At 50.9% G+C, this 108,805-nt stretch overlaps 2 protein-coding genes and 1 long non-coding RNA gene across 6 annotated transcripts; 1 reads left to right on the top strand and 2 right to left on the bottom strand.

Moving 5' to 3' along the window:
* Window positions 1–31,649: 31,649 nt before the first annotated feature.
* LOC118676408 lies at window positions 31,650–35,493 on the bottom strand. Its single transcript, XR_004974100.1, has 4 exons — window positions 35,355–35,493; window positions 34,373–34,583; window positions 31,938–32,114; window positions 31,650–31,809 (listed from the first exon to the last, which is right to left on the bottom strand). It is a non-coding gene; the product is annotated as an uncharacterized LOC118676408 (long non-coding RNA).
* Window positions 35,383–68,711, top strand: GRHL3 (grainyhead like transcription factor 3). 4 transcript variants are annotated; one of them, XM_036350274.1, is made up of 16 exons: window positions 35,388–35,521; window positions 47,463–47,649; window positions 50,146–50,207; window positions 50,961–51,306; window positions 51,525–51,598; window positions 52,045–52,198; window positions 52,417–52,528; window positions 53,834–53,928; window positions 56,187–56,345; window positions 56,987–57,065; window positions 57,193–57,326; window positions 58,925–58,959; window positions 60,084–60,172; window positions 61,048–61,133; window positions 63,779–63,843; window positions 67,812–68,711. In XM_036350274.1, the coding sequence occupies exons 1-16, from the start codon at window positions 35,505–35,507 to the stop codon at window positions 67,924–67,926; spliced, it is 1,809 nt and encodes a 602-aa protein (XP_036206167.1). In that variant the 5' UTR covers window positions 35,388–35,504; the 3' UTR covers window positions 67,927–68,711. The 4 variants fall into 4 exon arrangements, with proteins under 4 accessions (XP_036206171.1, XP_036206167.1, XP_036206168.1 ...); XM_036350276.1 differs by having other exon boundaries at window positions 35,516–35,639; XM_036350278.1 differs by lacking the exon at window positions 47,463–47,649 and having other exon boundaries at window positions 35,383–35,521.
* Window positions 68,712–70,626: 1,915 nt separating this feature from the next.
* STPG1 (sperm tail PG-rich repeat containing 1) lies at window positions 70,627–105,091 on the bottom strand. The gene is made up of 8 exons (XM_036353060.1): window positions 105,031–105,091; window positions 101,526–101,644; window positions 92,685–92,786; window positions 88,127–88,297; window positions 85,017–85,125; window positions 81,108–81,273; window positions 72,676–72,866; window positions 70,627–70,824 (listed from the first exon to the last, which is right to left on the bottom strand). The coding sequence occupies exons 1-8, from the start codon at window positions 105,089–105,091 to the stop codon at window positions 70,748–70,750; spliced, it is 996 nt and encodes a 331-aa protein (XP_036208953.1). The 3' UTR covers window positions 70,627–70,747.
* Window positions 105,092–108,805: the final 3,714 nt, after the last annotated feature.

A 108,805-nucleotide genomic window follows, 5' to 3' on the forward strand; every position in this document is an offset into this window, starting at 1 on the left:
CTTCCTTCCTTCCTTCCTTCCTTCCTTCTCTCTCTCTCTCTCTCTCTCTCTCTCTCTCTCTCTCTCTCTCTCTCTCTCTCTCTCTCCTTTCATTCTTTCCTCACCAGAGGATATTTTTCCCATTGATTTTTAGAGAAAGTGGAAGAGAGAGGGAAAGACAGAGAAATATCGATGTGAGAGAAACACATCGATTGGTTGCCTCCTGCATGTGCCCTGACTAGGACCCGGGCCGGGGAGGATCCTACAATTGAGATACATGCCCTTGTTTGGCATCCAACCTGGGACCCTTCGGTCCACAGGCCGATGCTCTATCCACTGCGCAACCGGCCAGGGCCGTGCCTTGCTTTCTTCACAACACCAACTGAAATGAACATTTTAATTTATTTTATTTTTAGTGGTTTATGGCCTGATAACTCTAGCGAGGGGAGACCTTTTCTATTTTGTTCATTCCTATATTCTCAATGCCTAGAAAATATTTATGGATATCATATTTTGCTGAATGAATAAAGTTATTAATACTATTGCTATTGTTAATGTCTACAGTAGAGTATGTTTCAACAGAGCATGTCATTTGTTCTTCCTTTTCTAAAATTTTGTTTCCAAAAACATAAACACACACACACACACACACACACACACACACACACACACACAAACACACACTCTACATACCCAAATGTCTACATCAAAGTCTACAAGGGGATACATCAACAAGTTGAATTCTTTGTTTATGGTCAAGATGCACTTATTTTAAATTCAGAACTAATTTATAAAACAATTTCTCTTTTCAAAACAACCTTGTTATAAACCTGTTTTTAATCTTCACCTGAGGGGATACGTTTGATTTGAGAGAGAAAGGGGGAGAGAGAGAAAGAGGGAGAGAGAAACATCCATTTGTTGCCTCCCATACACACCCCCACCAGGGATCGAACCTATAACCTAGGTATGTGTTCTGACTGTGAATCGAACCTGCAACCTTTTGATGTACGAGACAACACTCCAACCAACTGAGCCACCTGGCCAGGGAAAACCTTTTCCTTGAACAAAGGAAACAACGTAAAGAGGAAAAGCCTTGTTATCCCTACAACCTGGGCTTAGGCCAATGAACATCACATTTCATTTCATTTCAAATATATGACAGCCAAGGGGGTGTTGAGCACCCGCAAGACAGCATGTGTGCTGGTCCCGTGAGACACATTCTCTCCTGATGTTCTGCTTGGGGAGGGACGGAACCTGGCAACCTGGAGATAAGGCCATTGTGCAACTGGGTGAATGACATCGTCAGCGTTGCCAATGTCAGTGACGCATTCTTTGGTGGCTGTTTGTCACATCCACCCTGTATAAAAGCCGAGGTCTAACCTCAAATCATAATCCAGCTAAGACATATTTGCATGTAGCAAAATTAAAGTCCCTTGGGTGTATTGCCTAACTTATGGCACCTCAGGCACTCCGACAATGCCGACAGCATGGCGGGCTGTGTTCACATACATTAACTGCTGTCACCCTCATGGTTCCCATGTGAGATAGATACTGTTACACTGCTGCCATCACCCCGTTTTACCAAAAAGTTCAGCAACGTACTTAAGTTTGTACAGCTGGTAAGTGGTAAGCTCAAGGTCATATGGCTGGTAAGTGGTAAGATCAAGGTCATATGGCTGGTAAGTGGTAAGCTCAAGGTCGTATGGCTGGTAAGTGGTAAGCTCAAGGTCATATGGCTGGTAAGTGGTAAGCTCAAGGTCGTATGGCTGGTAAGTGGTAAGCTGAAATTGGAACCAGGTGGGCTGGCTCTGGCACCCTGTGCTCTTTACCCCTAAACAATACTGTCCCCAAAGAATTAAGGGCCTCTGGGGGCAGTTACACAACTTTTTTGACTCCCCTAGTTTTTTCTCTCCCTGCCCGTTCAGATCTTTCCCTGCTCGGCTGCTGTAATCAGTCCATCCAGGTGTGATCCATAGGGTACTGCTCTTTATTCGCGCATGGCTGCAGGTGACGGGGACAGTGCGGTGTAATGATAGGAGTGTGGGTTTGGGGGACAGGCTGCCTCAGGCCTGAACCCCAGCTCTAGCACCTTTAGCTGTATAACAGGGGACTTAACTGCTCTGAGCCTCAGCTTCCCCATCTAGGAAATGGGAGAACTCACGCCGATCTCTTACTGAAGATGAAATGAGATCATCACTGTCCCAACACTCGGCTCCATGGAGAAGGCACTTGATGAAAATTAGTTCTTCTTTGGAATTCAAGGCCAGCAGCCATTCATTCATTCATTCATTCATTCATTCAGCTTTCTCTTCTGTAAAATGGAAAACAATCATAATGCCTACTTCATAGGGTCATTCTAGTGATTTGATACAATAATAATGTATACATGCACAATGCTTAGTATGGTACCTGGTACACCGTCGGTACTTAATAAATGTTAGGTCCTATTGTTATCTTTGTGGTGCTAGCAGGGACTTTCCAGTCGCTCCACCTGGATTCTGGGGCACGTTGCTTCACCTCTCTGGCCTCAGTTTCTTCATCTGAGAAATGGGATAATAATAGCACCAAATGTAACAATGCGAGCAATGCTTTGACACACCGCCTTGCAATGAAGCCCTCAGCTACTGTACTCTCTGATGCGTGTTTACCGGGTGCCCACTTGGTCCTCAGCACCCGCCCCTCTGGGGCAAGAGGTGGGTTGCTTCTCCATCTGAGGGTCCTGACTTGTAGGCCACCTGGTCCATGGTGACTATACACTGCCCCATAGAATGACCACCTGTCCCCAGGAAGCCAGCCGGGGCCCTGGCCGAGTGGGCGGGTGGAAGAGGAGCTGGCTTTCCGCTCAGGAATGAGCACATCCCGGTGGGCCTGTGTTTGGCAGACACTTTTGGAAAGCAGGGGCCCACCTTCGGGGCCGGGTCCTGGCCTGAGGCCCGGAGGAAGCCCTTGGTCTTGCCGGCGCCCTGGGCACACCCCGGCTTTGAGCCTGAACAGAGCTTCCTTTGTGTGGTGACAGTGGCAGGTCACTGCTCCTGCGTGGCAAGTAACTCACTGAAGGCCAGCCATCGGCTTAATAACTGGAGGGCTGCTGGGCTGAGCCTGGGCTGCGGGGCTGTCTCTGGGCGCAGGGACCACAGTGGTGGCTGGGGTGGTTTGGGAGGGGACAGAGGGCCCCAGGCAAGAGGCTAAAATAAAGGGCAGAGGAAGCAGGATAAACGGTGAATTATTATTATATGGTCATTGAAGCACGTTGGTAACACCGCACATCTTTTAAAAATCCATTTTATTACATTATAAATTGAATTAAAATTCTTATTTACTTTTATTAAATGTGATTGCTTTAATTTATTCAATTAAATTTATTGACTTAAATTGAATTTTAATTCAATTTCATTCTTTATAATTAAATTGTAAATGAAATACAAACTTTTTATGTATACAGGGGTGGGCAAAAGGAGGCTTACAGTGGTCAAGAAATTGGTGACAAATAAAGAACTGTCTGCCAAAGTGCCCCTGAGGCTAGCAAGTCGACTACAAGAATCCTATTCTATATAATAAAAGCCTAATATGCAAATTGACCGAAGGGCAGAACAACAGGTCGGCCGGGAGCGGGGCTGGTGAGTGGGCAGCACCAGGCCAGCCAAGGCGGGTGCCAGCAGGCAGAGGGAGGGGACAGCGATTGGGGGGCAGCTGTGACCTGTGGTGGCGGAGGGGCAATGGGGGGGCAGGGCGATGGGGGCCGGGGCCAGCTGTCGCCCGATAAGCCGTCAGTCAGACATCCCCTGAGAGCTCTTAGTCTGCGAGAGGGCGCAGGCTGGGCTGAGGGGACCCCCCCCCACGTGCATGAATATTCATGCACTGGGCCTCTAGTGTGTACATAAGAAGGCCCGCAATTTGAGCACTTACGAGATTGTACCGAAGTGCACTGTGCCACTGTGACATTCTGGTGAGGTGATAAAGCTATTCCATTGTAGTGATCATAATCTGTATGTCTTTTTCCAAATGCACAACTGTAAACCTCCCTTTGCCCACCCTGTACACACAGAGAAGAGCAATAAACATTACAGAAAAGTGTACCAGTCATGAATCTTTCACAACTGGGCACTCCCATCAGCACCAGGTGAAGGGGCAGAGACTTCCCGGTGATTCAGACCCCGACATGCCCACTTCCTGACCCTATGCTGATGGCTAATCTCCTCCCTTGAGCGTGTCGCTTTTGTTCTTTCGCTACGTGAAACCACCCGCCATGAGTTCTTCTGTCAGGCCCAGTATCCTTTCAGGCCACATTATGTTTGTGTCCAGCAAGTGTGGTTTTTCAACGTTTATTTGAAAAATTTTCAACGGACAGCCACGTTGAAAGAATTTTGCAGTGCACTCCCACAAACCCACCACCTACATTCCACCATGAACGTTTTACGGCACTTGCTTTTCTTTCATATAAAGCCACTCCTCCAGCCATCGATATGTCTATTTTATTAGGTGTTTACATTGTAGACATCGGTATACTTCCCCTAAATATTTCGGCATGCTTGTCATCGAAGAGTTTCATATTTGTTCACAATTGTTGTCCTCTTTTTAAAAACATGTTTTTATTGATTTTAGAGAGAGTGCAAGGGAGAGGGAGAGGGAGGAAGAGAGAAACATTGATGTGAGAGAGAAACATCGACCGCTTGCCTCCCATACACACCTGACTAGGGACTGAACCGGCAGCCTGGGCATGTGCCTTGACTGGGAATTGAACCGGCAGCCTTTCGAGGCACAGGACAACACTCATCCAATGGAGTCACACCGGCCAGGGCGATTTTTGTCCTCTTGATGTAACATTTATACATGATGAGATGCACAAGTTCGAAGTTCACAGTTGGGTTTTGATGAGTAACCAAGCGCTATCAAGGTGCAGAACTTTCCCGTCACCCTAGGCCAGCCGTGGGCAAACTACGGCCCGCGGGCCGGATCCGGCCCGTTTGAAATGAATAAAACTAAAAAAAAAAAAGACCGTACCCTTTTATGTAATGATGTTTACTTTGAATTTATATTAGTTCACACAAACACTCCATCCATGCTTTTGTGCCGGCCCTCCGGTCCAGTTTAAGCACCCATTGTAGCCCTCGAGTCAAAAAGTTTGCCCGCCCCTGCCCTAGACACTTCCTTCATGCCCCTTGCAAGTCAGTACACGTGCTCACCTCCTCTCACTCTCTCACCTCACACCCCTGAGCAGCCACTGTTTCGAGACGTGTCTATGATAGACAGCGTTCCTACTCCGGAAGTTCGTAGAAATGAAATCATACAGCGTACACTCTTTTGTGTAAGTGACTTTCGGAATGTCTCCAGGGCCCTCCACCTCCTCAGCTCTGGGCAGAGGAAGGAGCGTGGATGAGAGCGAGTCCTGAGGCTGGAGGCGCCGGAGTCCTTTGGACCAGACAGCCCTGCTGAGCCGCTCCCCGGAGGTCACTGCGCCACGGGCGAGGTAGACACGGATTCACCCGAACATGGATTCACCGGGACATGGATTCACCTGGATGAAAGGGGAATTGCACCAATTGCCTATGCAGATGGGTGGCTCATGCCTAGTTACCCAGTGCTCATGCCTCGTTACCCGGTGCTCAGCCCGGTAGGTGTGTTTACCTGGGACAGGTGAGTGCCTTGGCTTTGCTACCACTTGGAGGCCTCAATCATCGTCCTCCTGCCCCTGTGGGGGAGCATGGAGAACGCCATGTCGAGCTTCCTCAAAACACATCACCTTCTCCGCCCAGGAGGTCAAGCTGTGGCTCACACTGGGACGGGGACAGCTTCCTGGGCTTTCCGTAGACGTGGAGCCAGTCACAGGGAGCACCTCACCTCACCCAGGCCGCCATCAGGAGGCCGCCATCTGCCCGCTCCCCGGGCGCCGATCACACTGGTGTTTTCATGACCTGCTCGAGCTCATTACTCAACGACACAGGGAAAATCACCTGATTCGCCAAACTCAAACGGCAAGAGGGACTGGCTGGGGACTGCGCGTTGCTGCTTCCTCCGGGAGGAGGGCACGGGCGGTGAATTTCCTCACAGGCACATCGGGCCTGCTTTGCGTTGTGAGTCACTTCAGCCGAGGTCGATCAGATGGGACGGCGTCCAAGGCGGAACCGGCCGGGAGGAATGTGTGAATCCCGGAATCACCTTCCCGGTAACCTCGGAAGCAGGAGTCTCCCGCTTCCCATTCGCACGCTCTCTCTCTCTCTCCTTCCTGACAGCTGTCCTCCCCAGAAACCCCACGAACCCCGGGGCACTCGGAACATTTTCCAGAGCTCGTGGGACTGGTCTTCTGGAGGGAAGGTGACTCAGGCGGAGTCCTCAGGAAAACCCCACGTGCTCAGGACGCAACGGTGGGACACGGGGCGCATTACATAAGCCCCTTGAGCCCCACTTTCCTCGTCTGCAAAGTTAGGAGCTCCCTCAGGGGGTGCTGCGAGTCTCAGTGGGCTGACACGGAGCATGGGGCTTGCTGCCAGGCCTCTGCGCATGCTGTGCCTCCCCCTGAGACACAATTCTCCTCTCCCCACCACTGCCAGCCCCTCCACTGGCTTGACACCAACAATCCTGGCCATAGCTTCCACATTATTCATTCAGAGGACACTTCAGCCTACTCCGGGCGCCCAGTAAGGAGCACCCCGGTTCCTCATACTTTTCCGCCTCACACTCATCACAGCTGTGATTAAGCTCTCTCTGTTGTCTAACCTCCACCTCCTCAGCCCTACGGGAGCTGCACAGAGGAGGGCCAGCCCACGCCCAGCTCCTCGCGCACTCTGACCCTTCGCTGGCACTCACGAAGCACCAGCGGCCTCTCAGAACCATGGCCCGTGGATCTGAAACCTCCAACACCCACGTGAGGCCCTTAGACTTGGGATCGATCTCGTGGGATAAAGTTGGGGCCACTGCCAGGGAGACTGTGGCAGAGCCTCGGAGTTCAGGCTGGGGTGCTTTGTGGCTCAGGGCCCCAGGATGAGCTCCCCTAGAACTTGGGGTTCAGTGGGTTCCCTGATTCTGTGGTCAGATTAGGGGTGGGCAGGCCCAGACAGGCCACTGGGGCAGGCAAACCCTGAGCCTCACCCACGCCGCTTTGTACCCAGCACGCACTCAGGCTGCTACATGCCCAGCGAAACGCGGGGGCAGCTCCCCCCCCTCTACAGTGACACCCCATCTCCATTTTGGGAGGAAGGGAAGCCCCAATGCAGAGTGTGGTCCCATCGGGCTCCTGCGCCGAAGGGAAAACACACAGACACACACGTTAATAAACACACATACAGCCTCTCACACACTCTTCTCAGGGACAAGTTCTGGGCAAGGCCCAGGCAGCCTCTGCTGTCGTTTCTCAGGGGCCCAAGTAGTCCTTGCTCTTGGTTGTGAGCTGAGGAGGGTGGGGTCCTGATAACCCTGACCCAGGGCCCCAGGGACCTGGTTGTCAGTGTGCCCAGGGCACTCCTGAGAATGAGAACAATGCCAACAGCAGTCCATGTGGTGGAAGCTGCCTTTTATCAGACCTGCTCTGTGCCGGGACACAGAGTGAGCAAGTGGTCAGGGGCCCGGCTCTTGTGCAGCAATGGTTGGGGAAGACAGACGATCCTATCTAATAAAAGAGTTATATGCAAATTAACCGTCACTCCACGATGAAGATGGCAGCACCTATAGCAGCGGGGGGTGAAGGGGGGCAGTGCTGGCGGCATTGCCCTGGCGACGCGAGCCCAGCATCCCGTGCCCCGGCCGTGTGGAGGGAGGGGCCTCTGGCCAGAGGCTGGGCGTGGGACACTGGCATTGTTGCAGGCCAGGCTGAGGGACCCGCCCCCCCACACACATGAATTTCATGCACTGGGCCTCTAGTAAATGAAATTTAAAAAGTAGCTCCTAGAGCAGGTTAGACGGTGACAAGTGCCGTGGAGGGAAATAAAATGGGAAGGACACGTGGGGCTGTGATTCCAAGCGGCCTGTCAGGAAAAGCCTCCTGCGGGGACCAGCATTGTCTCATGCACCTGCTGGACGAGCTCTTGAAGTTATTACGATGATCGTCCCATTTTATGGATGAGGGAACTGAGGCTCACAGGGAGAATGAATTTTCTCAAGGACTCTTGGCCTGTGAGGGCACAAGAGGGACTGGGACCCAGGCCTCCCTGATGCCAAAGCGCTAACCCGCCCGTGATGCTGCCTCCTGGCACCTTGACCCGGCCTGCTGTGTCCCTGGAGTGCAGGCCTGCAGAGCCCAGAGCTGTGTTCAAACATCCACCCGCCAGGTGACCGGGAGAGGGCAGCTCCCCAGGGCCTGGCATTCCTGCTGGGCATGTGGCTCCAAGTCAGACCTGTTTGGGCTGGACAGCCTGGCCCCTGCAAAAGCTCTTTTGTGCTTTCTCAAAGGGCCTCACCAGAGGGTTAAACGCCCTCACATTAGTGCTAATTTCGGGCTGACTTTCCCATTCAGCCCATGACAAAGCCAGGTGTTTGCACAAGGGCCTGAGGAATGGGACCACACGCACGGCCGGGGAGCCAGCCTCTGTGCGCGCGGCCTGCCCTCCCAGGCACCTGTTCCTCTCACACGTAAGTGGAGCTCCTGGGAGGCTCCCGGTCCCTGGTCCTCACCCCGCCCCACATCTGAACGAAGCTGCATCCCAGTCTCTCCCGGCGACGGCCCTTCGGGAAGGAAGGAGCCTTGTACAGTTATGAAGGCCTGCCGTCATGCACACACAGAATGTTTGTAACAACAAAACACAAACAAACAAAAAGAAACAACCTACATGTCCATCCAAGGGGGAAAAGGTTAAACCAAGGAGGGAACATTCACACCCCACAGACAGAGAGCAAGGAACGTGTGAAGAGTAGACACTACAATATAGTGCTTGTCACCAGTGGGCGCTTAATAAGTAAGTGGTATCTCATGTTATTGATATTTCCACCTTTACCAGGTGCATCTAAGCGTCCTAAATGGCCCAAATACATATTCTTGCCATTCTAAGAATACTATGAATAAATAGGCTGAGAGAATAATGGGAACTGCAAAGTTTAATTGTATTAACTTTTCAATTGTGGAACCTCTTAAATAAAGGAGGAAGCCGTGGCCAGAGTTAGTTCTCCACACGGCTTTGTGGAAGGAGACGGAAAAGGAAGGAAGTGGGTGCTGGACCCAGCCACCAAGTGAGCCAGCCCATGAATGGACCCCTCGTGGTCCCCGCCTCCGACCACCGCTGGGAGGGGAGGGCTGAAGTGAGTTGGCGGATATGTAACAGGCACTAGCATAACAGGCATTCTTGCTGCGTGACTGGCTCCGTGATGTGCCGTTTGAGTGTGTTAACTAATTTAATCCTCACACCAATCCTAGGAGATGAGTATTGCTGCTCCCACCTTACAGATGAGCAAACTGAGGCCCCAGAGAAGCAAAGTAACTTGTCCAAGGTCACAGGGTTCGTTAGCAGAGCAGCTGGACCGGGATCCACACAACCGGCTCCAGAAGCTGCCCTCCTTGCCACTCAGATGCTGTTCCTCTGGGCTATGACTTCTCTCACCCCTCAGAGGAGGCGGGCACCCCGCCTGGGGGTGGTAATACGAGGGTGGGCTTATGCCTCGCTGAGGACGTTTTTGCCCAAATCACTAGGCCCGGATGCCTTTGCTTGCCTCTTTCCCATTTCTCCTCAGTCTGTTCCAACAGAACTTTGCAGTCTTAGCTCCTTCCACTTCCTTTTCTGCACCTACCGCTGTGCCCCAGCCCAGCCCAGTTATTCCCAGTTTCCTGGTTACCCCGGGCATTCCTCCAGGCCTTTCCCGCGGCTGTTCCTTCCTTGGCCCCGAATGTGTTCGCCAACCCTATCACCTCCCCACTTCTCCCAGTCGATCTCGCTGCCACCTTGCCCGTGAACCCTCCCTGGCTGTCCCTGTTAGAGCGCCTGGTCCGCCTGTGGGCTTCAATAGCTGACTCTTGAGGGCCCCTGCCTCCTGCCTCCTACCCCCACATCCCACCCCAAGAAATTCCCACTGAGCAGCAGCCAGGGCTCCTTAGCCTCTTGGAGCTGCAGTTTCTCACTCTGTAAAAAGGGGGTAATAGTACTTCTCACCTCATAGGCCTGGAAAAGTGAGTGCACATGAAGTGCTTAGAATGGTGCCTGGCACAGTAACTGTTCCACCCCACAAGGCTGTTAGGAGGATTAAATCAGATCATAATTAAAATGTGCCCAGCCCAGAGCCTAGCATATGGTAAGAGTGCAATTGACAGGAGCTGTTATTTAACACTAGAGGCCCGGTGCACGAAATTTGTGCACAGGTGGGGTCCCTAGGCCTGGCCAGCGATCAGGGCCGATCAGGTTCCCTGCCTCGCCACCTCTTCCTTCCCTCGCTCCTTCAGCACCCCACTGCCACCACTGGTCGCCCGCCATGTTCCGCACTACCCCCTGGTGGCCAGAACATGTCATAGCGAACAATCGAAATCCCAGTCTCACGGTCAAACTCCCAAGGGGACACTTTGCATATTAGCCTTTTATTAGATAGGATGACTTAGTACAAATTCAGCATATTATACACGAGCTCTTAGAGAAAAAACACACAAAATAGAACCTGGGCAGAAACTCCAGGGCTTTCAATCTCACTCCGTAATCTCTTGTGAAAGGGGCAGCAGCAGTTCTCCCTTTGGGTGGGTACCCCACAGTGCAGTCCTGGGTGTGTCCTGTTGCCTGACTCAGAGAACAATGCCCGCCCACCTGCTCCCCACCCATCTCCTGGGCCACCCTGTGTCTGCCTGTCCATTCAATTATCAGACCTGACCCTGGAGAACTGCAAAGATCCTATCACTGCCCCAGGGCCAGGGCTGGCGGGAGGGGCTATAATTGTGGGTTTCATTGAAATTGTGGATGCGAGGAGCACCACTTTCTGGGGTTCCTCTCAAGGCTCTCCCTGGGATCCCCAGCCCCACCTGCCTGAGAGCCCTCAGAGGCTGACACTCCTGGCCCAGGGACTGACGACTGACATGTGAGCTCAGTGCTTCATGTGAGGTATCTCATTGAATCCTCACAAAGGGCTTTATTTTTCCCATTTTACAGATGAGGAAACTGAGACTCAGGGAGGCAAAGTGACTCACCCTAGAGAAGTGGTTCTCAACCTTCCTAATGCCGCGACCCTTTCATACAGTTCCTCATGTTGTGGTGACCCCCAACCATAAAATTATTTTCGTTGCTACTTCCTAACTGTAATTTTGCAACTGTTATGAATCGTCATGTAAATATCTGATATGCAGGATGTATTTTCGTTGTTACAAATTGAACATAATTAAAGCATAGTGATTAAAAAACAATATGTAATTATATATGTGTTTTCCGATGGTCTTAGGCGACCCTTGTGAAAGGGTCGTTCGACCCCCAAAGGGATCGCGACCCACAGGTTGAGAACCACTGGCCTAGAGTGAGTGACCAAGAAGGCTCCAAGGACTTTCTGGCTCCATAGCCCTGGGTCTTCGCCTCCATCCCAGTTTACGTCCCAAATGGTACCGAAATCTGACTGTGGTCACACGGTCAGGAAGCGAGACTCTGGAACTCAGCAGCCCCGGGTTTGAGTCCTGACTCTGATGCTGTGAGATCCTGGACAATCACATCCCCTCTCTGAGCCTGGATTTCCTCCCAGGTCTGCAATGAAGACCATACATGTGCCCATATGTGCCTGGGTGGATGAGGGGTCGGGAAGGGCCAGGTGCCATTCGGGGGCCGCTGTTGCTATTGGTAGGCTTTAGTCCTGAAATCATGTCCACGCAGACGCGGTCATCAGGGCATTAGGAAACCTCTTGGCACTGGACGGGCCACATGTGACATTTCCAACTTCATCCAGATCCCGAGTCATAAAAATGTGGACTGAGTCACGGGGTTTCCATGTTGCTTATATTAAGCCATCGAACTGTGGGACCGATAGTAAACAGCAGGCTCTCTCATGGGAAGCTGATGAAACTGATCCCCTGGTTTGCTGTGAGTGGAATTCAGTCAATGAACCTTTCTGTTCCCGGGTCTCTGGTTGAATGGGTTGATATTTTGCCGCAGTGAGGAGCCCGGAGCTCCCGGAGGGAGAGGGACTTTAGAAGCCCAGGTAGTCTTTGTTCCCGCCTGTCCCATATTTCCGGTGATAAATGACCGGAGAGGACGATGTGCAATTGGGAGAGGGGATGGGAGGGGGGTGTTATTCACGGACCTGGGAAGCGCCTCTCCCAGCAGGAGTTCTAATCATCCCGGGTGACCTACTTTTTTTTCTCTGTGGCTCAGAGCAAGTATCACTCTGGTTCGGGTGACTATGCCATGATCACCTCTCAAACTTACTCACCTGTCCCAGGGAGGCAGGCAGGAAGCCCGTGCTTGGCATTGTGCAACCCAAGGACCAGGCATGCTCCATGAGCCCCAGAAAGGAACCTGGGCTCCATCCGCCAGGCCCCACCCTCGGCTCTGCCAGGGCTTCGTGGGTAATTTATGGGCTTCTCCACTTTGCCTGTTATTATGCTCCCCCTTGTTAATGAGCATGCTTAGGAGATTCAGGATTTCCTTAATTAGCGTTTCCTTCTTCCTGAGCCTTCTGTCTTGGGATTTTTATAGGCCGTTTACGGCCTTGCAAAGTTGACGTTGTACCAGGCAACTTGGTTCCTTCCCTGGAAAGGACAAGGCGCGGGGCGAAGGACAGAGATGCCCAGCTCATGCCAGGGGACAGGGAGGAGCCATTGCAGCTCAGGGCAAGGGAGGCTCTTTCTCACCAAGGACCACGGACCCCCCATTCCCTGGCCCCAGAGGCAAACACAACACACATCACTGTGATGGAATGAGGCGATTTTGCATATGCTTTTCTTTGTCCGTTTGGAGGCCCAGCTACTGGTCTCCACACACAGCAGAGTCCAACCTATCTGCTGGTTTCAGGGCAGGTTTGTGCTTCCCCTGAGGGTGCATCCTGCAGCCCCCAGCTGCAAGGCTGAGGTGGGCGGGGAGGGGGCGGGCGAGGGGACACCATCCTGTCCGCAAGAAAGCTCCCCTTTCATTCCGAGGTGTGGACACACCAGCACGCTTAATAAAACAGGTGGCAGGCAGGGCAGTGCAAAGTGCTGACTCAGCCAGGCCCCTTCCCTTTCATCTCGGGCCTTGATGGTTTAACAGCCAGGCTCGCAAGGAGAGATGGAGGAGTGTCTCTCCTTAATGAGCCCCCCTGAGGTTGCTGTGCTTAACCGTGTCCCTCTCCCAGGAGGTGGGGGGGTGGGGGGGGTGAGGGGGCGGTCATTTCTGGTTATAGTAATAATTTACCTGGTGTGCCTCAGGACTACTGATGTGGCCATTTCAAAAAAAGAAAACATTGAGACCATTTCATTATTATTTTTAAAAGCAAGTCTAGAAAGATAGTATCTTGTGTTCAATTCCATATTTTTGGGAAAATCCACTTATGGACAGAAAAACTGGTTTGGAAGGTTTAAAATATTAGCAATGAAGACTTATTGTGGTGATCACATCACATCACAGGGAATTATAAATGTCGAAGCACTATGTTGTACACCTGACACATATAATATTGTATGCCAACTATACATCAATGAAACATATATAAAATTAGCATTGAATTATGGAATAACGTAGTTTTAAAATTTGTGGTTATTTAGATGCCTTTGACAATTTTGAAAAACTTTCTCCAACAAACATATAAATTGTATTTGAGACTTTAAAAAAAGTAAACCCCTAAACCCTAGGATACTCCTGGTAAATCAAACCCAAGCTTAGCTTAAGCTGTTTCTTAGATTCAGGCCAAAGCAAAAATCTGTTTGTTTTTGGTCATTTATACCACCTTCCACAAGCCCAGGGAGCTGAAGCTGAAGAGAGCTATGGTCATCATTGTGTTGACTCTGCAGCACTTTTTGGCTGTCCTGGCTTCCTCCCATGAGAGCTGTCACAGAAGCAAGTACACGGCAGCGGGAGTGGCTGCCTCTCCACAGCCTCAAATGTGTGGTCCCTCCTATCCGTTGCTTTATCCTGGAAGGTGGGGGTTCGAATTGCTGTACAGTTCTCAGATGGGGCTGGATTATAAAAATGTGCTGGTTGAACTTGGGCTGAGGCGACCAGAACCTCGGGTGTGGAACCAGCCTTCTTCCGGGGGCTAAGGTCTCAGCAGGACCCGGGGACAAGCAAGGCCGGAGAATCTTCTGTTCCAAAATCTCTTCAGCTGCCTCCGAATGGCCTGACCCCTCCTCACCTGAAGTTAAAATGGGAAAGTCCTGGCGTAATCCCACTTAAAAAAAATTTATGGATTGCAGAGAGGAAGGGAGAAAGAGAGAGAAACATCAATGTTGAGAGAGAATCATTGGCCAGCTGCCTTCTGCATGCCCCCTACCTGGGGATCAAGCCTGCATGAATCGGGAACCACAACCTCCTGGTTCATAGGTCAATGCTCAACCAGCGAGCCACACCGGCAGGGCATCCCACTGTCCGTCGGAAGGAGAGGGGTTTATAAGAAAGATCTAGAAGATCTGGAAGATGACAATGGGTCATTTGGGAGTAAAACAGCATTTTTGGCTGATGAAGCTTAAAAACTGGTTTTGAAAGCCCAGATGGTAGTTTCCCACGGGATGGGGGAAAAGACCCCGGCTTCCCAGGCAGAGGGCAGCTGACTGCTGGCCACTGCGCTCAGGGGTGCTGTGCAGCTTCGAGGAGAGCCTGCTGACCGGCCCCGTGCCGAATGCCTCTGAGAAGCCGTAAAGAATGTGGACTCCGGAGCCCGTGGGTCAGGGCTCATCCCCGGCTGCCAGCAAGAGCTGTGTGGCCTGGAGCAGAGACCGAAGGCCCCCTGCAGAGGGCTGTCCAGGGGACTAAGTCAGAAAGCTCCTGTGCAGTGCAGAGCAGGGGCCTGGGGAAAGGGTAAAACAATAATGGCAGCAGGAGGGGGCCCGGGGGGTGACAGGCTAGTTACAGTGATGGCGAACCTTTTGAGCTCGGCATGTCAGCATTTTGAAAAACCCTAACTTAACTCTGGTGCCGTGTCACATATAGAAATTTTTTGATATTTGCAACCATAGTAAAACAAAGACATATTTTTGATATTTATTTTATATATTTAAATGCCATTTAACAAAGAAAAATCAACCAAAAAAATGAGTTCGCGTGTCACCTCTGACACGCGTGTCATAGGTTCACCATACCTGGGCTATTCTGTACCTTGATCATGGTAGAGGACACACCACACCATGCATCTGTCAAAACCTACGGAACCGCACTCCACAGAGAGAGGCTGTACTTTATGTGAATTTTTGAAAATTGCTTATGTCAGCTCCTTCGGATTTTGACCATCTCTGGCTTTCCTCACCTATGGAGTTGCTGGGAAGGAATGATATGATTTTGCATCATGGTGGGGAGAAAAGGGGTGTGTGTACTCTTGCAGCTTCATTCATTCACCCCTGTGTCCTAGTCCCAATCTGCCTCCAGTCCTTCAGGATTTGCTCAGGGAGTGGCCAAGGATGGCCAGTCAGGACCTCATTTGGTCGCCTCGGAGCTGCATTGTCTGATACAGTTGCCACTTGTCATATGTGCTCTTGAGATTTGAACTGGGGTTGGTGTGACTGAGAACTGAATTTTTTAAAAAAATTATTTTAAATTTTATTGGGGTGACATTAGTCAACATGAACGTATAGGTTACACGTGTGATTACTAATTTACAAAATCTGTATATAGGACCATGTGCCCACCACCCAAAGTCAAATCTTCTCCTGTCACCTCATATTAGGACCCCTTTCTGCCCCCCCCAACCCCAGCAACCACCACACTGCTGTTTGTGAACGTAAGCTTCAGTTTTATAGTCCACATATGAGTTAAATCATATAGTTCTTAGCTTTCTGTTTGACTTATTTCACTTCGCATAATGTTGAGAACTGAATTTTAAGTTTTCTTAATCTTAGTTAATTCACATTTAATTTGGAAACTGAATCAGTATAAAATATTTTCCCATTAAAGACAACTTTATTGTTTTAGTAGGAATGCACTTTATTTTTAATATATTTTATCGTTAATTTTTATTGAGATATAATTCATATAACATTAAATTTACCATTTTAATGTATACAATCCAGTGGCTGTTAGTATATTCACAATGTTAGGCAGCCATCGCCACTAATGCCAGAACATTTCATCACTCCAAAGAGAAACCCCATACCTGTTAGCAGTCATTCCATGTCCGCCACCCCCACCCCCAGCCCCTGGCTACCGTAACCTACTCTCTGTCTCATGGACTTGCTTATTCTGGACATTTCACATAAATGGATCCATTCAGGGGATGGTCTTATGTGTTTGGCTTCTTTCACTTGGCATGTTTTCAGGTTTCCTACATGCTGTACTTCGCTTTTCTGCAGCTGGGTAACATTCCACCGCACGGATATACCACCCTTGGGTTAGCTATTCATCCTTGATGGGCATATGGGTTGTTTCCACTTTTTGGCTGCTAGCCCCTGAAAATGTAGCACCCAAATGAGATGTGTTGCAGGTGTAAAGTACCTACCAGATTTCAAAGACTTGTACAAAAAATAATATAAAATAGCTCATTAATAGTTTATATTGATTACGTGTTGAAATAGTTTTTGTAAATTGGGTGAAATAAAAGATATCATTTAAAAAAAGGTTAGCCTTAAAACAAGCAAGGGGAGGTAGCGGGGGGAGGGGGAAGGGCCTCTCCTCCCAGGATCTCACCCTTCGGCTCACCCTGCCCAGTGGGGACCTGAGGTGAGGAGCAGGGTCAGGCCCGGCCATGGGAGCGGCCACTTCTGGAGCCACCCTGCCTTGGCACCGAGGGCGCTGTGGAGAGGACAGGTCCAGGCCTGAGTTGGTACAAGATATCCTCCTGGGAGGAGACCGGGGACTGGGATTACTGGACAAAAGGAGTAGCTGGAGTGGCCGATGACAAAAATGGCTTCCCCGGGCGGCTGGCCTGTGCTGGGCCGCGGGGTTGCTCAAGTCCCGTGTGTTCCTGGGCTCCTCTCCCTGGCCCCGGAGCCAGGCAGCGACCTGAGCGGCTTCCTTACCTCTGGGCACAGGCGGCTGCCGTCATAAATCCTCAATAAATGTGACAAGGAGAGGAAGGCAGAACCCCATGATTCAAAATACCTCTGGTGGGAACACTATAAAGCTCCCCTAATAAAAAGATGGGGACATCGAGTCCAAAAGGATGACATGACGTGTCCTGAGCCACTGCCAAACGGTGACTGCGCGAAACCTGAGCACAGGCAGATCTCCTGAGAGATAAGTGGCCCCAACCCAGGCTGATCTCAGAACCCATCACTGGGCTGATTAACATGTGAACATCACCAGGGCAGTGCTTCTGGCAATGCCTCTGCCTTGCTCTGCGCTTGGCCTTGAATTTCACCCGGTCCATGTCTTAGTTGTGAGGTTTGCACTGAAGGAGAATTGGCTGTCCAGGTACTTAAAGGTCACTCTTGGCTTCTGAGACTCAGCTGGGATATTTCCTGAGTGTTTTCTGTGGGCAAAGCACGCACCAGGCATGGGAGCTCTACAGACATGGAGGACCTGCATCCGTGTCCTGCCCTCTGGGAGTTCCCAGTTGAATCAGACAGACAGAAGACATTCCCTTGCTCAAGAATAATTGTTTAAAGATGGACAAAGAGATAAAGGCCAGCGCTGGTGATGGTGCAGGGACAGTCACTCTCCTCACTGGCTGGTGGGAAAGGCACCCGGCAGAACCTTCTGGAGGGCAGTCTGGCAACGGGTATCAAGTCATAAAATTGCACATACCCTTAAGACCCTGCAATCTACCCTTGAAACTGGCCCCGAGGAAATAATTACGGCTGGGCACAAAGATTCCGCCAGTTAGGTGCATGCAGCATTGCTTCTAATAATGAAACACTGGGTGTAAGCTGAATGCCCATCCACGGGGGACCGGTAAACGAGCCAGGCCACTATAGGGTATTTAATGCCGGAAAAATATCACCTTGTTGCCTAGTGTGCGGGGGGAAAGGCGGCTAACAAACAGCATCTCTGTGTGATGGCATTTTGGGGGGTCAGAGTGTGTATTTGCTACAGTAAGAACTAACATATGTTGAGTCACTTTTAGGCATTATTTCAACCCAACATCATAGGTGCTCTTTTAGTTTTCATTGTACAAGTGAGGAAATCAGGCTCAGAGAGGGTAAGAGTCTGGCCCCATTGGTGTAGCTAGGATGAGAGTCCTGCTCGCAGAGCCTGCATTTAACTCCTGTGCTCATAAGAAAAATCATTCGTTTATTTCAAATAGCACTTGCCTATTGAACGCTCCAAATTAAAAGAACGAAGCTTCAACTGTCCAGAGGGCTGTTCCCTGTAAGTCCGCCACCTGACAGAGGGCTGTTCCAGGCGGAGGGCAGAAACCCTCAGGTCTGGTCTTCAGGACTACAATGGGAGGCCTCATCCCCAGCCAGCCCCCCCAGGCAGAATCCCAAAGGGCCAGGTTCCGGCTGGTGGCTAGCAAGGCTAGCACGTTCCCATCTTCCCCTCTTCCCCTGAATTCCCAGGCCCGGACTCCATCTGCAATCAAAGGAGGCCACGGTGGCCCCATTCATCATGTTGTAAGGCTTGCAACCACCTCATTTCAGAATCAGTTTCAGACAAGGAGAACCCCCAAACAGGTGGCAAAGATTCTTTAAAAAGCAAGGAAAGATTCCCCCCAAATCATCTAGGGATCCCCTAGAGCCGTGGTCGGCAAACCACAGCTCGCGAGCCACATGCGGCTCTTTGGCCCCTTCAGTGTGGCTCTTCCACAAAATACCACGTGCGGGCGCGCACATACAGTGCGATTGAAACTTCGTGGCCCATGCGCAGAAGTCGGTATTTTGTGGAAGAGCCACACTGAAGGGGCCAAAGAGCCGCATGTGGCTCGCGAGCTGTGGTTTGCCGAGCCGCAGTTTGCTGACCACTGCCCTAGAGCAGCGGTCGCCAACCTCTCAGACCTCACGGACCACCGACCGCTGCCCTAGAGCAAGCATGTCAAACTCAAAGGCTAACACGGGCCAAATAAACAAGGTTTAAGTTTACGTGGGCCGCAGAAAAAACAAAAGCTTCAATTTTCTTAGAAACATAGGTTTATTTCGATAGAGACACCTGAATACAAAGGGCTGAAATAAATGGGTAATCGTTAAATTAGTGTTCGTTGTTGGCTGCGTGCGGCCCTCGGGCCGAAAGTTTGACATGCTCGCCCTAGAGCAGTGACGGCGAACCTATGACACGCGTGTCAGAGGTGACACGCGAACTCATTTTTTTGGTTGATTTTCCTTTGCTAAATGGCATTTAAATATATAAAATAAATATCAAAAATATAAGTCTTTGTTTTACTATGGTTGCAAATATCAAAAAATTTCTATATGTGACACAGCACCAGAGTTAAGTTAGGGTTTTTCAAAATGCTGGCATGCCGAGCTCAAAAGGTTCACCATCACTGTCCTAGAGTCACCACCCACCAGGGAGTTAGCCGACTCCTTCTGTCACTTTCTGGGCTGACTGGGTGCGGGGATCAGTGTTCAAGATGAAATTATTTGTCACAACTGCTCTTGGAGGACTAGATCTTGGGTTTCCACCCTCTGAGGAAAGGGAGGGGTTGGGAGCAGGCCAAAGAACTGCTGTGGGGGAGGGGAGTGGGGAGGAGGAGGCTGGCAGGGAGCTGTAATCATAGTAAAAATAGTGAAGTAATAATAATAAACTCAACATTTACTGAGAATGTACATGTGCCGCCAGGTTTACATGCGTGATCTCACAGAACCCTCCCTTAAAAAGCCACGAGGCAGGCACTGCTGTTACACCCATCTTGAAGCTGGGATAACCCAGGCTGGCTGATGTTAAATAACTTGCCCAAGGTCATACCAGGCAGCTGAAATATGGTACATTAGGGTTATAAACCCTGTCCTCCTCTTCCTGGAGCCGTGGAAGCCCTAACCAGCCTTTACTCTTCTCAGAGAATACACACACACACTCACACAAACACACACACACACACACTCACACACTCAAATACACTCACACACACACACTCACACACACACTCACATACACACACTCACACACACACATACACACACACTCACACACTCAAATACACTCACACACACACACTCACACACACACTCACACACACACTCACATACACACACACTCACACACTCAAATACACACACACACACTCACACCCACACACTCACACAAACACACACACACACACTCAAATACACTCACACACACTCTCACACACACACACACACAAACACACTCACACACTCAAATACACTCACACACACACACTCACACACACACTCACACACACACACTCACACACACACTCACACACACACTCACACACACACACTCACACACACACTCACATACACACACTCACACACACACATACACACACACTCACACACTCAAATACACTCACACACACACACTCACACACACACTCACACACACACTCACATACACACACACTCACACACTCAAATACACACACACACACTCACACCCACACACTCACACAAACACACACACACACACTCAAATACACTCACACACACTCTCACACACACACACACACAAACACACTCTCACACACACACACACACTCACACACACTCACACACACACTCACACTCACACACACTCACATTCACAAACACACACACACTCACACACACACTTTGCGTTTCCAGGGGAACTGCTGTTTTTAAGTCTCTTGGCCAGAAAGGTCTCACATTTCTTCTGGGTTACGGGATGCCACTGTGGAGGCATCCAGTTTCTGACTCTGTGACCTGCAGTCCTGGGTTTGCATCCTATTTCCAGCACCACGTGTATCTGTGACCGTGGGCCTCAGTGAGCTCAATGTAAAACAGAGATTGATAATAACACATATATACACACTCGTACACAGTCACACAGTGACCATAAAGTTTGGAAACAGAGACACTATCATTTTACCTGTATCATAATGTGACATAGCTAAACCATTCACATTTATTATGCATATTGCCCATTTTCACACTTAATGGCTACTTCGTATTTATCTTATGGGGGTTATGTGTGTGTGTGTGTGTGTGTCTATATATATATATATATATATATATATATATATATAGATAGATATAGATATATATATCTGTATATGTACAAGGTACCCCCAAAATGTACAGGGTGTCCCAAAAACGTATACACACTTTGAATAACTATTAATTCCAATGGCTTAAATCTGAAAAGAAAAACATATCAATTGAGCTATCAGCTGTTAAAGTGTGTATATATTTTGGGGACACCCTGTATATATCTGTATTTATAAACACATACATTTATGTAATTAAATATTTGTGTAAGGAACTTAGCATACAGCCTGCTGCACAGTGGTTACTTAATACATAATAGCTGCTGTTCTTCCTTTTTATGCATCTGGCCTCACTCAGTCTCACATTTGTTAAATGCTTGCTATGTGAGGGCTGGAGAGGCGGCTCATGTGCGGTGGGGGAGAGATCGATGTGGACATGACTGATTCTCACAGAAGGTGTCTATGGTGAGTGGTGTGCTGCCAGTGCAGACAGAGTGCTCTGAATAATAACGGACACAGAAGTGAATTCTTACCAGGGAGATCTAAGTGGTAAGATTTTTACTTTTAGATTAAATTTACAATACAGAGAAATGCACAGGTCTTAAATGTACAATTCAATAAATTTTTTAAAAATCCTAATTTGAAGGTATGTTTATTAATTATAGAGAGAGGGGAAGGGAGAGAGGGAGAAAGAGAGAGAAACATCGCTCTGTTGCCTCTCAAGACGCGCCCGGACCAGGGATCGAACCTGTAACCCAGGTATGTGCCCTGACAGGGAATGGAACCTGTAAACTTTTTGGTGTACGGGACGACATTCCAACCAACTGAGCCACTTGGCCAAGACACATTCAATGAATTTTGACAGATGTATACACTCGTAACTACCACTGGAATCAAGATAAAGAGTATTTCCCCCAAAAGCCCCTTGTGCCTCTTCCAGTCAATGCCTACTCCCCAAAGGCAACCACAGCTCTGACTGTTTTTTCTATAATAGATTAGTTTTGCCTGTTCTTCACCTCCACAATGTCTTTTTTATGTCTGACTTCTTTCATTTAACATGGGTGGCAGATTCTGAGCTGAGACTCAAAGCACTGCTAGGAATGAATAACAGTCGGGGCAGGAGAGGGGCATGAGGTCAAGAGAATCGCTTGAGAAAAGGCAGAAAGGGAGAAAGACAAACATAAAGTGCATTTGGGAACGGGGAGTGTGACTACAATAGGGGTGCCCAAAAAGGACTAGTGAGAAAGGATGGAAAGGCAGATTGGGGTTTTGTTTTGCAAGGTTTTAAATGCCAGGTCAAGGCATGTGAATGCTATCCAGAAAGCAGTGGGCAGCCGCCAAAGATTCCTGAGCAGAAGAGTAGTGATGAACTCTGGGATTTCAGAAGGTATGTCTATCCTCCACAGCAGGTAGCATGAAATGGAAGAGTCTGGAGGTCAGGGGACCAGTTGATCATTCATTCATTCAGTCAGTCTGTCTCCCAACTTTTTATTTTTTCATAACTTTTTTTTTAAAAAACCCCTCACCTGAGGATATTTTTCCCATTGATTTTTAGAGAGAGTGGAAGGGAGAGGAAGAGAGAAATACTAATATGAGAGAGACATCAATTGGTTGCCTCCTGCATGCCCCTGACCAGGACGGGGAGCCTGCAACTGAGGTACCTGCCCCTGATCCGGGAATCAAACCCGGGACCCTTCAATCCACAGGCCAATGCTCTATCCACTGAGCCAAACCAGCTAGGGCTCCCAACTTTTTGACCAAATAGTCTGTTCATTCATTTATTCATTCACCCAAAAATGTATTTATCTCATACTGGGTTTCAATTCCTACTCCCCCTTCCCAAATTCTGGAAAACCCTTGATCTTTTCTCATAGCACCCTCATTAAATCTTGTTAACATCACTATCCCCATTGAGTATGTCTTTCTTGAAGACCCTACTGAGCAGATTTCGCCTTAGATGATTCGTATGTGAGATTAGCCCAGAGAAACAGGAAGGGTTTAAATCAACGAAGGTCAACTCCATACTCTAGAAGAGGGCTGGGGCCAGCATTTCCCAAAGTGTGTTCCATATGACCACTGGCTCTATGGGTGAGGGTGTGGGAGATGATTTCACGGTCATCTCAGTTTGGGAAACTCTGTGTTAAAAACACAGACAAAACGGGTTTCCTGGCTGCAGGATTTCCCAGAGACTTGATGTGATGGCTTTGCATTGTTAACTTCTAAGAAGAGGGCCTGGTATGAAGCTTTCCCCAAATGTTTTGATCCCAGAACCTTTTCCACCGGGAACATTCTTGTGTCACCCAGAATGCACCTGTGGGATTCCCTGTGGTTCGGACCCAGGAGAATTATGGAGCAAACTGCCCAGGAAGGTTGAGCCAGAGCAAGGAGAGCATGAAGCTGTAAAGAAGGAGCTACTTCCTCAGGAAGATACAGGGAAGGAGGGAAGGAAACGGGCTTCAGCTGAGCCTAGCAGTTGCAAGAAAGTAGGAAGAGGAAAGAAATTCCAAGCTAAGAATGAACTGGCTCGGAGATGGACTGGGGCCTAGAAAGGATATCCATGTTGCAGAATTTCTACGGAAACGATCTTCAACACTGGCTGCATCTAGACCCTGCAATTGCTGGACAGAAGGAAAAGGAGGGAAAAGTTCATGGTTACTGGCCATTGGACATGCAGTGATTGTGAATCAGGGTCTCCCATCACAATCCTACCCCTAAGCTGGCCTCTTTCCTACAGACAGAGGCATGAAGACCAGAGCTCTGCTCTTCATGTGCCTCAGACAAGTCACCTGCCCTCACTGCACTTCAGCTCCCCAGACGTCAAAGGGCTAGAGGACGATCACTGGGCTTCCAGAAGCAGAGACTGGGCTTTCATGAAAGGTGGGCAGACCTGTGTCTCTCTGCAGTCTGGGCAGAGCTTCACCAAAAAGGCTTCAGTCACATCGGTACATGAAGCCCTGGCTGGTTGTGGTCAGTGGTTAGAGTGCTGGCCTGTGTACCAAAGGTCACAGGTTCAGTTCCCGGTCAAGGCCATGTACCTGGGTTGTGGGTTCCATCCCTGGTCCCAATCGGGGCACATGCGAGGGGGTGGGGATGGGGGGGGGGGCTAGGAAGCAGCCAGTTGATGTGTCTCTCTCACATCCATGTTTCTCTCTCTCTCTTCCCCCCTCCCTTCCACTCTCTCTAAAAATCAATGGAAAAATATCCTCAGTGAGGATTAACAACAACAACAACAAAAGTTTATACATGAAGTCATAGCTGCAGTGACGTTCTGGAATAAAATGGACTCTGGGTTCAAATCCTACCATTTACTTTGAACAAATCACTTTAATTCTCTGGGCCTCAGTTTCCCACCAAAAAAAAAAAAAATGAAACTCATATATTTTCCCCAAGGTGAAACCAATACTTTTTAAAAATAATAAGTTAATGGGTATAAACTATTTGGCAGAGTTTGGACACTAAGGGCTTCATAAAAGATACCCGTGTTTATTGGTTACCACCAATAAATTCCCCTAAAGCCCACTATCTCTGTAAAGGGAAATGTGTTACATTAAAATGGTTAAGTGGTGTTTTATTGTAGGGGGTAAAACTGGTAAAACTAGTTGAAACCAATTCTTTATTTTCTCTAAGTCCCACCTATATTATCCCCCGAGTTCAAACCGACACCAAAGTAACTCAGTGGGACTCTGCCCAAGCGGAGACTCCGATGGGGAAGCGTTCTTAGTCTCAGGGCTACTGGACACCTCCAGGTGAGACTGAGGAACTCTCATGGAGTCCTCCAACATGAGAATCTGTGCAATTTGATAATGAAACGAATTTTGCAGAAATCCAGTTGTCGCTAGAGGAGGAAAGGCTTTCCAGAATAGAGGGGTCGATTAAGGTTCTCCCACCAGGCTTCCTTGTGGGAAATATACCTTATTTATTCCCCGCATTGGTGTCCTGCTGGGGGTGACTCAGACTGTGTGGTGGGCGGTGAAAGGGGTGGTCAGAGGTCACTAGATAAAAAGAAGAAGTTCTATTTCCCTGGTGGGCCTGTTTACAACAGATCAGACATCCTCAGGCTCCAGCAGAAACATCCCTCCCTGGCCATAAACTAATCCATCCTGGTACAGTGAAAGGTGACGCTTGCCCAAGGCACCCAGGGTGGTTTGGGATTGGCCGGTTCATGGTTCATTGTGATTCGGGCTTGCTTTCCAGCCTCGCCTTCCCTGAGGCCTCACGGTGGCCCCTGAAAGCCTCTTGGGGTCTTGCAAACAGTTTGTGAGGTTGGGAAGAGTCTGCCTAGAAGCCCCAGGATGGTGGCCTCGAGGCCCTGGGGTTTGTGAAACATGATCTTGGCAGACAAAGGCATCCAGTACTAATTCTTTTTTCCTTCTGTTTTCTTTCCTTCAAAGTCATAGATCTTAGATAGCTGGAAAGAACCTGAGTAGCCTTCAAACCCAAACCTTTCAGTTCACAGAAGAAACACTAGCTCAGAGAAGGGAGTTCACCTGCCTAAGGTCGACACAGCCAACGAGCGGCAGAGCTGAAACAAACCCTGATCTGTTGACCCTGGGTCCAGTGCCCTCCCCCCTGCATCACAATAGGACCGATTACAGCTCTGTCCCAGGCACTAGGACATAAGTGCTGCACCTGCATTAAATCCTCACAGGTTATTAAGGAAATACTATTATCCCCATTTTACAGATGGGGAAACAGACTCAGAGAAATAAATGATAAAGTTCGGGGTCTCAGCAAACAAGCTGAGCCAGGTGTCAAACTCAGGTCTGTCGAGAAACCTGAGGCTTGTAACACTAAACTATCTATGGCACATTCAGTTTTTTAAGTTGAGGGCCTTAACTTTCAACACCCCCAGATCACCTCAGAGGCTTTACGGAGCCCCCAGGGACTGGAGAGTGAGAGTGAAACAAAAGGCTCCCCCAGACTGGTCCCGACCAGATGGGGCTGGGGCTGAGTCGTCACTCAGTCCAAGGGCAGCCAAATAAAATACTGTGACCCAGTATCAGGTCATCAGTTAATTCAGAGGCCTCTAGTAGTTTTTGAAATATGGCCAAACAGCCAAAGCCACCTGCTAGAGAGCCAAGTCCCTGTCAGCTGCCCATCAAGACTCTTACGTTCTTGGAGGTTTCCTCAAGGCCCTTCCATGGGTAATACTGGGGTGTCGGCATGTGACCTCAATAGGCGGGAGGATGCCAATGACTGAGCTTATTGTGAAAGGGGAGAGGGTTGAGGCTCACGGAAGCATCTCTTTAGGGAGAGTTGTGGAGGCATGACTCAGACTTCGAAGGAGCCTGGGCAGAGAGGAACACTCATGTTCATCTCCTCTCTGAAGCCGAGGAACCTGGTGACTAACCTCCATCACCAGGCACACCTGCCCTGGGCTGAGTCCCCTGGGGAGCACAGGAAGAGACAGGAACTCACTGTTTCCCTGGAGAGGCACGGTATGCCCATCCCTAATGATAACAACAATAGCTGACATTATCGGGACTCCCAGAGCAAGAGAAGTGCAAAATGCTCTGCCTGTGTTACCTCATTTAATCTTCGAAAAACCCTGCAAGGTAGGAGTGATGCCTACCTTGATGGATAAACTGAGGTGCAAAGAGATCAAAAGACTTGTCCAAGGTCATACAAGTAGTAAATGGTAGGGCCAAGATTTGAACTCAACTAGTTGGGTCCAGAATCCAAGCTCTCAACTACAAGCGTGTGTGTGTGTGTGTGTGTGTGTGTGTGTGTGTGTGTGTGTGTGGTGTGTGGTGTGTGTGTTGGGGCAGGTGCTTTGCAGTACAAATTCCTGCCTCACCTGGAAGGTGAGACTGGGGAACTCTCATGGAGTCCTCCAACACGAGAATCTGTGCAATTTGATAATGAAACGAATTTTGCAGAAATCCAGTTGTCGCTAGAGGAGGAAAGGCTTTCCAGAACAGAGGGGCTGATTGGGGTTCTCCCACCAGGCTTCCCTGTGGGAAGGAACAGACCTTACTCATTTCTCTGCGCAGCCTGTGCTACAGATGCTTGACCAGAGCAGGTCCTGTTTACTGAACAGCTGCTTGTTGAGAAAGCAAAGTGGTGGTTCTGGGCAAATGCCAGCTTGGCCTGATCAAGTTCTCTAAGTCCAGCCTCTAAGTCTCAGCTTCCACATCTGTAAAACAGGTGGTGACTATATCTAAATCCTTGGGTAGTTTTAAGGACTGAGGGAAACAGGGCAGGTCAAGTGCTTGGCACAGAGTCTTCTACATAGTTAAATGCTCAAAAAATGGGAGCATGGGGAGATTGGTGGTGACTTCTGAGTGGCTGCCTTCTTGAGGGGACAGCCAAAGGGGCCTCATCTTAGTTCTTCCAGGCCAGTTTCTAAGTCTTTCCCCTTCTGCTCAACCACCTGCCCCCAAACTTACAGCCTTAAAAATCTTCCTGGCAGGCCAGCCTCGGACTTAGAGAAACCATCACCTGAATGTCCAAGGTCCAAGGTTGAGCACTTAACCCCTCACAGGGCCTCTGCCTTCCTAAGAAGGTGTGGGGCCCAGAGGCCCTAGCAAATCTCTCCCTCTCATCCCACCTCCAGTGGGATCTAAGCAAACACCAGGGCAACCTTTGAGAGAATAGGAAGGGGGCTTATGGGTTAATTGTGCCTACTTGAACCTCTCTGAGCCTGGGAGCAGACCCTGCCCAGTCCTGCGCTACCCACTCCACCCTAGCCCACCTCACTCTAACCAAGAGGCAGCTCTGACCCCAGATACTCACTCCCTCCTGCTCAGCACTGGGCCCAGGGCCCCAGGACCCTCTCTGTCCAAGCCAGGCATTGGGCCCTTCCCCCTATAGTTCCTCAAGGAAACCCTCACTCGAACCCTCCAAGTCCCCAGTTTGACCCCTAGAGATAGATGGAAGACGGAGAAATACATTTGTAGTGTCTGCCATGGTGGTGGCGCGGGGGGTGGGGGGTAGGGGTGGTAAGCAGGTTTTCTCAGCGAAGCCCTCTTGTATTTGGAAGTGGGCAGTATCTTGTCTACTGGCCTTTTTAAGGTGCAGAGTGGTGGTGGCCTGCAACAGTGGGTGAGCCTCTAGGGTCCCAGGCCAGGTCCCTGGGAAGAGTGGGCCTGTGGGGCAGAGCCAGCTGGATTCTGTTATTTCCAGGGGGCCCCCAATTTTTATGATATTCTGGTGTGTATTTTTCCTGTACCTTCTCTAGTCACATAAATGGGTTTTAAAAATAGGAATGGACCAATTTTCTAAAGGTAAGTGAAATACTTAAAGGGCTCTACCTGGTTTGACTCCGTGGATAGAGTGTTGACCCTATCCAGGCTGAAGGGTCCTGGGTTTAATTCCAGTCAAGGACTCATACCTCGGTTGCAGGCTCGAATGGGGCGCATGCAGGAGGCAACCAATCAATGTATCTCTCTCTGTGTCTCTCCCTCTCCCTTCAATGGAAAAATATCCTCGGGTGAGACCCAGCTCAGAAACTTCCTGGAAATAACCTTGGGTCCATTGTTTCATTTCTGGATCTCACCTTTTCCATTTTGAAATAAGGATAACGGTACTTCCTTACAGGGCCATTGTGAGGCTTGAATGAGATTACACACTGAGCCCAGTGCCTCACACATAGTAAGGACTCACAGTGCTGCCAATTGTGCTGTAAGCTCAGGAAGTAACTTCCATGGTGCTAAGGGGCCTGCCGTAGCATCCTTTTACACTGCGGCCCAGTGTGCACCTATAGTCAGGCTTCTAACTTACCTCACTGAGCCTCTGCTGAAGGGCATTTATATTCATTCTAATTTTTCAGGATTATAGTCAGTGCTCTGATGCATATCCTTGCAGATAACTCTTTGCACACAGAGATTATTTGCTTAGACTGAATTCCTGTGAGTGAAATTGCTAGATCAAAGGATGATCTAAGCTCTGGCTGGTTTGGCTCAGTGGATAGAGCGTTGGCCTGCGGACTGAAGGGTCCCAGGTTCAATTCCCATCAAGGGCACATACCTGTGTTGCGGGCTCCACCCCCGGTGGGGGCGGGGGCGAGCAGGAGGCAGCCAATTGATGATTCTCTCTCATCATTGATGTTTCTCTCTTTCCCTCTCTGAAATATATATATATATATATATATATATATATATATATATATATATATATATATATATTTTTTTTTTTTTTTTTTTTTTTAAAGTTGAGCTAAAATCTGAGGCCAAAGTTTGGACTGATTCACTCACTCCGGCAAGGAGAGAGCTTTCCCCTCACCCGTGCCAGAACTGGGGTTTAGCATTTTCGTTCATCCTTATCATCTTTATTTTTTTTTTAATATATTTTATTGATTTTTACAGAGAGGAAGGGAGAGAGAGATAGAGAGCTAGAAACATCAATGAGAGAGAAACATCGATCAGCTGCCTCCTGCGCATCTCCTTCTGGGGATGTGCCCGCAACCCAGGCACATGCCTCCGACCAGAATCAAACCCGGGACCCTTCAGTCCGCAAGCCGACGCTCTATCCACTGAGCCAAACCGGTTTCGGCATCTTTATTTTTTTAAAGCTGCTTGTTTGTTTCCAGGTTATTGGGAGACTCTTGTTGTTTTTTTTTAAAAGGAGCTTTTAGGACAACTTTAGACCCCATAACAATTCCTCACGTCCAAAGGACCTCTGGAAGGAATGTAGGTGATGCTATTGGCAGAACTGTGATAAAAATCTAAAGTACAGAACGTAAAGGGGCCTAGAGGCTGCCCACTCCTTGTCCGGACCCTCCACAAGCACAGCTTCCAGGTCCTCCCAGGCCTTCCATTAGGGCCCTATTCTCTATGTAGGGTGTGTGGCCTCTCCCTCCACTTAAGTCCAGTGGCAGAGTAGAGAGTACGATGAAACACTTACAGAGCTTTAGGTGTGCACTCAGGATAGTGCTGCTGGGACCCATTAGGATCTATAATGATATCTAGGGTGAAGCTTTATCCAAAATCTGAGGTCCTGGTCCGAACTCCTTTGCTTCAGTAGGGGAGCTTTCTCTAAACCTGCTTACCTATCAAACGGGCCCAATAATACATGCTCCTGCCCGTGCTTTCTCAGAGGAGATAAAGCCTAGGAAGACGCTTTGTAAACTGAAAAGCGCTTTGCACACGGAAGGGACTGTTTTTTAGGGGAGAGCCAGTGCCGAGTGCTGGGTATTGAGGCTGGTGCTCACCTGTAACACCAGCTATGATTTATTGTGTTCCTACTACTTGCCATTGGCTTTCCATTGAGATCTTATTTAATTTAGTGCTCAGGCCAACCCACCGAGGGATGATGGGAAGCGTATTGAAACTTACGGAACTGTGTCACTGGGCCAAATGTATATACTAATTAGAGGGAGAGTAGGAATTCAAACTACTAGTAGGAGGTCTTCTCTGGGGGGTGGGGTTAGAACAGCTGATTTGCCTAGAATGTCAATTATCTTGTGTAAATTATATGCATCCCTCCATTTTTTATTTATTCAACATACACTTATTGAGCATTTATTACATTGAGACCTGGGACAAGTGCCACGTGAAATTTGTTTTTCCTTGTGTGGTGTCTACAGTCCAGAGCTTACAAATCCTTCCTACCTTATAAAACCTATCAACAATCTATCTACTTTTCTTCTTTCCATTCTTCCTTCCCTCTTTCCTCCTACCCACCCGTCCATCCTAGGCTTTGTTCCAAAAAGGAATTCAAGAGACTTAGAGGACTACCGTCTGGCTTGTGGTAAGGCATACCTCGGCTTGATTCTATCTCTGCCACTAAGTAGATAGCCAAGTGACCAGTTACCTCTCTTCACTGAGTCTGTTTCTCTTCTGTAAAGTGAAGATAATGACAACTTCTTCCTAAGATGCAAGATAATTCCATGATCTACACATAAAGCCCCTATAACTGTGCCTACCACATACTAAGGACATGTGTTATCTCCTTTAATTCTCATAACAATCATTTCATGAAGGAGGAGCTCAGGTACCAAGGAAGTGAAGTTGCTTGTCCATGATCTTAGACAATTAACTCCAGAATTTACACCCTGTAGTAACTTCGCCAACACTCCAGGAGTCAAGTCTGTCTCCTGGGTGGATAATGTGACCCTATTTTACAGGGAGGAATGAGATGACGTATCTAAAGCAAGTATCATAGAGTAAGTGCTCAATAAATGATAATTTTAATTAAGTCAAGATCAGGTCTGATTCCTGAACTCACTGCTTAGAGCCTGCAGGGTGGGCGGCCTCCATTCTCCATTTATGTGCTTCATAGGGAAACTCTGAGCCAGGTTTCTGAATTTTTACTATCTTATCTGCACTTTTGTTCCAGGAAAAATAGGGACCATTTAGTCAATGAACATTTATTTTGGCTTAATAACACTTAAACTGGGGTTTTGTATTAGAATTTCTAATGATAAAAGCAATGCAAGATTAATGTAGACAACTTGGTTGGGGAGAGGAATAGGAAAACATTTACATTCTATCACTTTGGTGCCCACAGAGAAGCACCATTGACATTTGAGCATTTGTCCTTTTATTTATTTATTATTTTTATTTATTTTTTAAATATGTTTTTATTGGTTTCAGAGAGAGGAGGAGAGAGGGAGAGATGGAAATATCAATGATGAGAAGGAATCATTGATCAGCTGCCTCCTGCATGCCGACCCAGTCATGTGCCCTGACCCGGATCAAACTACGACCTCCTGGTTCATAGGCTGATGCTCAACCACTGAGCCATGCCAGCCGGGCCATCTCTCCTTTTAATCGTTTCATATAGGTCAATGGATTTGCATCACATCTTAGGTAACTGTAAAGTCTGAAAGTGTTAGAAAAGGAAGGGCTGTCAGCACGGCCATCACATCCAATAATGCAAGTCCTGTATTGTAAATGGCACTGTACTGTGCAGTGCACAACCTTCTGGATATGTAAACTCTTAACACGTACCTTAGTGGTCCTAACCTTTACTCCTCCCAATATGGCAGGAGTGTCACCGCTTTTCAAACAGTGGCTCACGGGCAGTCATAATCCTGGAACGGACAGGGAGGGATGAAGGGCTGTGCCATCCCTTAGGGGAGCAGATCATAAAGTCTGGAGGAAGAACGTTTCTTTTCCAGAAGTAATCTAGAAGAGAAAACCTAGATGATTTAACATGCAACTCTGCCCTTATGGCGAATCACTAATCTTGTCTTGTATTACATAGAGGGAAAATGAGGCTCCGAGAGAAGAGATTTTCCCAGTCACACAGCTGGTAAGGGGCCAGTGGTCAGGCGGAACTTGACCACAGGACAGTCCCTAACATAGTCTAATCCTAAAGAACGGATGCAGAAAGATGTGTGTTCAAATCTCAACTCTTTCACTTATTAGTTTTTTACTTTTAACAAATCACGTAATCCCTCTGAGTACCAGTTTCTTCATCTGTAAAAGAGGTAACAGCTTCCTTATTAGGTTTAAACAGCCGTGGGCAAACTACGGCCTGTGGGCCGGACCGTACCCTTTTATGTAATGATGTTTACTTTGAATTTATATTAGTTCACACAAACACTCCATCCATGCTTTTGTACCGGCCCTCTGGTCCAGTTTAAGAACCCATTGTGGCCCTCGAGTCAAAAAGTTTGCCCACCCCTGGGTTTAAATGAGAATTAAATGAGAAGGAAAAAACTTCCTTAAAAATTATCAAGTGCTGTGTGTCACGTTCTGCACAATGCAACTCATATACATTATCTCATTTAATCTCCACAATACTCCTACGAGGGGGGTACTATCTTTATATCCCTTTTACAGTGAGAAAACTGAGGCTCAAAAAGATGTCCTGTGCCTGGTATCACATAGCCGTTGAGTTGGGATTTAAACCCAGGTCTGTCAGTTTTGGAGCAATACTATCAGATAACATGGTAACTTCCAGCATAGTGCTTGTAACATGCAAACACGAAATAATGAGTAGCCATCACTATTTACTGTTATTATCGTGAATATAATTATTATGTTGCATGCGATTGGCTCGCCTCTGTTTTCAAGCTCTTTAGCCAAGAATCCAAGAACTGGGCCGGCCCAAGAAGGGGAAGAGATGCCAGCCCAGCCCAGCCCTGTCCGAGACCACTAGTCCCTCCATCCTGCCCAGGACGCCTTCTGGAGCGTTCCCGTATGTGGAGACACAGAAACCCTCTGCTCCATGACCGGGGCCTCTGCTGATCTCTGCAGATGGGTGCAGGCGATTAAAGGGCAAGATCCAGAGGCAGAGGGAGAGGGCCCATTTTAAAAAGCCCAGCGAGCACAGACACGCCACCTGAGTCCCAGTCTCCACCTGAGCCCAGCCGGTATGAGTCACCCCCAGAGCCCTTAACCTGTGAATTGCAACACGCTGGCAGAAACTCCACAGCCTTCCAGGTGGGCAGACAGATACACAGACAAGGGTGCCATCCTTTGAGCTGCAGTGAGCTCTGCAGTTACGGTTCGCACGAAAAGGCCCTCCTACCACCAATAACCTCCCTGAAGCAGTTGGACACTCAGGCTCCGCTCTCGGATCACATTCCAACTCTAGCTCTACCATCTCCAGGCTCATCTTGAGTGACTTATTTGATCACTTAGTACTTCATTTTCCTCATCTCTAAAACAAGGATAAGAAAAGTGCCTATCTCAAAGGGCTGTTGTAAGGATTAAATGAGACAGTGGAGGAGGCTTAGCACAATGTGGTATATTGAGCACCTACTGTATGCCCGACAGTGTAGTAGGCACTGGAGACTCAACAGTGAACAAGACAGACAAGGTCCTTGCTCTTATGGAGTGCACATTCCAGAAGAGAAAATAGACAATAAACACTAAGAAAACGATCAGAAAGTCCTGCGGGCCTTGCAGAGAACCAAAATAAAGTGAAGAGATACGGTGACTAAATGCCAAGGGTAATCGGTGGGCGGAGAGGCCTGCTCAGAGGAGGTGGCTTTATTAGCAATTGTAATGACTGCTTACTGTATTTGTCAGTTCCCTGAAGACAGCCCCCACACAGCCTCCAGTGAGGGACCCACCTCTGAGTTTTCAAACCTAGGACCCCCTCTCCAGAGGCCTGACCCCATCCCAAGAGGGCTCCTTTGGATTCTGACTTTACCCCGAACACCTCTATCAAGTTGGCAGGAGTAACTGAAACCTCGCCTTCCCCCGAGAGAAAGGAGTGGGCCAAGGCAAGGCTCTCAGGAAGGCAAAGCAAAGAAATAATTTGCCAAAAGAGAAGGGGGCGGGGGGGGGAGGGGGACAGAAGGAGAGAAAGGGAGAAAAAAGATGCCAAGATCTTTGGCTTAAATTTAATTTCAAATTAATCCTGGTGTAAGCTCCGAAGAAAGCTCTAGCCTTCTCCTGTTTGTGTTTGTGGATCTTCTGGGTTTACCAACCTTGTTCTTAGAGAGACAGCTCACGGTGATTATTCCACAGCTACTCAGTCTAACCGAAGCCTGATTTCTCCTGTTTCCATGGCGGCATGCCGCACTTATTAGAATTTGTGAAATGACCAGCTTGCTAAGGCTTTGGAGGTGGCTGACTTCAACTTTTCCATCCCTTCCGTGCTGGCCAAAGGTATGTGGTTTGCTTACATCTCATTCAGATCTGTATCACAGCAAATAAAAGGTTGCCACCCACCCTACTCCCCCACCCCATGCCACCCACACATACACACACCCCAGATTGTAAACTCCTCCAGAACATTCATCCTGTCTTTTTAGCCTATGTCTCCCCAGACCCAGAGTAGGGCATGGTACACAATAGGTACTCAATGAATGTCTGTTAAATTGAGGCCACTGGGTGAAGCTCAAAGGGACAGCCAGACTTGGAGTAAGGTGCCTGGTTCAGATCTGGACTCTGACAACTCACTACCCTGTGCCCTTGGGCAAGTCACTTCACCTCTCTGGCCTCCATTTCCTCATCTATAAATGTGACAATAATCTGGGGGAGGGGGATTTACACAGAGACCCACCAGGTAGAAGATCTCTCTCCTTTGAGAATTCCCCAGTGGTTGTGAAGTATGATGCTGGGGGAAGAAGGGGAGCAAAAGAATTGGGGGGAGATGTTCCTGGGTAGCTAGAATACAAAACCAGAAACAGGAACTGAAATTTCCTTCAGCCAAGTATCTGTTTGTCACTGTACTTTTCCTCTAGCTATCTTCTTTCCAACATTTTTCCCCTCCCTCTCTCCTCCCTCATCTCCACCCCCCACCCCCTCACCAAGGAAGGAATTGGCCAGCTCCACCCAGCCGGCCCCCATGGCTCCGCCCCCAACTCGGCAGGCCAAGAGTTAACAGCTGCACCTGTTGAGGTATACCTGCTGTCGCCCGGCACCTGTGCTTGTAGCCAATCAGCACCAGCGCTGCCAGGAACCTACCTGTCAGCAAAATCCCGACACTCCAACCCCAACATAAATCAAACACTTCCCTGGACAGGGAATGTCTGTGTCAGGCAAGAAATAGAGTCAAGAGCAGTCAGCAGAGTCTCGGGTGCCGGTGCCTGTCGTTGGAGCCTGGGAGCCAGGAAGATGTCGAATGAACTTGAGTGAGTAAACATCGGTGGATGCCTGGCGCTCTCTGAGCGTGGAGGCTGGATGGGATTTCCAGAAGGGGAAAGAGCAGGGAGGCCGCCGGCGCCAGGATTCACAGAGCAATTTGTACGGGTAAATGAATGGGCTGAGGATCTCACTTTGGCGTGTAGAGGCAAGCACCGTCTCCAGTGAGAGCTGAGTGTTTCCCTGGGAAAATAGTTTTGTGTTGTTGGTTTTTTTCTCTCTCTCTCTGCTAAGCAGTTTCGAACCAGGTAGGGAAACACAGGACTGAAACTGACTGCGGCTTTCAGCACCACGTTCGGATACTCTGAAGGGGCCTTGGAAATCAGAGACAGCCCCCATTCCTTCTGGGCTTTCTATGTTCTTGCCAAAAGAGGTGGTTCTAAGAGCTGCCTTAGGCAGAGAGCTGGATTTCTCCAAAGGGACTTGTTTGTTGGGTTGGAACAGTCTCAAGTGGGACGGTTACAGTGTGATGGTTAAACACACCCACTCTGTACTCTGTATGTTCGAATCCGGGTCTGCTCCTCATGGGCTGTGTGATCTTGGATAAGTCATTTAACTTATCTGAGCTTCATTTTCCTCACCTGAAAAAACGGGTACAATAATGCTTTGTTGGATCCTTGAGAGTTAAGTGTGAAAGAGGTTGTAAAATGCTTAGCAAAGAGCCAAGGTCTGAGGACGCATTCGATAAAATGTGGTTGATTTTATTCGGAGGCAGTTCTAAGGGTGAGGTTTTCAGTGAAGTCATCTCTATTAACTGGCAGGATTCTGGTGCCTTCCTGCCCACATCTGGGACTTAGAATCCCCACTGGCTGATGCTGACCACCCCCTGCTTGGTGTCTGGACCTCAGAGAAGGTGGGATGAGGCTGGGATTCTGGGCTGCTTTTTAGCTTGGCTTAAGGGAGCTTTCAGAAGCCAGGCTTCTAAAACACACCTCTTCCTGCCACCCTCAGAGGTGAGTGGGCAGAGACAAGGTTTGAACAATCTTTTTTTTCTAGCTACTCCTCAATAGATTGTTTTTAAAACGTGAAGACCTGAGGGCAGAGCAGTTGGTGGGTCCTGACTGCAGAGTGTTCTGTGAGACCAGCTAGCTCTTAGGTTAGCCACCTACGTTCATACTACAATCACTTGGCATCAGATTTCTCTTGAATGAATTCCCTGAGGTTGACAATGTGTTGACAACTGGAATTAGAGCAGGGGCACTGGAACCGATATCTGGGTTCAAGTCCCAGCTCTGCCACTTCTTAGCTGTGTGACTTGGGGCAAATCACTTCTCACTCTCAGTTCTCTCACCTGTCAACTGTGGCCATAGTGGTCCCCACCTCCGGGAACTATTGGGGGAAATCCAACAACTTTTAAAAAGTGATCAGTTTAAAACCTGGTAAACAGCAAGCTAATAATACTCTTGGTACCTCATATACAAATACCCTATCAGTGAACATTTCTGAACTTTTCGCTTCCTATTTCTCCACACTTCGAAAAAATAAAAATTTGTGAGGTGTCTCTAGTGCACTTAGATCCGGGGCTTAAAACTGCAGTGGCTGCAGACAGAAATCTATTCATTGATGCTCCTTAGGGGGTAAGTGTCCTGAAGCTGGGCTGCTCCAACAGAAAGGCTTCCTGTTTGTCTCTTCCTTAATGGTTTGAGTTTGCAGTCAGATCCGCTGACAGTTAAGGCTTCTCCACGTGGGGTGGGGTGCGGGGACCTGAGCCTGCAGAGTAATTGCAGACCGACTCTGAAGCCAGCATTTAAGATTACAATGGCAGAGCCCCAGTGCCTGGGGGCTCAGCTGCCCTTACGGTGTGTGGGTGGGGGGAGGGGGGGTGCCGTAGTGGGGGGGGGGGTGGGGGGGAGTAGGGTTCAGGGCATCAAGTGCTTGGTTTGCAGGTTTCGAGTGGCTGCCGCTGGTGCCTCTTTCCCCTAGAAAGTGCCCAGTGAAGGACTGATCCTGGGGTCCATCCTGGGGCCCATCGAAAGCAGGATTTGCATATGACTCCAAATTCTGTCACTTGCCAACTGCAGGGTCCTGGTGAATTTCTTTCTCCTTACTGACCCTCAGTGTCCGCCTCTGTCCCGGAGGGACGATACACACCTACCTGGCAGGGGGACAATGGGCTCCGTGCGTGGGCCACTCGGTCCAGATTAGGAGCTCCATGAACGCGAGCCTGATTGCTAGGCCTCTGGTGGAAGGCCCGCAGCCAAGGCCGGGTCTTGACGTGCATGGAGGCCGGGGCGGCGCAGTGAGAACCCCGCTGCAGGCAGCTGGCGGGTGGAGCGCGGGGACTTTCATGTGGCCGGGCCCAGCCCGCTGGGGAGCGTGGGCCAGCCTCCAGCCCTCCGCCTGCGCCAGCACTGCCGCCAGCCCGTGGCCTTTGGCAGCCCGGGAGCTAGAGCGGGTCGCAAGGGATGTTGGGGCAGCGGGGAGCACCGGAAGTCGCTGCCGGAAGTCTTCCCCTGGCGGCGGGCGCCTGCGCACTGGCCGCCGTCGGGGCTACAGACCTGGCAGCCATCGCCTGGGCCTTAGCCGGGGTGCCCTCCGGGACCCTTGGAGCTCTGTGTGTAGGGGTGCCGAGGGCATACTGTGTGCCAGGCGCCCCTGTGCTATTTCATCTTGCCCCTCGAGGAAATGAGAGTTCTGAGCAGAAGTGATGAGCACATAGTAGGTCCACCGAATGGAGAGGGCAGTGAGCGAGGCCCACCCGCATTCCCCTCTACAACCTCGCCGGGTCCACAGCCCGGGCCCCACGGCAACTGGAGTCTTCTCCTTCCCCAAAGCCTTGGAGAGCCGCGACCCAGGGCGGGGAGGGGCCCAGAACCTCCCAGTCTGCGGCCTCGGGCTCGGCGAGACTCCATCTGATTTCCAGGAGCGCTGTCTCCAGACGGCCTGGAGCGCTGAAAGAGTTAACCAGGAACGCCTCCCCGCTGTGGTTTTGTGGTCGAAACCATGATTGCCAGGAGCAAATTTTTGTCGTGCACAAGGTGTGTTATTAAAAGTCGGAGTTACGCCGGTGGTGAATGAAAAGTTAAAAGCCCTCATTAAGCCCGGGCTGTAAAACAGGCGGCCTGGGCGGAGAGGCTGAGACAACCCTAACGGCGCTGGCGACCCCGGGCACGGGCGCGGGACACGCCGGAGGCTTCTGCCACTTCCAGTGAGGGCCCCCCGACGGGTGTCTGGAGCCTACAGGGTCTCCGGGATCCACACCGAGGAAAAGGAGGGGGAGGAAGGGCCGCAGGGCTGAGCCCAATTAGCATAGTCGGAGCTCTACCTGGTGAAAACAAAAATAACAGTCATCCATTTATTGAGCGTGGAATCCACTGCAGACACAGTGTCCAGTGCTTGATAAATGCATTCTTTCCTTTAACTCTCCCAATAATCCAGCGAGGGGTGGGGAGTGTAAGTGCAATTTTGCAAAGAAGGGGATTGAGGCTTGCCTCCAGCTTGCCCAGGATTTCACGGAACAGCTGGGATCTTAACCCAGGCGCCATAAGGATGCTGCACACCAATATGCCTCCCTGCGTGTAGCTGCAGAGGAACCGAAAAAAGGAGGTGTGCCACAGTGTTAACAGTGATGATCTCTGAGTGGAGGAATACAGGTGAATTCTCGGATCTACTTCCAGTTGTTCCCATGTGTTATGCGTTGTGTTTTACAAACCTACGTTACTGTTCAAATGGGAAGGGGGAGGAGAGGAAGTAATTTTTAAAAGAGAAAATTATTGGTTTACCTAAAAACAGTATTCTTAAAGTGTGGTTTCTGGACCATGATCATCATCATCATCATCATCATCATCATCATCATCATCGTTCCCTGGGAACTTGTTAGAAATGCAAATTATCAGCCCCACCCAGACCAACTGAATCAGAACCTGGGGGGGGGGGGGGCAGTGGCAGAGGTAGGACTCAGCAGTGTGTGTTTTAACAGGCCCTCCAGGTGATTCTGATGCATGTTCAAGTTGAAGAACCATTGGCCTAGAAGTCCTGGCAGAGAATTGGGAGGCAGGATATTCCCAGATCCACCGCTGACCTGCAGCGTAGTTGCTGAGTCAGCAGGCTGAGAACTTCGCTGGTGTTTGAGCCCAGCTCTGCCCTTACAGACTGGGTGACATTTGGTAGAGCTCCTTCACCTCTAGAAATGTCAGTTTCTGCATTTATAAGGTGACAGTAATAACACCCACCTCCCATGGGCATGTATGAGAAGGAAAGGCACAGGGCCTGACCCTATTAAATAACTTGGCTCCTTTTCCTCCCCTTCTCTTCCCTCTCCTTTCTGGAATTCAGCTTTCTGGTTTGTAAAATGGAACAAATAATCTTGGCTGGCTGCCTCCCTCTCTCTATTCCTTTTGCCTCCTCAAAGGGTCAGAGCAAATGATCTAGTGAAGGTTCTGAAGGATAATTATCTCACCAATATTGGGTGTCTTTTCACTGGACTTGCTAGGAGGTCAGCAAGAACTGGGAACTTTTGAGGGCAGAGACTGTGGTGTTTACCTTTGTGTCCCAGTACTGAGCACAGGGCCTGTTACAGTGACTGTTTGTAGAATGAATCAGTGAGTGAGTGAATGAATGAAAAGATGTGGCAGCCTGGGTTTAGAGGTAGATTTTAACTGCTTTCACAACTTTATTGAACAATAGAAAAAAAAATAGGAAAATTAGACAGGAAGCCAAGAGGAGAATAGAGCACAAAAGAAAAATTCCCACAGAAGAATTTTTCCAAGGGAAAGTGAGTTTCTGGTATAATTAGAAAATGGCATATAATTAATCTACATGCAGCTGAAAGCGTTGGCTGGAGCCTGACGGCCCTCAACTTGCCCACCTTGATCCAGATGATGACGCTGGCAGTGTTTGTCCCTCTTATCTGGGCATCTCCAAGCACCAGATCTTCTTCTACCACTAGGAAGAGATGACCCCATTTATAGGTGGGAGAAAGTGAGGCTGTGGGTTGCCATGCAATATGCTGGGGGCTACCCCACTAAGTATTAGTAATAATAATAATAATTCACATTACTATGTGCTGGCACTATGCTGATTACTCTACCTGCATTATCTCATTGCATTTTCCAACAGTGACACCTCACAGAGTTGTTGTCAAGATTAAATAAAACAATGACTAGAAATTGTTGTGTCAGCACCTGGCCCTTGGTAAGCCCTCAATGAACAGTAGCTATCATAATAATTCTATGAGGTTAGTACTCTCATCTTCCCCCATTTGACAGGTTCAAAAAAACCCCGAGGCACAGAGAGGCCAAGTTGCACCAAGTCACACAGCTAGTAAGTAGCAGAGCTGGAACCCAGGTCTGTGTAGCTCTGGGGTCCACCCCATAACATGAATTGATACCATCTCATTGAAACTAGAATCACTGCAGAGTCATGCCTTATGCTCTGCATGACTGAAGCCCCCACATGAGCCCCCAGCATGTGACAAGGCACATTTCACAACCTGTGCATCCAGAAACCAGATGGGCCACTGGCAAGCATGAAAACCCTGGAGCACTCCTGTCATGCTCAGGAACACCTTGCATGGGGTTGACTGAAAAATGATTCCTCCGTGAGCAGTTGTGCCAGGGCCTCCCTGTGGGTAATTAGCGAGTGTGATTGATCACTGCTGATGAGACTGGGTGGCTCACAACAGGGTTTGGCTCAGGTGGCCCATGGAACTCTTCCTCCTCAGGTTGGAGGGCGGTGGGGTCCAACATGCTGGATTTGTCCTGTGCCAGGATCTCCTTGGGTGGGGCTTGAGGCCACCCTCTTGGTAGTGAGTTTTCTTCCCCCTTCTGAAAAGTTGAGTAAGAGTCCTTATTTTTCCATCTCTGAATCACTGAGATGCCTTTGAGATAGTGCAGTGACTGAGCTAAGTACTGGATAGGAAGCTAGGAGACTTGAGTCCCAATCCTGTTATATCCTTAGGCAAGTCACACCTTTTCTCTGGAATGAGATTTCTAAGGTCACTGCACCTTAAATTGCTAGGATTCTAACAAAAGGGGGAAAAACCCAAAAGGCTTCAACTAATGGCTGAGATACATTGACTTAGCCGAACTGGGAGTTTTAAGTGGCTCAGCCAGAAAGCACCGGGAATTTAGAATGCAAAGGGACTTGTTGGGATGAAGCCCCACTTGACCACTGTAGGTTCCCTCTGGTGCCTAGAATGATGCATTTTGGAGTTGGAGGCTCAGAATCTGGCTGGGCATGGCGTAGCCAGTACCTCACCCCTCCCATGCTGTGGGTCGGGGTGAACTTCTGGGGAGAGGTCCTATCCACATCAGAGCCCCTGCTTGTGCCGTTTGCAATTCTCACAGGCGAGGGCTAAGAGACCTCAGGAAGTGAGGCCTATCAGGGATATGCCCAAGCTCCACTCTCTTGATTTTGTATCCAACTCTCTCTCAGAAGAGAAGCCAGATCAGGGACACTCTAAGGATACAGCCTTGTGAAGGTTCTTGATGCTGGAAGCCAGAGACTTGTGCTCTATGCTTGATGCCATGAGATACCAGCTGGGTGGCCTTAGACAAGCCAGTGGCCTCTGTGTGGCTCTGTTTTTCCTGCTATCAAATGGGGATAGTCATACCTTCCCTCCTTATCTATAGGGGTGTTGCAGGATCAGAGGTGATGACAAATGTATGAGAAACATGTTGAAGAATATAACACACTATGCAAATGTGAGGGATTATCAAATCTCAGACTTGAGTTTCCTCCTCCGTGGGCTGGCCTTCCTTGAAACAAGGAAACGTATGCAAAGGACCTGGCTCACACCTGACACATAGTAGGGGAAGAAGCTCTAGGAGCTGTCCCAGGCTTATGCCTTTGATCTTGCCTTTCCTCTCATCTGGGAGGTCTAAAGTCCGCCCCATTCACCTCCATGCTCACTCTTCCCCTCTAGCCTTTTTCTCAACCAACATCCAGTCACTCCCCAGAGTTCAGGGAGTCAGACACGCCCCTGCTTCTTTTCCTTCATAGCTTTCCTCACCTATCTGATTTTAGCTGTTTGTTTTTGTGGTCATGTCTGTCTTGCTGCCGCTAAAATGCAACCTCTTCAAAAGCAGGGATGACCTTATTGTATTGCTTAGGGCAAGACCTAGAACATAGTAGTAACTTAGTAAATTTTTGTTAAAGTGAGGGATGGATGATAGATGGTTAGATAAATAGATGCCTCCCAGAATTTTGTATTTTCCCCCTCTCTTTACATCCCTTCTTGGAAACTAGTGGTTTGATGGAAAGGTGTCTAGTGTTGAGTCAGTTCCCAGGCCAGATCTCAGGAGGCTTGGCTTTGTAACTCATTGGCCGGTCCCCTGGAACAGGTCACCTGTTGTCTATTTCCTGGTCTATAAAATAGAGATAATAACACATCGTGCATGTTGAGAGGCTCCACGAGATAATGAATGTGAAAGTCAAGGCAAGGGTTATTACATGTCTCTTTTGTTTTTCACACAGAATCTGGTTCACAGGAGGAGGATGTTAATTTAAGGACCTCAGGCGGAGTCTCCCCTTTACTCTCATTTGGGGGTTCTGAAATGATGATGGTCATGATGATGATGGTGGTGACATAGCTATTATTTACTGAGCGATTATTCTCTGGCAGGCTCTAGGCTAAGCACATTTCTTATGTTAATGCATTTAATTCTCCTAACAACCCATGAGATTAGCCCCTCTCTAAAGTAGCCAGCCCTGGTGACTCCATCACTGACTGTGTTCTAATTTTCTTCACAGCACTTATCACTGACTAAAATTAACTTATTTACCTACTTGTTATGGACTGTCTTCCCAATTAGACTGTAAGTTTCGTGGGAGCAGAGCCTTATCTGTCTTGCTCTTGGCTGATTTCCAGTGCCTAGAAGAGTCCCTGACTGGCACACAGAAGGCATTCAATAGACCCACTTAACAGATGGGTCTCTCAGGCTATGGCTCTAGTGCCACTTCCCTCCATGGTGCTATGGGTTCTTCTGTGCTGTGCCCTGGTGGAGATCTGACAAGAAGGTTGCCCAGGGTCAAGTCCTCTCCCTATCCCCTCCACCCCACCCCCAGTTTACCTTCTGATAGTTGAGGAGTTCTGCCTTGGACAGGGACACCAACAGAGAGTTTGTGGAGGTTCGAGGAAGGTGACCACATAGGATGGGAGTCACCTGGTTTCCTCTCTTTGTTCTGACTCTGTCACCCATGAGTAGGGCTCACTCCTTCTTGGAACCCTTTTCATGACTCTTACCACTGGGCCCTCAACCCTTAATTCCAACCTTTAAGAGAATAGGATATTGGATTTCAGCATTTGGCACATAAGGTAATGTTAACCTTATCCATAGCCAGAACTTTCTAGAAGCCAGTGATTAGTCTTGGAACATAAAGTTGATTGGTAGCATGAGCAGACATTGGGACCCAGACACTACGGCTCCTGGCTCCTGGCCAGAAACTCTTCCAGTCATCTCGCTTTCTCACTTAGTCCCTCCAGCTTTCTTTGGGTGGGAAATCCCTTTTTGTCTTGCAGTAGAGGATTGTTTTGGTATATTCCAGAGGAGGGGAATTTCCTTGATGGGAAAGGCATCTAAAAAGGAGACTAGTTTGGGATTAAGAGCTGCATCTTGAAGTCCAACAGGTTCAGGTTCAAGTTAGCTTCCATCACTTACTAGCTGAGTGACCTTGAGCAGGTAATATCACCTGTTTGGGTCTCTATTTCCCTAATAGCGATCTCTCAGGACTATTGTGCAGAGTAGAAGAGATGCACAGAAAAACAGTTGGCACACTGTCTGTATATGGTAAATGCTTAAGGCATGGCAGCTGCTGTGTGTCAAGGAATCTACCAGGTGGATTGGTGACTCTTGTAGGCCAGAAAAACCTTGCCAGGTGACCAACAAACATTGTCTGTTTTTTTATTTCTGATATGACCTCTAAAATTTAATTTTTAAATAGGATAAGATAACTGATAGCTCATCCAAGCTGATAATGATCATTCCACTAGAGTCAACAAATTGGGGCTCTAGGCCCAGCTCTGCCACTGACTTACAGGGTGGCCAAGTCTTGTACCACTTTGCAACACCTTGATGTCTGGCTCCAAGCTGAGCCCAGAGCACAATAATGGCTCAAATGTATTAAGCACCTGTTATGTGCCAGAAAAAGTTCTGAGCATTTTTCACATGGCAGTGCACTCAATCCTCATAATTCTACATGGTAGGCGCTTTTATTAGACTCATTTTACACACAAGGAACAACACTGGGGATCCCAACTGACCAAGAGGGTGGGCTCTACAAGGCCTTTCCCCGTTTCTCCCATGTCCCCTTTGATTTGGGAGTTGCCTTTAGCCTGGGGCTGGGAGAGGAGGTGGCAGCCATCCTGGGCTTGCTCTATAAGTTCCTCTAACCCAGGGGTCCTCAAACTACGGCCCTCGGGCCACATGCAAATACAAATATTGTATTTGTTCCCGTTTTGTTTTGTTTTTTTACTTCAAAATAAGATATGTGCAGTGTGCATAGGAATTTGTTCATAGTTTTTTATTTAAACTATAGTCCGGCCCTCCAACGGTCTGAGGGACAGTGAACTGGCCCCCTGTTTAAAAAGTTTGAGGACCCCTGCTTTAACCCCAGGCCCAGGAGGCAGCTAGGAGGGGCCTCTTCTCAACTCCCCTTCTGAGGCCCTTGATTTATAGCAGCAGAAACTCGGGGTGTGCCTCCCTCTCCGCACCCCTGGAGCAGGAAGGTTTCTGTCATTTCTCTTTTTTGTGTGACAGCTCCCTCTCCCTCCCTGCCTCTCAAAGCCCAAGGCCCCACGCCCTGGGGCCCAGTGGGATGGGAGACACTGTGCCCTGGATGAAACCTGTGAGAGAGCTGCTGCCCACGGCCTGCCTGGGTGTGGCCTGACTGCTGCTCCCACTCTGTGTCTAAGAATGTAGGCCTGAGCTGCAGGGCAGCAGGAAGGCACTTTCTGTGACAGGATTTGCCCACCTACCCTCCTCCACAGCGCCTGAAATTCCACCACTAAAGTGGTTTCCTGATGTGGTAAGATTGCCCTCTTGCATTACGGTAAAGCAGCGTGGCTTATGGAAAGTATGTGGCTTCGGTACTAGACAAGCCTGGGATTAAATCCAGGTCGTGCCATGGACTAGCGGAGTGATCTTGGGCATTTCCTTATCCTTTCCAAGTCTCTGGTTCCTTCATCTATAAAATGAAGCAAATGGTCCTTACCTTGTAATGTTCTTGTAAGGAACAGCGTTAATGAATGGAGAGCGTTCATATATGTTCAGTAAATAGCGGCTGACATTGTTCCCATGAGTGAGTCTGTCGGGCTCACCCAGAAAGGGGGGCACTGGGGACTACTTCATCTCTGGGGCTCTTTTTCCTCGCCTGGCTGTCCCCATCTTCCCGCCGCTGTCCTGTACATACTCTTTGCCCTAAAACAAACACAAAGAGAGCTTGCCCACCTCTATGCCTTCATTCACAGATAAGAGCATGTTCCATATCAGTGATTCTCAAAGTATGGCTCCCACACTACCAGCATCAGCTTTCAGGGCCCTTGTTCGAAAAGCAAACTCTCAGCCACCCCAGGCCTACTGAATCAGAAACTCTTAAGTGTGGGACCCAGAAATCTGTGGGTGGTTTTTTTGTTGTTAATCTTCACCCAAGGATATTGTTCCATTGACTGTTTTCTTAGAGGGAGTGGAAGGAATGGGGAGATACAGAGAGAAACACCGATGAGAGACACATTGATTGGTTGCCTCCCACGCATGCTTTGACCAGGGCCAGGAATCGAGCCTGCAACTGAGGTATGTGTACGTGCCCTTGACTGGAATGGAACCCGGGACCCTTCTGCCCACACTCTATCCACTGAGCCAAACTGGCTAGGGTGTAGAAATCTGTGTTTTAACAAGCCTTCTAGGTCATCATGATGCAGCTAAAGTTCAAGACCACTATTCTGAATCACAGCATCATCCTGCTGAAGCTGACTCCCCTCAGGCCAGGAGCTCGGGGAACTCCCTTAACTTCTCTGAGCTTCAGTTTCCTCACCTATCAAATAAGAATCATCATAGTAGCTGCTTAACAGCATTGTTGTGGGAACTAAATGAGAGGATCCATGGAAAGTGTGTAACTCTGTGCCTAAAACATGGCCAATGCTCAAAAAAGATTACGTATTATTTTTGTCATCATCATCATCATCATCATCATTATTCTATCTATCCCTCTTTCCCTCCCCCTACATTTCTGAGCGATATAATCCCCAGTGCTGGGTGTCTGTCCCCAACTAAAATGTCTGCCTGCTTTAAAGAGCCTTTTCTGATCTCTTTCCTTTCAGCCCATGTGGCTTGACTCGGGCCACATGCCTTGAATCTGTCCACGTTCTTAGCACAGTGCCCAGGCTCTGCTTGCCTTGGTGTGCCAAGCAGTATTCCACTCCAGTTCCTGGCATCTGAGCATCTGATTGGACAACCTACAATACGTGTTGGTCTGAAATGCCATTTCCCAAGACCAGACTCCTCCTATGGGCTTCCTTGCTCTGATTCTGTCTCTCTCCATGACGAGGAATGGTCTTCTGCCTTCCGTACCTATGGTTTTGAAGAGAATTTCTTTAGAAGAACTCTTGCTGAGTTATCTGGAAATGTTATTCTTTGCAGCTTGACATTGTTAGTTCCCGTCTTTGTTACACTGATTCTCCTTGAATAAATGTCTACTATGGAAGCATTTATTGAATCTGCTCTGAAGGTTCGCAAGGTTGGAGTTATGGTCTTCATGTTGTGGATGAGGGAACTGAGGCCCCAGGTCTGCAGCTTCTGCATGGAAACAGTTGGTATTGACCCAAAACATCTAGCTCTGGAGTTCGTCCTCCTGCCGCCAAATTGCCTAAGGTGGCAGAAGAAGGAGTTTCAAATTTTCAAGGCTGATTACTGTTCTTTGACTGCCTGAGGCTGACCCTTGAATGGACCATCCTCTGGGACAGCCTTCATTTGACCCTCCTGACTTGCCTTCCAGTTTCAGGTCTGTGCGGCTGCTAAAGAATGACCCAGTCAACTTCCAGAAGTTCCCCTACACTAATGAAGACGAGGCCTGGAAGACCTACCTGGAAAACCCCTTGACGGCCGCCACAAAGGCCATGATGAGAGTCAATGGGGATGATGACAGCGTTGCGGCCCTGAGCTTCCTCTATGATTACTACATGGTATGTTAGCCACCTGGGCATGCCTCACTCTGACTGAATGTGCAGCTCAGCTCCACTCTCAGGCCTCATGGCTCAACAGCCTATGGCCACTCACAGCCCGTCACCATGTTCTTTCTCACCTGTCAGCCTCTGTACATGCTATTCCCTCTCTCTGGCACCCGCCCCTTCCCCCTGGCTAAACCCTCCTCTCCGCTTTGGGTCTCAGCTTCAAAGTCACCTCATTCATTCATTGAAATGGGGGGAGTCTTTCTTGGGTCTCCCATTCTGAGCCTTCTCTGGGCACCTTTAGCAACTACTGTCATCATCCTTGACTCTAGCTTCAGAAACTTGCTATTTATGCATTTATTTCTTCATCTCCCCCATCAGACTGAGCTCTTGGAGGTCAGGAACTATGTTATGATCATTACTGAATCCCCAGCGCTCCATACTGCCTGCCACACAGTATTCAATACATATTGATTGAATGGTTCAAGGCCTCAGCCATACTCCATCACAGCAACACCCCCCAACCTGCCTCTTCTTTCTGCCCCTGACGCTTAGGTCGTCCCAGTTGCCCTGTCAGTCTCACCTGCCTATTTGAACCCTGCCACCTAGAACATGCCTTGTGCTCTTGAACCCATCCCCTTGCTTTAGGGCCCTTCCCAAGACCCACCTTCTCTTGGAAGCCATCCTGCTACATCACCTCCCTCTCTCCTGTCTTACTGTCCTTCATGCCCTTGCCATTGTATGCATTGTAATGCCTTCTGACAGACTGTCTTTTATTATGCTCTAATAGTTTCCAGGGCCTTGGCCTGGACTCTTGGAAACTCTCAGTTACTGAGAACAGGAAGTAGTCCCTCCCAATTCTGATAAGTGGGCTCGAACCAGTTAGCCATCACAGATATATGAAACATATGACATCACCCCCACCCCCAGTCCACCACCTGTTCCAGACATTGCTGGAGGATTACAGTCTTCATTCTCACTGAGGGTGCATGAGGCCACAGAATCTTTTTGTCTGAATTGTCACATGACAGCGAACTTTCTTGCTATTCCTGGGCTGGGCGATTGCTCTTTGAAACTTTCCCAAATTTGAGGATGGGAGGCACAAAAAGCTAATTGTTGAGATAACTGGCTCTGAATTAGAAGACTTAAAGCCATCTTATAAATAAGTCCTCAAAGTCACTGTATCTATCTACCGTGCAGTATCTATCTACCGTGCCGCAAGAAGGAAGGCCCGTTGTAAAGTTAGATGTCAAGGGGAGAAATGGCCCCAGATATGAGAAGGCTCCAAATGATCTCTCTGACTTTGGTTCTCCTCCTGGAGGGGAGTGGTTACCCTACCTTACCTTCTCTCCAGCAGACCAATAGCATCCTGATAGCATTTAGCCCAGGCTGAAGGAAGAGAAATTTGAATTGGCCGCCTCAGCTTCGGGACTTAATAGGAGCCAAAATTCTAGGTCTGGGGTTTAAACACCAGCCTGGTATTTACAGCTTAAGGTTAAACCATAAAATAAAATCCAGCCCCACCTCCCCTGGTTAATAGGTCATTTCCAGGGCCAGAATGGTGGGGATAGGCTCTGAAGGGACACGTGGAGTGGTATATTGTAATATAGTGTCCTGTGAGACATGACCTTCCCCCGTCCCAGAGCACCCTGGATTTGGAGCAACACCATGGATAGTCTCATAGTGTGGGAAGAGCACCAAGTTGGGAATTTGAGATCTAGTTCTGCCACAAACTGGCAACGTGGCTTTGAGCCATGTGGTCCACTTACCGTTTCTTACTGGTTGCCAGGCACCGTGCCAGGTGCCTTCCCTCATACCCTCCATGGGGTGTGATTAAGAGTCCAGGCGACGGAGTAACTAGCCTGGGTTGGAGACCTGGCTGCTTTATTAGCCTTAGGGAGAAGTGACCTGGATGCTCTGGGATACAATAGTACTATAATTATCATCGTGAAAGGTGACATTTATATCACACTCTCCATGTGTGAGGTGCTGTTCTAAGCACTCACACCAACCTCTGAGGCTGGTAGTACTGTGATTATCCCTGTTTTTCAAAGGACAGTGAGTTACACAGAGGTTAAGGGACTTTCCCAAGGTCATACAGCCAGCATGTGGCAGATCTAGGAATCGAACCCGAGAAATCTGGATTCAGGGTCCATGTAGGTGATATCATTCCCCATTTGACGTGTGAAGAAACTGAGTCTCAGAAAGGTGCCGTCATTTATCCAAAGCACAAAGTGCTTTAAGGTGGTAAAGCCGGGACTTAGGCCACGCCTACCTGACTCCAACATTCCGAGGTTTCTAATTGCTAATCTGGGGGTATTTCTCCCACTCTCTGATTGGGCTCAGACTAAATGAAGGTTAGAGCTCCTGCCAACTCGAAGTCCTGGCAGTGTCCTCCCAGTGACCAAGGTTGCTCCCCTGCCTGGCCAGGTGCACAGGAGCGGCCAAGGCTCCTAATAGCTGGATCTTGCCCAGGAGCCAGGCATAAACCCTTCCTTCCTCTCTTCTCAGGGTCCCAAGGAGAAGCGGATCCTGTCCTCCACCACTGGGAGCCGGAACGACCAAGCAAAGAGGTGAGGCTCACCCCCGCCACCACCTCTGCCTCTCCATCCTTCCCACCTCCACCTCCATCTCTGGCGCCTCAGGTGTCCTTTCCTGCCGGCATACAGGTCCTCTGCCGGGAAACCTGGGTTCTTCTCCGCCTTCCAGAAAATCCCAGCTGCTGAGGCGCCGGTGGCTGGCACAGGGTCCCTCCCCTGCTAGGAACAGCGGGTTTTGGTGCATGGGGATTTCTCTCAAAATGAACTTTAAAAAAATGTTGTTAGCTTTTCTGATTAGAAAAGTAATACCTACTTGCTGTAAAACATTTAACCTCTATAGAAAAGTAAAAAGTACAAAGTAAAAGATTCCTGTAATCCCACTCCTCTGCCTCCCTTGAAGTCTGTGGTCTATCCTTCCAGACCCTTTTCTGAGCATAAATGAACTGCACTCATAGATGCGCACTCCCGCACACACCCATGAGATGACGTGAGCAGTGGGTTTAGAGTGGGGACATTGAACTCTGGCTGAGAAATGAATGAACGTTCAGCTTTTAAGTTACCGAACACTGTAACGGATAAAGCAACCCTGAGCCTGCCCTTGGTCCCAGCGTTGATCCCCTCCTCCCGGCTCCTCCCTTAACACATCGGCCTACTCCATGTCTTGTTTCATGCGAGGGCCTAAACATTCAGTGGCTTAAAGAAGGCCGGTGTGCCAGTGTGAGGGCCACTGTCCAATTCCACGCCTCGGAGAGAAGAGGCACACTCAGCCCTCCTCTCTCTCCCCAGGTACTACCATGGCATGGACTATGAGATGGACCTCACCCCCCTTGAAAGTCCCACGCACCTCATGAAGTTCCTGACAGAGAACGTGTCTGGAACCCCAGAATACCCAGATGTCCTCAAGAAGAATAACCTGATGAGCTTGGAGGTGGCCATGCCCTCCCCGGGCAAGGCAGCTGCCCTCCCCGCAGGCCCCAGCAAGCTGGAAGCTGGTTCTGTGGACAGCTACCTGCTGCCCACCAGTGATGTGTATGATAATGGCTCCCTCAACTCCTTGTTTGACAGCATTCATGGGGTGCCACCCGCACAGCGCTGGCAGCCAGACAGTACCTTCAAGGATGACCCGCAGGAGGTGAGGGCCATCCCCGTACCCCTCACACTCTCTCCGGAAATAGGCATGCAGGTGCAGAAGGAGAGAAGACAGTGAGGAGGTCAGAGCTCTGGACATGGGTTTGCCGGGACCTGTTGTCCAGGCTGTGCCCTGCACACCTGCACAGCTACATGCAGCGGCCTAGGCTGAGGCCCCGCAGCCCAAATGTGCGCATTCATTCCCTTTGTGTTTCTCTGCAGTCGCTGCTATTCCCAGATATCCTGAAAACGTCCCCGGAACCCCCCTGTCCAGAGGACTACCCTAGCCCCAAGAGGTAATTCAGTCCCTGTGAACCCTTGGTCACCTGCTCAGTGGGCAGGGCGCTGCAGACAGAGCCACACTGCCCTGTGAGCAGTGGATGAAAATTGGGGAGTGACGCTATAGGAGAGAAAAGACATAAGAGAATGGTTTCTGCATCCCTTTCCCGGGCTCAGGTCTCGGCGCCCTGTCAGAAAACCAGGGCTCTGTTGCTCCTCGTGTCCCCTGTGGCTTTATCACCCCTCAGAGGTCTCTCTGGTTTCCACTATTGTATTCAGCAGGGCTGGGCTCAACAAAGCGATTACATAGGATCCCAAAAACTGTGGAGACTGAGGCCCAGGGAAGTAGTGATTCACCAAGTCGCGCAGCAAGTCCGCAGCAAAGCTCAGGCCTCCCCCACTGCCCCCGGGAGCCCTTCTGCCTGGGAGCCCAGTCTCACTGTCGTCTCCCTCCTCCTCACAGTGACTTTGAGTACACCCTGGGCTCCCCCAAAGCCATCCACATCAAGTCAGGCGAGTCGCCCATGGCCTACCTCAACAAGGGCCAGTTCTACCCCATCACCCTGCGGACCCCCGCAGGCGGCAAAGGCCTTGCCTTGTCCTCCAACAAAGTCAAGGTGCGTTGGCCCTGAAGCATTGTGGGAAGGGGTGGGATAGTCGGGTTAGCCCTGCCTGCCAGGGGCCCAGGAAAAGGGTGCTGCTGGGTAACTGCCCATTGCCATGGAGTGGGGGAAACGAAGGCCAAAGGACGGGGCCATGGAGCCAGGCTCAGGGAAGACCCACACGGCGGGGGCCTTTTCCAAGGCTGGGATCACAGTGACCACTGTGCTTGCAGAGTGTGGTGATGGTTGTCTTTGACAACGAGAAGGTCCCGGTAGAGCAGCTGCGGTTCTGGAAGCACTGGCATTCCCGACAGCCCACAGCCAAGCAGCGGGTCATCGACGTGGGTGAGAGCCGTCCCCAGCCCCTCCCAGCCTGTCTCTTGCTCTCTCTCTCTCTCTCACACACACACACACACATACACACACCTAATCAGACCTTTCTTGCTATGTCCTTTTCCCCAGCCCCCTCTGACCTCTGAAGGACTTAGTTGCAACCCCAGCTGCCTGCCTACCCCCCCCCCCGGCCCCCCAAGTCAAAATCTGTGGAGTTTGCAGGGATTTGCATCTGTTGTCTGGAAGCAGTGGCCTCTTTTCTGTGTTGCTTTGGGATAAACAGGGCCTTGGGGATTCCAGCTGTTTCAGATCAATGGGCCCCTGGGATGTGGGCGGCTTGTCTCCGTCAGGGGCCTTAGAGGACTGAGATAACAGTGTAGGCTGCTGGTGGTTTGGAAGGCTCCAGGCCCAGCTGGCCAGTTCTGCTTTGGGAGCTGGGATGCAGGCTTTGCCAGAGGTAGGGGGCTGGAGGCAGGCCCTGTCCCAGGCCCCAAGATGGTGGGAGACACGGCCATGCTCGGGCCTCCAGGTTCTGGCTCCATCACTCTCTTCCTGGTGTGTGGCCTGTGTTACTTCTCCTGCCGGGCTTCGTTTCTTCCACTGTCAAATGGAACAAGGCTGGCTGCCCTGCCGGCCACAGTGCTGTTTCTGCCTGGAACACAGTGTACTGGGGACCATGAAACAACAGGGACGACTCAGTGACTTCCTGAGAGGCCAGAGAGCAGAGTGGTTAGGAGCCTGGGTTCAGGAGCCAGACAAAGCCGAGCTCTACTCCTTGCTCTGCCTTTTATTACTGTGTGACCCTGGGCAAGTGACTAAACTTCTCTGAGCTTCATTTTCCTCATATGAAAGCTGAATATTCATAGTGCCATTGTTTGTGAGGATTAACGCATTCCTAAATGATACTACCATTTGTTCACTATTAGTTCAATAGTTCAGTATTAGTAGTACTGGTACCACTGCTATTACTACCACTATTACTACTAGTGTTATTACTGCTTTATCTGGGAGATCTCCTGAATCATAATCTCAATGAAAGTATAATCTTTACCCCAAAACAATGAAGGCCTTGGCCTCGTTGGCAAAGTTAGGGATTCCCTCCAGGGTTTGGGCAAATCTGCTACCCAGGCTGGACCTCAGTTTCCCCATCTGTAACCCAAGGCACAGTGACCAGTTTCCTCTCTGCACTGAAACATGGTTCTTGGGGGAGAGGATGCAAGTCCTTGCCAAGAATGGGGCCCAGCCCCTCAGTGCCTCCTCCCCGTGGTGTCCCCAAACCCCTTCCCTCCTGACTCTTCTGGTTTCCTGTGGTTTCAGCTGACTGCAAAGAGAACTTCAACACCGTGCAGCACATTGAGGAGGTGGCCTACAATGCACTGTCCTTCGTGTGGAATGTCAGCGAGGAGGCCAAGGTCAGTGCTGGAGCATGGCCGGTCAGGGCCGGGCCGCCCGAAGTCCCTATCCTGGGGACAGGGCCCGCCTGCCCCTAGGACTGTGGCAGCTGCTCCTATGAGGGCATCAGGGGAGGAGGCAGGATCGAGAGGGGTGGAGAAGCACAGGCTCTGAAGCCAGAAAGGCCGGGCCCGCATCCCAGCCCTGTGAGCTTAGACCAGTGTTGTGGCTTTAAAATTGGGATGTAATCATAGCACCAGCCGTTCGGCTGATGTGAGGACCATGTGAGATAAGTGAAAGGTAGAGCACAGCCTGGCACATAAGTGGTGGCTGTTGTTATTAATCCAGTCCACCCATTTACCAGATAGGAAAGCTGAGTCTTGTGCAAGGTCACAAGCTGCTGCTGACGCCAGGCTTCCTGACTGGCAGTGTAGTGTTGCGGGAGAAATGCTCTGGCGTCAGGTGGACGAGGGCTGAAATCCCAGTTGCCTCCTTTCCTGAGCCATAGGAAGGAAACAATAATCTGCCTTCTGGGGCTGTGGCGAAGATTCCGCGAGATCATGCATGTCTGAGAGACGGGCACAGTGCCAAACCCACCAGGGAGGCCTGAGAATTGGAGCCTCTGGTGATTTTTTTTGTCCCAGCGATTAAGCTATTTAATGCTTACGGCCAGCCTGGAGTGCTGCTGGGCCTCCGTGTCTTGGTTTTCTGTGGGCAGAGCTGGCATGGTGGAAAGGCCAGCAGTCTGAGGGCCAGGGGCTGGGTGACCTTGCCTCTGTCCCTTCCCCTCCCTGGCCCAGGCTCAGCCCACAAGAGCAGGGTTGGGTTCAGTTCATGGCAAGGACATTTCTGGCCTTGGACAGGCTGGGAGCTAATCCCTGTCTCCCCGCCTGTCCAGGGGGGCCTGAGAAAATGGAGTGAGGGGCTCTGAAAACACAAAGGGAGGCCCAAAGGCAGGGATTATTATTATTCAAACAGGTGCCAGGGGCAGGAGGGGGAGTGGGGCCTCCAGTGCAGAGAGGTGGGGACAGAGTTTCGTGGGAAGGGAGAGGTGGGTTTCGGTTGGGATTTTCTCACAGCTTCTTAAGCCCCCAGGCGTGGGTCTTTCTCAGGTGTGAGCTGGGTGGGGGCTACATTAGGGCTGAGCTGGCTGAGGGGGAGGTATGTCTGGCATGTGCCCAGGGCCCCCCCCCGTGGCCTGGGAAGGAAGGGGGTCTGCTCAGGCACCACCCCCACCCCTGCTGTGCAGGTCAGGGTCATTTCCAAGGGAGTGGGGCCTGGCCCTGGCACCCCATGGAGGAGTGAGCTGCCCTCAGTCGGGCCTAGGCTTTGAGTGAGACTCCAGCTGACCCCCTAGCAACAGCTGCACATATCCAGCAGCCACTACATGCCAAGGCCGCTAGTGACCCACAGCCCAGCAGCTGGGAAGCAGCTCCGTGTGCTTAAAGCGCTGTCCACAGGGTAGTGCGTGGCAGAGCCCAGCTTCCCACCCCAGTTGTGGGTGGCCCCATGTCCAGGCTCATTCCACTCTGCCACCCTGCCTGACTCCCTGCTCAGAGCCTCCATTTCCTCAGCTGGGAATGGGGGTGACTGGTCTAGTGTTGGCTGGAGCTGGTGTTTGGGGCGCAGAGGGGCAGTGTCTCACTCTCTGTGGCCCAGGCCCAGCAGGACGGTGGTCTGAAGCTGGGGGCCTGGAGGTAGGAATTGGGCCCTTCTCCACCTCCTCGCTCCAAGTTGTAGAAAAATGAGGCTCTTGATTTTAAGCCCCTAAGGCAGCGGTTCTCCACCTTCCGGCCCTTTAAATACAGTTCCTCATGTTGTGACCCAACCATAAAATTATTTTCATTGCTACTTCATAACTGTAATGTTGCTACTGTTATGAATCGTCATGTAAATATCTGATGTGCAGGATGGTCTTAGGCGACCCCTGCGAAAGGGTCACAACCCACAGGTTGAGAACCGCTGCCCTAAGGGATCATTAATCTCCCTCTCAGGGCCTTGATCCTTTGGCCGCCCGTGTCAGTCTAGTGCATTGTCCACTAGTAAAGACTTGGACTCAAACCCCGGCTCCCCACACCCTCCCTGTGTCACCCTGGGACAGTTGTCCCACTCTCTGAGCATCAGCTTCCCTTTTGTAAAAGAGAGGTGATATTTGCTTCCGGAGCGTGTGAAATCAGGGCTCAGCAGGCACCCAGGGGGCTCAATAAAGGGGATTGGTGGGACAGCAGAGCTGGGGACCTGGGCAGGCTGTTTAGTCAGCTCCCCCGTCTGTCCCCAGGTGTTCATCGGCGTCAACTGCCTCAGCACAGACTTCTCGTCGCAGAAGGGGGTAAAGGGTGTCCCCCTGAACCTGCAGATTGACACCTATGACTGTGGCTCCGCCACCGAGCGCCTGGTGCACCGCGCTGTCTGCCAGATCAAGATCTTCTGTGACAAGGTGACAAGAGCGGACAGACCCTCTGCTGGGCCCAGGGAGGGAGCAGGGCAGCCCCTCCCTGCATCCTCACCAGCCACTCTGGGCGTGTCTGTCTCTCTCTGATTTGCTCTCTGAATTTCTCACTCTGTCTCTGTGCTTGTCACTGTCTGTCCTGGCCTCTCTATGTATATCTTCCTCTGTCTCTGCATTCCTATCGCACCTATTTTATTTTATTTTATTTATTATTTTTATTGGCATCAGAGAGAAAGGGAGAGGGAGAGAGAGATAGAAACATCAATGATGAGAGAGAATCACTGATCGGCTGCCTCCTGCACACCCCACACTCGGGATAGAGCCCGCAACCCAGGCATGTGCCCTGACTGGGAATTGAATGGTGACCTCCTGGTTCATAGGTCGATGCTCAACCACTGAGCCTTGCCTGCCAGGCCCTATCTCATCTCTTTCCGAAGATCTCTTTCCAGATCTCTAGAAATGTCTCTTTCACATCCCCCCCGCCCTCTCCCTCCCTCTCTCTGTACTTTCCTATTTCCTGGTCTCACACGGGGAAGAAAGCAGCATCAGAAGGCTGGCCATATTCAAGATGCAAAGCAGCCAGCCCCTCCCAAGACACTTAATGACCCCCTTCCCGTTCCCCCTCACAGGGAGCCGAGAGGAAGATGCGGGATGATGAGCGGAAGCAGTTCCGGAGGAAAGTCAAGTGCCCCGACTCCAGCAACAATGGTCAGTGGAGATGAGTCAGGGACTGGGCTGAGCTGGGTTGGGGTGAAGGGGTCAAGGAGACTAGAGGGCAGAGGTTGGGGCACGGATGGAGGGACCTCAGGTCACCCTGCCTCCCTTTCCCCACCAGGCATCAAAGGCTGTCTGCTGTCCGGCTTCAGGGGCAATGAGATTACCTACCTGCGGCCTGAGGCCGACCTGGAGACCCCGCCCGTGCTGTTCATTCCCAACGTGCACTTCTCCGGCCTGCAGCGTCCTGGCGGGGTAAGGGCTGTGGGCTGAGAGAGGGTCTTGGCTCCTTAGCACAGACCAGTGGGGAGCAACCTACCACTCAGCCAATCCAGGTCCATTTAGATGTTTATGGGTCCTAATATTTTTTACATCAAAACGAAAAAGCCTTCATTGAATCCCAGGAAATTTTTTAAAATGTGTATATATGATCACATAACTTCAGTGACCTTTTCTACTCAAGAGAAGAATGTTAATGAGGAAATGGACTTTATGGCCATCAGAGTGTTTATGCTTGGAGCACACACAGAGGAGGTTTCTAATATCTGAGCCCCAGACTCGATGGTAGTCTCCTCAAAGCAAGTGGGTCTACTCATCTCAGAGACGCTGTGAGCACACGCTGTAAGCAGGCTCATGCTTCCCCCGTCACCTCCTCTGACCCCCACTGCATCCCTGTGAAGTGGATTATACCATTCACCCCTGATTTGTGGGGTGGAAACTGAGGCACAGAGTCCTCCCAGAATTACACAGGAGTGGCCGAGCCCGAGCCAGGCAGCCTGCCTTCAGGAACGGTGGCCTTGTCCACTGGCTTCACCACCTCTCAAGGCGGAGGCAGTTATGAGCACCTTGGACGAGCCAGGCGTGCGGGGCCCAGCCCTTGGCCGCACCGTCTCGTTTCCCCTCTCAGCTGTCCTTTGAGGCAGAGACTGGTTATCCCATTTCCAGACAAGGCCCACAGCAAGGCAGCAGCAGAGCCTGTCGGCTAAGCACTGGGACCCTTTCCTTCCTTTGAGGTCATAGCTCCCGCTGCATGGGTGGGAATGTGTGCAGAAACGGCCTCTGGTGTACAAGGTAGATCATGGAGCTGGAAGAGCAGCCAGCCCTGGTGCCGTCCTTGGACTCATTTAAATCCTCTTCCATGTCCGCCTCTTCCCTTCACCGCCCCAGAATCGGTGCTGTGCCTCCAGCACAGGCGGCTGCATGAACTCACTCTTTTCCCCAACTAGCCAAGCAGGAAGATGACTGACCACTGGAGATTAAGGCCCCTGTGGCCAGGTTACAGCTAATCTGTGGGGAAAGACAGAGGGACCAGTCTTTGCACAGGTAGCCTGAGAGGGGCACCCAGGAAGCAGGAAGAGTGGAGAACTGGAGTCTGGAGTCTGAGTCCGGACTGCCTCCTGCTGGGTGTTACCCAGGGCTGTGTGCCCTCTCTGGGCTACGGTGTTTCCTCCTGGGACTGGCGATGACTGCACCAGGCAGCAGTGCCAGGCCCACAGGAGGGGCAAAGGGCGTGCTCCCTCCTCCCGCCTCTGCCTCAGCTCCCACACTAGTCACCTGCTGCAGGACAGCCTGGGCGTGCTGGGCTCAGGTGGGACTCCCTGATCCTGCCAGCACTCTGTAGCACCTCCTGTGTCAGAGTCCCTGACTCATCCCACGTGGGTGAGATGCTTCCTTTCCAGTCCAGATCTCAGCTCACGAAAGGGCTGTGATCTGAGCAGAAGGGGCTGGAGAGGCACCGAGACTGCATCTCCCTCTCCCCCAGCCAAAGGCTGTCCCCCCAGAAAGCCTCCAGCAGCTGGGGGCTCCGCTCAGCTTTTGCATGTGATGGAAAATGTCTTTTCTTTTTATTGCAGGCCGTGCCCTCGGCAGGACAGGGTGGCTCCAACAGGTACGGAGACGAGCAGCCCAGGGCCTCACCAGTCCCCCCTTCACTGCTCTCCCTGCCCCCACCTGCCTCCCAAGCTAAGGGCTGGGCCCAGAGGAAGCAGCCACGGGACTCTGCCCCAACCTCCAAGCTCCTAGATTCATGCTCCTTTCTCACTGAAACTGCCTGGGTTTTTATGGGTTCGTTTTATGTGAAAAGCTGGCGAATCTCTGGCGAGACATCTGCTTGTAAAAAGGGAAAGAAAAAGCCTCCGAGATGGGGGTCAGGTTTAGAGAGCGAGGAGGGGAAGCTGTGGTGGAGGACTGAGGGCTCAGAGCCCTCCTCCCCTTGGCCCTTCCGTCTAGGAAGGGCCGCCACCCTCTGTCTGTCAGCCACAGTCCCTCCCCTCCCCTCAGCCTCAGCCTGGAAATCTGTCAGATGAGAAGCTGACCTGGGGATGAGGCTGCTGGGAGCAGGCGGAGTGTCAATGCATCTTGTGAAGGGGAAGCATTTACAAGAGGGATTTTTCAGAAGGTGCTTAGACACCAAATTATGTCATTTATCCCCTCACAACAGTCCCAGTGAGGCAGGCAAGCAGGGAACCCCCCTTCCTACTTATGGAGGAGGAAACCGAGGCTCAGGAAGTGAAGTGACGTGCCCAAGGTCACAGAGCTGTTAAGTAGCAGAGACAGGCTGGAGCCTTAGTCTCACTCCAGATCCCACAACCCTTCCTCCTCCCACTGACTCACATCCAACCTGATCTTTCAAAAAATAATGTTGGTAATAAAACAACAGTCCCCGTTTATTGAGGCGCCAGCGGGGGTCGCACACTGTGTGACAGCAGTGTGCATCCTCTCCTCCAGCCTCAGTGCCTCACGGAGCAGTGCTAGTTTACTGTCATCCCCTTTCACAGACGGGAGCCCTGGGAGGCTGACTCACCCCTAGTCACCCAGCTGGTGAGCAGCGGGGCTGGGACTTGAACCCAGGCAGTGCACTCCAGCTCCAAAACATGCTACCCTAACCCTGCTCCCCCGCTTTGCTGCCTTCATGGGGTCTCCTTCCCCTCTGAGGCCCTGCGGGATCAGCGGGGTCCTTGGGACTCGGGTCCTCCTGGCTTCCTGATGAGCCCCTCTTTGCCGTCCCCACAGGCTGCCTCTGAAGCGGACCTGCTTGCCCTTTGCTGAGGAGCTGGAGCCTCTGCCCTCCAAACAGGCCAAGGAAGACGACCTGCAGAGAGGTAGCCTCACCCTGCCCCCCCTTTGTTATTTGAGCCCTCCTCGCCCCAGCTCCCTGTGAGGCCTCCCCAAAGCCTCAATCACTGGTCCTGGCCCAGGCAGCCCGGGCAGCTCCCATCCCAGCAGAGAGGGTGCAAGGGGCTGCTTTATGCCTCAGAGCCAGGGTTGGGCCAAGACTTGAGGGTAGGGGAGGGGCCAGGGGGCACCCAAGGTGCTTAGAGAGACAGTCATGGAGCTGGAGGGCTCCCGCCTCCCCTGACCTTGTTGGACATGGGTGTCCTGGGGCGCTGGTCAAGGTGGCAGGCTGGTTATGCTGGGCAAACCCCCCTCACTTTCTCTAGAGGAGTTGGGAGCAGGGTGGGTTGCCGTAGCTGGCTTTCTGGCTTGGACACTCTGAGTCTGTGATTTCCTGGAAGAGAAGGACGTGCCTGAACCTCTGGGGGCCGTAACTGACCAGCAGGAAGACACCAACCAGCAGCCAGGAACCAAAGCTTCCAGCAACCTTGACTTGGGCCTTGCCCTGCACTGGGTGTTTCCAAGAATTATTCATCCCCACAGCAACTCTGTGAAATAGGGCTGGTTCTACCCCACTCCCATTTGGATGAAATGAGACTCAGTAATGTTAAACTGACTCAGGTGGGAGAGTGGGGATTCACGCCCGCCAAGATCAGCAGGGTCTGAGCAGGTGCCTGGGACCCACAGAGCCCGGGGGGGTTCCCAGCTGGGTACAGACCCTCAGCAAGGGTTGGCTTTTTCTGCCAAAATCAATCTTAGGTTAAGAAAGGAAGTGATATTTTTTAAGATCCCCCCTCCCCTAAGGTATCCCTGGCTCATTTATCCTCCTCGCAGCACTAAAAGCCACCCCTTTGCTTCTCAGTTCTGTTGTATGTGCGGAGGGAGACTGAGGAGGTGTTTGATGCCCTCATGTTGAAGACCCCGGACCTGAAGGGGCTGAGGAATGCGGTAAGAGGCCTGCGGACCCCGCTGCCCGGCCAGACCCCGTCTCGTGCTCCTGGGCACATCTTCACTCTGCACCACACAGTCAGACTTCCCACAGGCGGGCTCTGGGAAGGAGTGCACTGGGACCTTGGTGCTGTGGTGGCCCACCTGTCCCACCCACTTGGGAGGGCCTTCTGGGCCCGGCTGTGTGTGTGTGGGGGGGGGGGGGCGGGAGGACGGAGAGGGGGGTGGTTTAAGCCTCTGTGATGTTATCTTGCAGCCAGAACCCTGGCTCCACCCTGGGAGTCGCACACACCATAAATCCTCCTTAATCTGATGGCTGCTGTTTGACAAGCCAGAGCTTTTTGTTGGCTTTGCAAACTTGTTTCTATTTTAATGGGAATGAAACCCCAAAAGGCCAGACCCCAGAGACACTTTTTTTCCTTCCCAGGGGGCCTCATTCCTGTAGCTTGTGGTTGGCTAGAGGGCTGGGGGGAGGATGGAGTGCTGGCCAAGGAAGCTGAAGGTGTGTCTGGGCAAGACCTTCCCCTACCACCACCCCCAAACCACCAGAGAACAGGTGACTCAGCCCCGAACAAAACCCACAGCAGCTTTGTGGCTCAGCTAACAACTGCGCAAGCAGCCTCACCAGGGCCAGCGACGCTTAAAGGTCGGCCCACTCAGAAAAGCCACGTGGTTCCAAGATCTTGGGCTGTGGAGGGGAAATGAATTAAAGCATAACATTGTCTACCTTTTGAAGACCCACTGTGTGCCAGGCATACTGCATTTGCCAGCTCACCATATTCTTTTAACAACCCTGAAAAGTGGGTACTATTATTATCTCCTCATTTCCCATGAGGAAACAGCCTCCCAGAAGGAGGGCAGTTAACTTGCCAAGGTTACTCGCCGTGACAGAGCTGGGATCCGCCAGGCTCTCCCATTCTCCTGTTCTCCTCACATATCATCAGCCCTACTTGGCACCAGCCCCAGGAAGTTGGGCTCACAAAAGGCCAGTAAATGTCATTTGAATGTAGACTCAATCTTGGGGTTGGCTAGAACCTTAAAGGGTCAGCTCCTCATCTAGTGCTTGAGCTCTCTCCCCAGTAACTGCCGTGGGTGCCCAGTCTTGACTTGTATACTTAAGGGATGGAGAGCTTATTACCTATGGAGCAGCCTGTGTTGTCTTTGTACAACTTATGGGTAGAAAATTCCTACGTTCTTGCTTGCATTGACTTGAGGCACTGCTGGTAGCTTCCAGTCACATCACCACTAAGATAGTCGGGGGATTTTTCTTGCCTGGAGGGCTCTCTGTCACAGCAGAGAATAACGGGGAGCCGAACTGATCCTCATCCTAAAAGGCCCAGTGAGGAACCTCCGCCGGAAGCCCTTGGCGTGACGTTCCCTGCCGCTTCAAGGCAGTCAGTAACACGAACCTGCAACACTGACTGAGCCCTCAGTGCACTGGCCTGGGCCCTTTACATCATCGTCTCCATTCATGTGCAGAACAACCCTGTTGTGTACATCCCATTATTACACCCATTTTACAAACAGGGAAACTGGGGCTCAGCAAAGTAAGAGTTCCGTAACTGCGGGTAGTGGAGGTGGGACCAGTGTGTCTGCCCAGAGGAAATGAGCTCTGGGAGAAATGGCTGAAACTGTGAGTGCAGACACGCTCACCAGCCTCTGAGCTGCGGTTTCCTCATCTGTAGAACAAGCTCCCAGGCCTGGGTTGTGATGGGGAGGAAACCTGGTTCTAGGCTAGGCCTTGGCACAGGCCTTACCTTCTTCCAGCTCAGCATCCACACCCATCAAATGGGATTAGTAATTCCTGCTCGAAGGGGGAAATGTCTGGGTTACCCTCCCCCCACAATAGGGTAAGAGCATCCCTATTGCTCCACTTCTAAAATAATAGCAATGACCAGTTACTGAGTATCGGCCATGTATTTGGTACATACCAGGAACTGTCCTCTGTTTTATGTGGGCCAGTTCATTTAATTCTCTCAGCAGTCTTACGAGCTGGGCTCTGTAATGAGTAGTTTGCACAGCTGGTGGAGGGGAGCCCTCAGCACTGGGACGATCAGTATTGGGACGTTGGGCTGGGGTTGAGGGAAGTGGTGATGCCCTTTGGGATATTTTACAGCCACTAACCATGCTGTTTGTCAAGAGTTTGTTGTGATGTGGGGTGGCTTATATATACAAGGATAAGCAAACTACCTATGTGGGATAGAAAAATATCTAAATACATGGCCTGATGTTAATGGTGTTTCTCTCGGGAGGCAGGATTATGGGTGACTGTAATCTTCTTCTTTGTATCTTTCCACAATCTGGATATATATTACTTTTTAAAAGATTCTCACCTAAGGATATGTGTATTGTTGTTTTTATTGATTGATTGTAGAGAGAGAGAGAGAGAGAGAGAGAGAGAGAGAGAGAGAGAAGCATCAATCGGTTGCCTCCCGCTTGTGCCACAGCCCGGGATCAACCTAGGCATGTGCCCTGACTGGGACTTGAATCCTCGACCTTTTAGTGTATGGGACAAACTGAGCCACGCCAGCCAGGGCTGGACATATAACACTTTTATAATTAGGAAATGAAAAGTCATGATATAAAAGAATGGGATACATCCACTTTGGGCAGCAGACAATGAACCCCCCACTGTTCTCTTCCAGATCTCTGAGAAGTATGGGCTTCCTGAAGAGAACATTTACAAAGTCTACAAGAAATGCAAGCGGGGGTAAGTGCCAGGACAGCTCTCCCTCCCCGTCTCCACGCCTTCTAAAGTGTTGACTCATGGAGTTCCCAGCAGGTCCATTCTGACCAGCATAGGCCTGCTACTCCGTGCTGAGTGGTGTTTGTACTTGGCTTTGTGGAGAGGGCTAGGGGAGGTGGACTTGGATAGAGAGCCCCCAGTCAGGCCAAGGTCACCCGCAGAGACCAGACGGTGAGGGCTACTGGGAAGAAAAGGAGAGGGAGATTGTGGGAAGTGCAGGGCCACATGTCAGGAAACTCAAGTTCAAGTCCCAAGACCTTTGGATAACCAAGTCACTTGGTTGTAATGATGATAATAGCGACTGCCATTCACTTGATCCCCTGCTTTGTGTCAGACAGTGTGCTGAGCATGTCTCGTTTAACCCTCAGTCACACTGCGAGGTGAATGCCATTACACTTCACAGATAGGGAAACTGAGGCTCGGAGGTGACAAGCAGTGCTCAGGGGCGGCAGCGGCAGAGTAAAGCCTCGGGTAGAAGGGCCCAGCAGCGGTGCTACCCGCTGAGTCAGTGCCCAGAAGGGAGTGGCCGGCCATGGTTCAGGAAAGGGGACTGTGATTGGGTGTGGTTTTGAGGGAGCCCCTCCAGGGATGCTCCTCAGGCCTCCTCCACCTTCAGGTCTGCAGGAGGCATCGGGGAGTAAGATTTTACCCTCCAGGGGGTCAGACAGGGCCTGTCACCTCCCCTGGGCTCCTGGATTTGTGCTCAGGATGGCAGCTCCCTTTGTCCTCTTCCGGGAGATCCTTGGTGTGGGATCCACGTGGTCACTGCCCTCCCAGGCTTCCGTCCCCTGGTCAGAGGACTGTTAACTGGGTCACTTCACCAGCCCAGCTGAGCCCGCCCCCAGCAGAGAAAATCGCCATTGCCGCTCCCTGCCCAGAGGACCCAGCACCAGGGCTCTGGGAAACACTCCCGGCCCCACTGCCCACACCTCCAACCAGGTCCTCCCGCCCGGCGCAGTCTAACTCCAGCCTCATGTACTGGCCACCCCGGCAGTGAGCAGGCATTGTCCCTGTATATGGCTGTGATCTGTTCTTTTTAGAAAACTGCAAAGTGAGGCAGGTTTTGGACTCAGGCTGAGGCCCCATCCAGTTAGGCCCAGGGGTGGCCTCCTTCCTCACAGGCCCAGCCCTGCCCCCCCCCCCCCCCCTCAGTTTCCACCCAGCTTCCCATAGAAGGGCGGGGTGGGGGAAGGTGTGCGCTCGGCAGCCCCTGGGAAAGGATCCGTTGGTTTTGGTTGTATGAGTGTCTGGGGTTTTTTTTCTTTCAAGTTTCGGTTTCAAATTGGGGCTCACAGCAGAGGGCAGGCTCTGCTTTGCCCGGACAAGCCCAGCCCCACTTCCCCTTTCAGTGCCAGTGCCCACACCCCCTGGCTGCAGCCCCACCTGCGGCCAGCCTCCCTTACCCATCCCACCAGAGCTGGGCTGAGCAGCTGGGAGGTGCCCTTGAGTATGATTTGGGGTGTGGGGTAATACATAGAAGGTTGCCCCAACCCCTAGCCCCACTGGCTGAGTTGCAAATCTTTCCCTTAAGCCCAGCCAGCTAGTTAAGCCATAATTGTAACAACTTCCATTAGTGGCGCACGTTGTACATGCCAGGTGCTGGGCTGGATAACTCCGAGGGATCCTCTCATTGACCCTCTGAGTTTGGTTGATCATCTCTATTCCACAGAGGAGGAGACTGAGGTTCTGAGTAGTCCCAGGATCACAGAGTTAGTAAATGGCAGGAGGAATCCTGGCCTAAAGGCTGTGCATACATCCCGACTTTATCTTGCCTCCTGCTTTTTCCTCTAACCGCTAAGCAGTGAGCAAATACAGGCTGTGGCCAGGCCAGCCCCATAGCCCGGGGCATTACTCAGCAGCCCTGCAGAGGCACCCCACACCCACACACACCCCAACCATGGAAACCTCAGGTCTAGGGTTGCCTCTGATGCCCAATGAGAAGAGCCCCCAAAAAAGCCCCTTGGGAGAGGCCAGGCTCATTTGTCACCTCCCTAAGAGTTGACGCTTCTCGTCTGAGGAGCAGGAAATTCTAATCAGTGGCCTCGTTATTTTCATAGAGTCCTCCCGAGAGTCCTCTGGACAAAGGCAGATGCAATCAGCTTACAAGCACCACTGAGTGCTTGAAAGATGAACAAATACATTGTTTTTGCTGGCAGCTGGCCAGGGGTTTCATGCGAACCAGGACAAGATGGCTAGAGCTAGCAAGTGACAGGAGGCCCACCTCTGGGACACGGTTCCTGACACCCCTGCCTCTAGGGCCCAGGGGTCATTGACCTCTGAGGGGAAGGGTCCTGGGGCCTGTCTGGGCTCCCTCGGCACAGGTGTGCGCCTGGGCCCCTGGGAGGCCCTGCCTGGGCGCGGGAGGGAGGCATCTTCAGTGTGTGCACGTAGGCACTTAGTGCCTGGCACCCAGACACACCCTGTAAATGCCACTGCCTGAAACAAACAAAGCCCTGCCACTGACAGAGTGCCACCCCTCTGCCCTTCCTCCCCCCATCCCCGCTGCCCCCACAGACCCCCCTGGAAAGTGTAGGAACTACCAGCAGGACCTGAGGAAGAGGGAGCCTGCGCCCAGGCTGCCTTCCGAAAAGCAGCAGCTGCTTGATGTTGCTGCAGAGACGACTGAACACAGGCAGTTGGCTTCTGCCCACCGCTGTCTCCATTGCCCCTCCGCCCTGGGGATGGTGGGGACAAGGCAACCGCCTCCCCTGGGGTCCTCAGGAAAGCAGGCAGCTACCTGCCAGGAGCGTGGTCTGGGATTCTCACCCCACCCTCCTGCCCCTCCTAAAGTAATCTTGCCCTCATCTGAACTCTCCCCAGTCCTGAATTTTGCCTTCCTTATATATGCCACTTTCTAATTTGTATTTAGGGGGGTTGGGGGATGATTTTTTTTTCCTTTATAAAAAAAAAAGATGCAGTGAAGGGAGACAAAAGTCTGGATTTAAATCCCAGCTGGGCAATCTGTTGCCTGTGTGGCCTGAGGCAAATGACTTTACTCCTCTGAGCCTCGGGTTCCCCATCATGAGCTAGAGTAACAGGGTAACAGGCGTTGTTCTCCGGGGCCATGCTAGATTCTAAACTCCTGGAGGGCAGGCTCTAGGGTCTCTGTGACCCTTGTTTTTGTTTGGAGCAAGGCCCTGCATGTGGAAAGGCCTCAGCAAATGATGGCGGGATGGACTGGTGGATGGATGGACGGACGGACAGGTGAAAATACTCACTTCCGTTCCTGACAGGATCAGGCCGGGTCACCTCTTCCTGGGTCCTTCCCCAGGGAAGCAGCTCCTAGGGTGCCCCTGGCATGTGCTGTGGCTCTGACCCTGCAGAGGCCCTGCCACGGAGGCTTTCTCCTCCTCAGGGTGGCCCAGGTCCTTGCCTGAAGCCTGGGGGGAGAGAGAAGGCCAAGCTCCTCAAAGTCTATTGTGCATCCGAGATGTCAGCTTCCTGGGGACGGGGCTTAGCCTGGGCTCGTGTGGTCCTCGCCTCTGGCTCAGGCAGGCACATCTGAGTGTCACGTCGCTGTCTCCACACTGTCCACCCGCCACACCTCCTGCACTGGAACTCACACACTGTGTCTGCGTCCTCAGTCTGGCTGGTGACTAAGGAGCGCTGAGTCTTCCCCAAGTCTACCTTTAGTTGCTCACAAGTGTCCTGCTCATATGTACTGAGAGAGGCACCCAGGCACAGTCGGGGGCATGGTAACTGGCAGGCCTGGTGTGAGTTGTGGCTCGGCCACTTGGGCATTGTGCCCTCCCCTGAAAGTGGGACAGGGAACCACCACCTTGCAGGTTGTGATGAGGGTCAGAGAGAAAGTCTGTGAGACGCTGGAAATAACGGGGGTCCCCGATAGGTATAACCGTCACTATCATCCTTGTCACTCAGAGCCCTGAAGGCAAGGGGCCTCCCACAGTCTAGCCACGTCTCTTCTCTTCCAGAATCTTGGTCAACATGGACAACAACATCATTCAGCATTACAGCAACCATGTCGCCTTCCTGCTGGACATGGGGGAGCATGATGGCAAGATTCAGATCACCCTTAAGGAGCTGTGAGGACCCCGCGGGGAGCTCCGGGCCAGGAGCCAGCTGCCAGTGGCCCCCTGCCGCACACAACCTCTCCTCATGCCTCAGTGCCGTTACTTGAACACCTTCCCAGAGGGAAGAGGCCCGCGTCCCCGACGTCAGGGCCAAGAAGGGACCTGGGAGGTGTCCTGACCCGAGCCCCCACCTCATGCTTGAATCCACTCTGAGCGCCTGCCAGCGCCTGCCCAGCCAGACAGCGCCGTCTTGGTGAGCGCCCGGCAGACGGTTTCCTCCACCGCCGCTGCTCTGCGGGCTGCCTATCCCGGTGCTGGAGGCAGGCCTCACTCCCAAAGCCGACCTGACTGCTGTCCACTCCCATTCTTGGTCGTCCCACCGACTTCAGACCAAGGATCTCTCACCCTGTGGTCAGTTATCTTGAACACTCTCGGTTTCCAGTGCAAATGACTTTGAAAAGACACTGTGGTGGACGCACCTCTTTCTCATGGACGTCCCCCGGGCCTGATGTAAATAATAGAGCTGATCGGCCACGACCACGTGGCTGCTCGATAAATGACCGACCACCCTGCTCACTGCTGTACACATTTCTCACTTACAGTTTTCATTTATGTTATAAATATATAAGTATATATTGTATATATATGCAACGTTTTATATTTTCACGGATACATTTTTATCATTTCAAAAAATGTGTATTTCACATTTCTTGGACTATTTTTTTAGCGGTTATTCAATTATGCATTTTGTATACTCATATAGTATTTAGTAATAAAATTCTGCCTATGTATTACTTCAAATGCCACACTTGTTCCTTCTGTGAAAGTCTGCCAGGAGGAGAGGGTGAGAGTAGACACGGCCTGGCTGCTCCTGTCCTGGGGGCATTTGCCCCAACTTGAAGGGCAGTGCTGTGCTGGGCACTAGTAAAGCAGGCGTCCCACCTGGAGGACACCCAGCTCTCTGCCCTGTGTGGTCCCACAGCTGAATGTTATGACCTGGGGATCACTGACTGGATATGCAGAAGTCCTGGAAAGGGTCAGGATGACCTTGCCGGGGACCTCGTAGCTGGGGTCTGTGGGCAGAGCCCAGGGCTAGGAGTTCTTGTGCCAACTCTGCCCTGCGCTCTTGGCTAAGTCATTTTCCCTGGAGCCCGCTCCTACCAGCCCAATGGCCTGCTAAGATCCCCCAGGGTCAGAGGGGCCTAAGAACCAAGGCCTGGGGTCTGGCCTCATTGTCAAGAGTCTGGGGTGAAAGGAAAGTACAGCTCTAAGCGTCACTTTGAAAGCGTCTTCCAGAACGTCTAGCTCCCAAGGGACAGCCAATGGCTTGCAGGAGAGTTTCCTTTGGGCTAAACAAAAAACTTTACATTGAAACACGGTTGTAAACATCTCAAATCAAGACACTGCACATTGTAAGTATTTCCCAGATTCTGTTGCGAGACCTGCAGATCTGGCAACCGTTTGCGGGACCCGAGTTGGATGCCCCTGTAGGTAGGCAGCAGCCTCACTCCCAGGCCCCTGACCCCATCCATTCCTGCATCACCTGTTTTGCTCCATGCATTGCCCACCCAGCCCTGGGAGAGCTTGACCATGAGTCTGCAAACTCTGATCCAACTCTTCAAGGAGAAGGGCCTGCGGGGATGGGAGCACCAGGCTGCCTTAGATCCAGACTCGATGCTCCTGCACCGAGCTCCCGCCACCTCCAACGTATCCCAAAGCAATGGGCGCTTGCGGGAATCAGAGGTCACATAGAGGCCAGCTTTGGTGAGATGCAAGAATTCAATTTAATTGGATGTTATTCCATCCTTCCAACCCCTCCCTAAGTGGAGAGCCAGTCAGCAGCCAGTTTTGACATGGAGGCCCAGGATGTAGCATTTCCAGAGAAAAGTCAAGGAGGGAGCAAAAGGGAAGTGAGAGCCTTGTCCTCGCTGGGGCGAGAGCAGGCTGCCTGGGAGAGTTCCACTTACAAACGGAAAGACAATGCCAACATCTGGGGAAGGAGGGGGTGTGTGGCTACTTCTATCTTCTGGTTCTTTGGGAATCTTCTCCTCTTGCCGAGGGGAAATGACAGGCCAGAAAAGATGCATTAAAGATGTGTCAAACTTGAGCGGGAGGTTGGGGAGCCCAGCCCAGGAAGGGGAAAGGTTGGGTGAGAGTGAGAACCTGCAGGCTCAGGGTGTTGCGTGGCTCCCGTGCCCCCCAGAACCTCTGTGTCCCGGCTCTGGCTCAAACAGGGCCCCATCCACATGTGCTGTTGAATACAGAGCCAATAAGCACGTGGCAGCCTCTCCTGAGGGTGGGTGCTGAGCACAGGTGCCCAGGGACTGGCTGCCATGCTCTTCCTGAAGGTGAGATTCAAGGGCTTAGGGGTGGGCAAGGAGCCCAGGCAACCCCTTCCTGTCTGTGTTACAAGTGCCTCTGAGCCTTCCAGCTCTGGGAACACCAGGAGGGTCTGGAAGCCAAGGCCAGAAGGATGTGCTGTCCCCCCTGCAGATGCACGCGGGCCCCGGAGCCCTGGGCAGCACCAGGCTGCCAGGCAGGGCATCTGCCCTCCTCTACCTTCTCCCTGGAGCCCGAGCTGCAGGAGCCCCTGGCGTCTGAGGGCAGGGTGCAGACAGCAGCCTGGCCAGGTGCCTGGCGAAGGAACCGGGGAGGCTCTGTCCTCTCCTCTTCTTCTCAGGAAACCATGAGGTCAGCAGGAGTGGGGGGCCCCATCTCCAGGAGGCAGCTCGAGCCCAGCTGTAACACCAGACCCAGGTGGCAGAGCGGCCCCACGTCAGCCCTGGGCACCTGCGTGGGGCCGCTGGTGGCCGGCCTTTCCTGTGCCCTGTGAGCCGCTACAACACCGGGATCCACCTGTTGCCCTCATTGTAGAGAAAGGAATGCCTCCCGGGGAGCTCCGGCTTGTAGGTGGCTGTGAGGAGAGAGGGGCAGTGTGAAAACAGAGAAGGCCAGTTGCAGGAGTTTCTTTCGTTCTACGTCAGAGCTGGCGAGGCCAGTGGGACCCCGGTCCCAGCCCCTGCACCATCCGTGTGGGGAGGCGGACAGAGGAAGGGACGGCCCAAGGTTATCTGGTTCTTAACTGGCCGAGGTAGGACTCGAACTCTGGTTTCCCACCTTCTTTAACCCCTTTTCACTTCTTTGACAACAAAAAATTTACAAAAGACCTTTCTATGAAGTTTTGGGGGGGAAAGGACTGAGTCAAGCGATACTCTTAAGAAGCAAGGTGTCAGCTTGGTGGGGTTTTGTTTTGATTGATTTCAGAAATTCCCAGAAAAGCGAAAGTCATGACCCTGAAGGTCCTTTAGGAAACCAGCAGCCGGAACCACAGGGGCTTGGGAGCAAGCCCGGCTGACGGGGAACTCACACTGACACTGACTTGTTAACGAGGGGCCATGGGTGACCCCTGTTGGTTACCTGGGAAGCTGCTGCTGGGGGCACCTGGCAGTCCAGGCACACCTGCACCCCCTGGGGCCAAGGAGGCAGATGTTTGCCTGTGCTCACCCCCAGGAGGGACCGTCCGACCCGTGTGCCAGGTGTCCCGCACCAGGCACAGCGCAGAGAAGACACGGACACAAAACTCTTAGGGGTCTGGGCCCAACAGGGTCAGACAAGGGTCTCCCCTGGCCCCCGGGCCTCCCGAGACCGCCCACTGGAGCTCAGCACTTACAGAAGCATCAGCACAACCCAGACACTGAACCAGAATGAGCTCTGCCTGGACCGACCAGACGACTTGAGGGTCAAACCTCTGCCGTCTTGTTGGCTTGACTACATTTCCAAGGCCAAAGCTATGCGAATGCCTTTCTCCCTGTCCTGTCTGCCTTCCATTCTACTCACCTGTGAGTTTGGAGGGGAAGGTGTCTCCCCACCAGACCGATGCACAGGGCTTAAGTCATCTTTGCCTCCCCAGGGTGGAGCAGCATCCATGCTCATTGAAAGACTGCATTTAACAGGCCTGGCAGCCGCCTCAGCTCCGCCTTCCTCCGCCCACCCCACCTGCACACCAGCACACCTGTTCGTGCACACCTAACCCGTGCCCCTAGGTCTGGTCAATGTCAAGGGGAGGAAAATAGCTAAGGGGCTCCATAGACAGCTCCAAACAGGTCCCTCGTGGGATCAGCTCCCAGGTAGGTACCTGAGGTCACAGGGTATCACCGATTAAGCTCACCTGTGAACTAGATGGCTTAACAGAGCTGCCCAGTAAACGGTCCCCCCCACCCGCCCCCTGGTTCGTGCCTGACAAACCAGGCAGAGGGGACGCCCCTGCGCTCCGGCTGCCCCTCGCTCCCGAGACCTGTGGACACCTTGCTCTCCCGGCTCCCCGTCCATGAAGTGACTCGGCCAAGCGAGGCCAGTGATTAAAACATTTCTGAGACCATGAACTTGTTGACCACCTGACAAGAGCTACGGCCCCTTAGCCCAGAAGAGAATGTCTGCAGACAAGGGCAGCGTCACAGACCCCTGGAGCCTGTCTCTGAGCCTCTCGATGGTCATGGTCCTTGGTTATGCATCCCTGGCCTGGATTGTCTCTAAGAGCCCTCTCACTTTAAACGCACACACACACACACACACACACACACACACACACACACACACACACACAACTTTCATACTCAGAAAGTGTAAGCTGAAAAGTCTTCTAAATCCACTCTAACCTCTATAACCTGTTTGGCAAACAACCTATAAACCAGTGGCATTTGATGGCCCTGGAATGACAAACAATTCCAGATTTGGTTTTTACAATCATTTCAAACAACCCTCTAACCTGGGCCAGGCAAGCCTGGTTGAGTCGGCGCCGCTGTCCACCGCTTGGTGGTGGACACGAACGATGCACTGGAGATTAAATACTTGGTTGGCCCGGCGTAGTCCACAATCTCGTACTGACCAGGGCCCGGGAGAGGCGGCTTCACGGGCAGAGACAGAGGCTGGGTGGAGAAGTTCAGGATGGGGTGTCTCCTTAAGACAAGACGAAATGGGAAGATGTCACTAGCGCGGTCTATTGGGGAAATGGCAGTTTTTAGACGTAGCCAAGACCTGCCCAGCAGCAAGCCGTCTGCAGGTGGACAGGGCATGGCACCAGGAGACCTATTTCTTCTTGTGGGTCCACTGCTGTGAGCTGGGGGCCTGGGACCTCAGTTTCCTCCTCTGCACGATGGTGATCCTAATGGAGCCCACAGCGCAGGCCTGCTGCCAGGGCTCAGTGAGATGGGACAGAAAACACAGACACGGGAGAGCGCCGTACACGCTGTTGTAATGATGTTGCTGAGCTAATCAGGAATGGCAGACAGCACTGACCTCATCGTCGACCCTGCTCGACTGGCAGTGCCTGGCTGGAGCTCGGTGTAAAGAACGGAGGCTTCGCATGGGCTCTATGAAGAGCACTGTGATCTACTTGTGATGTCTGCCATGGCCAGGGAAAGAGAACAGGCATCCCGGTTCCAGGGATTTGCTATCCCGAGACTGGTAGATCGCTAGAGACCATTCTGGTATTGACTCCCTAGAGCCCTACCACATGTCTTCCTGTCGAGGCAGGACATGGGAGTAGAAAAACGCTGGGTTGGGGATTAAGGGGCCTCTGCATAGCACACCCCTTCCATTGCCATGGTCCGTTTTCAGGTCTGTCTCCCCCTCCTTCAGAGAGGGGAGCCTTTCATCTTTCATGCCTGGTGTTGAGAGAATGAATGAGAGAAGTGGAACCTGTACTTAAGCCCTAGCTCTGACAGCAATTCACTCGGTGCCTCAGTCTCCCCATCTGTAAAATGAGGGTGGGTGGGATAGGATGGCCTCTGAGGTCCCTTCTGGCTGTGACATTTCATCAACCCTTGATTCAAAGAGGGGCCACTGGGCTGCCCAGGGAATTCTGGGATTGTTATGGAATCATACTCCTCTCCCAGCCATTCCATAGAAGGGCTGCCTGCTCCTGCCTCACACCGGAGGCTTCTCCCAAGGTCTCTCACCGAAGGAAGAGGAGTTCTCAGAGCACTGAACAGCCACAGGGACTCACCCCAGCTTGAAGCCAGCCCAGCGGAACAGAGGAGGGAACTGGGATCCTGGCCACTGAGACTCTGCCGCCCTGTGGCCAGCACCTTCTGGAACAGAGGTGTTCTTAAACGCAGCGAGCAGGTGGGGACCTAGAGCGTCTCAGCCAACCTCCTTATTTTGCTAAAGAAATCGGTGCCCAGAGAAAGCTAGTCGCCCCAAGTGCAAAGCACGTCAGGGGTAATGCGGGCCCAGGACCCAAGTCTCCCCGGTGCCTAATCATCAGGGGAAGGCATCGGGGGAATTTTTGAGTCTGAGAGTCACCCAGACCTGAGTCTGAATTCTAGGCGTGCCACTCCCAGGCAACGAGACTCAGACAAGTCCCCTAACCTGTCCACCTGTGGCAATGTGCAATGCCACCCACTCTTTCTACAGGATTTGATGGAGAAAAGGCATGTCAGGCACCTAACGTAGTGCCAGCACACAGTAAGTGCTCAATAAAATTAGGCATTGTTATTGTTAGGATTCCTACAGCACTCTGCCCAGCTGCTTGGTCTCAGAGGAGCAGCAGAGCCTCAGGAAAGAGGCTAGAGGGCTCCCTCACAGAGTCACCCAGAGGGTGGACACTCCCACTGCCAGGGGAGGGGGGCGGTCAAACAGCTGGCTTTGATGCTTATGTTTAGAACAAAGGTGCCCGAGGAAAAGGAGGGAAAACATTGCCTCCCCCCCCCCCCCCCCCAGCTGGCGTGGGAGAACTGGTTATAGTGTGTGATCAGCCATGTCTCCCCTTATAAATAGAAGCTGGCTGCTCCTTGCTCTGGCTTGGGTCACCTCTTCAAAGAAAACTCCCAGAAATTGGATGAGTGTGTGACTGACACAGCTGGGAAACAGCCTTGATTCCTGGACATTAGGTCTGAAATGAGCCAACCGCTGTATGAGGTCACCCCATTGTCTGAGTCTCCCGCAAGCCCGATTCTTTGAGACGCCGTGAGGTGCCTCCTTTCCCAATGAGGCACACCTGCCGGAGGCTGAGCAGACAGGGGCAGGGTCTGTCAGCATCCTTGGTGAAAATGGGTCAAAAAAGAAAAAGAAAAAGAAAATGGGTGGGAGAGTTCCCTTGCCCTCCACGCCACCAGCACACGCAGGAGTGGCTGGGCCCTGCCAGCTCAGCTCTGGGTCTGCAGAGAGTGCCAGCCATGTGTGCGGCTCTGCAGCAGGCACCCTGGGGCGTCCAGGCTCTTCTGTGTGAAGACCCAGGCCCTGAACACCCCTGAGGGCTGACAGTCCACTGCAGTGACAATCGCTCTGGTGACGGCTGAAGGCAGGGCCGCTTTGCGCTCAGATGCCCCCAGTCGCTAGCTGTGTGTCCTCAGAAGTCTCTGCCTCCCAGGCCTGTATCTGCTTCTGTAGAATGAAGGGTGATACCTGCCACCCAGGTTGTTATGAAAACTAGCTAGTGCTTTACTTGCATTATTTGTTTTAAATATTAAACTAGAGATAAAAACTACACTGAGAGTGCAGAGAGAGATACATAGAGAGCTAAAGATGATAGATAGAAAGATAGATAGATAGATAGATGATAGATAGATAGATAGATAGATAGATAGATAGATAGATAGATAGATGATAGATAGAGAGAGAGAGAGAGAGAGAGAGAGAGAGAGAGAGAGAGAGAGAGAGAGAGAAATCTACCCTAGAAGGGCCAGCATTTGCCCTGAAAGGGATGCAGGAATTCTTCAGGTAGGAAAGCTGGGCAAGGGGGTATTTCCAACAGCGGAAACAGCAGGGCAAAGGCTGCAGCCCCATGTGACAGGACCTGGGGAGCAAGGAGACGAAGGGTGAGCCACCTTGCCTGCCTTCAAACCTCAATCTGCCTGTGATTTCTGGGTTTCTGACCATCCGCCCTCCCAGACCCCGATGAGAAGCTAAAGGAAAAGCTTCCATGTATGGCCTCTCAGTGCAGCCCCACCTCCTGTGTCTTCTGCTCCCATGTTACCTTCTGGAAACACCCAACACCACACTGTTCAGCAACTCCGTGCCTTTGCCCATGCTGTTCCTTTTGCCTTTCCCTGCAAACTCTGATTCCATCTTCACTTCTCTCCTGCAGGGAAACTCACAGGCTGCAGCCCTCTCTCCTCCCCGCCCCCACCTCCCTCCCTGGGGGAGCCTGGGTTCAGACCCTGATCCAGCACCCTGGTGAGTCTGCACTTGGCCTGTTAAGTCTACGTACAGTACCGACCTGTGGGAGAGTTGGAAGCACGGCCCCAGATAATATCAGTGTAGCTGGCCCCTCCAGACATTAGCCATTCTTTCCTCTGCACAGAACTCGCTGTTTCTATGCCCCTCACTTGGCTAGCTCTTGAGGGAGAGGGTTGTGTCTGACTCATCTTTGAGGACGTTTGCTGAACAGCGGAGAAAAGCAGAGGGTTGGAGCCGGTGGGGGAGCCCAGACATCTGTACCCCCCCACTCCGGAGAGATCTATCATCGGCCAGGGCTGCTCCCTCCATGTGGCGGCAGGGCTAGGCCCATCGCAAAGGTCAGGCTGGATCAAACCCGGGGCAGCCCTCTGAGCTTTGCGAGCGGCTTTTATGAGCCTCATGGCTCAGTTATAAAAGCCACCCTGGTCCTGCCCCGTGGAAAGAAAACATCTATCAAAGCTCTGAGTTGGCCACAGCTGGATTAAGTGTGTTTGCAGCTTCCAACGTGAGCTGCTTGCAAATCGCGGAGAATAATGAATGTGTCAGAGGGCTCAGCAGGTCACTGGGGGCGGCATGGAGACCCCGGGGACACTCCCAGCGCAGACTCTCTGCCTCGGGGGTTCCCAGGGTCTGGAGGGATAAAGGGGCAATTTTTCTCATTACAGGGCAGCCGATGCCCGGGGGCTGGAGGGCAGTGTCTGTTTAGCAGGTAGCAGGTGACAGATTACAGCTTTGGGAAGAAGCGCCATATCTAATTGGAAACCCCAGGGGAACTTTAGGTGGGTCCCTCCTAATCACCCAAAGTGAAGGGGGGCCGAGGGCTTGATTCTCCGGGCCCAGCCGTGACAGGGCAGCGCGTCACTGCAAAACCAGCGGCTGAGGGCACCAGGAGTAGAGCCAGGGTGAGAGATGGCAGTGGGAGTTTCACCTCCTGGCGGGTGGGCGGGCGTGAGCTGGAAGGCTGAGCTGGGAGGAACGGTTTATCTCCGAAAGCCCGGCTCACCCTGATCCATTGAGTCATCACCGTGACCAACGCTCAGGGCCTGACGACGGGAAGCCGTGGCGAGCCCTTCGCTCTGCAGCCCCCTGGGAGCTGGTGAGTCCTCTGAGCTTCTGAGTCAGCAAAGTGGCCAGAGCAGAGGCCCCCTGTGGCGTGTTCTTCAACAAGGAACCCAGAAATGGCCGCAAACAACCCCCCAGCCCTCGCATAGCATCTGCCCTACAGGGGCCACTCAAGACACAGAGTCCCGCCCAGCCAGTGTGGCTCAGTGGTTGAGTGGCGACCTATGAACCAGGAGGTCACAGTTCCATTCCTGGTCAGGGCACATGCCAGGGTTTCTGACTGGATCCCCAGTGTGGGGCCTGCAGGAGGCAGCTGATCAATGATTCTCTCTCATCATTGATATTTCTATCTCTCTCTCCCTCTCCCTTCCTCTCTGAAATCAATAAAAATATATTAAATTTTTTTTAAAAAGTAATACCAGTTGAGTGTAGAGCAGTGGTTCTCAACCTTGGCTGCACATTAGAATCACCTGGGAATCTTTTTAAAATCCTGATTTCCGGGCCCCATCCTCCGGAAATTCTGTTTCTTTGTTATGGGGTGGGGCCACAACATTAGTAACAAAGAAACAAAATTTCCGGAGGATGAGGCCCGGAAATCAGGATTTTAAAAAGACTCCCAGGTGATTCTAACGTGCAGCCAAGGTTGAGAACCACTGGTCTAGAGGATCCTCTTCAACATGAAAGCTCACGGTGCATCTTGCCTGGTGAGCTCTGTGGGCGATCTTATCTTATTCTTGCCAGCACCTTACAAGTGTTTGTTCCAGTTCACAGAGGATGGATTTGGATTTCCTGGGAGTTCAGTGACCCCTCCTTCCAGGTTCTCGGGCTGGGGAGAGGGGAAGGCAGGAGTTTGGGGGTGACGGCCAGCTGTGCTTATCCCTCTGCCATAAGCCTCCCAGGAGACGCGACAGGCTCAGCCCCTGCGGCCTCCTGAGCGCCTGTCACCTCGCCACCCTCTCACCACTCTGGGCGCCACTCCTGCTGGTGGGTAACATGGGACTAACATCCCCCTGGTCCCCCCTTCACCCTGAAGAGAGCAGAACCTACATATCATTTTGCAAATTGGACCCTGCCCCACACGGGGAGCCAAGCCCTTCCAACCCAAGACACACGGTCACATGCGTGTTCAGTGCATGTGCCCCAAACTGCACAGACCTTCGCAGGGGCCTGAGTCCCGGAACACAGGAGCCCAGGCACTCCTGTCCCTCTTCCCTCCGGGACACAGGGGAGCCGGCAAAACTCGCATTGAGAGCCTGTATCTTTCTTCATCTTACATCATTCCTCCATCATTCAACATAATGGCTGGATCTGTTTTTAGAATAACCCAAAGTACACTTCAGTTTTTATCTTCCCATCTTTTAAGTGAAATCACAGATTTCTCAGCTCCATCCTTTCCACATGAATTAAAAATCTATTTGTTGGGCCTCCTTTGTGGCTTCCGGCTGGCTCTGTGTTCACTGCCCCCTCTGTGCTCTCCTGGGCTCATGGAGCGTCAGGAATGAAAGGACCTCCCCTCTTTTCACACAGAGAGAAACGAAGGCCAGAGAGGTGCTGAGAGCAGCCCCAGACCCCAGAGCCAGTGACACAGATGTCCTGCCACAGAGGCTGGGACACCATCTGCTCACCCAGGTAAGCCTGAATGTAAGAGACACTGGGCTTAATAGGTTCCTCTGTGCAGGCCTTCTCAGAGCCTTTAATAAGCCCACGCTCATTGCGATGCTCCCGGGGCAGAGGGTTTATAAGTAGTGTTTCCGAGGCTTATTAACCATGGATCCATTATTCACAGAGCATCACGGAGAGCCAGTGCGCCCCAGACACCCCCAGACACGCCAGCACCACTGCACTGCTCCGCTGGAGAGATGGGCTGTGTGCGGCTACTGGCCAGCATTCTGCCGCCTCGCCCCGGCCTGGCCCTGCGTTGCTCCAGGTGAGCCTGGCTGGGGGTGTATGGTGTTCTGTTCACCTGAGCAGCTCCATAGCCTCCAGCAAGAACCTGAAACCTCCAGGGCCTGTGGACTGGCAGGTACAAAGGCCGTTTAATGAGAATATTTCAAACTGCTCATCCAAGTGACACTTCTCTGGGGAAAATGGTTAAACACGGAGCAGCCCCCATGCTCCTTTCCCCATTTCCTGACGATGCTTCCAGATGCGGGCTGGGGGCTTGAGCGGCCATGCCAAACACCAGCTGCTCCTATATCCTAATACTAGAGGCCCAGTGCACGACATTTGTGCACTAGGCCAGGAGTCCCTCAGCCCAGCCTATGCCCTCTCACAGTCCAGGACCCCCGAGGGGTCCTTAGCGCTGCCACAGAGGCTGGAGAGGCTCCCGCCACCACCGCTGTGCTCGCCAGCCATGAGCCCAGCTTCTGGCTGAGCAGTACTCTCCCTGTGGGAGCCCACTGACCACCAGGGGCAGCTCCGGCATTGAGCGTCTGCCCCCTGGTGGTTGGTGCACGTCATAGCAACCGATCATTCCTCCATTCGGTCGATTTGCATATTAGGGTTTTATTATATAGGATGCCTGTAGGGTATAGGGTAATTGCAGCTATGATGGTAACAGCTGTTTTCAAGCACTTTCTCATCTAATCCTGACAGAACCCCTGAAAGATAAAGTTCTTATTTCCTCCTAAAAATGTGGAAACTGGCTCAGGGAGCAGTGTCTGCAGGGGACCGAGGCAGGACTCAGGCTCAGATCTAACTCCAAAGCCTTCCTCTTCCCCACTCTATTCGCTGCCAGAGTAGGGGGAGGTGGTGTGCCGTGGGTGCCTGAGCCAACCTGAGGCAGGAAGTCCCTGAGGCTTGGAGAGAGCCTGGTCCTGAGCCCGGGAGCCTGTGCAGGGTCAAGCTGCAGAACTAGGCACCAGAGGGCAGGCGCAGCTTGTCCTGCGGGCTCTCCCTGAGGCCTGAGTCCTTTCTCTGGATCCTACGCTGCTCTCATCAGGCTCATGTTGTGCTCGGCTCCCTAGCTCCCCTCTCTCCTTGCCCTGGACCGATGCCCATCGTTGTCAGCCTCCCTGGGTGCCCAGACTTCTGACCTACTGTGGCTCTGAACCCAGCCACCTGCTCAGAGGTGCCCGGGTGCCTATACGCTCGGTCCCAGCCCCTGGTCAGCCCTCCCGGCAGCCCATCCTGCCTGGAGAAGACTCTGCAGGGGTGCGGTCTTAGATGGCACCGACCTTAACTGCAGTTCGTTTTAGACGTTCTAGAACTGATTGACAGGTAATAAGCCCTGGGAGTTTTTTAGTCTCTTAGGTGAAGGTAACACCAAGTACCTGCCTTTACTTTTTAAATTTGTGTTACTATTAAGTCACCATTTGCGTCTGCCATCCACATGCCAAATCTGTATTTTTAAATCAGCAAACAACACTGTGAGGCATGAATTACCCCACTTTACAGATGAGGGCACGGAGGCTCAGGGGGGTGGGGGCAGCGCCCAAGGTCACCGAGCAGAAAAGCAGCTGAAGTTTCAGTCCAGGAGGTCGGACCAACCTCCGGGTCCGGGCTGCTCACCGATCAGCACAAAACTAGGCGAGCTCCACGGCTTCTCATGCCTGCCGCCCGGGGGAGGTTGTATGTTGTAAAATGGGAAAGTCAGCCCAGGAGAGCACGCATCGTGGGGAACATGGGAAGAGCCAGACAGTTCGGGCCCGATTCCCAGCGCCACCTCGTCAGCCTGTGGACTTGGGCAAATCTCTCCGTCTCCCTGAAGCCCAGCTCCCTCCTCCAGGAAGAACAATCCTGACAACAGGATTGCTATGGTAAGGGGCATGAGGTGAACTTCCTGGTACAGAGTAGCTGCTCAGTATGTACTGTGCGTGCAGCACACATTTATTGAGCACCTACTATGCATCAACAAGGACAGCGACCTGGCGAGCAATGACACCCTTCCTTTTCTACCATGTCGGGGTCCTTCCCAGACCGCCTTTCAAAAGAAAGTTCAGGATCATCAGGACTCACGGGATAAGGGTCTTTTTCGGAATCTTGGTGTGATCGTGTGGGTTGTAATAACCGGGGCCAGGGACTGTCGATGTCAGTTTTAATCCACGGTCAGTTTTTGATTTAAAACAGGACACCAATGTCGTTGGCGACTGCTTCACAAGGGATTCGTTGATATCATAATACCCTAAACAGAAAAAAATTTTTAAACATATAAGAAACACTTCTCAAATAAATAAAGAGCCATACCTTCCGCCTAAGGATACATTAATGACTAGAAGGCGATATCGCTCCAAGACGGTCCAATGGAAGGGCTGCCTGAATTAGCTGAAAACAATACTCACCATTTAGCGAACACAGGCCACATGCATCACATACTTAGCCCATGTAATCTCCCGCAGCCCAGCAATGTGGGTGCTATCACCCCCATTCTAAACGTGAGGAATCTGAGGCTCAGCGATATTAAAACATTTGCCCGTAGACATCCATCTAACCAGGGACTAAGCCCAGCGGCTCCCTCCTCGATAAAGTCAGAAGAATTCTTCCAACAACGGAGTGGTTGTAATAGCGGAATAACGTATTAGGTTCCTGGCACAGAGGAGTTGTTTTGTAACTACAGTGGGGCCTTGACTTACGAGTGTCCCAACTAATGAGTTTTTTGAGATACCAGCTGTCTCTCAGGCTGATTTTTTGCATTGAGTTGATAGAGTAATTTGAGTTAACAAGTTCCTTAACAAGCTCAGTCTCGGAACGAATTAAACTCGTAAGTCAAGGCCCCACTGTACTTTGCAATTAACAAATATCTCTTGAACACCCACTATGTGAGCCCAGGCCACCTGTCTCCAAAGCCCATGCTTTCCCATCATGCCCCACCTCCAGAAACTGTGACAGGACGAAATCCATGTGACTGCACGAAGCTTCGAGGAAGAGCAGGATGCTCTGAGCTGGGGGAGGAGGAAGCAGCTCGCCCTCGGCTTGTGGGTGCCCTGCCAGTGGGTGCCCTGCCAGTGGGTGCAGGCGTAGGGAGTATGAGCAGCAGCACTAGGCAGAAGCCTTGAGGACGTCTGCACACCCAGGCTCCCCAAGACTCCGAAATTAAGAAAATGATTCAACATAATGGGAAAGCCCTGAGCATATGATGTACATCCCAGCAGCCACTACAGCGTGAGAAAGGAGAGCAGCCTGCATGTGCACAGCCCAAGCTCAGGCCGGAAGATGACAACTATTAAGACCATAGGCCACCGGCCGTGTTTCCAAAAATGAAGGTGAGTGAATAAGTAAAGCCAAGCCTGAAAGTCTATGCCCGAGGGTGGCATTCCGGTACAAATGGATAAGTCTGAATAAAAATAGGCGCGGCCCCAGGAAAGGGGAGTCATTATATGAGGGATGGCATTCTGGGTGGGAAAAATATTCCAAATTTCCTAAACATTGTAAAGTTGGCTTTGCTTCAATAAAATGTACTTTTCCGTTGCAAAAATACTGAAAACAACATTACTACTTGACTAGCAAGATTTTCCTTAAACGGTCAGGCCCAGTGAGGGCCAGGGCAAGGTGCCTTGTCACCCCTGTGCTGAAGGGCAATTCCATCACAAACGGCAAAAACCTCAACTGTGTTACATGCCTCAGACTTAGCGATTTCACTTGCAGCAGTTTACATGAGGGAACTAGCTCGATTGCACACGAGCTGTGAACTACAAGGGTGTTTGCAGCCACTGTATTTATATTAGTGATCAGCTCAAAACCACCTCGATTCCCAGTAAGAGGGCATTTGTTCCTTCACTCGTGGCACCAGCATACGGTGGCCTCCTATACGTCTGCTTAAAAATGATGTGTTCTGGGAGGATTTTTAATAACTTGGAGAGACGTTCCCAGCATATGGTTAACATAGTTTTAAAAGGCAGATGTCCAGCTAGCAGCCTTGATAATATTGGTCCATATCTCTCATTATCTTTCTGTTTCTTTTCTCTCTCATTTACTGCTACCAGAAAAGGTGAAAGCAATGCCTGGCTATGAAATGCGGAGATGCAGAAGTAAAGAGAGAGGCATGCATGTTCCTGTGGCCCCGAGAGCCCAGGGAGCACTGGTTCCCGGGCGCAGCTGGGCTCTGCTGCACGAGGCGGGCCTCCCCGGCGTATCCGATTCTGTGACCCACGTTGGCAAGTGACACTTTAGCACAGGCCTTTCCCCGTGCTCAGAAAGAAAAGGAAAAATAGAGGGGGACACTGGTGATGTGATTGGTACATCTAAATGCAGGAAATCCAACCAGCAAACAGGTCAAGGTGAGCATTTGCCTGGCGTCGACGGAGGGGCAGGCAGAGCAGCAGACCCAATCCCCACTCCACATCTGGTTTTCTCCCAGAGGGGGCAGGGAAACCATGGTGTTACTGCCGAGAGGTGAGAGGTCAAAGCAGAGGTCCCAGGCCCCTGGCCAGCAGAGCGGGGAGGTGTCTGAGGCACCAGGCAGGCATCAAACCCAAGAGGCCTGGGCTAAATCCAAGGGGACCCTGGGCTAGTCACCTGCCTTCTAAGTATCATTTCCACCTGTAAAATGGGCGGAAATAATGTTGGCTCACACCTCCTGAGCACATGCTCCGTGGGGCTTTGAGAGCATTCGGAGGAATGGAAAGCCTGGGCACACAGTAGGAGTTTAAGAGACATGGGCCCCTCCCCAGTCCTGTTCTCTGCGATAAGACCTCCGGAGGGAGTGGCACCTGTGGCTGGCTGCAGGGGTGCCCCCATCCCGGGGCTCACTGGCCGGGCCTCTGGCCAACCCCCAGAAATGCCGGCTTTGTTCTCTGTATAAACAAACAAGGTGGGGCTTTGCCCTCGGATGATGCAAGGCCGGGGAGCTTTAGCCCGGGCTCAGCCTCCTAATTAGAGCTGATTTTGTTATTCAGCTCCAAACTAATCTCAGCTTTAATCTGCATTTGCTGAAATCTGACGTGCGCTGCAATTTTATCCACACCCCCTCCAGGAGGCAGGATTGCAGGCAAACCCTGCTCCTCCTCTGGGCAGGGCCGCGGGTCCCTGGGGGTCTTCAGATCCCGTGGGGAAGGTCTGATAGAGCGAGAGCTCCTGCGTGCAGACCTCTCTGCAAAGGGTTCACTGGGGCTGGGAGGTGGGGGAGGGGTAATGGGGGGGTGGGGGGGTGCACAGAGGGTCCAGCCCAGCAGGGAGAACACTCGCTGGCCAGCCCTGTGTGTTCCCGAATCCTGGCGAGTTCAGAAGTCACAATAGGCAACAGTCTCCTCAGTCAGACACCTCTGGGCCTGGGGCTCGCCCTGTGACACTGCGCAAGTCACTTCAACTCTGAGCCTCCACTGCCTCCCCTGGATCACAGGGCCAGAGTGTGGGCCTGTGAGGACAGCTGTGTGAGGGCTGCGTGGGAATCCACGCTGCGGCCTGTGTGCCCCCGCCCATGGTGATGCCTGGGGGTGGGAATGTACACTCACTCTTCTGAGGCGAGAAGCCACTTCCCCACCAGCAAGGCTGCTTTGGGGGCATTTCCAGACCAGCCATTCTTCCCTGAAGGAGGACAGCCGGTCTCTTCCTCACGCTTCTCCCCTTTGTTCAACGCCTGCCTCAACCCCTCGCCGCCCCAAAGCCTAACTCCTTCCAGGGGCTGCCGGTGGGGGACTGGGTGCCCTCAGATCAGATCTGGACTGACCCCTTAGGTCAGTGGTTCTCAACCTTGGCTGCACATTGGAATCACCTAGGAATCTTTAAAATCCTGATTTCTGGGCCTCATCCTCCAGAAATTCTGTTTCTTTGTTATGGGGTGGGGCCACAACATTAGTAACAAAGCAGCAGAATTTCCGGAGGATGAGGCCCGGAAATCAGGATTTTAAAAAGATTCCCAGGTGATTCTAACGTGCAGCCAAGGTTGAGAACCGCTGCCTTAGGTCAAGGCCAGGGCAGGCGGCTGCCTACCTGGTGCAGGTCCTGCTCCAGGGATGGCGAACGCTCCTCTCTGGGTTTTGGACTGGAACTCGGCTCGGGCACAGACGTTGTTTCTCTGCTTGCAGTACGAGACGGAGGCCTGGGGAGAGAAACAGCGCGCTGTGCCAGTGCCTGCCTGCTCTTTGCCATTGTGCCTGGAAGAGGGTCACATCTGGAGACAAAATCAAATGTACACCTGTCCTCCTCAGAAAGTGAACTGATGTGAGTGGAAAAGGCCACACGGATAGTGCTTCACCGTCACCCCGGCCGGAACGGCTAGGACAGTGACGGCGACCCTATGACACGCGTGTCAGAGGTGGCACGCCAACTCATTCGTTTGGTTGATTTTTCTTTGTTAAATGGCATTTAAATATATAAAATAAATATCAAAAATACAAATCTTTGTTTTACTATGCTGTGCTAAGCGCTCAGCACAGATGACCTCATTTAATATTTGCATTAACATATCAAAAAATTTCTATATGTGACACGGCACCAGTGTTAAGTTAGGGTTTTTCAAAATGCTGACACGCCGAGCTCAAAAGGTTCGCCATCACTGGGCTATGAGCTCAGCAAGTGTCTGCACAGGACAGGTGACCCCACACAGGGCAGATGATCCCACACAGGACAGGTGATCCCACACAGGGAAGATGATCCTGTATGAGGCAGGTGATCTGCACATATAGTTTAATTTCTCTGAACTTGAGTTTTCTCATCTGCAAGACGGCTCAGATAACCCCTGCTCTAGCTGACCCAGTGTTGTCGAGGTGGGGCTGGGGGGCAGGAGGCCAATGGAAACCATCTATAGCAAAGTGTTTTTTAAAAACCGTGTCACTCTACACATGCAAATTATTTTCATTCTCTTTCCTGTGTTTTCATTCTTTTCAGAACACTCAGTCCTACACCCCCCCACCTGATTCCTAACTGCGCAGTCCCTCTGTGAACGCAGGGTTTGGGGCATGCTGGGAGATCGGGTACTTTAAGGTTATAATCAGCTTTGTAAGCACTCTCTTGCCTTGACTTTTCTGGACTGACCAGAAATTAAGAATTTTGGTTGATCCACACGATACACATTTGAGAGTGTCCAGTGTGTCTGGAACTCTGAAAGTCACAGAGAAGGAAATGAGGAGCCCTGAGATCGTGCTTGTGCTACACGTGAATCATACATACTTTACATGCCAATGTGCAGTCCGGCTCCTGTGTTCACTAGATAAAAGATGCCATAAAAACTGTACGTGCGACGGCTGGGAATATTTACCAAAAGAGCGAAAATATTTGCTGGGGCCAGGATGGTTTGATTTTCGGTGATACTCCTTCGTCAGAGAAATGCTTCTCAAGAAATGCAGATGGCATTTTGATTTCGTGTTGACAAAGGCGGGGATATTGAGCTTTTCCCAGGGTCCTAATGGCTGGGCTGCCTGCCGAGACGGCAAACAGAAAGATCAGAACGGAGCAGGCTAATTACTGGACCCAGGGCGAGGAGCCAGGCTGCCGGAGAGGAAGTAATAACACGGCATCGAGGGAAAGGATTCGAATGGAGGAGCGGGGGGCCATGGTGAGCAAAGGCGAAGAAAGGCCTGGGCAGACCTCAGCGCGCAGTGTGGCTAACAGGATTAGCGCATTCTGCTCCTCGCCACTTGGCTCAGCCATTGTTCTCCGGGTCTGGAAAAAGCCACCTGCAGACAAACACTACCGCAGCTCTGTTCCTCGGCCCGACAGAAAGGCACCTGAAGAGGGGGCATTTTTGTGCCCGCTGCCTCTGTGCCACTGGAAGGTCTCACCGTTACACTAGGGAAACAGCAGCTCCACGGCGGGTTAAAAAGAATGGAGCCGATTTATCATATGGCACGGGGGAAACCCAAGATACAGCTAAGTAGAAAACGCACATGTACTGTGCACAGCATAAGCCTAACACTGGAGGGAGGGCCTACGGGAGGAAGAGCATGGAAAGAGACTGCAGCTGGGTTTTTTTTGTTTTTTTTTAATATATTTTATTGACTTTTTTACAGAGAGGAAGGGAGAGAGACAGAGAGCCAGAAACATCGATGAGAGAGAAACATCGATCAGCCGCCTCCTGCACACTCCCTGCTAGGGATGTGCCCACAACCAAGGCACATGCCCCCGACCGGAATCGAACCTGGGACCCTTCAGTCCGCAGGCTGACGCTCTATCCACTGAGCCAAACCGGCCTCGGCTGCAGCTGGTTTTTGATGGTGGTTCGCTTGGGGCAGCAGAATTATCAGGGACTTCCACTTCCTAGCTCATGGGTTGCTATCATGCCTCATGTATTCACATTCGTTGCCTCGTTTGCTTCTTATAATAACCCCATAGGGCAAGTGTAATTAATTTCATGTTACAACTGAGGCTCAAGAGGTTGTGTGTCTCCCCCAAAGACAGGGCTACCCATCTCTACGGACTGTGGAGTCCTCGTGCCAGTGCTGTGCTAAGCGCTCAGCACAGATGACCTCATTTAATATTTGCATTAACACTGTGAACTAGATATGCATCCCCGTTTTACAGATGAATAAACTGAGTTCTGGAAGGTGGAGGTACAAGGCTCCATAGAACTTGCCCAGTCACACGATTAGAAAGTGGCAAAGTCAAGATTTGAACTTGACTCCATTTCTTAACCATGAATTCTGCCTCAGTGAGTGTGAAGTGATCAGAATCAGCAGAGCACTACTCTTAAAAAAATAACCAACAACCATTTTGTGATCTGGAAAGACAGAAGTGTATTTTCCCTATAAGAACCTAAAAATTAAATTAATAGTGTCTGCCGACAAAATGGCAAATACTATATACTCATTGTTAGAGATGGGAACGCTGTCCCGGAAAGCTTACATGATAGCAGTGGCTACAGTTAAGCATTTTCCAGGGCGATGGTCTTCCCACCGCTCACACTGGCCCCCTTTTCGTCTGGGTTCTGCAAATTCCCTGTGAGAGCCTTGCACAGCCTCGTGTACCCATTGGGTAGCCAACAAATGCTAACTGGCTTACCAACTGCATTAAAGGACTATTTCCCAAAGTGCCCCCTTCCTTCCTTTTATTTTAGTAAACCATTCCCTCAATATATATTTAGTAAGCGCGTGCAGTGTTCTTACGTTGTACTGGTTTGGTGCAGGAGTTACAAATTTGAGGCCTTTTCCAGAGCGTGGCAGCTGGAACATACTGGAATAGGAATTACTGAAGTCTTTCTTCGAAACAAAACATGACGGCAGAGTGTACGCATTTGCAGCGGGATTTTTAGAAACGATGGGGCCCAGCCGGTCACGCTGTGGGGAGAAAACCAAAGGGATCAGCGTTGTCACACAACCTGTGGCCCCGCGGGACGGCCGTCAGAGAGCTGGCGCCCCACAGCGGGTCTGAAAGCGTCTTATAAAAGGCGAAGCTCTGGCAGGCAACAATCATAAACTGACCTTGGGCTTTGAGGATTCGCTCTTGGAAAACACAAGTTCCGACCTGTTTTAACTTCTGTAAACTCAAATTACTCATCTGTTGTTTGGGACTTGGCATAGATAATTTTGCCATAAAGGCATTTTCACCCAATCCTGTTTCAAGCCACTTGACTCACCATCAGCTGTTGGGTTATTTATATCATGGAAGCTTTAAACTTTCTTCCTCCAACCCAGGCTTTCTTTCTACTTCCACATCGTATTTCTAAGGTTAAGTCATCTGAATTGCCTAAATGACAAGTTTGATTCTAATGTCTTCTACAGGCAAGGCTCCATAGAGCTTGCTGTCCACCCACACCTCCTACCCCCTCTCCTTACGCCCCCCCCCCCAACTAATTACTGATTTCATAAAACCCTACAATATGTTTGTGTTTCAACAGAACCAATTCCACTTCTTTCAGGAAGCCATGGTAAACTATTTTTAGTGTGTGTGTGTGTTTTTAAAAGAAAACAAACAGAATCAGTGTTTGCCAAATGAAAAGGGTCAAAAGCCGCAGAAACTGGGTGATAACATCACTTTACCCTGGGATAGTATGGCAAGTATTGGACTCTGATAACACCAAATATTTCTCAGTATTTTATGGTTAAAAGCTTGGGCACGTTGCCCTAGGTCTCTCACACAGAAAGTGGGGGAAGTGGTGGGACGGCATCAGTACCTCCCCCGACTCCTCACTCAGCCTACGCTTGGTGGCACTGGCTCTCCACACCTGGCTTATGGGCCACCATGGTATGGAGTGGATGTGCCACCAGGAGCAGGCGTGTTCTTGTCCAGAGTCTCAGCTGTTCAGAGTCCAAGTCGGGTTTGAGCCCCACCTCTGCCTTCTCCATCCTTGTACTCACTTTGCCTTTGCATTTTGGGCAATGGTTAACCGAGCATTTTTCATGGGCTTTTGCATTTAATCCTCATGGCAACCCTGGATAGTGGATGTTGTGATTATCCTCACCTTACACACGAGGAAACTGAACCAACGTTCGCACCCAGGCCGTGTGCCTCCGCTCTGTGAGATGGACCAGGCACCCAGTTCTGAGGAGGAACGGGTCGAGGGAGTAACAGCAACAACAAGAAGAACAGCTGACAAGTGACCGTGGGAGGTCTTAGTTCAAGAAGGATGGAGACCCCGTATCTCCTCTGCCCAATGGTTTGGCACTCCTTCACTCGTTCTTTTTAACTTCCATGGAAGAAGGGTGGTGAGGTCAAGCCTTCCTCGGCGGTGCCATTCGAGTCACCTGACAGAGCGGGCAAGCATGTTTTTCTGAAGCCATTTCCCAGTGAGTGTTCCTTGGCGTACCAGTTCTCGAAGATAAGGCTGTGTTGGTGGGGACAGCAGCTGGGAGGGAGCTTCCGAGTCAAATACATTTGAGAAGTCTCATCCCGTGTCCCCATTTTGAAGATTCATAATACGCTTTGGCAGAGTAAATGCTCTGAGACTGTCCACAATAAAGAAACCTGTCCAGACTTCCTTAAATTTACTGGATCATAGAGCCTTTCGGGCCTAGAAAGCCTAGTCACATACACTTTGGGGGAAATTGTTCCAAAAGTTTCCAGTTTGAGGCAATGTTTCAGAATAGAAGCGTCATAATAGAACTTATCTCAGCGTATAGCCCAAGGAACACTCACTCACCAGCCCTCCCTACCCCTTGGCCTCCTTTGAGTCGCCAGGCCTGTGGTCTCCAATCTGGCCACGCGCTGACATGTACGAACCTCTCTCCGCACACACTAACTTTTCCCGAGCCGCTGCTGACACCGTGCGAATGTAGAAAGGCCACCAGAGCCTCCGCCCACCCGCCTCATCTGCTGTGAATAATTCCGGAACAAAGACTGGGAAGGCACTAATGAAGCTCTTATATAATTTGGACTTAGAGAGATGACAGGTCCTCTCAAAAGGCTGGGTGTAGCTGTGCCAATCGCCATCAGGAAGTTTCTCAAACGTGTAGCCCCACAGAGCTTCTCGGCCAGCCTCACCCACAGCCACCACCTCCTGGTCACACCAGTGTCAGGAAGGCCCAGTGTTCTCTGAAGAGGGCCCCCTTTAACTCCCTCGGCGTCTCCAGTCCAGAAATGGAGGGGGTGCTAACGGTGGAAGTCGGGGTGAAGGGATAGAGTTCGCATCCAGTTCAGAAGGAAACCAAGAAAGATGTGGGGAATTTCCGGACACATCTCCATCAACCACGGAAGGCCCGTGCCCAAGGGTAGAGGAACAGAACTGTTTATAAACATAACCGTAAATTCTCACACCCATCAAGGAGGGGAGAGGAAGCCTGAACAACTCATTGTCTGCCTTGCTTTGGGTTTGGCCTGAATTTTTAAACGGATTGGAGAGGCCCGAGTCGCTGCCGTAACACTCAGATCTTCGCTTGGGCCCCTTCTGCTGCACGAGGGGGCCTCGCACGGAATCCATCGACCGCGTGGCGCGCTGATCCAGCCCCTTCGTCCTGTGGCACGGAGGAAGAATGGGCAGTGCCTCCGCACGGCAGAGAAGTCCGCCGGGAGCACACCTGGGTGCTGCAGGAAGCATTTACTGTTTGTGACTCAGGTGGTAACAATCATAACATTGCACATGTTTATTGTGCTGTGCAGTTTCAAAGGGTTTTTCGCTGGTTGCAGCGTCGATGTGCCCAGCGCCTCGGGGAGTCTCCGCCTTCGGAGGCAGCTGGAGCACAGGAGGGTGACGTGCCCGAGGTCACCTCGGGAACCCACAGCTGAGTCAGGATGAGGTTTGAGGTCTCGCCGCCGGTGCCAGGGCATTGTGAGACGAGGCGCTTCTTTTGCCGGTTGCTTTTGAGTCTCCCTTACTCGCAGGGCTGGCGGCAGAAAGCAGGGCAGAGGCGTGGCTGTTCCGTGAACTCGCGGGAGGCAGGTGCAACCTCCCCTGGTGTGCCCGGCCGCAGCCGGGTCGCTCCTTGAGGATTCCACTCTGCCAACTTGAATTCCAATAAGGGGCTGTATTCAGGTTGTCTTAAATGGTCTCTTTGTGTGATTCTTTTAAAAATCAATTCCAATGTCAGGCATCATAATACATTTTTGCAGATTATTATCACTTTTAAAGGGACAGACAGCATGTGTGTTTTGTTAATACTAGAGTTTGGGTTTGCTCTCTTTTTTACTTTCTTACCTCAGCCTTACCCTAGTTTGACCCTTTGCCCTTGCTCCATCTATTTTTTTTTCTTGCCAATTTATAAATATTCAGATAAAAATTATCTTCACCCAGATAAAAAGTATCTGGTCAGGGACATTTGCACATCATATACAGGGTGTCCCCAAAAATATATACACACTTTGAATAAATATTCATTCCAATGGGTTAAATCTGAAAAGAAAGAAACATCAATTGAGCTATCGAAAAATGTCTGGGTATACATTTTTGGGAGACACTCTATATATTTGACTGTCAGAGCCCTCTACAAAGATCAAGAGCCACATCTTACGAAGAAGAGAAAGAGGGAGGGGAGGAAGGCTGCTAAATTCCAGGCCCACTGCCTGCTCTCACTTTGGCCCCATCAGCTTCCTCAATGATGTCAATAACTCAATTAGACTTCGCAGTGTAAAACAGCTTATTAGGGCGAGATGTAGAATAATTTTTTCCTGGTGTGCCTAGAAATCTCAGGATGACATTTGCTTAGCCTACTCCGGGATGACAACATTGGTTTTGGGTGTTGAGGCTCTGAATATTATTCCTCTGGCTTCTCTCTCCATTCTGGAAATGTGTAGTGATGGGGGATGAGGGGGAGTTTAATGGCACAGACGCCAATTTACCTGCATGAACTTTGAGGAGGCAGTTACTCTCCTAATTAGAACCACGGCCCTGTTTGGGGGCAGCATCCGGGAGGCGGTGTGGAGGCCGGTATGGGAGTCTTGAGGGCCATGTTAAGTGGTCGCTGGGTGTGGGGTTCAGACCTGGACGGGTCTCCCAACCATGGCCACGAGGTCACCCTCACGGGTCCCTGGGGCAGCCCCTCCATGGGAATGGCTTGCTGCGCAGCTTCACCTTCCAGGTCCTGCCTCTGGAGCCCTGGGCACAGCCCAGCAGGACTCAGTGATTGTGGAAAAAGTGCAATAAAATGTGAAATGTGGTCCCTGCAAAAAAAAAAAAAAAAAGAACCACGGGCCTTTGGAGAGAAGGGACCGGATGTCCAATACATGATTATGCAACGAGTGAAGGAAATGACGGATCAGTCAATGCTCATGCCCAGGAGAAGGGGCTCTTACCCTCGAGGGGAAGGCGCACGTCCCTCTCGTGGACAGCGAGACGCTGTTGAACACTGGAGATTGGTGGGTGACGTTGTAGGACCCAGGGCCGGGGATGTTATCCTGAAAGGGAAGAGCACGCGGTGTCACCGGGACAGATTCCGTTCCACTGGGCTTTTCCACAAGCTTCACACCCATGAACGCTCAGCCTCCCCATAACCCGCTGGGACAGGCCCCACCGCCACTGCACGGATGACAGCCCGGCTGCGCCACCTCCTAACCTGCCCAGTCACCATCTCAGGTACCAAGTGCTGGGGCTGGAAGGCCAGCCCAGGCCTGGGACCCCCAAAGCCCTTGCTCTTCCCACTCACTATGGAGGTTTTTCACGCCGTTGGAGAAATGGGCCTAACATGGGATAGTAAGTGTGGCTGATGTGCAAACCGGTGTCCATGGATTGGGTAAGCCAAGCCCACGGGGAGGGCAGGGTGGCCGATTGCATGGGAACCACACCCCACCTGACTCAGCTTCCTCCTCAGCCTTTCAGCAGAGAAATCAGGGCGTGTTTCTGTTTATAAAGCAAAATGAAACAAAAACAACCTTCATCCCGAACGAGACCGTTTCGAACTCTCAGGTGCACGGGGCTCAGGTGCTAAACCAGTGGTTCTCAACCTTCTGGCCCTTTAAATACAGTTCCTCATGTTGTGACACAACCATAAAACTATTTTCGTGGCTACTTCATAACTGTAATGTTGCTACTGTTATGAATCGTCATGTAAATATCTGATATGCAGGATGGTCTTAGGTGACCCCTGTGAAAGGGTCGTTCGACCGCCAAAGGGGTCGAGACCCACAGGTTGAGAACACTGTGCTAAATGATGCAGGTGTGGTAGAGAGGAGTGCGCAAGAGTTTGATTTCTAAGCCTGTTTCTGCTGCAGCTGCTAACTGGGCTTTCTTCTCGCTTCCCGTGCTGGTTACCAGGGGAAGTACATGCTGACAGAAGCTGGCCGAGCAAGTGGCATGAAATGATAAGGATGCCTTCCTGGGTGCCTACTCGGTGCCAGGAGCTTCTCAAAGGCTGTCTCCTTTACTCTCCCAGCGCGGGAGGGAGTCCTGCCCGGGTTTAGAGGGTGGAGACCCTGAGGCAGGTGGAGATGGATTTGCCCGTGGTCCCACCGCTGTGAGTGGCAGTACCTGAATCCAGGGCTAAGCGCATGGTGCACACCAGTCCTTGGCAATGGCGTATTATCCGGTCCCTCTTAAGGAAAGTGAGGCCCAGGGACACTCAGCCCACAGCTACTCAATGATGGCTCCAGAGCCGGCTCTCTCCAGCCTCTGCCCCAGGCTCATCTGTCTCCACCATCCCTACCGCCTTCCTTGGGGCAGAAAGCAAGCTGGCGGTACCATCGGGCCTTGAAGGCCTTTCCGCTCGGGCCGGAGCAGTGCGTGATTATGGTTTAATGTAAAGGCGGGGTCACCAGTGCTATGAACAGGTCCTTCTGGGCCGGATTTAAAATGCAGAGGCTCCTTTGAGCCTTGCGGGTGGGGGCCAGGGCGCTGATTCCTGCTTTGGAGGAGGCGCTGACTGCCAGGGAGAGTGAGGCTGGCCACGAGAGATGCAGCTCAACCAGGTGCACAAGCACCCCAGGCCACGGTCAGGAGAAGCCTGGCGTGTGGGCGCAGATTCGAGGGGCTGCAGGGAAACAAGGGAGAACTTTTTCTTTTTGTTAATCCCACCCGAGGATATTTTTCCATTGATTTTTTTTTTTTTTTTTTTTTTTTAGAGAGTGGAAGGGGTAAAGAGAGAAACATTAATTCATTGCCTCCCACACGTGCCCCGACAGGGGCTGGGGGTCAAACCTGCAACTGAAGTACGTGCCCTTGACCAGGAATCAAATCTGCTACCCTTTGGGGCGCAGCCCGAGGCACTAACCACCGAGCAGCACCGCCGGAGTGGAAGAGCTTTTCTAGGGGGCTGTGCATAGGGCCAGCATTTATTGAGTGAGCACTGTGTGCGGGCCACTGTTCTGAGCTTTTCACGTGCACTGACGCATTTAATCCCCGTTTGAAAGATGAGAGGACAGGGCCAAGGTCACAGATCCAGGAACTGTCAGAGCCAGAATTTGAACCCAGGCAGTCTGAGGACAGAGTCTACTCTTCACCACTAAGTGTGTAGGATAAAGAAAAAAAAAAAAAATGCCACTGGATTATGAATCAGGAATTCTTGTTCCCAGTGCTCCTACTAGGAGCCAGCCACCTCCCTAAACCTACTAGTAAATTCCTCATTTGTAAATCAAAGACGTTGGGCTAAATGTCTTCCCGTGCCTTTTAGCTTTCAAAGTCCCTAAACCAAGGGGAAGCTGAAGCAGGAAACGTGCCTGTGACTCTTCTAGGTTTAAAGGGTGAACAGTGAAGACACACGCTTCTACGTCCCGTCTACGGCCACACTCTCCACACGGCCATCAGCCCACAAGGACTTCCTGGGCACCTCTATGTGTCTGAGGAGCTGGGGTTGCCAGAGAAAACACCAGACCTACATGGCTGCCCAGTTAAATCTGCATTTCAGGTAAACAACAAAGCTATTTTAGCAGAAGTATGTCCCATGCACTATTTGAGAGATACTTGCATTCAAATAGTTGTTATTTATTGGAAATTCTAAATTAACTAGGAATCCTATACTTTTATTTGCTAGATCTGGCCACCTCCTGGACCTTAATCATGTTTGGATCCAGGTCAATTGGCACAGGAGTGTCCCCCTTAGCCTGGAGGGGAAAGTGTAGCCTGTTTGCTCTCAGTGAATGTCCAAGATGAGCCCTCCAGGCAGCGGTATGCTGGAGCTGGCCAGCGGCGGCCTGGGAGAGCGACTGTTAACAATTCAGAAATGGGAGTATTTACACCACAGAAAGGGGCAAATGCTATACATCAGAGCTTTTCTAGGTGGAGGGGAGAGCGGGTTTATCAGCACACCACTTGCTACCTTCGTGTGGCACCCATGAAGCTCCTTGAAGAGGAATGTCCAGCGGCAGAGAATTCACGCCTTCTCCTGCAACTGCTGGAGGTGGTGGGCGGCTTGCTGGGAGGGCAACAGAAATCCACCTTTCACCTCTGGGATGACAGCTCGTGTGACTCACGTTGCGTGACTTTGGTGAGTCTAGGCCTCTCAGAGCACAACACAGACAGCAGGAATTCAACTTGCCACTCGGGTGAACTGAGCCACCCCCGGGTTTCTTGGCCAAGATTACCCCAGAGGATAAAACCAAATAAGCAAACAAAACAAAAATGGGTGGGGAGCGAGCAGGGAGAACTCTTCCTCTGAGCAATGCTGACGGCCTGCTGAGTGTCCTGCTGGGAGCACAGTGCCAGGGGCTGTTCCTGTCTCTCCTGTGCCCGCCTCCCAGTGTGACAATCAGAGTCAACACATGTGGAGAGGCGACAGCAGTGCCGCCTGTGCAGCCATTGTCATCGTCACCACCACCCTCTGCACAGCCCATGACAGAGTCAAGGAGCCAGGAGGGGGTTCTGAGCAAAGGGGGACTGAGCACCGATGACAGGCTGATGTGTTCCCAACCCCCACCGAATACACCCCTGGGTGACATCTGGTCGAAATGAACTTTGAGAGCCCGTTTGAAGAATTAAAGTCCCAAATGGGCAGCCTCTGCATGTGCCAAGGGCAGGACACAGACCCACAGTCACGTAACTTTAGGTCAGGGTTGGGGGGGGGGGGGCAGGTATTTACCTCCTCACCCCAGAGAGCTCCCGAGGTCATGGAGGCTTAATGTCCCACAGCCTGGAGCCAGACACCTGCACACAGCCTGGATTTGCTGGTCCTGGTTTCACAGATCCTGTCCAGCTAATAAGTTTAGGTTTGTCAAATCAATGTCTGCCGAACCGTTTCCCGGCGTGGAAAATGTGGTCTGTGGGATCCTGGCTAAATGCCGCTCGGAACTGCCTCTGACTCTTTAAGATGCCCCCCCCCCCCCGCCCCCGCTTTGGTCGGTTCTGGGGCGGCTCCTGCTGTCTGGGGAGGCGCACGATGAATGAAACCAGGGGTTGCCAATGGCGAGCGGCACACACAGGAGGGGACCTGCCTGGGGTGGAAGCAGAGCCCTGTCCTGGGGCTAATCCAGTGGCCAAGCCACACAGGAATGTGGGGTTCCCGAGGGAACCAGTTCCTTTCACAAAAGCCTCTAGTCTTAGGGTCTCGGACAACACGTCCATCCACTGAGCCCTCCTGTTCAAAGTGTCTACGACTGAGATTTGCCCCTTATAAGATGCCTTCCTCCCTCCTGCTTCCTCCCCTCCCCTATCCCTCCACCCCCCCACCCCCACCCCCACCCCACTCCATACACTTACGTGGCATCAAAGTTTCCACCCCTCTGATCACAGGAGGAAAGGGAGCAGCAGCCAGCGCACTTCAAACAAGAAAATGCCACTTTTCCCCGCTCAGACCGGGGAGGACATCAGGAATGAAAGGGCCCTGGGAGCCCGAAGGGAGCACCCACCCAGGAAAACCAGGGCGAGTTCTCTTGAGGAGAGTGTGTCCCGTCACCAGGTGAAGGGCAGGTGTGTGTGTGTTGGGGGGGGGGGGGGAGAGGGCAGGTGGGACACTGGTCACCTGTGATGAAAACAGGGACCAGGTCTCTGCCCATCGCTGGCCTGGCTACGCTGGGAACAGACCAGAGAAGTGAAAGCACGTTTTCATCGTCTCTGAGCACATCATGCTCCTTCCTGTCCTTAAGTCTGGCATCAGCCCGTTAGCAGTCCCTTGAAACCCCGAGGGGAACGTGGGCAAAAAGTCAACTCCACAAACATGTACTGAAACCTCCTGGGGCCAGGGCCCGGGCTAAGGTGCGAGGTTACAGGCACAACCAGCAAGCAGCTCACAAGGCCAGGAGTGGGAAGGAGACCCGGTGAAGCGGGTGGGACGTGAGCCTGTGACTCCGTGGGAAATGCAGGCGCACGAATGGGGGTCCTTCATTCAATCCACTTTCGAGGGCCTCGGGTCTGGGGAGGACAGCGGTAGCTGCCACCCCAGCAGTTGCCAGGCAGGCGGAGAGAAGAGGTGCACACCCATCCCCGCCAGGCCCAGGGGAGGAGGGCAGGGGCCTGCGACTGGCTCTGGGCGTTCAGAGGAGGGCGTGCTTGCCTGCGCCCAGGGGAGAGGCTGGGGTACGGTGTCTGGGAACCAGGAGCTGCTGCCTGGGTTCGTCCTCACTCGGCCTGACCCTGGCTGCACAAGTCACTTACCCCTCTCTGTGTCTCAGGGTCATTATCTGAACAGTGGGAATAATGATGGGACTTGGCTCACAGGCTATTGTGGGGATTAAGTGGGTTGATGAATGCCAAGGTCTTCGAGGGGCGCGCCTGGCACCCCGTCAGTGCCAGCCAGTGCTGCTATCTCCGGGACTGGGCCCCGCAGACCCGCTGGGAGGGGCGCTGTGACTGAAGCAGAGAAGCCCGGCTTCCAGAGCAGGAGGGTCGGGCAGAGGGTTCCAACAGGCAGCTGACTGCACCCTTGGGGGGCACTTATGCCCTTGGCCGTGGGGGTCTATGCACACTAAGCTTCTTTTCATTGAAGCATCCCTGCCATGTAAAATACCCCTGGCCCAGTGCCTTCTCAGGTTAATAAGTGAACAGCGTTAACTTCGCCACAAATGAAACACTGGCCTGCTTACCACCTGAGAGGGTAGGTTTGCTGTCAGGCCGTGTCTGAAAGTAACATGTGCTGCTAAATTGTGCCCGTCGGAGCCTGTGGTGCCCGAGCCCTGCCTCTCTTCATTGATTTGCGCCTGGAGGGATCAGTCGTGTTTAGAACCACAGAACAAGTCATCCCTGGACAGGCCCACCTATGTAACATCCTGATTTTGAAGATGAGGAAACGAAGATGCAGAGACAGTGAGTGAGTGTCTAGTGTTACACAGCTTGGCAAACAGTAACCACAGTCCAGGGTGAAACGGGGACAGACAGGGGAGGTGGGGGGAGAAAATGCCCATCGAGCCACTGGGCTCTGCCTGGCCCCAGACCAGGCACGCCTCGCATGCATGAGAGTCCTGGCACATCTGCAAACAGCTGTACCGCGTTCGGAGAAGCAGGCCTCGTTCCTGGCAGCAGCACTGCCGGTCCAGGACCAAGCTCTGGGAAGGGTTCCTAGCACCCAGCAGTCAGATTCTTAGGGGAATGGGAGCCAGGCAACGAGGCCTTGGCGTTTCCGACCAAGTGAGACAATCAGGTGCGCGCACGTTTCCAAGGGCACCGTGTGAGATGTGCTAAGTGGGTCACAGAATTCATTCGAGGCCACAACCAAGTTATGAGATCAGGCACAGGGCGTGTGCGAGGAATGTTTGAAGAAGGGCGGTGAGACACTGGGGTTTTAAAATCTGTTTTTAATTCGTATTGCCTCACTAAATTATTGGGTGATGCTACATGAGATCCTTAACTTCTCAATGCCCACTTCCCTCAGGACAAATGAGAACAATGAGCGTGGAATCAGACTCCTTTGTCTGTTTTTATAGTTTGAAGAGCCTAATGCAATTATATAATCCAAATTTTATGTTTCAGATGAAAAAAAAACTGAAGCCCAGAAAAGTCAAGGAACTCGAGGCCCACAGCTAGTAACCGAGCAGAACACGGGGGACCTGACTTATGGATTCCTCGCCCTTTCCACAAAGGTCCATTCTCATTTACCAAATGCTTTCAAATAGTAGGCGGAAGTTTTCACATTGTCAAACCAATGGGACCACACTTGGAAAGTCTGAATCAAATTCCCCTCCCTGCTTGACGCTGCCTATAGCTCTGGCTGTCATCCTGGTTCCTTCAGCAGAAAATTTCCTGAACAACAGTAATGTAAGATCCTGACTTTAAAGCCAGCCCACCCCATTCCTGTATCTGCGTCATCAGCACTAGGTCACGTAGCATGGAGCCTCGCACCATTACTGGACATCTTCCCCGTGGCCGGAGCCCGGTCTGTGTTGCTAAGCCCTTTTCAGAAACATGCTCTCTGACTCTCAGAGATCAAATGTATGGCTTTGCAGGCCATAAAGGGAGGCGTGGTGCCGTGTGTGGCAAGAGCATGAGGCTTTGGCGTGAGCTAGACCTGGGCTTGAGGTCTAATTCTTTCAACATGGATTCAGCAAATATTTATGCAGGGCCTCTTGTGTGCCAAACCCTGCGCGCTCTGACCTTGGGCGGGTCATTTAACGTCCCTAAGCCTCCGTTTCCTCTTCGGTTAAGATAATAAACCCTTCCCTTTAGCATTGTTCTGAGGATTAGAGATGTGTTCTAAAAATGATTTCACCCGTAGGAGAGATCAGTGAATGGTGGCTTCTATTATTTTTATTGGAGGCTGGACTGCAAATATCTTACTAATATATTCTTGCTAAACTGACAAATGGGAAACCAGGCAAAAAAAAAAGAGAGAGACAGATGGACAGCTAAATCGTAGACAGAGAAACTAGAAAGAGAAGAGAGAAAACTCCTAAGCAAGTATCTTATTTATCATCTTTGGGGGGGAAACTGCAAGTAATTACAAATATGTGTGTGTGTGTATACTACATTCTTTATTATTTGCTGTCTTAGAATCCTAAAAAACCAGAAGTGAAAGGAACTGAAATGTTCTCTAGTTGGGCATTCTGGTTTACAAAGAAGGAACAGGCAAGGGCCAGAGGGGCTTGCCAAGCCCCTCCACTCCTTCCCGACTCACCTGCATTCACTCAGAAGCCAGATCTCATTCCCTCCCCCACCATCCTGGCAAGGTGGTAAGATGAGAAACATTTTTAGAATGCAGCAAAAGGTAACCGAGATGATGATTACTCCCCAAGAATGTTATTCTAAAAGTCTTGGCTAAATGAATGCAGGGATGAAGATTTTAAAGAAAACTGAAAACGTCTGCGAGTTGGCTGAGCCCCCTGCTGGTGAGAGAGGAGCCGGTCAGATCCCTGAGTCTTTCGCAGGTGAAATCCCTACGTAGGTGCCAAGCAGAGCTTCCCGGATCAAAGAGGAAAAGAGACCCAGATATCTGGGGGGAGAGAGTGAGAATGGGGGCAACACAGGAGCAGCAGTAACACGTTGTTAAAAGAAGCATTAAAAACGAGGGGGCCCTCATCACAAAGGTCATTTAAAATTTATTAGACTCATTTTCCCTTTTTGTTATTCAAAGAAAGTCTCGTTTTTCCCTTTCGTGTTTTAAGGAGTGAGGCTGGGGGAGAAAGAGGAAAAGATTTTTACCTTTTACTTACATCCCTGGGATTTTTAACGTTCTATTTCTATAATAATTTTTGAAATACATTGCTTATTAAAATTTTGGGGTTCCGTGTAGCACCATCTGGACACGTTGTTTTTCCCTGGATTTAATATCTTTCCAGCTCATTCTTTTTTTTCTTTTCTTTTTAAGGTCTTAACAGTTTTTACTTACAATATTATTTTGTGTTGGTTTCAGGTGCACAGCAGTGATCAGACAGTCATATGCTTTACAAAGTGCCATCTGCCCTGATATTTCCAGCGCTCACCTGGCACCATTCACAGTCATCGCAATATTATTGACTATATTCCCTATCTTGAGCTTTACATCCTGGGGACTATGCCAATTTGCACTTCTTAATCCCTTCATCGCCTCTTTCATTCACCCAGTCCCCAACCCCCCTGCCCTCTGGCGACCACCAACCGGTGGGCTCTGCCTCCTGTCCCTGAGTCTGTCTCAGCTGGTTCTTACCATCAGCACAGCTGGAGAGGCTGCTGTGGCTCCTTGGATAGCACCGCCCTCTACTGGTCACAGGGAGAGACGCACCAGCCAGGCTCGCCTGCCCGTCCCTTGAGGCTAAAATCCAGACTAAAAAGTAAAGAATCTCTAAGACAATGAATGCCATTACCGTTTTCTGATCAAATCTCTTGGTTTGACTATTAAATCCTTTCTTTTCTGCTTCTGAACTTTTTGCCCAGTGAGATTTGTAAGGAATGGAGGATTGTGTCGGATATGCAGCAGTAAAACCTAAACAACAAAAATAAAACAAAAATTAGCACAGGGCAAAGAACTGGCAAATGCAGAAAACACAGAGCTGTATATTAGCGTTTTATCTGAAATGGAATAGAAGAGAAACTTGCCTTTGGACAAGAGACAAACATGAAGCTGGACTTTTAAAAAGTATTCCTCACTTGCCTGGCCAGAGTGGTTCAGCGGTTGAGCGTTGACCTATGAACCAGGAGGTCCCAGTTCGATTCCAGGTCAGGACGTGCCCTGGTTGTGGGTTCGGTCCCCAGTAGGGGGCGTGCAGGAGGCGGCCAATCAATGATTCTCTCTCATCATTGATGTTTCTCTCTCTCTTTCCCTCATCCTTCCCCTCTGAAATCAATAAAAATATTGTTTTACAAATATAGTTTTACAAAAATATAGTTTTACAAAAAGTGTTCCCCACTTTACTTCCTTTCCCTCTTGGTAACTTATTGGGACGTCCCCTCCAGCTCTTAAACTAGAGCAGTGGTTCCCATGAGGCCCAGAAATCAGGATTTTAAAAAGATTCCCAGGTGATTCTAATGTGCAGCCAAGGTTGAGAACCACGGAACTAGAGACTTGGTAACATGGTGGCAATGAATTGTCCCAGGGAAGAGGGAAGAGCTGGCCGGGAAGGAGGACACAAAACCGTCACGCGTCCCCAGCCCAGAGTCACACATTGGCAAAGCGCCGTGACAATCCAGAGAGACGGGGAGGTCCCGGAGCCGGGCTCTCTCGCTTCCCAGGGCACAGGGTAAATTCAGCTCTCGGCTTTGAGCAGACATGGGTTAAAAAGGCATCACTTAAAGGAAATCAGGTTAAAATTGTATACACCTGAGTCATGATGTCTAAACGACATACGAAATCCCACTTTCCCTCCTCCCATGCCCCGCACGTGGGAGAATGGCCACGATACTGATCCCACGGGCAGCATCCGTCTGCACACCCACTGATGACAAACTCTATTCAGTGCGTAGAATAGAAATGGACTGTCGTGTTTGACTGCTGACAGCTTTTAGGCCTCACCCCTCCCTCCCTCCCTCTTACTTTTCGGCCCCCAGTCCCAGCAAGCTGATGAGAAGGCCCAGGTGCTCCCTCCTTGGCACCGGCTAGAATGCAGCCCCTCCTTCCAGCCCTCACTGCAGCCCCACCACCTCCCCACAGTAAAACCCAGGTCAGACTCCTTTCCCTGCTCTAAGCCACTGTGGGGCCAGATTAGGAAGCCTGCCCTGCTCTCCCCCCAGAAAGCCTCATTATGTGAGGATTAAACCTTTCCACAGCCCCTTGATGGGTGTGTGTGGCACCATCGGTCTTGACATCCAAGCCAAATTAGGGGGGCGGGAGGAGTGTCCACCCTGACTGCTACATGTCCACATCAGTGAGCCCAGTCATCTCAACATCAGAGCACTCACCCTCCGAGGGGAACTGAAGAGGGAGAGCCAAGAGAAAGAAAGAAGGGTAGGGGCCAGATTGCATGAAAACTGTCTTCAAGGCCCATTTCTTAGCCTCCAAACTTTTGAAAAAACAAAACTATTTTTCAGAGAGGAAAGCCCAATGCCAACAGCCCCCCCTCCCCCCGGAAGTACTATTACTAACAAGCTTTACAGATGAGGAAACTGAGGCTCAGAGAGACTACGTTACTCACACAAATCACAGCAACACAGTGCAACACCTGAGGTTCGAGCAGTTTGTCCGATGAGCTCAGGCTCTTCAACTCTAAGCTGTGCTCCCTCTTCCTGGGCCTGGCTCATCGTTAAGACTCAGTAAACAATGAATGAAATGATGGGGAGGGGGCCATCGAGCCTGATGCGTCTGGGTTGAGGATGAAGCAAGTAAAAGAAGCAGAATACTGCATATGTTCAGCTAGAAAACATCTGGCAATGCCCACGTATGGTAGATTTATTCTTCTCCTCCCATCTCCCTCCCTCCCCCATTCAAGTAGGTGGATGGTTACGAATTTTTTCTTTAAGGGAGCTAGAGAGCAAATCAGAAAGCAACAGACCCAAGGTTTCCTAGCTTTTGGTACTAAAAGCCTAAGTCATTAGAATAACTGAGTTTGCAGAGGAGGCAGTGAAGGAAGGGGGGGGGGGGCATTTAAAAAAAAAAGGAAAAGGATGGACATTACCCTGGAGGAAGGAAGGGTTTCTCCCTGACTAAAAAGGAGATCAAGCACTTTGGCTTCTGGCTGTGGTAGAATGGTGTGTATCAAAGCAACCCTCTATGACAGTGGTTCTCAACCTTCCTAATGCCGCGACCCTTTAATACAGTTCCTCATGTTGTGGTGACCCCCAACCATAAAATTATTTTCGTGGCTACTTCATAACTGTAATTTTGCTACTGTTATGAATCGTAATGTAAATATCTGATATGCAGGATGTATTTTCATTGTTACAAATTGAACATAATTAAAGCATAGTGATTAATCACAAAAACAATATGTAATTATATATGTTTTCCAATGGTCTTAGGCAACCCCTATGAAAGGGTCGTTCGAGCCCCAAAGGGGTCGTGACCCACAGGTTGAGAACCACTGCTCCATGAGAACACACACACACACACACACATACACACACACACACACGATTAACAGTAAACTAGGCACTGTGGGATGCGGGGGCAGCGGGGGGGAGGAGAAAGACTAGGAAACTTGAAGACATAGAAATAGAAACCATCCAAAATAAAACACAAAGAGAAAAAGGATTAAAAATACAGAGTATCAGTGAGCTATGTGACAACTTCCAGGAAGTTCATATAAATGTAATTGGACTCTCCAAAGAAGAGATGTGGGGGGACAGAGAAAAGAAAATTATTTTGAGAAAAAGACGAGAAATTTCCATATCAGATAAAAACTATAGGCCCCCAGATCCAAGAAAATAAAAACCTCAGCACATGAAACATGAATAAAATCACACGTGGCACGTAAAATAATCAAATTGCTTTAACAAAGTGATAAAGAGAAAAATTTTAAATCAGGCAGAGGGGGAAAAGGCATTACATACAAAGAGAACAGAGACAGCAGGCCACTGTTAGAAACAAAACCTTGAAGGTAAGAGAAGGAAAAGAAAGCTGCCACCCTAAAATCCTGCACCCAGAAAAACACCTTTCAAACACAAAAGTGAAATAAAGACTTAAATATATACAAAAACAGGAAGAGTTCATCAGCAGCAAACTGGAATAATATCAAATGTTAAAGGGAGTCCTACAGGCAGAAGAGAAATGACACCAGTTGGAAATCTGTATCTACATAGAGGAAGGAAGAGTTCTGGAAATGGTAAACATGTGGGCAGATATACAACATAATTATGAGTATAAATGGGTACATTTCGACATAAATATAAACTGTAAGGCCCCACCCCCAAAGACATCCATTATCAAGTTCACCAGACCTCTCTGGAGTTTCAGGTATGTTCTGGCAGGCTGCAGGTCTCTTTGTGCCGAGGTGGCCATCTTAGCACAGTTCTGTGATATGTTTCATTTGTTTGGTGAAAAACTTAACTATGGTTCTTCCAAGCACCTGAAACAGCAAAATACAGCATTTGTAGGGATCATGTCACATTTCTGTTAATTACGTGGATTGAGTTCTATTCTCTCGGCAGGACAGGCTGAGAAACGTGTAGCGGCTGAGGTTTACCAGGATCTATGACCTCAAGTCGCAAGCACACTGCACTCACGGTCTGTAGCAGGAACCCTTTAAGTATTCACAGTTGATGTTGCTTCCAGAACTAACAAAGGCTTGAATTTTATAAATTTATCATGAGATCATTTACATACACTATAATTCAGGAGTTACTACATTGTCACTATGTATACAATTCTAAATTTTGACACGTTTACAATTATGTGAACTACCACTGCAATCTATATATATAAAAGCCTAATATGCAAAGTGTTCCCTCGGGAGTTCGACCAGCTGGGAATTCGATTGCTCACTATGACATGCGCTGGCCACCAGGGGGCGGCACGGAATGAAGGAAGGCCCCAGCCGGCAGTCGGCAGCCGCTAGGGACCCTACCTGTGCATGAATTTTGTGCACTGGGCCTCTAGTTTTAAAGATATAAATATATCCATGAGCCCAAAAAGTCTTCTGTGTTTCTTTGCAGTCAATACCCTCCCTAGCCTGGTGTCTGGCAGCCACTGCTCTGCTTTCTGTCACAATGGTTGCCTTTTCTAGAATGCCATATATATGTTGTCATATGGTCTGTGCTGTTTTGTAACCTGTCTTTTTTCACTTACCACAATGCTTTTGAGATTCGCCCATGGTGTTGCATGTACCAGGAGTCCGTTTCAGTTGTTACCCATCCTCACCAACACTTGTGTGGTAAATCTTAGAGTTTTAGCCATTCTCGTGGCCCTACAGTGGTATCTCATTGTCGCTTTCATTTGTATATTTTCATGTGCTTATTTGTCATTTCTTTACCTTCTTTGGTAAAGTGCCTGTTCACATCCCTTTTTAAACAATTGGGTTATCTTGTTATTGAGTTGTAAATGTTCTTAATATATGTTGGATACAAGCCCCTTATCATATATAAGTTTTGGAATTATCCGCTCTCCGTCTGAGGTTTGTCTTTTCATTTTCTTAATCTTTGAGGCTGTCTCAAGTTTTCACAGAATGCTGAGGTTCCCTAGAGGTCAGTTTGAAAATTCTTGAGGTAGTTCACTGTTGGGTAATTCTAACTGCTAGAAAGTCCCTATCTGTATCAAGCTGACAGCTCCCCCCCCCCCCCCCGCCCCTCCTTTTCTCTCCAGTCATCCCAATTCTAGCCCTTGAAATGGACTCAGAATAAGTCTCATTTCTCTTCCATACTGGTGAGAGTGATTTTCAAAGTGCAGGCCATAGCCCAGTGATGGCGAACCTTTTGAGCTCGGCGTGTCAGCATTTTGAAAAACCCTAACTTAACTCTGGTGCCGTGTCACATATAGAAATTTTTTGATCTTTGCAACCACAGTAAAACAAAGATTTATATTTTTGATATTTATTTTATATATTGAAATGCCATTTAACAAAGAAAAATCAACCAAAAAAATGAGTTCGCGTGTCACCTCTGACACGCCTGTCACAGGTTCGCCATCACTGCCATAGCCTGTAGTCTTTTGTTAAGTTTGCTAGGTTCCTATGCGTGCTGCATTTCTGACCATGGATCACAGTCAAAAAGTTTGAAAGCCACTGTTCTATATGACTGTTCTTCAAGTAACTGAAGATGGTCACCTGGGCACAAAAAGACCTGCCAAAAAATATTTGACACTACAGAAAGGTCTAGTGAACTTAATAATAGATGGTTTTGGGGGTGGGGGGTTACATTTTATATGTATGTCTAAATGTACCCATTTGTCATATCCCATTACCTACAAACGAATCCTCTTCCCCACAGGGACCTCTCCAGCCTCTGCAATGTCTCCTTGATGCCGGGGATTGCTCCCCTCACTACAGGGGGCATCATCTTCTGGTCCTGTCACCAGGTTCATCTGCGACTCTGCTCAGCCCTAAGGGGTGACTCCCTGGACCACTCCCAAGCAGCACCGCCCTACCTTTCATTAGCCCAGGAACCTGGCTTATTTTTCTCATAGCATTTTTCTCTACCCAACATCATATTTTGTGTGTTTTTCTTTATGATCTTCCCCAATAGAATATTCATCATGGAATCCCCAGTCTGTTTCCTGGCACATAGTAGTTAATAAATATTTGTGGAATGAATGAGTGAATGTGTTTACTAGGGGTAAACACATGTTAGCAATAATGTATACAGATGTCCTCATAATACGACTCTTTCCTTCAAGAGCTGCATTCTATATTTACCTCACATGATTACAATAGACAATGTTTTCATTGTACCATCTCTATGTTTAAAAAATCCTTTATCATTTATGTTATAGTATTATGACATATCTTAAGCATTTATACGTACATGTATGCTACTGCATAGGGTATATCAATATATTCTAAACCATGTATACTGCTTACGGGAGTTGCATGAATAGTTTCGACTGTGTGAGATTTTATGGTGTGTCTTATTTTTTTACACTTTTCAAAGCACCCGCAGGTAAATAACCCACTTGAGATTTTTCATAAGCTGAGAAAACGTGTCAAAAGCTGTCACAGCCAGCTATGATCACTAGATTCCAATCTCACCCTTTCTTTTCACAGGTGGCCAGCGTGGGGCTCGGAGCAGGAAAGATGTTGGCAGAGGGAGGCCAGAGGAGCTAGGGTGAGAATTCTGCTCTGTGCCGCCCACCAGCTGCCAGGCCCCGCAGCCCCAAACACTCGCGGGGCTGAGGCGGGGAGTCAGCTGCCCAGGCCCCGCACGGAAGCTACGTGGGGAAGACATGCCCTGGGTGCAATCACCATGTTGCAGGTGGGGACTCTGCGGGCACAATCCAGGGAGGGGTTACCTCCAACGGTGGTTTCTTCCCGCCCTCGGGCATCACCTGGTACCCAGCAGGGCGGGGTCTCGGGGGGTGTCCCATGGGTGCGCCAGGCCCACCTCCCAGGACCCTGGGACCAGTGCCCCAACAGGACCTGCCTCCTACCTCATCGGTTCCCCCTGGCCTGTCTCTGGCCGCGCCCAACCTTCTCCGTCTCCATGGCAACCACAGCCTAACAGTCTGGAGACCACGTGAGGAACTCTAGCCAATGGTGTCCTCTGTTTCTTTAGAGTGCTCAGTCATTGGCCAATCGTTAGAGACGCTTTAAAAACTGCAGGGAAGCTGCCAGAATTTCAGGCTTCATCCTACCTACCTCACGACCATGGGGAAACCCAATGGAGGCTTACCTCGGCGACCCCTCAAACCTCTTGTGATAGGACAAAAGTCTCACAATCTTGTCCACCCAGAAATCCTACTTCAAGGAATAAACCTACGAGAACTCTCACCCAAGCCCTGTTGACAATAACAAAAGAAAAAGAGATTGATATGGGCGGTTGTACGAAGGCACCCGCCTCGGGTTCTACCAGCCCCTCTCTTCACGCTTCGGAGCAGTCCCAGTCAGTCACCTTGTCAGCCCCCTGCTTAGGACCCGCCCCCGGCGTCCCTTTAAACTTAGGATGAAATCCAACATCTTACCCTAAGTTGTCCCGGCCCTTCCCTCTGGAGGCAGCGCCCACCGCCCGCCCCGCCGCCCGTGGGCCGTTCCTACATCAGCCAGTTTCCGACGCGCTCTCAGGCGTT

This window comes from Myotis myotis, unplaced genomic scaffold (assembly GCF_014108235.1).
Source record: "Myotis myotis isolate mMyoMyo1 unplaced genomic scaffold, mMyoMyo1.p scaffold_m19_p_2, whole genome shotgun sequence".
In the NCBI taxonomy this organism is placed as follows: Eukaryota; Metazoa; Chordata; class Mammalia; order Chiroptera; family Vespertilionidae; genus Myotis; species Myotis myotis.

Coding starts and splice junctions, on each gene's coding strand:
- GRHL3 (XM_036350274.1), top strand. Junction 51,599..52,044: donor GACTACCCTAGCCCCAAGAG/GTAATTCAGTCC, acceptor TCCTCCTCACAG/TGACTTTGAGTACACCCTGG. Junction 61,134..63,778: donor TGAAGGGGCTGAGGAATGCG/GTAAGAGGCCTG, acceptor GTTCTCTTCCAG/ATCTCTGAGAAGTATGGGCT.
- STPG1 (XM_036353060.1), bottom strand. CDS start 105,091: ATGGCCACCTCGGCACAAAGAGACCTGCAGCCTGCCAGAACATACCTG. Junction 88,298..92,684: donor CGTGCGCCTTCCCCTCGAGG/GTAAGAGCCCCT, acceptor TTCTCCCCACAG/CGTGACCGGCTGGGCCCCAT. Junction 85,126..88,126: donor CTGCACCAAACCAGTACAAC/GTAAGAACACTG, acceptor TTCTCTCCCCAG/GCCTCCGTCTCGTACTGCAA.